This window comes from Thermobia domestica, chromosome 1 (assembly GCF_964235325.1).
Source record: "Thermobia domestica chromosome 1, izTheDome1.hap1.1, whole genome shotgun sequence".
NCBI lineage: Eukaryota > Metazoa > Arthropoda > Insecta > Zygentoma > Lepismatidae > Thermobia > Thermobia domestica.
The window spans coordinates 220,527,951-220,672,129 of record NC_137454.1 but is presented as its reverse complement, the minus strand read 5'-3'; the positions used below and the strand labels follow the sequence as shown (position 1 = coordinate 220,672,129).

The window sequence follows — 144,179 nt, the reverse complement described above, 5'->3', positions numbered from 1 at the left end:
TTGCACCCGACGCTGCGTCGGCGACGCACGGCACACATGCAGACGGGAAATAATTTACACGTAATCTTTTCTCAGTTTGTAATAATTCTACATAAAAAAGTTTGTCTATTGGGGGTGCCAAGGCACCCATGGCACCCACGTTGCGCACGCCTATGGGCAACACTGCTATACATATACTCGGGAACAAAGCAATCCATTATAATTCATAAAGAAAGCGCAGAAAGAATTTAGCACAAAGAAGCTGTCATAAAGTTAGTGGTCCCTTTGGAAGAAGAAAAACTAAACGTTACCATACGTAGTGCCTTCCTTTCCCCCTCCCTCTCTCTTTCTCTTCCATCCATGTCTCTAACAGTGTGTGTGGAGGATGAGGTTGTGTCAAAGAAAAAGGATTATTGACAAAAATTTGGCAACAGTTGGGATTCAGCTTACTGACCGTCAGTTTTCAAGGGAGAGGAAAACAAAACAGGACAGTATGAAAAGAAACCGCACACGGGGGTGGCTTCTCTTCGTGAGCAAGTGGTTGTCTTTAGAGTGAGGCTACTATACCAGCGGTAGTTAGACTCCCACTCAAAGCACATGAACTCACCTGCCATCTCCTCCATGCGCGCGCAGCGCTAGCCGTTAGAACAGGCAGCTGAGTGAGTGCTCGTGGAGTACAGTCACGCTGCGTGTGTGCTCGCGGAATACAGTCATGTTTAAGAAGCAAGATCAGAGAGCTGATTGAAAACTGAATGCGCTAGAGGTAGAAATGCAAAACAGTGCTACGAAGTATTGCAAGATGTTTGCGGTGCAAGTGCATTACTATACGGTACAGTACCAAAATGGCTCAAAGCCTTTAATGACGGACGACAAAATGCCACAGACATACCTCGCTCCGGCCTTCCTCCTGTAAGTGAAGATGTGCAGAACATAAACGCGTTAGTGCTAACGTATCGGAACGCCACGATTCGTTAATTGGCCAACAATACAGGACTAGCGCATTCGACTGCGCAGAAAATTCTGAAGAAGAACCAGGGATTGCGTAAAATCGTCTTAAAGTGGGTTCCGCATGATCTCACTGAACAACGCAAGTGGCTGCGATATGATGCCGCTCGAACACACTTGGAGCGGTATGAACGTGAAGGTGAGGCCTTCTTACGGCGGATCATTCCTATTGATGAGATCTGAACCAGAGCGTATGAACCACAACTGAATTGGCAATGAAACGTGTGGCATAATGCTGGGTCACCGGGAAAAGCAACAGTTCGGAATACCCCAATCAATGTGAAAGCTATACTCATCATTGCATACGACTGGGATGGTGTAATCATAAACTATACCGTCCCCCAAGGACACACCGTTAGTGCAGAGTACTACTACAATTTTTTGCAAAACAACCTGCGAGCAGCTGTAAGGCGAAAACGATGCAACTTCCTGACGAACCCACCCATCATTCTGCATGACAACGCAAAGGCACATTCAGCAGGTGTGGTCACTGATATTTTGCATTATTGGAGCTGGGAAGTACTGTATCACCGTCCGTATTCTCCAGATTTAAGTCCCTGCAAGTACGACCTCTTCCCAAAGATGAAGGAATCACTTCGTGGGATAAGCTTCCGTACAGATGATGATATCCTCCGGGCGACCGATCGCATTATACAGAGATTAGGCACTGCCAATTGCATCCAGTGACTTCCACATCGCTGGGAACATGTGATTACAATGCTGGTGATTACATCGAGGGCCTGTAAAACTTTGAACCTTGTAAGTACTGTACTTGTACTGTACTTCTCAAGATATATCGTTGTTGCCATTACTAAAAATCCAATCCTCGTATAATTTGAAAACCATTTCTCCGCCTGATGCTAGAAGCCTTTCTATTTAAAGTTTGCTCCTGCTGGCGCTGCTGTCGATGTGTGTTTTCTCGTATCTCCCTCGAAAGTGGAGGGACAAGTTGCTGTTGACGAGATCCTTCAATAGATGGATGCGGATTAGGTTCTCACCTAAAAGCAAAGGGAAGGTTTCCTCCGTAGGAGGTCGGCGTGGGCGAGGCTGAAGAATGTTTCACATTTTTTCCGAGGACACACTTAAATAGAAAGGCTCTAATCTTACTTGCTGTAAACTGTCTGCAGTATATATACACACTATGTTTTTCGCTAACAGGAAAAAATACTTAAAACAACAGTTTTAATTTTACTTTTTACTTTTCTGATTTCTGGTAGAATCCCTCTTTATTATTTGTATATTTTTCGAAAAAAGTCAAAAAGAAAGATGATCATATTTACACACACACACCGTACACGTGAGTAAATTTGAGCAGCGAGAAATATATTAAAGGGTTGAATATGCGAAACTTCCGTTCGTTATTATTACCGACTAGCAGAATACCCGTTCTTCACATGGAGAGAATACGTTTAATTTTGGATGTAAAGGGAACAAAACTGTCACCCAAGAGTATGGACACCAAAGAGTATGAATTCGACACTAATATCGGTCATTCTCAATTATCTTTACATGTCACCATCCCTCCCCTCTTAGGAGTACTATTGGGGCTGAATTTGGATTTAAACGACATCGGAAGTGTCACTATTCATCTCAGCGTCCCCGAAAATTATGGATTCGACACAATATCAATCATTTTCGATATATCTCCCCATTCTTCTTTACTTTCAAAGTGAAATGATAAAAATCATACCCAACCTCATCTATATTGAAAATTTTATCGAGGTCGGTCAGGTGGTTCAAGAGTTATTCAACTATATAGTCACTTTCATTTTGATATATATAGTTGCACTAGGAAACATGTATTTGTTTACATACAGGATTTTACACATAAAGTTTATAAAAATTTGTATTAGAATATTAAATAATAGTAATTATGTGTTTTAGTGCATTAGTATTACAGAAATCTGCCTACTGCTCTTTCTTTTAAAGAAGTAATTTGGTTAAAATTAACAAAACTTCACCAGATGAAAGAGCATATTAAGAACTTAGTTTTATTCGAGACCTATTTGTTGCAACAGAAACGCTTCATGATCGTAGGATTGTATGTAACTGTAAAGTACTGTAATTAATGCACATCCACGAATACACAACTAAGAAGCACATAACGGAAATGAGACTATTAATTTTCAAGAATTACTGCAACACTTTTATTTTCTAGTGTTTTTTTTTTTTTTTTTTTTTTTTTTTTTTTTTTTTTTAATATTGGCAATATTGAAATTTCTGAACTTACATATTTGTCACATTCGGGGAAAAAAAAAACTGTTCAAGTACTAGTAAAATTAACCTAATACAGTTTTTTTTTTATTTTTCCCAATTTTCCAGAAAAAAAGTTTTTACGAACAGGTTCAAAATTTCCGGAAATTTTACAACACTATGCATACTATTTGCAGAAGATAAAACCGTATATAACTTCCATGAGAAGAAAGAAGGAAAATAGAAATGCCGGAGTAATCAGATTGCACAATAAACAAAATGCTGCTGCTCATAAAACACTCGAACTGCTGAAGACGAGAAATGAGTAACGTAATCCCTTCTTATCAAAAAGGACAAAACTCCACGGTAACAGAGATCTGAAAAGTGGAAAAAAAAAAATGCACTTTTTTTTTGGTTAACAAAATTCATTTCCATACTATAAAGTAAGGCAGCCTGCTTTCTGCATTAATTAATTTTTAATGGAATGATTTTACCTAATATTTAAACAATTGTATACTATTATTTCTGTTAGATTATTTGTATTCAGTGGCAGCTCTTGAAATATGTCACATTGGTATAGTAAAAATTTAATTTTTACTACTACAAGCTAAGGGAAGAAAACACTTAATGTAAGACTTCCAATTCTTGTATAAAGCTGTATGAAGCCTTCTTACCATTAGCTTGTAACAATAAAGAAAAGAAAATGCAACTTCCCTTAAGAATCGTCACTGCGTATAGTTTTAAGAGAGTATTCAGTATATTTTCATCACATGTATACTCCGAAAATATGCCTTGTTAAAATTTGTTACTAGTAATTCTGTGTTGTGAACGAGTTACAGGCATGTCCGTTTGGGTACGAAGATTAAGGAATTTGCCTGATAAATAAGGCCTCGGTGTCTCAGTGGTAGAGCATTCACCTCTGGTGCATGGAGTCCTTAGTTCGATCTCAGAGCTTTGTGGTGGACAATCACTGTTTGCATGGGTTTTCTCGGGGTTCTCCCGTTTCCTCTCACTTTCTTCATTCCAGCCTTCAATTCGTTTCTCCTCATCACCGTCCCCTTTAGCCTAGCCAGGATAACCGTAGGACGTTAAACTTGAAGATTTCATTTCATTTATTTGCTTGATAAGTATCTTTTTCTTTAATTAACGCTAATTATTCACCAGTGTGATTTTTCTATTATTTAGTGCAAAATTCTGCTAAGACTTCCAAAACTGAAATACATAAATTTACAAAAATAGACGAGAAAAACCTTATATCTCGCCTCGTGCTTGACATTAAACAAATTCATTATTACAAAGGACTTAAGAAGAGGACAGAAAATTTGTAATTCTTTGTTACATAATATGCAGAGATGTTGAAGTGCTAGAAATATATATATAGTCTTACTTTCATTTGTTAGTTTGAAACCCAATTTTAGCATCATCTAATAATAATTACCGAACAAATCCCTGGACTGTCCCGTGGATGAATAAGTTTCCAATGACAATGACCAAATTAAAGATAATCGTATGGTTGCCGTTAGACTTGACTTTTGGTTTGGAGGAAGTTTGTTGTATGAAATTCAAGTGCAGCAAAAGTGAATTTATAGATTTTGAAACACTAATCCTGGGTGGCTATATCCAACAAAATAAAACTGAGTACCAAAGGTATCTTTGCAAGTAAATGTACCAGTAATTTATCATGCAATTTATTATTATTATTATTACTTTTTCCTTACTTTAAATATTTAGTTCAATAATCAAAGTTTAGTTCAACAATCTTTAAATCTTACGTCCCACGGTTATGCCGGTTAGGCTAAAGGAGACGGTGATGATGCGACATGAGTGAAATGGTGGAATGAAGAAAGTGGGAGGAAACGGGAAAGCCCTGAGAAAACCCACGAGCACGGTGTTTCCACCACAAAGTCCATATAGCGCGAGCTGGGATCGAACCAGGGACCCCAAACACCGGAGGTGAACTCTCTACCACTGAGCCACCGCGCTCTCGGGGATATTCCGAGAAAATCCATGAATACGATTTTCACTACAAACTAGCTTGGCCGGGGATCAAACCAGGGACCCCATGCACCACAGGTAAACGCTCTACCACTGAGCCACCGTGTCTACATTATGTGATTTAATTTATAACGTACAGTTAGTGTTAATATCGATTAGAGTATTAAACCATTTATGCTTGTGCTGCTCATAATTTGTATTTGACTGTTTAAGGTTACATTTAAAAGGAGACTGAGCTTATCAGTCTCACAAGAGTCTAGAATGCGCGGATGTCTTCCATATATTGGTGGAAAGAGAATGAACCAATACAAGCGGAGAAAACGAAAGATCAGAATGTATAATGGTGGCAATCAATTGCTGGGCGCAATCATCCCAAATAAAAGTTTCCAGGTTGACCCCTCCCTAAAAAACACGACAATAAGTGCCTACATTGACAGCTGATGTCACCTTATTACAATTTATATCTGGTTACGTCTCCTCCATGATTTTGTTTTATCAATCAAAAAAAGAACGTGTTCTTTGTTTTGACAAATAATTATATTATAATGGTATTGATGCTAAGTTCTACTTCGCAATTAGCATGCCTAAAATGGGAGTGACAGAGATCTTCTTCAGTGGCTTGAAGGAAAACTAATCCTTTTACAAAAAATTACAGTCATCAAAAGAACACCACACTCAAGAAGCAATCGATGCTTCTAATCCTTGTCCCTGTTAAATATTAAAATGTAACAACTGGAATGTTAAAAAAATTAAATAGTTAAATAATTAAATAATCATTATTATTATTGCCTTATGTTATCATCTCTTAGATTTGTTAGATATTCCAGTGTAAACTGTCGTTCAACTGTATCTGGAGTTACGTTCATAAATAAATAAATAAAAGTCTGGATACTAAAAATCTTCCGCAGTGGCATAAATAACAACATAACAATTACTATGCCTATTACCCAGGTAGACGCCTGTTTGCCGAGTGTTGACGTTTTTTCTTTTCAAAATCTAGTCTCTCACACCTAAAAGTATGGTATAGGGCCTAATTAAAGTTTGACTGTATAATTTTCAGTGAAAAATCCCCCACTCAATCGGAAACATCTGTGGGCGCAACCTGCGTCCTTAAACCCGACCGTGGGCTCTCCCGACAGTAGGATAAAAACGTAATTGTACTCTTTTGAGACTGAAAACCAGGGGCGGCTTTAGGACTTTTATTTTGGATAGACCCGCTCCCTCGCTTATGGATACATATACACATTTAATTTATTAATGACAGTAGGAAATTACTTTCACAGTAGTGGTTGATGCTATTTGTAAAATAATTATCTACAATTAATATAAATAGTAGAAAATATGTTTACTCTTTATTGTATCTTTTAGCGTTTGTATATTTGTCAATACTTTTGGGTAGGCCTGTGCCAACCAGCTAAAACTGCCACTGCTGAAAACAGCGTCGGATTTCTGACCAAGTACACAAGGCAAGTTGACTAAGGCCGGCAAACAGAAGAAAAAAATAATTTGGAACAATTCCTTTTTCAAAATTATTATTGTAACGTTTTAAGTTTTGTTTGATTTGGATGAATTATTTTTAATCATGGAATTATTATTATTAATAATAATAATAATAATAATAATAATAATAATAATAATAATAATAATAATAATAATAATAATAATAATAATAAAGGTGGTTATTAACGAACTATCTAAACCCACCTTTCTTTATGTAATTTCTAAAAAATAAATGCACAGTAAAATTGTGGCTAAGACAAAACTGTTAAAAAAAAAAAAAAAAAAAACGCTGGGATGATTTCATTGGTGAATGGCTTATCACGGGGTGGGTATTGTGATAGGTAAGGGCTCCAGTCATGAATTGCTTAGAGCCGCAATTTGGCTAAATCTACCACTGACTAAAATAGAGCATTCTATGATCTACCCATTCTGACTACTCGGAATGAAGGACATAAGATTAATCATTTATAAAATCATTGAAGTGGATTTTCCATTTTTTCAAATAACTTTAATACAGATGATCATTAACATCTTACATTACACAAGACTAGTACATCATTTAAATCCTACAAAGGATTGGAATTTGCTAAATTGCGCATTCTTAACTTGTAAATACAGTCAGTTATTCCTGACTTTAAAAAAAATAAAGTAATTCATAGACTCAAATTTATTTATTTTTTCATGATTGAAAAAATAAATTCTAAAAGTCAGTCATTATTTATATTTGACACTGAATTGTCTGCAACTTTCTAACGTGTCTGTTTAATGCACATGTTATTTCCAGCTCCCGTATCGAATACGATATTACCAGTGAAAGAGGTTTACCGGTAATGTTGCTAACGACAACATAAAAACAAACAAGTGTTGCTACATATTACACTCAGCACACGTTGTCAATAGAAGTTATTACATTTATAATAATAATAATAATAAAAAGATTAACTGTAAGAAAACTACTTTCTTACCTTACTCGACACTTGCGCTGCAACTTTTGTTTCTAGTAATAAGCACACGAACCGCTTCAATTGAACGAGTATAATAAACACCTACATCTGCACCTACTGATACATATTGCCTAACGTCGAAACGCGAGACATGTCGTGTTGAACTAAGCTCTTCTCGCAGTGGCTCATAGATGGCAGTGGGGGTGAAGTAACAAGTTGCTTCGCCTGCGCGCTCGCTTTATTTCGATTTATCTTCATACTAATATTCATATTTCACAAGACATATTCTCGTTATGTAGAACACACCAAGCGACAAGCCAAGGTCGGAGCTACAGTATATTATTTGGAACACAGCAACACTCAGAAATTATGGTCTATTTAAAGCATATACTTATTGAATTTTGGATTAGGGTTGTCAATTATCACAATTTCATTGAGACTGTCCTTCCTCTTTGAAAAATGTCTCGCTTTAAGCCAGGGACGCCCACAGATTTTTTCCCAAGGGCACCAAAAACCATGCTTCCAATCGGGCCCCGTGCCTAAGAGGGTTCCGTGCTAGTGCTGTCTACTCTATTCTCCAGTTTAATCTACTCGTCAGTGCCGTTTTAATAGCATATTATGCCCAAGAGCAAACAAATATGTTGGTACTTAATACATGCTCTTCTGCTCGCGGGGCTCCGGCCAAGTGGCTATGGTACTGTTAAGATGACTCTGCTACTAGGGGTAAAGTGTGGGGAACGTGGGGTACACCATCCCCCCACTTCCAGAAAGTATTTGGGGTGTCCCCCCACTTTCTAAAAATACAATGAGCAAAGATAAGCACGGGGGACGGCGAGACGTCATGCGTCCCCCTACCAGTTCAGATCCACTTTTACCCCTGTCTGCTACTCTCGGTTTTCAAGTACCGGCACATACAGCAACACAGGTACCGTACATCCATGCACTCCACAGACCTCTCCCTGACAAGTAAATGAATAATTATAAGCAATTTTTTTCTGAATTTAATGCTGTAATAGTTTCTTTCTTTTCTTTTTCTTCTTTTTTGTGTTTACAACTTCTGTTGTAAAAATAGATATTATGTCCAGGGGGAAATCTGCACAACCCCAACACCCTTGACACGCCCCCAAGTTTCCCTACACACACCCCTGGGCGTAAGAATATTGGTATCTTTGAGTTTGTGTATGTATATATATAGGGCCGGATCCAGGTTTCTCTGATGGGAGGTGCACCAATAACTACCAATACATTTGAATTAAATTTGAATTTTTTAAATGCTTTAGGCATCTGTGATGTGAATGAGAAATTTCTTTGGAAATGCTAAGTGTCTGCTGTCGATGAATTCTTTTCCTTCAACCTTCAGAAAATTGACTTAAACTATTGATTTTGCTAAACTCACTGCTAGCTTCTCACTTTAGGTAGTGTATATCTACACGTGCACCTTTGCACTCCCCTAAATCCGGCCCTATATATATATAATCATTAGTCTCAGATCCTCTTTTATTTTGAACACCTCACTAAGTAAAAGTTCCTGACGTTCTTACTGATTATGTCATGTGATGATAGTACCGTGAATACTGAGATAGTATCAAACCAAATAAATTAGCCTCAGTGCGACTTCTTTGTATATCATTTCTCTTATTATAGCTATATTAAGAATACAAAACCAGAGGACAAACTTTGTCCTCTTCTCCGAAAACCCCGTGGATTTTTTTCTTTTTTTTAATCAAGACAGGAAAACCGAATGTAGGTATACTAGTGCTTCCTTCATAGGTGACTGCTTATGAAGATTTGTCTTCAACTCGAATAATCCAATGGAAAAAAATGTCATCCATCTTCCATCAGTTCCTGAAGATTTGTGATCGTCTCGTCACTATTTCATTTTGTCTGCACTCGATAACGATTTCAAGCTGATATCTTTCATAAGTAGCTACCTCCGATGTTCTCACTAGCGTACATTAAATTTTCCTGACTTGAATTGTTTCAAAAAGATACAGCTGTTAAGAAATAATTGGACCAACGAATTCATATCAATGTGCATTTCATTATGTCCTACAAATATAAACTTATGGAAACATAGACTTCACCATAGGCGTCTCTGGCTGGGGGACGAGGGGGTCGCGTCCCCCCCAATATTTTGAAGTACAAAATATTCAATATTTCATTCTAATTTAATCTATTTACTAACTACAGAATAACAAATAAATAAATAAATAAATAAATAAATAAATAAATAAATAATAATAATAATAATAATAATAATAATAATAATAATAATAATAATAATAATTATTATTATTATTATTATTATTATTATTATTATTATTATTATTATTATTATTATTATTATTATTATTATTATTTGGAATATATTATTCAGGCTGTGGAACGATTATAGAAATATCAGAGTTCTTGATATACCTTAGGGGATCCGTGAAGGTAAGCAGAAAGGTAACAAATGGAATCGAAGATAATAAATAGGTTGGGCTAGGTAGCACCATTTTAATCACTTTCTTCGATGTCCCCCCCCAAATTTTACATGCCAGAAACGCCAGTGGACTTCACCATTGTATTTCTCACAAAATTCTAGTCTAATTTGATATGACCGCCTTCCTATTTAAAAATGTCGAGCGAAATACAAGATAGCCGACTTCAAGATAGCGGCCATGATAAGCATACTCTGAAATAGATGTCTACTTTGTGTCGGTTAATGTGTTTTTGTTTTTCATCCCTTTACACGTTTTGCAAATAAAATGAAATTTTCAAACTTGAAACGCATTGTTATGGCTTAATCTGATCAATCAGGTTTTTGGCCACTGCAGCTGTCTATAGATGGAAGCACTTTAAATTTTGCTTACGCTCGTTTCTTGATATTCGACACTTCTCTGCTAACTTTGGTTTAAAAAAAAATCAACATCGGTAAATTTACTTGTAAGAGAAGAAAAATAAAATACTGGTACAGAACCTTCTTGAAAAATTGCGAGGCACAAGGGTGAAATATGTATTTTAAAATTCATTCCAGTGGCGTCGCCTTGTGCGGTTGGCAAGAGCACGTGAACCACCAAATATCGTCTACTGTTTGTTGCTCCTTAAGATATTTAATAATATTTTGAATATTATTATATTGTCGTTTCGTTTCTACTCTTCGCTTGCTTTACCCCTTGCGTATAATCATTCCATCATCACATCGCGTTCACAACACACCAGCGAGCGTAATAGACTCCTCTGTGTGTAGTCGAGAAGGGAAACGCGGGCAGCTGAGGGGAGGAACTAAGATCCCCAGGCACTTTTACCCCTGTTTGAAAGTAAATTAGAATGTTTTGACATGTATTTCCAAGAACTGAACACCTTTCGAAAATCCAGGGAGGCAACTGCTTCTCTTGCCCCCCATTATTGGCGGCCATTCTTTCAGCCCCAACTTTTATTAACGGAACAACTAAATTAAGCTGGCCAATCGTTAAGTTGATCAACAGATTGGGAACAGAATTCCTTAGAGAAAATTTTGTCTGTGGAGAAACAAAATCAAAATGTGAGGAGATAAACCGGAGCACTATTTTCTAAAGGACGTACTCTGTACAAGAATGGCATGTAGGCCTAATCACAATTTAATTAAACTCTAATCCTAGCTCTGAAAGGAGGATTGACCAAACTTCGGGATGTCCCAGAGAGCTCCTTTGTGCCTAAGCGATTAGCGTACGCGCCTTTGGCATGGGAGACCCGGGTTCGATTCCCAGTTGCAGTTTATGTGGTTCGGAATCCACTTAATCAGTAGATCTACGTCTCATATAGCCTCGCTGTTGAACGAGACATTAAAGTCAAAATTAACAATTACCTTAAACCATTCAAATCCTTGGAGGGAAAATTCACTAAGAATGGCAAGAGTTACTCAGGAACAAATTAATTCTGTTAACCAAAATTAAGCTTTATTAAGCGGTATTTTCATTTTAACGATTGAATTTCCGATGCTAATGCAGCATTTTTGAATAATTGGAAGGCTACTTCAATTAAGAAGCATTGATTTTCGATCTACAAAGCAAACAATAACGGCCATAAGAATAAATAGGCTGACCACTCATCACCACATAATTAAACCTTCTGGACAGTCATAACCTTTCCGACCGTTTTTCTCTTTCGTGTGGGTAATGTGAAATCTAGCGTTTCGTTTTAGCGTTCACAATTTAATGTTCTCTCACAAGGAATTGAACCCGGGATCCCGTAAATAAAAGGCGCACGCGTTACTCACTAGACTAGCGGGAAAGGTAGTGGAACAGTTTTTTGTTTACTTCTGAAACCTGTAGTAAATACCCGTAATAAGAAGCAATATATATATTTTTGAAAGAGAAAATACAGTGACTCACATAACTATTTGGATACCAGGGATATTGAATAGGGTGAACTCGTGGGGGTCCAAACTACTCCCCGAAATCCCTTCTTTTCTGTAAATCTATATAAATAAAAATAAAAATGACTATGTTGGGGCCGCGGTGGCTCAGTGGTAGAGCGTTCATCTCTGGTTCATGGGGTCCCGGGTTCAAACCCTGCTCCCGCCAAGTGAACTTTGTGGTGGACAAACACCGTGTGCGTGGGTTTTCTCGGGGTTTTCCCGTTTCCTCCCACTTTCTTCATTCCACCATTTTATTCATTTCTCATAATCACCGTCTTCTTTAGCCTAACCAGCATAACCTTGGGACGTAAAACTCAAAGATTTCATTTCATTTCAAAAATGACTATGTTTGTGACTTAATAACTCTTGAACCAATTCTTTTATCATTAAAGTATATAAAACGATAATCATGACTGATGTTCTTTCTGTATGGTTGCGAAACACGGTCACTTACTCTGAGGAAAGAACGTATACTGAAAATTGTTGAGGACAAGATCTGAGATGAATATTCAGATCCAAAAGGAACGCAAATGGAAAATTGTGGAAGCTTCATAACAAAGAACTGCATAATTTATAGCATTTACCAAATATTGTTAGGAGCATCAAATCTAGGAAGCCCAGGTCGGTACATCATGTAGCCAGAGTGCAAGAAAGTAGGTAAGCTTTCAAAGTTTTAACTGTAAATGCAACCAGAAAATCACTATTAAGATGGCCTAGGTGCAGATGAGAGGACAATATTAAGATGGATTTCGCAGAAATAGAAATACAAAGTAGAAACTGGATCCAGTTGACTAAGGATAGAAGTTATTGAAGATCTTTTGTAAACGCGGCATTGAACCTCCGGATTCCATAGACCATAGAGTTAGTTAGTTAAAAATTTTAATATAATTTACCCTCATATTGAATTAGGACCATTCGAAAAGCTTTGGATCTTACACAAATAAATTCCTGTACATCTCTATCGGATACCTTGAAAATGAAAGTACTTAAATTGAAAGAATGACTTGAAGACAAGTCATAATTGGTGTAACTAACATGTAACACTTCCCAAGTATAACACTCCGATTTGATAAAATTTGGCAGGTAGATATTACACACGAAATAAACGAATGCGTGTGTTTTTTTTATTTCCTGCGGAAAAACGGTTTTAGGGGGGGGGGCGGAAATCCCCGACCCAAAATTTTGAAAGTTGACCTCCGAAAGGCAAGAAGAAGTGGATCAAAATGAACGAAATTATGCACAGATATTGTAGACGTAAAATGAGAAAATACGTGATTCGTATTTTGCTGGAAAAAAAAAAAAAGGTGAGGCACGGACTTAGTCAAACTTTGATTACGAAATATCAAAAGTGCTCATAAGTATACGTCAGAAGTGCCTAAATGACATGGAGAATTGCAACGAAAGTGTGTTTAGAGACAATACACAAAAAAAAATAAGCCAACACGTGTTTTTTAGTTTGTGCGGGAAAAATGTGTGGAGGTCACGGCCCCCTCCAAAAAAAAAAAAAAAAAGTAAATATTACCACAGAAGCACAGGAAGGAGTGGACCGAAGCGAATGAAATTGTGCATAGATATCGTATATGAAAAATAAGGCAATAAGTGTTTCGCAAGTATCGCCATCCGATTTGCTTCAAATTTGGCACATCATCAGTAAGCACAAAAAAATCGACACGTTTTTGCTTATAGCTACGGATAAACATTGTAAGGAAGTAACCTCCCTATCTACCGGTCATCTATCTTTGGTAAAAGTTCACTATTTTAACACTACCTATTTCCTACCTATAGCATATTTTATAGTATTTAGGGGGAGCATTTAACCCTTACGATGTTTTTTCCGCATATAAACAAAAACACGTGTCGATTTTTTTCTGTTTACTGTTGATGTGCCAAATTTGGAGCAAATCAGATGAGAACACTTGAGAAACAACAATTGTCTTATTTTACACAATATCTACACATATATCTAATTGCATTCGCTTCAGCCTACTCCTTCCTGCGCTTCTACGATAATGTTTACTCTTTTCGGAGCGGGCCTTGGCCCCAACACAGTTTTTCTGCACAAACTAAAAACACAACTTGGCTTATTTTTTTGCGTATTGTCCTTACACAAAGTTTCGTTGCAATTTTTTATGTCCTTTAGGCAGTTCTGACATATTGTTATTAGCCTTTTGATATTTCGTGATCAAAGGTTTGGAGGGGTCCGTGCCCCATCCAACAGTTTTTTTTTCCAGGAAAATACGAAACATGTATTCCCTCATTTTACGTCTACAATATCTGTGCACAATTTAATCACTTCCGTCTACTTCTTCTTAGTCTACCTTTTGGGCGTCAACTTTTAAAATTTTCGATGGGTTTTTTTGCCCCATAAAACCGTTTTTCCGGAAAAAATAATAAAAAAACACGTATTCGTTTATTTCATCTGTAATATCTACCTGCCAAATTTTATCAAAATCAGAGTGTTACACTTGGGAAGTGTTACACGTAAGTAAAGTACATAAAAGTGGATTACGCGGCTATAACCAGGCACGCAGCCAAGGGGGGGCTGGGAGGTCTGGATTCCGCCTTCGGAATCAGAAATGAAAAAAAAATTAAGGAAGGATGAAATAAAAAGAAACGAGAAATAGAAGATCAGCGTTAAAAATAAAAAGATAAAGCAAAGCCCTGATGTCTGCACACTGCCCTGTGCCTTTCAACCCTGACGAGGTGTTAAATGTAATGGCACGAAGACGATTTGTTACGGGCAGAATGGCAAAGTTATTGTCGTGTGTTTTACTGTCTGTTCCAAATCACAAGTTAAATAAGTGGTAGCCAATGATACGCAAACTTGAGCATAGCGTTGGGGCCGCGGTGGCTCAGTGGTAGAGCGTTCACCTCTGGTGCATGGGGTCCCTGGTTTGATCCCAGTTCGCGCCAAGTGAACTTTCTGGTGGACAAAAACCGTGTGCGTTGGTTTCCTCGGGATTCTCTCGTTTCCTCCCACTTTCTTCATTCCACCATTTCATGCATTTCTCATGATGACCGTCTCCTTTAGCCTAACCGGCATAACCATGGGACGTTAAACTTAAAGATTGCATTTCATTTTGAGCACAGCTTTTTCGGCATGTGCCCTTCTCATTGTTTCCTCTCCATTCCAGCCTTACGAGAAACGCATTAGCCGAATTACTTCCAATACATGGTGACGATGAGCGGGATATCCTGGAAAAGTCAGGGAATTTGAAATTTCTAGAAAAGTTACGAAATTCTCAGAATTTCTGCTACTAATCAGGGAAATTTAAACTTCGTAAACATAGTGCCGTTCTGTAATAGTGTGGGCATTTTTTAATCATAATTTTTCGTCATCGCTTCTCTGCAGTATCAAACATGTTATTTCAGAAACAGTTTTCTATTGCTCCTTTAACCTGTCATTTCGAACAGACAGTAGTTGACAGAATAATAAAAACAGAAAGTTGTGTGGAAAGAAAGTTCTGTTAACATTTGATTTAACAGAGAAAGGAACGTAGATATTGCAAAATGTTTTACAGGACATTATTGGATATTAGTTTTTTTAATAGTGGATATGTACTTTTTATAATAGTTGAGATTATAATAAAAGGACAATTTTTATATTTGAATGAACAGAGGAAGGAATTTAGATATCGTAAAATCTTTTTCAATATTTTTTATATTCCTTTACTCGAGATTTCTTCATAGTTTCTTATTAAAATACTTAATAACATATCTTCATTTTATAGTTCTAATAAACCAATATCAGTTGCCAGTAAAATAGTTTAGATTGATCAAGCCCCTGGTGTGATAACCACAGCACTTCTTGTCACGGAACCCCATTACGAAATCCTGGCTACAACATAAATAAATAAATGCATTTTAATCATTTCATTAATCCAAGAGCCTCCCTTAAAGTGCACTAATACTGAAATGAAACTGATCCTACAAACTTTTCATTATGACTCTAACAAGATGACGGCTGAAGAGACTTAACTCAAAAGCTTTCATTTTACCTAACTATAAAATACTGTGAAAAGATAAAACATGTATCAATCGATACGTCACATTAAACTAAACAAAATGGCATACTTGAGGGCAAGGAATGAGTCCTGTGAGTCCGTATCTCGCTCCCCCCAGCCCGAAATCCCAACGACTTTTCTGTAAATTTAGACTAATTTTAAGGATTTTACAAAAAATACACTTTTAAGTAGCTGATTCTATATATTATTTGATTTCTCCTATCAGAGATGTAAATTGACGTGTACTGGTAACATTGAGATACAAGCTCCTAATAGAGCTCCTCCGTAGCTAAGCGGTTAGCGTACGCGCCTTTGGCGCGGGAGTCCCAGGTTCGATTCCCGGCGGGAGCTCATGTGGTTCGGATTCCACGTTAATCAGTAGGTCCACGTCTCATATAGCCTCGCTGCTGAAAGGGACGCTAAACTAAAATCAACTCAACAAGCTCCTAATAGTGACGCGCATCATATTATTTATAATTCTAGTATTAACTATAAACAACTACAACAAAACTACGATGCTCATTCACTTTGATAAATAAAAAGGAAAACGATTCATTTTAGTATCTATTGCTGTAGCTATACATTTTCTTTAATCTAACCGTATTATTATTATTATTATTATTATTATTATTATTATTATTATTATTATTATTATTATTATTTAAATATTTTGTTCCTTTGTTAAGGCACTGTTTTTTTAAGACACCCTTTAGCTCCATCTCATTCATTCTGATCTCCGCTTGCAATTTATATCATAGACAATAAATAGAAATCGCTATATACAGCGGCCGGGATGGGCCAGAGACTGGCTCGACTCGCTTTGTATTTGACACTTTACTTCTCTGTAACTACTGGTCAGATCTGAACAAAATTTGGTAGTCAAGTAGCCCATCGTCTAAGCAGTGGTTCTCAACCGATGTGTCGCGACATACTGGTGTGTTACGCAGTCCCCTAAAGTGTGTCGCGAAATTTTAAAATTTAAAAATCATGAAGAATTTATTAAATTGAGACAGACTGTGCCAGTCAACACCTCCAGCGGAAGCAATAATGCTCACAAGTTACCATTTGGTGAATTTAATTGCTGAAAATGATTGTTATCACTGTATTCAGCACCAAAAGAAAGAAAGAAAAAGATGTTTAGTGGAGATCGTATACAGGGTTGGAGATAAATGAAGGCAAAGTGCGAAGATAGAACGTGGAAAATGTCTAGAAATACCATGTTAAGAAACAAAGCTCGCTACATTTTGAGGCTGAATTTGGTCAGGGCCAGGTTGAGCTCGACTTGTATGTGGTACTTTATTTCTCGGTGACTCCTGGTTAAATTTGTTTAGCAAGTAGTCCATAGCCTACTGCGAACAGGTACGCAGTTCATCATGATGAGACCACACGCAACAGATAAAATCGCCTTCTCCAGGAAAAAATAATAGAAAATGCCCGTTTCCTCTCAAAACGGGTATTTTAAAAATTGCTGGGACACGTGTTGTCTTATTTTTAATGAGGAGCTCAAACGCTGAGTTGCATATCCCTAACATCCGAGATTTAAGTGGCACTCTGTTCTGAGCAAAACATTTGAATCCCATTTATCTACCTTAGAAGACATTAAAAATCTTTTCTTATTCATTGCTCTCGTAACGAGAAGAGTTTTCTGTCTAAATCTTGTATATGGTCTGACTTTTCAATGAAGCACTTTCACTCTTCCATTTAATCGTACATACAATTATATGTACCCTTCCAGGAGCAGAATATTTGGAAACACTGATATATATGTGTGTTCCGCTTATTTTCACTTTCGAACGACGAAAGGAGAGAAAAAAAGATCGGTGATCGTGAGAAAAATCGAATTCGAGGTTTCAGCGGATTTACACATTTCATGACCTTAGATACCGAAAATTATTTTTCGATATGAGTATGTCTGTTTGTCCTGATGTATACTCGTCTAGAGGCCATATCATTCAACGTATCGAGACCAAACTTTAAATATAATTTTTGAAATATAATCTTCCAAGGCGTTTGATTTTCTTCCTACCTCTAAAAATAAAAGTAGTTCACTTCAGATGGAGTGGGTCAGTGTGCCATGGGTCAACAGGGCGTGACTCACTGCGACTCATCACCCACCGTGACCCACTCTGATCCACTGACTCACTTTGCTTAGTGCATTGTAGACAGCATCTTCTGAACGCTGGTGAATTTGTCTACATTTCTCTTTCAAGGCCTCCATTTTTCTTTCTTTTTCATTTGTTTCTGTTTACTTATCTGAGATGAATATATCTAAGTGAAAAAAGAACTTTAGGCACTTTTGGATATTGATATTTGTAATTGTAATAACACAAGTATGCAACCAAAAAGCTGTTTGCATAAGTTGAGCTGATTTTTACGCTTCTGGGTGCACAGAAGTCGAAAATGACCCCCGTGGTCTTCCTGGGACGTCAAATGTTTGCACAATCGAAATGTAACGTGGTCAAACAGGTAGCTGGAAATCGCTAAATTGCAAATGCATCACACGGAAACAAAAATGAACATGGAAGATTAAATGTATTTGTGCTCCCCGAAACATGAAAATACATGTATATTGGTCCGGATGGGGATCACTGACACATATCGTAATGTGTCATGAATGAGAGTTCGAGATTACAAAGAAAAACCAAAAATAATAAATATGTTTATAAAATGAATTTATTAAAGGAGCAACAGTACAAGGAAATGACGGGAAAATGTTACACGCGTTCCGAAAGCTTGGTTGCTCCATGAGCTTAAAAGTCCATTTTCTCAACTTCTACCTTGACTACTTTCCTGACAATGTGGGGGCTGTGAGTAAAGAGCAGGGGGAGCTTTTCGATTAAGATATCAAAGAAATGGAACAACGATATCAGGGGAACTGGAGTGTCACGATGATGGCAGACTACTGTTGGATGTTGTTTAGGGATCTTCCGGCAGCCAACTACAAAAGGACAAGCTCCAAACGAAGTTTGAACTTTAAAAAATACGATTTCACAAGCAATCTCATTGAGGGTGGTACAGTATTACTTTTTTTATCTTCACGTGTGTGCGTGCTTCTGTACATTAATTTGTGTTACGCTGTTAATGGTGTTTCTGTAAATCGCATATTTGTGTTTACAGTTTTGTTCAACAATGATTACCCGTTTGTTCGAAACCCAGACGTCCCAGAACAAACGGTTGTCATTCCTAAATTCAGCGCACCCCAACACATACGACTCAGTTAACTAAACCGAAACAGCTTAGCATTGTTTTATTTTGCAGACCTGTGTAATAGCAATATGACTTACTACTTGGCTTTCGATATAGTCTACAGTCCGTGAGTTTTTAGAGGAGTTAACTACTGGAAAAAAAATATTTTTGAATCCCCTGTAATACCAGGAATTAATTATATATATATATATATATATATATATATATATATATATATATATATATATATATATATATATGGCTAATTCCATTTGTGACTTACACGACACCAGACGTCAGACGGCAGTAAATATTATGTATTACAAAAATTATAAGATATTTTCATGGGCAAGTTTTAGGTTATAAATAAGGGACAATAAGTCCTTCATTCATTTTCATTTGCAGCATTTAAATATGTAAACAAAATGGCTGAAACAAGTCTCTATATATATGCGTGACTTACACGACAGTAGGAGACATCGTGTTTTGAATAACGGTAAACTATATGAAAATTCTGTTCTTCTATTGCTGCAAGAAAAATAAAACTTTTTACATATATTAAGTAGATACCAAGCTACAAGACGAAAAGAAAATTATTATATTTTCTGTATTTATTTTAAAATATATGCCACAAATATAACGTGACGTACACGACATAAATTTGTGACTTACACGACAAGTCTAACATTATGACTTCGTTTAATTACACTTTCAAAATCTATTGGCGGATAGAGTGGCACTAATGATTTAGATAGATAAAAGGAAGTTAACAGACAAAACAAGAAGTTAACAGTTCTTTTATTGGAGCAAAATTTGTCATATTCTAATTTATGTCTGTGATCGACGTCTGTTAACGCAACATAGGCCTAATCTTTCTGTTGTGGCCAATAAAATTCTTTATCTTGATGGTAATGGCGAAGAAATGTTACATACAGTTGTTGTGATTCTTTTCTCCACATCTAACAAATATTTAATAGTTCTGTTTTCGGCGAAGGGTAATAATACCCTGTCTCCAGTAGAGTATTTCCATCACTTCTTCGCTGCGTTTATTCCCTTCTCATGCGCCAATGAACAGTTCTGGAATGAAATCGAATTTCCTTCGTGGTGAAGAAATATCTTAGATGAGATAACATTCAATGGTATACGCTGAAACACAATGAAAGTAGTGCTAGTTTCGTGTTTTTGAAATATTACATATTTCTTTCTTATGATGGTTCCATTGGCGCATCAACTCAAATTTTTGAAGTAATACTCTTCACTACAGTATATTACATGAATGTTCGGACATAACTTGCGTGCGCTCTCAATAAATTCTGAAGCAGATTGAGGATCAATTTGTCTTTGAGAGCCTTTGCCATAGTTCATAGCCGAAATATGCCAAGACATTTCAACTTTCTGCAATTTATTGAACAAAGTGAATAATGTTGTGCACGATCATCCGACTGATAATTCACATTATTGATCGGAAAACCCGGATGACGCCATTCAAAATCTTCCATAAGTGTAGAATACAATCAGATATAATTACGCACGAATCATGTTCTGTGGTTTCATTTTCTTCAGGAAAATATATTATGGCAGTTTACATAGTACAACTGTTAGATATCCAGTGACCGGTTTGTATCTTTTCTTGGTACATAAAACAGTAATTTCCACTAAAAATACATTTGGTGTAATATTCTTTTCAACTTCTCTATTTATTTCCGCTTCCATTCAGCTTCTGAACTAGGCATATCTGAAAATGCAATAGAAAAGACAAGTGTTACATATCTGACATGTCCTAATTTCATAATCTTAAAGTAAACTTTGTTGTGACTTATATATTTTCGTTTGAGTAAGCATGTTTTCTACCAAGGAAGCGTGACAGAGCAGTAGCGTGCTAGATTTCGCTCGGTAGGTTGCGGGTTTAAAACATATAGCTGGCAATCCTGACTGAGGTGTTCTTCATTCACACCAGGCAAATGCCGAGATGATATCCTTTCAATAGGTCTGAACGAATCCTTTCCCACATACTCACCTCCGTCCTATACCGGCCTGAGCTTTAGATGCATAAAGGCAATGAATGCCAATTTACAAGCATGTTTCCAAAACAACGAAAGAGTACGAGAAAACCAATAATAGTATTAAAAGTAGCTGAAGCTAAAAACTTCGGAACCACATATGCCGACATTGTTCCAGAGACAGTAAATGCTTCCTGTCACGTTTTTTAAAACTTCTTTCTAGATCACATTGATTCATATTGTTTAACTTTTCATTCATTTGTTACATTTATAGTCCAGTCAAGTACATTTTACACCCATACTTCATAATATTGCTTTTATCCTCCTTATCTTTCATTCTCTGACACTAAACATGGCACCTAATACATTAATTGGGTTATCAATCCATTGTTTATACGTTTTACTGCAGTTAGCAACTATTTTCAATGTAGTAACATTGCAACAAAATGTGACTTACACGACACGCATAATGTGACTTACACGACAGGGAAGGAAATGTGACTTACACGACATATTATATTTTGTATTTAAAAGAGTTACACGTATTATTTCGGGGCTTTCTGCACGGCCTTTGATTACCTTCCGCTCAAATGAAGAAAATGTAGAATTACAGCCTTTTTGTTTAATTATGTATATAGATACATAAACTTGTTTATGTTTTCTTGTGACTTACACGACAGCCTACTTGAATAAATCAAATATTATAATTTTCCTGCTATTATTAAATTATGTACAAAACAATAGCACTGATGTAAACCCAAACATTATCTTAATAAGTACCATACGTAATCTTCACTTACCTACATGAATTAGCAGGAAAAAAAATGTGTTAAATTCGCTCTGTAGATACGATCTTCTACGGCATGAAAGTGGCCATATTGTAACTCCTGCAGAGCCATCTACAGGGCAACGTTGGTATAATCTTGTCCACGTATGAAAAATTCGGGATTCTTAAAAATGAATTTTAATAATAATTTGAGCCAAGCTGAAACTTAAAATTTTCACTTGGTAGGGTCACTTACCGCGGAATTGACCATATATATACATATGAATGTAACTATGTGTGCCTGATCATCACGGCCAAATTGCGAAGTCAAATGAGATGACTTTTAGGCCCCGGCAGTGCTGTGCCGTGGAAAATCAGCGCCCGTGGCGAGAGTACACGACGGCGACCCATACATATATTGAAGTATTTTTTCTTTTTCTCCCGAATTTTGCGCCCCCTTACTTCTGCGCCCGGGGCCGTCGCCCCGCTCGTCCCCCTCACGGTACGGTACTGAGGCACCGATCTCAATTGGGATGTTATCATATTTCTTTTATTATAATACATAGTACATATACTAAGGGGAGGAGTGGAGGTCCGAATTTTTGCGAAAAACTGAGTATCTCACAAGCCGTTCAACTTAGGAAGCTGAAATTAAATGTTTTTAAAAATATATCTTTATTAAAAATAAACAGAACGTGTCCTAGCAGTTTTTAATGTTCTCTTTTATGGGGGGGCACCTATGTATGGGAAATTGGTAGTGTATTGACTTGTAAAAATAATCGAAAGCAATCGATATTAGTTGAGAAACAAATTGAGAAATAAAAAATAGTGCTTCGCATTATATATCCACTGCTTTCTATTATAATAATTGCTGACGCTTCTGTTTATTATATGGAGTGTTCAGAGCACAAGGCAATCAAGCTGTAAAGTTACGAGAAAATATACATAAAATGTGTACTGTAAGCTTAACTACATGGAAATTTTTAGTTTGTACGGTACGCTTAATTATATGGAAAACTTCACATTCTTTTTTTTTTCCCCTTTCGTTCTTTATGTTGGTCTACTATACCTTGATTTGAGACTTTCAAATCTCATCCTATTTTCCACTGAAAAGTATCTGTAGTTCAATAAGGAAATAATTATATATGATAATATAATTGAACTTTATCGTAACCTGGCCCATGACGAACATTTGACCATTTTATATCGTAAAGGTCAGATCCACCGGTATTATAACGGAGCGGTGCTTGAGCGATGAACTTCAGAAATTCAAATTTCGATTAGTAATAATTTTACAAATTTGTTTTATTACAAGTGAAAACTCTTTAGTCAGTGAAAAGAAGGGACTGGATGGGTCATGATGGGTCGTGGGTGAAGTTTTATTGACCCACGCCATCTCTGGTTCGCTTAAGAGTAAAAATTAAAAAGTTGCTATTTTTTCTAAAACGGCTCCAACAATTTTATTTATATATCATAAAACAACCCCATCATTTGGTATGTCAGCCTTTCCCAACCTATTCCACAGTGCGACCCCCTTTAGAGTCTACAATACATGCACTATACACGGTTAGTATTTTTCTTCCCCATATATATAAGGGTCGGCGTGAATGTTTTTGTTTTTCTTTGCAGTGGTATAATGCCTACTTGTGGCATATTAGAGTGGTATTATGCCTACTCCGTAATTGGATGGTCCTTGTTTTCAAACCTGGGACCGGATACCTTGACTAAGATCTATAAATCATATATAATAAATATATAAATAAATAACTCCAGTACGTAAACAAAAGCCAGACCACAGAAAATAGCTTAGTCAAGGGTTTTTGACAAATGAAAGAAGTTTTCATTCTCTCTTTTCTTTTTGAGTCATCTACTGTGTCAAAGAAGAGTTTCGTTTGAAGATATTTTACAAACACGTACATCAGTGTCTACACGATTTTTGGCTCTGTCAGAAAAAAAAAAAAAAAAATGCCGTTGGAGTATAAGCAACTTCTTGTAGGTCGAATATCACTTCTCACGTAAATTGACTTATCATTGCTAATTCGATCATTTAACTTACAATGGTTTATTTTTTACCATTGTGTGTGCCTTTCTCAAATTACCTTGCGGATCCCAGGTTGAGAAAGGCTGGTATATGTAACTTCTCTTGAAAAACTCTACGAGGGGTAGTTTATTCTTGGAGGTGAGTTGTTTTGGACGATTTTCTCAAAAACTACTCATGGGATTTTCTTCATATTTCATAAATAAATATTTCATTAATAACTTGACAATATAATATAACTTATTTGTGCTGAAAAAACTACGATGGGTTGTTTATTCTTGGAACGAGTTTTTTTTTTTTTTTTTTTGAATGATTTTTTCAAAGCGATTCTGGCGATTTTGTTCATCTTCCTTTTGTAAGGCTATAATATTGTGTAAATTATTCCTTACGAAAAAGGGGTAGTTTACTCTTGAGGATGAGTTTCCTTTCAGATTTTCTTAAAAATTACACAAGCGAGTTTAGTCATATTTCATAAACAAGTACTTAATTATTATTCTTATAATATTCAGGGTGTCTCCGGTCACGAAAATCATGAAAGTCACGAATTCAGAAAACGATCATGAAAGTCAAGAAAAAGTCACGAAATTTAGCTTTTGGGTCACGACTTTTTACCTGCACAAATATAAGTATAGACTGGAAAATTTTGTTCTATAAAACGTCAAAATTCACCATCAAAAATGTTTATGGTCGGCTTTACACGCTACCAAATCGCAAGCAAAGGACGGTTATATCGCATGCATGAAAAATACGGCCTAATTTGCACCCAAATTTTCTCTTGAGAATGTTGTGAAATTTTATTGTTTGGTAAAGAAAAGATCACGAAAGAGTCACGAAATTTCATTTTGGAAGTATAGTAGACACACTGATATTGCATAAATCACTTCAATGAGAATATCCGCTTGTGTTTACTCTTTTAATTTTTAAGAATTTTGAAAATACCACTCATGCGATTTTGTTATTACTTTATAAATAAATATTTCATTAATAACCCTCACATAGGCCTATGGCATAAGTTATTCTTATGGGAAAATCTACAATGGGTAGTTTACTTTCAGTGAAGTTTTCTGAAAACACCTTACACTTTTGATCTTTTTTTTTTTTTTTTTTTTTTGACAAGAGAATGTTTCATTAATAACTGCATCACACCATGATTAAATTAAGGAATTGGCGAGAGAAAGTTTAGTGCGATGACCCATACCTTTTATTAATTAAGAGTTTATATCACGAATTTCACATCTCCAATTTAAGCGAATCCTTACATGAAGCATTTTCTGAAAAAATGTTTAATATTATAGAAATTATTCCTCTTGTCCTTTTTAGAAGCAGAATTTTCGAAGACGCTGATATACGCAATTATAATGATTTTTATTTAAGTGTCTTCACTACAGCGAAATTAAACTACCGCTAAGTTTAGAGTTTTTCTGTAATATCTTCAAAACAAACAAAAATATTCGAAAAGCAGAAACGTAGTGAATTAGACAATACGATTTTGTATGTGATACCATTATCACAACTCACTTATCTGATTTCGATTTGCAGCTGTAGATAGATTTAACATTTGTTGCGGTTTCTGTAAATAGTGGCATACCAAAAGCAGATAAGTGAAGTGTGGTAAAGGTATCACATGCAAAATCGTATTGCCTAATTCACTACGTTTCTGCTTTTCGAATATTTTTATTTGCTTTGAAGATATTACAGAAAAACTCTAAAATTAGCAGTAGTTTAATTTCGCTGTAGTGAAGACCCTTAAGAATTTATATACTGATTTTCAGTGGCGGCTTTAGTGGGTAGGCACGGGCCTACCGGAAAATTTTGAAAAATATATAAACGCTAAAAGATACAATAAAGAGTAAATATATTTTACACTATTTATATTAATGGTAGATAATTATTTAACAAATAACATCAATCACCACTGTATATCAAACGTGTATATGTATCCATAAAGCGAGGGAGCAAGCCTACCAAAAATTAAAGTCCTAAAGACGCCCTTGCTGATTTTCACTTCTCCAACTTAAGCAAAACCTCACAATGGTTACTTTTTAAATAAAGAAAAGAAAATTTGGGTATTCTAGTAACTCAATAACTACTTTTTCTCTCTTAAGGAGAGAATTTTCCAAAATACTGGCATATGTCTCATTTTAAGAGTGTGTATACCGAATTTCATATCTTTAACTTAAGCAGATCTCCACATATGGCATTTTGTGAATAAATAAAGGAAATTTTCACTATTGTAGAAATATCCCATTTTTACTCCTTAGGAGCGACATTTTCAAAACTGCTTAAACACACATTCTGTTGCTTTTAGTTAAGAGTTTATAAATCGAATTTCAAACACCCCACAGAAGTGAATCCCCACATCAGCACTTTTTGAATAAATTAACGGGAATTTAAATATTATTGAAATTGTTCTCTTTCCTCCCTCAGGAGCAAAATTTTCGAAAACGCTAAAACATGGATTATCTTACTTTTATTTAAGAGTATATATACTGAATTTCAGATTTTCAACTTAAGTGAACACTCAGATTGGACACTTTCTTAACAAAGAAAGGGAAATTTGATTATTTTATAAATGTCCCTTTTTCTTTCCTTTAGAGCTAATTTTTTTTATGCAGACACGTTGTACCTTATTTATATTGAAGAGTTCATTTGCCGAGTTTCATCTCACGAACTACAGGGATTCGTGAGATACATTATGCTTGGGGGAAATTAGAGCATATGCAAAAATCCTTCCTTAACCCTTCCTTTCGTGAGAAAAGAAGTGTTCTCACTAAATTTCATGTTTCTATTTGTAGTAGTATGGCCTGGGCAATGATGAGTCACACATTTCTAGTCTTTTATGTAATATTATAAATACAGATGAATGGAGGAAATGTTGCTACACTTTCCGAAACAAGTGCAATGTTCTTATTATACTAAAAATACTTGTTCCTTGCGCCTCAACTGTACGTACATAAACGAGTCTTACTGTTATGTTTAAAGCCAGATTTCTATATATTGTACCATTTTTTGCGACCAAGAAATATGAAATCTTTTTCACAGTTATCTTTTCGTTCAGAAGTCCCTAAACGATGTCAATTTTATACTAATTGGCAATTAGTGATCCGACAGTTCTACCATCCATCGCTCAATAGAAAAAAGTTCCTCAACTCTCAGCTGAATGTGGAACTCGTGGAATATATGATGAAAGAACGTTCTGATGCTCATATGTGGTTTTCATACAATCAAAATTCTTTCAACAATTGAAATTATGTAAATTTTATTCAATTATATTGCTGGATTCGAACGTCTAGAGTATTATCATACGGAGTAGTAAAATGAAAACAAGTCAGATGCCAAAACGTGACGTTAAACCTGTATTACCTCAAAATTAATCTCCAAAACTGTTAATGCACTGCCAGACGATGAGGGCAACTTTCACCCTTGAAGGTTGTTCACTGTGACAAAACCACATCTTAACCCAGTCACACACCTCATCGTTCAATGGGAACAGAGTCCACAAATACGTCTCAGCTCTTCAAAACCGTGTAAATCGCTTGAGAAGAGATCCAGACCGTACGGAGAATATTGACGTATTTCCAAGCCAAATTACGAACGATGGCAGAAAAATTGGCCTGTCTTGAACGGGCATCGTCTTGCATGACACACACCTGTCTTGATATCTCTTAAGCTACAATACCACACATGAATGTGATACACTACGTTCGCCGTACACAGCACCATCCCGCAATAAATTCCGTGTCCTCCAAAGTACATCACCCTCTCTGCTCCTTGCCCGCACCATGTCTGATGTTGGACAAATACATGTATTGCATACGTTAATTCCAGCACACTCAACACACAACTGGTGTACACGTCATGCTAACAGTTTATTTTAAAGGGTTCCCGCCAGATGAAGTGCCCTAACAAACATCAGTGTTACCAACTTGAACACCGTGGGATTTATGCGTCGTGAACTGTTTTCATTTAACTGTCCCTCATACTTTAATGTACATATATTTTTTTTCTGAAAGACTTATAAACACACACAGTCCGATTTGGCAATTATACAGTTTCAATATGGTACAAATTTTGTACTCATTTGGTACATTTTAAACTTAAATTTTAAATGTAAGGAAACACTGCAGCTCTCTTGTAAATAAACGTGAATTGTTCCACAGGAGTATCACCTCGGCGTAGATTTTTCTGTACAAATACAAAGCTTTCCGGAGATTTATAGTGAAATATTAAATTTCAACAGTTGTCGTACTATATATGATTATGCTATTATACCATGTAATATATAGTTAATACTTTGTCCTGAGGATTTATTCTTTGAAAATGAAAAAGTAAAGTGTAATGCACTTTTTCAATCTTTGTTTTATAGGAATATATCTTCTATCACATAATCAAAACAAAAAATGCTATGTACATTGGAACGAATAATTTTCCATTTGAGACAACTGTCTAGCCTTACAACAGTAATTTACGTGTTGAGGTGCGTCTACAGAATTTACATACACTAAGATACATACTAAGATCAATTTACATACACTAATATATATATCTGTATGTGTGTGTGTATGTCAAGTTTCTACTTTCCTATTTACTACAACGCTTAGAGATCTGTCTAACAAAATTCTATCCGGTGATTCAGCAATACTAAAATCTCATTGTGCCCAGTTATGTGGGGTACATTCCCGAACACTTTATGTGGATAATATTGTGTGAACAACAAACATTTCTTTGCTTTTAAAAATACATGCGATCATTTATCTTCATTTTAAAGGTTCCCCATTGTTATGCCTTTTAAATATAAAAAGTACAGTACTATTCATACTCATACAAGCAAGCAGCTTATTTTAAACGAGACCACTGCAAGGAAAACTTCAACGAGACGAAATATGTACGCTTGTTTCTTAAATTCATAGCTGAATAAAGGCACTGAATTACTACACAAAATGATAGTTTATTTCTTTATTAAAAAAAAAAAAAAAAAATCCTGTAATCAATTTGTATTTACCACTGCGCAGCTTTTATTACACTGGTAACGATCTCGATAGTTAACTAATATCTTCATCAGTCCTGACTGAAGCACATGTACAGTAACTCAAGGAAGAAAATGCACTTCATTGGGATTGATAAAGATATTAGTATAACAAACTCTCGATGCAATGGTAAGTACAAATTTACTTTCAGTAGCTAAAAACTGCGCCATTTACAATCCTTTTCATTTTAAAACATTGGCCGTGAAAACTTTTAACGTTCTTTCAAACTTAGGCGCACCATTACGAATACGAAAAACGAAATGATTTTTTTTCTAATTTAACGTCTCACGTTTATGCCCTTTAGGTTAATGAAGACGAATGGTTAATGGAAGCAAATGATTTTGAAAATAAACTTTGTGTGTTCTTCCACCGGGAATCGAACCGAAGACTACAAACACCCAAGCAAATCTGATAACCACTAGACAAGTGACGGATCATTACGAATAAAACTATGTCAAATTAGAAATTATTCACAAACTATAGAATATTTTGTTTTTCAAATCTAGCGAAATTATTATTAGATTTGGCAAAAATAATAGGGATTGCATGATTGATTTATTCTGAAGTAAATCACAATCCTTTTCTGCTATTGATACATAAAAATCTTTAAAGTTTATTTTTGATACAAGTACTACACCAAAGCTTAAAATTTTATGACTTAACATCGATAAATTGTCTTTACTCGAAGTTCGTAAGGTAAGACTTTTGAAGGGCGCTGGAGTATAATGAAATGCTCTTAAATAAGTTTCGATATGTTTATTTCTATAGTGAGGATGATGAATTACAACGATTCTACATACACAACAAAAACAAAAGTAACACTTAAGACAATACAAAGTGTGTTCTTACCATATAAGTAACTGTACACAGTGGATAACGCAAAAAGCTCGTTAGATACTTTAATATATCAATCTCTATAGGTAGTCAAGAAATATTACAGCAGTGCAATCATTTTAAGTCCGAAGTTCTGAGTTTACTCTATACAATAAAATATTTACACCAATACATTCTATTAAAGCTGTTATGTTCATACACAAAAGTAATTACGTATCATCTGTATAACTATTGCAGATTTAAGATAAACAAGACCTATAATCTTATACCAAAAGTTTCCAGGACTGTCCGAGATTTGCTACTAAGAGATTTATATTCAGCTATTAAGATGTAGATTTATGTATTTTATTTTCTTTCTTTCTTTTGGTGAGTGTGTATTGGTGGATTGATGACATTGAGTCGAATGTTCTTTTTCGGCACTAAACCTACTTAACACAGATCTACAACTTAACGCAGGATCCGAACATTGAGTTTCCACCAGAACCGAACCCAGTTCTCCAGTGCTGAAGATGTGAATGTTTACCATTTAGCCACGAGGGAGCTGTATTTTGTGTGGGTCGGGTGAGGTGAGGGGTATGTATAAGTTTCTAAATTCTATATATATAATATTAAATTTTACAAACAATGAATATTTCTATTAATAATAATAATTTAGACTTATATATTTATTAATTCAATATTTTCCGCTTAGCAACTATTGATTCTGCTACCTACATATCCTCGAGAGAGCTATAAAAACAATATCGATTTGTTTATTTTCCTTGTATTTCCATATTCATGTGATTCCAATGGTAGGTTAGAAAGTATTGATCAAATAATTGTTTTGAGTTTTTCCGTGGCTAAGTAAGGACATTATCCTCTTTAGTGAGAAGACTAGGGTTCGATTTATGGTGGGAGTATAAAATTTCGTTGTTGAAAAAACATGTTCGACACTCCAAATAAACAAATACTCATTGTAAACGTAAACAAGTAACAGTATACAATATATTGATTCTGTATTATAAGTGCTGATGAAGCAATTACTTCAATGCTTCATGATATAAAAGAGAACAATAACATGAGACGAACACAGAATAGTCTCTATTGCCAAAGAAATTTAAGTTGGAACAAAAGGCTAGATCAGGAAGACCGAAGATGTATTGCACAAATGGTATTAATTCAAAATACTGCTACAAATAAAAAACCGTGTTACACAAAGAAGATAAACTTCTAGTAGAAACGTTCTTATACCACTAAAAAATGGTTCCCAAAAATATATTAAATATTGATATTACCGCAAAAACACACCTGCCGACAGGGAAAATAGTATCAAAGCATAAAACTACCTTCACTGTTTGCGAGGGAGTATATCAACGCATAGGTTCTTTTAAAATAATCAAAAGTACTAGAAATACAGGCACACGCATATCAAATAGCATGCCGGTTTCGAAGAATTATTAAATAGATCACTAAGTTAATGCATGAAAAATACAAACTTGGGCTCCATGTTTGCGAAATATCTTCAAATATAAATTTTTAAGGTTATGAAATGAAATGAAATTTTAGTTTAACGTCCCACCGTTATGATCTTTAGCCTAAAGGAGAAGGATGACTAATAAAAGAGAATAATTGTGAAACTAAAGTTTCTGTGCTCTCCTACAGGGAATTGAAGCCGGCACAATGTGCACCAAAAGCGCACACGTTAGTCACTACTAGACCAACGGCAAGGCCATTTTACGGTTAATGTGGCATCAAAACTGGATAATACTAGAGAAAAGATTGCAAAAGACAAATGAAAAAAGCTAATAAAAATGTACGCTTAATATTATCAATATTTGATAGTATTTCTTTTCCTTATATTTCCAAACAAGATTTGAAGAAGCATGATAGACGACTCCTTCCCAAGTCTTCTTCAAATATAACACTTGTAGCGAAACACATCGATAACTACTAGGTCTACTAACGAAGCTAAATTGACCAGAAGTCTAGCAAAGTTTCAAAAGAACGAATATTTAAATATTTTCATCGAAGTGAAGCAAAGCAAATTATTATTCAAATATATTTGAAATTTTATTGCGTTAACAATAAACTTGAGCTAAATGTAAACTAGATTTGCTGCTATATTTTCTGCAACTACGCTTGACTCAAAAGCAGGACGATTCAATACATCTTTACACTACAGCAGTTTCTTTCAAATATGTTATCATCTTCTATCTATTTATTTATTTTTCAACTGTCCCTTCATTTTGAACTGATAAGCTGAGCTATACTCGAATTGAATTTCGCAACTTATATTAATTATTAGCTCGATTCTTGGACCTTGAATGAATTGATATGGTGAAGAGTCAAAGAAAGACCTATTGATTCGACCTCAAAAGTTTCCTAGCATGACCTCAAACGTTTCACTACAAGAATTTGAAATAATCTATGAATTGCTCAAGTAGTTTTATCTGTTCATTATCCATAAATGTTAATCATCATCTAGCAGAAATGTTATCACTTTATTTCTTCAGCTTCCTTTCTTAGCAGCTGTAAATATGGTAGTCAAGGCTTTAACCACATTGCTGTCATGTTCACTTAATAAAGAAGGCTCCTGGAATTCTGATCTCCTGGACAATTGAATCCACATCTGAGTAGGGCTGAGAGAAAGAGGTGTGTGGAGCAATGCGTTCCAATCAAGTTGCCACGTGCCATGAAGAAACTGTAACAACATACATTCATTAGCATTGCCTAATAACGAAAGATTTCGTATTTGAAGCATATACAAAAATAAAACGAGGTTTGATGCGTGAAAAATTATCTTCCTAGCCTAGTTATCCCAATGAGGGAAGCGGAGCTCTTTAAGCTGTCACCAAGTGCTGTTAATGAGTTTTTCAGTAAAACATTCCACATCATTACAGAAACCCGCAACAAACTCTTTAGTACGGTAGCTTACAGTAGATTTGAAGAGCTATTCTCTCCTTTTTACAGAATACAAGTCACTCTTAAAGACAATAACAGCAACCCAGATAATATCTATGAAATACTATTAAACATACTATAGTGCGTCCAGTAAGAGAACTTCTCTGACAGCTCGCAGTGACATTGCCAATACTCGCGTGTGAAGGTTTTTCTTCGGTGCAACTGTAGTGGCAATTTAATTAATGGTATAAGACACGTGGTGGTAACATCAAAATAATTAATGGTATAAGATGATCGTGGTTGGTAACACTGGTATCAAAGTAGGGGTAGCAATGTTCCACCGCATGTGGTAACAAACGTCAGAGACCATCTCTTGTTGGCCGTGTTATAATACCTGTTTCTAAGTTTTTGTTTGTTTTCATTAGTCCAGAAATTTGTGTACGAAATTTACATCATAATTGTCGGACATTTATATTTCTAATGAATACCTTGTAAAATTGCCACATTGTCTGTTGTTTAGCTATGTAATAAACATTTTAATTCTCACACTAGGTCACGCCAGAATATTCAGGTTATTATTACCACTGACTGGATAGTTATGTGCTATTAAATAGCAATATATATATATATATATATATATATATATATATATTTATTTATTGCAAATGTACACTGTTAAACAATTTACAGTTACAATACTAAAAATTGATCCCTGTAACAGTAGAGGAGAAAATCGTAGCTCTCTTGGAACTCTATACATTTTTATTACCAAGGCTAATAAAGCGTTGGACATTTTAAGGGTCCAAATCACATATGCCTTCAATAACAACTGCGAATAAAAAGCTCAAGCGTTAATTATTTCCCTACATAAGAACCCATAAATAAAATGAATTAAAGCCACCAAATATACAACTTATTTTATCGTAAACGTGCTGTTTTTATACCTTGTTAAATATATCATTTGAAAGCTTACGTTATGCTCTTCCTGGTTATATTTACATGTACGTCGCAAGAAATATTTCCGAATTTTAATAATCTTTTCAGGTCTGAGGTAAAAGAATGTCAAGAGATGATTTTCACCAATTTACTTCTGACAATTTAAATTCGACCGCACAAACATCTTACGAAGACGAATTGAAGAACACAACATATCCGCTAGAAACGAGAGGACAGGTTTAGGAGGAACTAGGTTTTGTTCATTATTACAATCCTTATCATCATAATTATTACTATCTTACAGATACAAAGAATTAAAACGTCATCTCTCCATATATTCTTTTATAACAAATAACAATGATACCATTTTGCTACTCATCAGCAATTCAGAATTATCTCCATAAAATCAAAATGGAAAATGTGCACAAAAATAACTAAGTGTACGTATTGGATTGGATTTTGATTTTAGCGCTCCTTTTAGCAGCGAGGCTATATGACACGTGGACCTACAACTTAACATGTAATCTGAACTACATGACCTCCACCGGGAATCGAACCCGGGTCTACCATACCAAAGGTGCATTATTAACCGCTCAGCCACGAGGAAGTTCTACGTGTAGGTATGTAAATGATAACAATAAATTCAAAGATTCCACCCATCCGTACCAAGATCGTCCCCGTAACAACATCAGAAAGAACTATTGTCTAGAACAAAAGAACTTATTAAAGAGATTTAAGATACATTTAAATGAACTAAAATACAATTCTACTCAGTGTAAATTCGAGAATTTAATGGGGAAATTTCATCCTCATAGCCCCCCGCCCCTGGATTCATCCCTGATCTGTGCACAAAAATTTTATTGTTGTGTTACTCATTTCAAACATAATCCAGATAGTAAAGAAAAAAGAATGATTAATTGTACAGTACAGGGAAAAGTCCTCAGTGAAAATAAATGCACTAGGTTTAAAATTAATCAACATACGGTACCACTAGGATATCTACGTTATTTTATGTTTTGAAAACGTATTTGTAGATACTTTCATCTTTAATACCATCACTTTGTTCTGCTGTGTAAAGCACATCACAGAAGAACAAGATATTATGAAAACTAACGTGCATACCTCATCAAAGTGCCGAGCTCCCATTTTAAACATTGTGTGTAGCAAACGCGAGGCCGGAGGGTTTCCTTTAGGAACTACCAGAGGCGGTGCTACATCTCCTGGTTCTAGAACTTCTAACTGACCAAGTAGCCACTTATAATTATGCTGCATGAATTTGTAAATTATCTGTAATACAAAATATATATGTTATAACGTCACTATATCGTTATTAAAATACAGGATATGCGTCAGAAAAGAAAATACACAAATTTAAAGTTTGAAATTGAACCTATAAAGCACGTCCAGTCACAAAATCAGCTTTGATTATGAATATTTTTAAACAATTAGTGTATTTATTGTTAGGACGAAAGAAAAGAATTCTATTCGTTGAAAAGCTTATGATTTACTTTAAAGCGTTTGGAGAGAATTCATAAGTCATTTCACTCTTGCTTGGCGTAAGTACACTTGTTTCTGTTTCAAGTGTTCTTCAAGTATATTATTTGGTGATGGCTTTTCGTCACACACAACTTTTCGCTTTTCCTTCTTTTTCGTCTTAATCTTTGTCAATCTAACTCCAAGCATTACAAGTGAACACAATTTCATATAGGTTTCGACATCTGGCCTTGATTAAATTCCGCCTTGTGCTTTCACCGATCTCAACCAAATCTCGCAGAGGCCTCAGAAAACCCTAATGACATTCACTTCAATTTTGATCCAGTCTTTACGCCTTTTCCTCAAAATTAAATATTCATATTTGTTTATTAAAATTAAATATTTATGGTGGCTTTCCACCATGACCAAATTTGACTTTTAGCCTTGACCAATATCGACTAAAATTCGCATCTTCGTTAACTAAATCAACACCAACCTTCATGTCAATTTGGTTTAAATTGGCCAACGTCGATTCTGATCTTTATCCTTGAAAAAATGTTGCCTTGACATCACAACCAATTGGGATGGTTATGTTAATCATCATTGATGATTTCTATGCTGATTTTACTCCAAACCTTTCAAGCGGTTCATTAGAAATAACATTCACAAGGTTTTTTATTTTAGTCTTGGCCAATCTCAATCAAATTTGGCGGTAACGTAAGTCATTAATGACCTTCATATCAATTTTGATTTACATCGATCAAATATTCTTGAAAAACAAAATTTGGCTAACAAAAATTAGCAAACAAACATACAAAACTTTAACGACAAAAAAGTCAAATTTGACGTGGTCTTGATCGATCTCAATCTAATTTGGCACGACCATATAAAGTAGGCTATCAATGACATTCTTCGAAATTTCGATTCCAATTGATCGACGTCGATTTTGGCCGTTGCCAAGTCTGTAGTGTTGGACGATCGCAACCAAATTTGGAAGCTTTTGGTTCAAATTGGCTAACGTCGATTACTAAAATTTGGTTTTTACCCTTAACCAACCTCATTCAAATTTGACAGGGCACAATGACTTTCATACTATTTTTAGCCAAATAGATTAAGACATTCCTGAGAAATACAAGTTCACAGACAAAAATAACCACGGGCAAAAAATAGTAAAATTAGATCAATGGTCCAGACCATTCTCAACCAAATTTGGAAGGATACATAAAGTGACTATAAATGATTTCGTACCAATTTTGCTCCAAATCAGCGAAGCTGTTTCTGATAAATAAAAATTAACAGATAGATAATTTAATGGACGATTATAAGGATCCGCCACGGGATCCTCCAGTATTTTTGAATGCAACACAAAATAATGACAATATTCCTTTGGAAGTTAAAAAAAATATTAAAAGCACAATTTCTGTTTCCAGAATAGAATTTTCTTTCTGACAGTATGCATAGAGTAGCGGTTTTGAATCTTTTAATCACTGACTGGAAAAAATCAGATGCACACAGAAATTGTCTTGCGCGGAAAATAATATATTTTGATATAACACTCTGCCCTATAATCATGGATCTTATAATTTATAACGACTCACCAAGGGTAGTCGTCAACCTGGTTCGATCGATGATATCAAGAACTTGAGTGGTAGTAACTGATTTCATGTAAAAATAGCTTTAATAATTATATATATATAATACTATTCTCACCTTCTCTATCAGAATTATAAAGTAGATGAACGGTTTTAAATGGTTTATTAGTTGATACACTTTTAATGTATTTTTCATTCACACTGTCGTGTACACATACATGAGAATTAGGTATCCATAAACAATTACATAGCAACGAACTATCTATTACTCTCTAATATCTTATAGATATTAAAAACATTCTTCTTTTGTTATTATTAAATTAACATTCTATAAGGTATAGTGCTTATGTATGAGCACTTTCTACCCAAGGTACAGGTAATTATTAACCTATCCAATATTTCGTTATATAAAAATGTCGCCCGACAATAGGACTGAATATAAAAGTCATAAACGAACTTGGCTTTTATCTTCAAGAATCACTGGTCCGTTTACAATAGAGATCTTACATTACATATGTCCTTTATATTTTGATCGCCCCTCGTATATCTTCATTACATTTCATATATATATATATATATATATATATATATATATATATATATATATATATATATATATATATATATACATATATATTTATAACAAATCTTTCATTTCATTAATACTTATATTTTATTACATTAATTATATTCATTTCATTATCATTTATTACATTATTATATTTTATTATTAAACGTCGTCGCTTAATATATAATTTTTGAAGGGTACGAAGTCAAAATCGTAAGAATCAATTACGTTTTAATACATGAGTCACCGTGATGCAGGGCGCATTATATATATTAATTATTTTAGATATTTCAAGATAAACATTGAATCTATAAGGCATCAGAATAATGAAGAATCTTATTCAAGACAGTCGTTGAATAATTAACTTAAAAGAATAAATCTTATACTTAACATAACCTTTGACAATTAAGTTCTCAACACAAGTCAATCTAATATAAATAATCTTTGCTTTTAATCAATTATGAATCGAATTATAATTCCTCATATTGTCTGTATACCGAAGTTATAAGAATTGTTTTCATTATTGATATTAACACATAAACTTAAAAATAAAAATTCACAAGAATATATAACTGATATGGATTTAACCCTAACTTCATTAACTAGAATCAGTTTAAATTTGTACTGGCATATGATTCTAATAAGGTACATTGTACGGCACAATCTTGATTAGGTTCCACAATATGTTGTACATGTATTGCATCGTGATTCTGATTTTGATACGAAGTGCCATCTCTTGAACAGCGATGATGTCTATCCACGTAATTTGTCGTATTCCTGGAATTTTGCCATATCTTTCGATTGTTTTTATGTCTACTTCGATCGGGTGATCTGACATAATTATTGTTGTGATTGGTTAGGTTAGGTTGATTTCCTACATAGCTTTGCCTATTTTGCTCGTTTGGATTGCTAGAATTTACTCGGCTTCGGTTGTATTCCGTATCGTTCATACTACAGATATCTAGATTCCTAACAGGTACAAAATGATCTGAATTATTCTTATTTTTACTCACACCTGCTTGTTGATTCAAAGCATGGTATTGAGTTTCATAACATTGAACGAGCATTAACAAATGGTTGAAACTCATACACTGTGTAGAAAACAAGATCTGTTGTAACTTAAATGGGAGCAAATTTCGAATGGATGCTATTATTCTAGATTCCGACTGCAATGGATTAACAACCTTTAATTCGTTGTAGGTATTTACAACAAACTCGACAACAGATTTGTGTAAACGAGGATTGAAATGTTGATTTCTAATCGTGGCATCTCTATTTGCAAGCAAAAAATCATTTTCATAATTGGCGATCAGCGCTGCCTTGAATTCCTCATATGTATTAATGTGATCACGTATTGCCTTAAACCATAAGGAACATGGTGGGAGTAATAAATGAGGGATTAGCTTCATATATTGTGATCTATCTATACACATTATATTGCATTCGTCCTGAAATTTTTCCAGGAACGAAGTAGCATTCTCATTACATTTACCACTGAATTTACTCATGGCACGTATTTCACTCATCTTAACACTTAACTTTACCTTCCTTTTATCATTCCGTGTACTTATTGGGTGACAATTCCTATCCATGACGTGATGTGTTGTTGCACCGTCTCTTATCCGCCTATCAGTACTCTTCGGATGAATTTCTTCCAAAATGATGTCCTCATCAGATGTGGGTGGAGGCGAGGTCATCTCTTGCGAATGGGGAAACTCTAAATGATCACTAATCGTATCATTGTGGTGTGCGTTGTCCTTGACCTGTAGCTTCCTCATTTCCTCCTGTAGAGTAGCTATCAGTTGCGTATTTGCACGTATGTTGTTTGAATTATTGGTGACCTGAACCTTTTGCTGACGAACAGAAGATTCCATTACTTCTAAATCCCTTTTTACACCACTGATTTCTTGGATAATGTGGTCGTGATTATCCTGACAATCCTCAGATATTCTTTTTAATTTTTCCTCGAACTGCGAGGTGATGTCATCCATCGCCTGGATAATTGATTGTTTCGTTTCATCTGACTTCTGTTCCATTCGTTTACTTAATTCCTCATATCGCCTGTTGGATTCTTCAAACTTCTGTTCTATCTTCTGTTCTATCGTCTGCTTCAATTCCTCGTATTGCTTGTTGGTTTCTTCGGACTTCTGTTCTATCTTCTGTTCTATCGTCTGCTTCAATTCGTTGGACATATGAACCAAATTTTGTTCCAATCGCTTCATGGCTTCTGAATCGTCTTTACGACATTGTTCTTGCCGCTGTAAGGCTAACAAGATTCGGTCTTCTAGTGTCATTCCTGGCGCTACACTATGTTCACCGTTGTCACTATCATTGGGTTCATTCTCCATAGCGTTACCGTTCATTTTTCTTATTATTATTCTACCACTTCTCAGTCTTGTGAAATTTGTATTCATTAACTTTATTACAAAAGTAAATTCACCCTTACTTTGCTTCGGGTAGTGAATTTACAAGAATTCCCGGGTGAGGTAAACCAAAATTTTTATAACGACTCACCAAGGGTAGTCGTCAACCTGGTTCGATCGATGATATCAAGAACTTGAGTGGTAGTAACTGATTTCATGTAAAAATAGCTTTAATAATTATATATGTAATACTATTCTCACCTTCTCTATCAGAATTATAAAGTAGATGAACGGTTTTAAATGGCTTATTAGTTGATACACTTTTAATGTATTTTTCATTCACACTGTCGTGTACACATACATGAGAATTAGGTATCCATAAACAATTACATAGCAACGAACTATCTATTACTCTCTAATATCTTACAGATATTAAAAACATTCTTCTTTTGTTATTATTAAATTAACATTCTATAAGGTATAGTGCTTATGTATGAGCACTTTCTACCCAAGGTACAGGTAATTATTAACCTATCCAATATTTCGTTATAAATTAATTATTCTTTGGTTAAAATAATTTCACAAAACAAACGCGAATTACTGGTCCCACTGGTTTAGAGTAAAAACTTAAGTGGTTGTTTTATAATTCATTAGAACTAATATTAGATATGATGTTTTATGAGACTTTAGAAAACCCTTTCATCTTACTTATCCCAGAAGGTGGTGGTCTATAGAAGCGAATATATGGATTACCAAGTTCTTTTGAACTTAACAGATACCTCGATCATTTACAAAATATTACAAGATGATGATGTTAGAGATTTCAGATTTTGAAATGTATCAAATTGTAAAAACTGTTACACAAGACGATGTCTCGAAGTCTCTCCTTGATACAAACGTATTTTCTCAAATCTTGGCACAAGTCTAAGCGTACACACTACATTTCTCTCAGAAATGTTTACGAGTCTAAGATCCCCTAAAACCATTGCCAATCGATCTTTTACAATCATCATCATTAACTGCTTGCAATCTCGTGAGAACAAAAAGAGACACCACGTTATCGAGAAAATCACTTATGAAAACTTAAAGTGAAAATCAATTGAAATCGGACTACGGAGAATAATTCTTGTTAGATTATCCAATCATTGTATCAGACTATTGATCCAGACTGAAACATCTGACTACTACATTGCCATGTTAAGCAAGAGTGCCGTATCTACTCATAAAATTCTAACTCATAAGATTTTCAATACATTTTTTAGTAGAGTGCTACATTATTTTTTTAAAAAGTTTTGCATACTTGAAGCGTCAAGAGTAAAAACTTTGATGGTAGTTTTCTCAATTTCAGGTTTAGTGTAGATACGGCACTCTTGCTTAGCACGGCAGTATAGGAAACCATCCGATCAAGAGGGAAGGCATGCTGGAATAATGTTATGTGTCTGTGCCACCTAAAAGGGACTCTCTCAACATCTACCTATGGAACTAGGATACTGCCCTGAGGGGAGAGAGTTTGAAGTACTAATGTTTCAATATAAGGGCTTTATCTAGTGTGCGACACTGGAATGTATCACTGAGCTTAAGGACCCTACCATACATCTCTGATTCTTATCTGGAAAAGCACTTATTTTATTCGCAGAATCACTTTTCTTAGTCAATGTTTTATACAAACTATTCAAAACATATATTTTTGTTCTTTAGATCCTTCATGTAGTTTTATTCTTTAGCTCAGTCCTAAGTTTTGACCCATTAAAATTCTGATAATCTATTAGGTTTTACCTGGTGTGGTACGTTTTGCCTTAAACTGAGCTATTGAAATTTGTGCTACGTTGCAATATTGTTGAACGGACATGATGAGTTGGCAAGTTGAAACTAGAAATCCAGTATGACAGACCCCTAACAGCAAAGTAAAAAACAAGACGTTAGAAAACCAACAAAATGCTTCTGTGGTTCGTTCTGTGCAAAGACTTTGCTATTCTAACTTATCATTTTACTACTACAGTTTATGGGATAGCAACACACTTTTGTGTAAAAATGTACATACCTTAAGCGCCTGCAGGCCTAAATGAGTAACCAAAATATTGCTGACAAGTATTTCATCCATATGAGGAGTATCTTCGATGACACTGCTACCTCCAACGTCATCTTGATCGTCTTGAATACTACAAAGGAAAAGCAAAAATATGAAATAGCATTTAGCTATAATGTATCAGTTAACTAGTAAGCGCTCAACGTAACATCATTTAATACTCCATTCCGTTGCAAAACATCGTACAGAAATTATCATACTGACTTGATATATTATACATGTCCTGTTGATTGGTGCCCCGATGTGATTTGCTGACAGTATTAGATCTACTCTTCATCCTGGTAAATACTCACTAACGACAGCGTACTGCGAATCACACCAAAATATTTTTGAAGCAAATTATGGGCAAGAAACAACCAAGCACAGGCAGTGACATTCAAATAGAACCTCAAACCACATTATTTCAGGCAAATATAAGAAGAAAGTCTAGGACACAATATACGCATGTCAAGTGAATGTCGTTAATTATGCCGCGCTCGCCTGATGTGCACGGGCGTACAAGATTAAGTATGGAAGTAGAAATTATCAACTTATCTATATCACATCGGACTTCCCTTTGAAAATTGTAAACTTGTGACCAGACGCGGGAAGCACGGTGGCTCAGTGATACAACGCTTACCTCTTGTGTATGAGGTCCCTAGTTCGATCCCCAACGAAGTACGATGTGGTGGACAACATCGTGTTCGTAGCTTTTCTCGGAGTACTTCCGTCTCCTCCCACTTACATTCCGCCAATTCTTCCATCATCATTCATTTGCCTTAATCACTCGTCTCCCTTAGCCTAAAAGGTACACGTTAAACTGAAAGATTTTCGAACCAAAAGCAAGCAAGGCCCCCTTGGATGACAAGACTACTTAATGTCTATGTTTACTCTGAAAGACGATTTATTCAGCTTAATTTACATAATTGCCATGTTTTATTCCAACTGGTGTTACTGCACAGTTATAGCAAAAGTGATGTGACATGTTGGAGTGGACATCATATATTAGTGTCGGACAAACAAAACAGAAATTAAGTCAAGACCAAGGCAATAAGATTACACTTACAACAGACCATCCGCAAAATTATTTCCACGTGGATTATATTAAAATATTAATTCAAGGCTTCATTAAATAATGTACACATTCTCGCAACATCTTACGATACATTAAATAAATAATTTATTTCATTAATTAATTATTTCGTCGCATTATAAGTAATAGCGGGTGTCTAAATTTGTGTATTTGCCTATTTTAAGATTTTCACGTATATTGAGTATCAACTAAAATTTCGTCTTTAGATATCAGAACAAAAATATTTTATCTCCGTCTCTACGCAGTGCATGCAAAATATATCATCCTTTCTTCTAGAGTTTACAGGGTTTTAATACGGATTTGATTTAAGAAACATTCTCAGTTTCAGTTTGTTTATGGATACGAACGCGAATAACTAATCTAGCAACACATGTTTTACTCACATGCAATATACAACTAAGTAATGTTTTAACTTAAAACGTTTAAATATTTCTAAATGAATAATATACAGTACTATTCGTGAGTTGTAAAGCTTTCGCAACTAGACTATTCTAACTATATATAAAACTACATGAACTGACATAAAATAAAGAGATATTTCCGGTTGACGTGGAAGGTTGAAATTTGGCATGATTGTAGCTTTTCGGGACTAACCAACAGAAAAATTGCCAAAAGTGAATATTTTTAAGTTCTAGGGGGTCTAAAGACGGGATGAAGAAATTCCCCATGTTATTTAAATGGGCATTTTTTTAAAACCCATAATCTCATATTTTAGGTACTTGGAATTGGGATAGCACGTTGAAATTCGGTATGTTATATGTTTTCGTTATTCTTACCTAAGTAAATTACCAATAATAAAAATTTCCAACTTTAGAGTGGTTTTATGAGCAATTGAAAAATTCTTCCCATGTTATTTGTGGGACATCTTCTACACCCCAAAACTATTGGGCACTTCCTGTATGACTACAATGATTAAATGTGACATGATTGTAGCTTTTCGGCACTAACGAACAGGAAAATTGCCAAAAGTGAATATATCTTTTAATTTTTAAAGAATCTAAAGAGAGAATGAAGAAATTACCTATGTTATTTAAATGATTTCTTTTAAATCTATGATCTCATGTTTTAGGTACTTGGAATTGGAATAAAATTTTGAAATTCGGTATGTTTGTACGTTTTTGTTAGCATTACTTAAGTAAATCACCAAAAATAAAAATTTCCAACTTGAGAGTGGTTTTATGGGAAACTAAAAAATCTTTCCCATGGTATTTATGAGATATCTTCTACACCCCAAAATGTTTAGGCACTTCTGGCAGATTAAAATGATGAAATTTGGCATGATTGTAACCTTCCGGGACTACCTCATAGGAAAATTGCCAAAAGTGCATATTTTTAGTTTTTAAGGGGTCTAAAGAGTGGATGAATAAATTCTTTTATTATTTAAATGGGCGTTTTCTTGGGCTACAAAATCTTATCTTTTTAGATAGTTCAAATAGGAAAAGAAACTTGAAATTTGGTAGAATTTTGGGTTTAATAGGTGCGAGGCCGAAGGCCAAGTAAACGCGGGGACCAGGGGACGAAGCCCGCATTTGGGTCAAATTCAAGAAATGTCAAGAGCAAATGCATAAAATTCACTCTTGATGCAAAGGCTGATACATAAGAAACGCGAGGCCGCAGACCGAGGAAACGTGGGGGTCTGGGGAAGGAGCCCCCAGGTAGCCAAACTCTAATCTACGAAATAAATTTGCTTTTACGATTTTAAGCTGAATCAACAACGAAACCAATGTTTAGAATATTTTCAACCACGTATCAGAAGAAAAAGAAACATTAATAATATATGCACAACTTGTTAATACTAGGAGTTGAAAAAATTCAAAACAGCTGTCATAAATACGTTTAGGCAGACTTCAAAATAAATAAACAATAACAACTTTTTTTTTTCAAAATGTACTTAATTTACTCATTTTTAAACAGTAATCTTGAAAAACATATAAATTGCTTAATTTTAAATAAAATATATGACGAAGTTTTAAATAAAATATTATGACAACTCAAAAGTTTAGACTGCAACGTAATGTCATTCTTGCTACTCCTGTATAAAAAACTATGGTGGTTTGAAGAGTGCCATTAAGGATGCTGCAGTTAAATTTCAAGTAACATTAACTATTTTGCGAATTGACATAATGCTAAAATAAAGAAAATCAAGTTATTATATTAGAGCCCGGTTGAAAGGAAACTGGTTGCAAGTGCAAATATTATTCAATCGTACCGTATAAAATCAGAGACGTTTTTTTCACAAACGTGGAAGAATTCGATCTATTACTGCTTCTGTTAATGAAATGCCCCAAACGACTCTGTTTCGGTATTTCAACAAGGGTAAAACGATCAAAAGAGTTTCGTCTACAATGAAACCCTATTTAATTGGTGAGAACAAACGTGTACATCTACAGTTTTTTTTAATTTTTATTTTTTTTATTTTTTATTTATTTATTTTTTTTTAAATGGTAGAATCTGATGAAAAATTCAAGACTATATATGATTACATACCTGTTGTAATAGTTTTATTTAACGAAGGTTGAAGAGAGTTATATCCCATGTTGGTTGCGGAGGTTCAATACGTCAATGTACAAGCCTCTAGTACATCTCTAAAAGTAAGCGGTTAATTACCAAAATCATGTTCATGGCTGCAAGAATTAAACTGACTCTGACTCTGACTTTAATGTGCTACGTCTTGGGTTTTTCAATGCTATTCGGTCATAGCAACATCAAAAGAGTTCAAGAACAATTCAGGAACTGATTGATTGGTGAAATTAAAATATTGAGTTAACTAAGCATAGAAAATCTGAATAATGTTTTTCTCAACTTGCAGAAGTATGTGGATGCTGTGTGATGCAATACGGAAGTAATTCGTATCAGATACTTCACATAATGAAAGAGACGCTACAACATCGGAGTTCACTGTCTGAAACTCTCCAATATAAGCCCAAGGCTTTAGAGAAGCACAACGATCACTAGCTTCTGGGTTTAGCATTATGTGACAGCGCCTACTTGTAACAAAATGCAGCATTATGTATACCGTATTTTGGAATAAATGAGCTAATATTCACATCAATATTGCAGCTTGTACACCATACTCAATAATAAAATACAGCATTTCTATTTCTTATTCCGGAATAATGTAAATTATACATACTTATACCACATTTTGAAATGGAGGGAGTAATCTGTAATTGAATTTACGAAAATTCGTTTCAAAATTAATAGAAAGTTATAAAAAGGTCAAAATATGACAGACTAACGATAGAAAATATAAAAATGAGCACGTTTCACCTTAATAACTGCCATTTGCTCTCTATTAGAATGTTCTTTGATCGCAATCTCAGCAATTAGTTTCAGTGGGACCGACTTTCCTCGGCACAAAATACGTTAGTCAAAGTAATATACACTATACATGAGAATGCAAAAATGCTTTTATTGATTAAAACTACAATAAACCACTGTACCATAAACAGAAAAGATGATAGATCCTAAATAGAAACATTAATTAACTAAAAAATAAATGCCAATATGGCACTATAATGATTTACAAAATAATAAATTTCCTAAGCACATACCATGGTATCCTTGTTTAGGAAAAAAGACTTACGTACCTTCTCAATTTGTTATAAGTGTTCACGATGATAATTACGAAAATAACAGATTTAAAAGAAGCTTATCGATCTTCCACAGAATAATGACGAAAGGTAGGTAGAGACAGGTCACAACGAAACAAGTAACAATTATTTTATACTTTTTAAAATTATTTTTTCTCTTAAGGAAATCCTAGTGAACTGTGACGGAGTTTCTATAAATTCCAGAGAATCTTAGTAAAAAAATACATAAGTTTTATATTTTTATTTACGGTATTCCAGACACAATCAATTTTACACTAGAACCATTCATGATGAAAGTACATAAGGACTTTTTTTTAGAACGAAGACGCCTAGAGCTTACCATTCTAGTATTTTCCTGATGAGACTGAAGGAAACCTGGAAAAACCTCAATTAGATTGTATATGTAATTCGCAGGATTTAAGCCGTGTGATTGATAGGCGAAAACCGTTATCGATAGGTAATTATAGTTATTTCTCAGCAAAACAATTAAATTAAGAACGCAATACTTGATTAGTTTGTGCAAAAGTTGTAGGAATCAGAGATCTGAACCTGATTCGCCACTTTGAAACGAAAAAAGAAAAAAAAAAACTACGATTACATAACTAATATAATATTACAATACACAAATACGAGTACTTACTAATTTTTGACAGCTTCTACAATGGCCTGGAGCTCTTCTTTATACGTATCAGCCTGAATATTACAAAGTTTTTCAGCAAGTGCTGTCGCTTCATCTCCTCTTGTAATAAGCTTCGAATACAGTGCAGTGACAAGTAGTTGCAGAACCACTGAACCACCAAAAGGATGTATATCAGCTGGTATTGTATCTTCTAGAAGTTCTCCAGCCCGATATAGGGCTGGCGGAAAGCAACCAGCTAATTCTTTCAAACACTCTAATAATAGAGGGAGTGCTTGTTCCGATGAGACACCTTCCTGCAATGCTGTATCTACTACAGGTGCCAAGTGAGCACCTGCCATCTGCACTACAGCTTCCAGCCAGGGAGGTCGTTGTTGGTTCCACAACTGGCGTTTATCCATGCAACCCCAATCAGTTACATTTTCCAACAATGGGAGAAGTGTCGTTTCTAAGTCCTTTGGTCCGCCAACATTAGTAACTATGTGAACAATAGCTGCTACTGTTAAATTATACGGTAACGGAATATTTTCTAAGGAACAACCAGCACTTCCTGAACACAGAAAACCCTTACAACCTTCTCCTTTACAGCTATCCCAGCTACACTCGGATTCTGTATTCATAAGATGGCGGAGAATAATGGACGCAACTAGACACTTCCGCATGAGAAGAACCTGAAACGAAATACAATTACTCATACCTTTAATAAAGTAATAAAACAATATACTACAGTAAGATATTCTGCAGAAACACTGAATAAAAAACAAATTCCTCTTCAAATACAGGGTTCTCACAGATTTTTGTAAACTGTTTTCCCTGATTTTTCTTGAAAAGGTTTACCTGTTTTCATGAAGAAATAGATCTGAATGTGGCCTTCACCATCCCATCCAACATTCGCCTTTTAGTTTAATCCTATTATATCTATTTCAGTTGCACAAGTCACTACAGATAAATGTTAGTAATGTTTACAAATATGTGATTATTATTTATTTATGTTTCCACATGATACATGTGGTAGAAATAAGTCCATGTAGAAATTATTGATATGGCGTGAACAAATTATGATGTCATTGTAGAAAAAAATATTAAGATTGTCTCGGTACAAAAAAAGCAACAAAGGTAAACACAAACCACCACGATTAAATTTAAAGTAGTGATATTGGAAGTCAATACCGAATATTGAAAGTAATTCCACATTCACTTTCCTGGATTATGTTTCCGTTGAAGAGTTCACTCTTTGGGCTTTACGATTAGCCGACAGCTTAGAACTAGCTAATATAAAATGAAAAAAAGATTACAGCATCAGTATTGGTTGCAAAATATATTGTTTTTAACTAGTATATTTCTGTTGTTTTAGTCAATAAAATCTGGACCGTCCACTAATCTACAAAATTTCGAAAAGTTGTTATTTTTAAATAAGTATAGGTGGCAGTTAGAAAACAATCTATTTAGCTGAAAGTTCGCTCAATATACGCTACGTAATCAATCTTTTTTAAAATCTTAATACTCACTTAATAAATGAAGAAAAGGGTATTCCTCGGCCCTTCTCCGGAATTACTTCATGCAACAATTACTTAAAAAAAGACTCTTGGTGTACATAGATTTTATATGATTGACCATCCTTGGTATTTCACCCCACCAAAAAAATCCATCCACACTCAAACTCTGAAGTTAAAAACTGTCAAAATTTTCGAGGACAAAAGTTCGCAGACAAATTTACAACTTATTCTAGCAACTCAATGAAACAATTCGTTCTCTATTTACTAGGATTTCTTTTGTCCAAGTTACAATATCCAAAAATGTACTTTTATTTTCTAATTAGGCTCTTTTATCTTCTCACTGTTAGTTTCCGAACAACACTAAGATGTAATTAAGGAAACATCATCTTAAGCAGAGTAGTATTTGCGCTTGCTTCATCTTGCAGAAAGCAACAGAGCTAAATTTAAAATCAAATAATCTATTATATTTAAATATGCTTAGTCACATTGATTAAACCTGAACACATTAAGGACTAAAGCACTTAGTACAATACAATGTAATATAATGATCCTTACTAACTTTTAACAACAGAGGCCAACAAGCTTCAGGCTGAGCTACAAGCACCATTAGATCCAAAGCGATAGCCGAAGTATCAGGCAATCCTGTTATAGTCTGGTAACCTTCAGGAAACAGTACTGGGGAGACTAACACAAACCACGGTGACAAAGAACACTCCTGCTCTGCAAAAATTGGAACTCCTTCAACGCCCTTACGGAATACCTATTTTTAAGAAAAATAAACATATTTACGAATTACTAAAGAGACGAAAAGACCAGCAGAGGTACAAACAAAATTCTGATATTATTTTTTTCTGGTTCTCACAATTCTGAAAAAGAAAAATACCCTATTAATGGTTTTATTTTATTTATTTAGTTTTTTTTTTAATTTTTCGTTTATTTTTAAAATTTTAACCAAACTACAAAACAACAAGTAATGTATATGATCAAATATTTTTTGTTCAGATACTCTCTCAGTAGTACTTTTTCATTTTTTCTTAATTATTATTATTCATTATTATAATTCTCACAGCCTGCTCGATCCTCAAAGGGAATTGTGTCAGCATAAGCGTATACGGCAGAAACGCATCAAGCAATAATGACAAAATAAATTGTTAAAATGGCAAGACCAAAAACAAAGGCAGAAAAAATAAGTGCTCTTGCAAATGATAAATATATACACTCTTGGATAAATTTCTAATTTCGCTTTCTTGCTAATTTGAGGACAATAAATCCTATGTAATTTTTTTAACCATATCTGTCCATGAAATCATAATGTTAAGGTCATTTTTCTTATATATGCATAGATAGACATGTTTAAAAATAGTTCCATCGAATGCAGCGGTAAAAAAAAAAAAAAAAAAAAAAATGAAATCTTTAAGTTTTACGTCCCATGGTTATGCCGGTTAGGCTAAAAGAGACGGTGATGATGAGAAATGAATGAAATGGTGGAATGAAGAAAGTGGCAGGAAACGGGAGAACCCCCCGGAAAATCCACGAGCATGGTATTTGTCCACCACAAAGTCCACACGGCGCGAGCTGGGATCGAACCAGGGACTCCAAGCACCAGAGGTGAATGATCTACCACTGAGCTACCGTGCCTCCCGCAGTATTTTCAAATTAGTACAAGAAGGGCAGTTAGAAAGAAATTTATCCAAATGTGGGCACTTTTTACTAGTGGCATGAGGGATAATTGTTATCAAGTCCTTCTGAAAAGCTAGAAGTTAAATTTGATGTTAGTTTTTAAAGTAAAATAACTACTACAACTTTTATTATTAGCTTTCTAACTAAACCTCTCTCAGCAAATTGAAAGGTGAGATTAACTAGTCCATCAGGCATCACAGCTATCTTACTGTGATGCCAAATTTGTTGAAATTGTCTATCTGGTTGCCGATAAGGATGGTCCTAAATAAATAAAAACAAAATGAGAAGGTCAACATGTTACTACCAACTATCAAAAACATGTAACTAGCTACAAACCTTGTAAAGCGTGGCAAGAGGGCATCCTCTAATGACCAAAGAACAAAACAATTCGTGGCACTTAACATGAATGTCATGTAACACTTTGCTGGTAGTTGTTGTTCCAATGAGTTCGCTCCCATTCGAACAAATAGCTGGCAGCAAGTGACGAACCGCAAGAAGCAGATTAGTAATATCAACAATAAGAAGTTGACTACGAGCAGGACTAGGAATAGCCTAAAAAAAAATTTTAAAAAGAGATTATGCATTATTTTTTCCCTTATTATTTCACTACAGTTTAAATACTTGTAATTATTACTATTATTACGCTTAGTTCTTCTGAAAGGAAAAATATCTTGCAAACACTACACGTTTCATCTTTAACAAAAATATATACTAGATATGTTATTTCCAAGAACACCTGATCATCAGAATGAACTTAGTATAGAAGGGATACTACCGATAGGAAATCACATTGCTTGCAATATCGAATGTTTGGTCTCGATATTACAAAAACAAAATGAAAGAAAACCCAATATAAACATACGTTAGGCATTTGAAGAAAGAAATCACTTTAAATCAACAATAATCACAAATCTTTAACCATTTTTGATCAATTTTTAACTTAAATAAGAAATGGAAGGAATAGTCAGATTTTTCTTGCACCGTATCTTTTGTGAATATGAATTAAATGAATTTAAAAAGGAAAACAGACATTCTCATATAATTTCTAATTCAACCATTGTAAGGTCTCATTAATATAGACAATGGTTTCCAAAAACAACAATGATTGTCATAGTAGTTCCTGTGAACTGAATGGCCGAGCACAGATATAAAGAGCTTACGAATGGCTGGTTTGGGAAAAATGGTAGGCAGCGATCACTACACCACACAGTGGTCCAGAAACCCTTCAAACCTGGCCAAAACCTCAAAATTCGAAATTATCACAAATATGAAAACCCTTACACATTTAATAAGGAAAGATGTAAGGTTTTTGTAGATTTTCGTGTAGCTCCTAAGGATTGGGCCTACAGTTAGTACCAATGTGAAAGATTAAAGTCGGTGGAAGAAGGCCATGTATCTACCCCAGTAGCAGACGTAAAGTTTACGATGCGAAAACAAAATAATGTTTCGTAGATAGGCGTCAACAATGATTGTGCAGAACATTGTTATACATTCATCGTTCACGACACATACATAGAACTCTAATATACTCTCATGTACCAGTCAACGTGTGGATAAATAAAATTAGATCGAAAACCAAAATTGGTAAACCTGATATTGAATTTCATGTAGAGTTTTATTTTGAGTCCAGTTCTACTTTGTTCTGGAAGTGATAGTAGAGGATGTTATCTGTTAGAGAAAAAGACCGATTGTTGCCCGTTTTTACCCGATCTGGTTTGAAAGGCATATTTGTATGTGAGTAGGGTAATATTTTTGCGAGTAGTATTTTGGCTAATGATTGTTGTTCCTTATCATTCTCGAAATGTCATACAAAACAACACGAAGGAGGCTTCTACAAGTTTTGCGGAATGTAGAAGGAAACAAGGACACCAAAAGGCAACATCGGAATTGTTTCCATGATAAAGAAACGCCCACCGAATTGACTAGTACAATGTATTTTACTAGTTAAATCGTACGCGTATATTCGGTGGACGTTTCTTTATCATGGAAACCAATCCGATGTTGCCTTTGGGTGTCTGTTTCCTTCTATATTCCGCAGAACTGGTAGAAGCCTCCTTCGTGTTGCTTTGTATGACATTTCGAGAATGACAAGGAAAAACAGTCATTAGCCAAAATACTACTCGCAAAAATATTACCCTACTCACATACAAATATGCCTTTCAAACCAACTCGGGCAAAAACGGGAAACAATCGGCTTTTTTCTCTAACAGATAACTTCCTCTACTATCACTTCCAGAACAAAGTAGAACTGAACTCGGCTGGACTCAAAATAAAACTCTACATGAAATTCAATATACGGTATACCAATTTTGGTTTTCGATCTAATCTTATTTATCCACATACTGACTGGTACATGAAAGTATATTAGAGTTCTATGTATGTGTCGTGAACGATGAATGTATAACAATGTTCTGCACAATCATTGTTGACGCCTATCTACGAAACATTATTTTGTTTTCGCATCGTGAACTTTACGTCTGCTACCGGGGTAGATACATGGCCTTCTTCCACCAACTTTAATCTTTCACATTGGTACTAACTGTAGGTCTAACCCTTAGGAGCTGCACGAAAATCTACCTATTTCTGCAAACCTTACATCTTACCTTACTAAATGTGTAAGGTCTTTCATGTTTGTGATAATTTCGAATTTTGAGGTTTTGGTCAGGTTTGCAGAGTGTCTGGACCACTGTGCACCGATACCGTAAGACACCCGAGTTCCATCAATTGTCTAGTTGCGACTTTTTATTCTTTCTATTTCTTGTATTTGATTTAAGCACGGTCTTGCAATGAGACTTGGAGGAAGGAATACGAATTTTCGAAGAAGTAATGAAAATACAAGGGTCAACAGAGAAATAGTAATGGGAATAGGCATCAACATCAACAAAGAACTTCTGATAATACTTATCAGAATGGGTATTATTAAAGCAGAGGTAATTTGGGAATAAACAGAGGAGGTTTTCGTGGTAGAAATAAAGGTAGTCGATCTAGAATGTTTCTAAATTGAAACTATGAGAGTTCATACGTGCAACAACAGCGACAATTTAATTCGTATCAGCAATTTCAGCCGATCATAGCATATCCAGTGCCGATGCAAAATATCCCAAGTTCATTAAACTATAATGCTCAATCATGGTTACCGAAAATGTAAGGTCAAACATGCAATAACTGCAAAGGATAGGCTAAAATACGTCAGTATCCAAATAATGGACAGAGTTTAAAGTAAAAATTACTGTAAATGACAGAGGCGCATTTACAGAGGGTAAAATTTCGCGAAAAGCCTCTATTATATGTGAAAAAAGAAATGGTGTATTTACCGGTCCAGGTGGAAGTTAAATATATAAAGGAAGTTATAGATTCGGCATCCCAGTTGTCTATCATAAATTAGAATGTAATACCAGTAGGTGCTAAAGTGTTGAGGAAAGAAGCAAGAATTCAGAGAATTACAAAGAATTCGTTACAAATCGATGAAGTCGCTATAGTGAAATTAGAAATAGCAGGGGAAATTTTTCATCACTGTTTTAGAGTGAAGCTTTTGAGAGCTTCGGTGACTTGAAACTATCACGAAGAGGTGAGTAAACATAAAGAATTTCAAAGCGCGCCAGGTACATTATATTGCGGAGTAGCTGCTAAGATTACTCCGATTGTAAATTTAAAATAATGTGCAAGGTCCCCTGACATGTCATGTAATCCAGCTTTCTTGGAGATGAGATAGTGGTGGGGAAGGGACCGTTCTGAACGAGTTTATCTTTCCTGATGTTCTACGTACTCAACAACTGCACTGAATTCAAGTTCCAGTAGATTCAAAGGATGTATTAAAAAAAAAAAAAAAAATCAACGTAAAACAATGTAACACTACTTACCACACTTAACAAAGGTACTCGAACGAATAAGCAGTGGAAAGCACTTGAAACGCGTGGACCAGAATTAATCAAACTTATTAAGAAAACCAAGTGTCACGAGATTATTAAAATAATCCTACATAAAGAGAAAACTTTGAAGTAAAATGAAAACATTTACCTACCTGTGTGTATCTGACAGTTAAAATGGTCAGAGACTCATTCAACATTCCAGCAAGAACTCGTTGTGCTGTTTTTGGAGGTACTGTATTCCACAGATCTTCTTTGGTGGCTGAAATATTACAAGATGTTCCAAAGTCACAATTACTGAATTTCAAGAACAAAGTTAAAGAACACACTACTCCAGAAGAGACCGAATTGTTCATTGGTTATATCTAATGTTTATCCTTGAGAGTGTTCATTTCCAGGATTCATCTATATGAAGGCTCCAACATTAATTGCAAAGAAAGGGCATTATTTTTAGAAATGTTTCATACAGCAAAAAAAAAAAAAAAAAAAAAAAAAAAAAAAAAAAAAAAAAAAAAAGTACATCGTCTTTTTTTCAGGTATTCAATATGGGTGCCTTTCTTCACATGGCAGATGTCCCAGCACTAACCGATTTTCTACAAATTTGCTGAATTATGTCTATATTGATGGTGGTACCTACTTATGTTATCCGGTCCCGCAGCTCGTCAGTTCATAGAGTGAAGTCAGGCGAATAAGGCGGCCAAAGAATCGTTCACCACGACAAATCCCCGTCAGCACTTCACGACTGACAGAGTCGGTAACTTCATGATGAAAATGCGCAAGTGCTCCATCTTCCTAGAAAATGGCATTAGATAATTCCCAAACATGTTCAGTTATGATATGGCAGTGATAATAAGCTCAGCAAAAAAGAATGTGCAGTAAATTTTCACGCTTAAGACAAGCCTCGTACATATTCGATCACCTGATGCAGATTCTGTTCACTCCAGCATCCGAACATTATGTCTATGGATCCCGCTAGAGTGGAATGTCGTCTCGTCACTAGACCAATTCTCTTCTGATCATCAGTCTGAAATCCGTTCACTATTTCCTCACAAAATTCAGTTCGACCTTCTTTGTCACTGTTACACAAAGCTTGCAAAAGTTTCAATTTGTATAGTTTAAATCTCAGATGCAATACATTCCATACTGTAAGTTTAGGAATGTTTAACTTTAAGCTGGCACAATTTAGTTGATTTTCATGAAATACACAAAAATGTCTGTCGCAAATGCTGGATCATCTCTTCAGAAACTGCCCACCTTGGCCTCCGTCCCGTATGCTATACAACCGGTATCGATAAAACGATTGTATATTTCTAATCACAAACAGCGGGACTGGCTTAAAAAGATAAAGTCCAAAAGATTAAACCTAGATCCTTATGTCCCTTGAATCTCTTTACAAGGGAAATCTATTTTCCTCCATTTTATTACAGAGCAATGTGTGTATTCTCTAAACGAAATAAACCATCTGGATCATGCCTCCAAGTAAATATTCAGCTGGAATGTAGAAAACAACAATAAAGTATGGCAAAAATAAATAGATAAAATAAAATAAAAGTAAAAAACCGACATACTACATGATATGAGATTAAAGCCTGTGGAAAATACACCGTCAAGAGAACAGTAACAGAAACAAACCGAAAAGCCAAATGCGCTCTTGGTCTAGTGGATAACGTAATGGATTCGCGTGCTAATATTTATTTTTAACGTAAATTCGAATTCTGGCTAGATTTTTCTTGTTTGTAAATAAATAATCTGCATTTTACTGACAGAGAGCATTCATATTTGAATGCAAGAAATTTATAAATATATATAGAGCTAAGTAATGTAGTACATTAGAACATATATATTAAACAAAATCACACCACCTTCTCCTCTTGTCTCTTTGGCGTTGGAGATTCATATCTGATTCCCGGTGAAGCTCATGTTATTAGGATTGCATATTAAACACAGGTCCCAGGTCTCTCTCAGTGTTGAAAGGGGCACAAAACCCCAATACAGCACAGTCTAATATTTACTCTTGAACAGAAAGCAATATGGAAAGCTGTTTATCCCAGAAACTAGTTCTTTAGAAATTCGCGCAAACAGGGGCGTCATTTTTGAAAGCAGGCGGGCAATCGCCCCTCTTAGTCTGAGATGTATATACATTTTAATCAATAGTATAATAATATACTAATGAAAAACGTGAAACTATGTACGCGTATATCGGAAACTTTCGCCCCCTCCCTTCAAACCAAAACCTGAAATGACTAGTGCGGGTAAGGAGAATGATTGTGTAAACAAAAGTGTCCTTTCTACATACAGGAAGATGTAATAAATATAAAACCGGAAATTTGAATATTGTAGAAATTGTTTTCCCTTTTCCCTTCACATTTCGAGCTTTCGGAAATGCTAAATAATGTATTTTTAATGAACAGATTGTGTACCGCAGAGCACAAATTCAACTTAAGCAGATTTCAATATTGTGCAGTTTTGGAATAAAGAAAGAGAAATTTGAATATTTTATAAATTTCTCTCTTTCTCTTTTCCTCCTTAGAGAGAATTTTCCGAAAGGTATTCCCTTACTTTTATAATTTTAACTAAGAGTTTATACATCGAATTTTACACCTCCAACCTAAGCATGCTTAGATTGGTCATTTTATGAATGAAGAAAAGGAAATTTGGACATTATAGAAATGAGTTAATTTCCATCTTTCGAAACAGATTTTTTAGGAACACTGAAACACATATTTACTTATTTTTAATTAAAAATGTATTTACCAAATTGCATACCTTCATGTTAAACGAATCCTTACATTCGGCACTTTCTGAATAAAGAAAGAGAAATTTGAATATTAGAGAAACGATATCCCAACGCTGAAGCATGCATTTCTTTGTTTTTAATGAAGTCTCTCATGTTTCGGAGACATTGAATGGCCTTCACGCGATTATCTTACCTATGATCTATTTGAAGGATATGGTTTACTTCCACCGACGTCACACTATAAAGGAATCGTGGTGTTCATTATTATTATTTTAGATCACTTACAACGATACTCTGTAAAATTCACTCCACTGACTCAAATAACCAGGAAGGAATCGTTTGTCTATTTGGATTTTAAAGGGACGGAACTTCAAATAATCATAAGATGGGTCGAACGGTTCTAGAAGTTATGTGTAAGTGGTTGGTTGGCAACGAGCAGAACCGATGAGAACTACGCTGAAAGATTTGTGACACACTGCATATACACGGAACCGGGATTTTCGTTATGTCACTTTGATTAAAATGCGTATCCTAAGAAGCAGGAAGGTGTTCTAAATGCATGCCAAAATAGCTTATCTCTCAAGCTCTCATGTTAGAGATTTGAATCTTGAAATATAAAGTCCTTAAATAACGGACGTATCCACTTAATTTAAGAAAATTCCGTTTCTAAGGGGAAGGGGGCAATTCCTATAATATTTCTCTCAATATATAGAAAACGATATCGATGTTGTCTCTCTTCACTATTATGGGAAAGCGTTTGAACTGTTTCAGATGAATTTTGGAAAGTAGTTAAGACTTGGGCCGAGCTGATTTTTCACGATTTCATTGCAGTTCAGATACGTATTCTAAAGGGAAGGAAGGGATTAAATTATACCTTTTAATATTTTGCACAAATCTATTTTTCTCTTACAAAGAACAGAAATTTCAGCTAGTCTTTCTGTATTGTTTTCTGGTCAAGTTGTAATTTTGTTTAGGAAATACGCATATATGTTGCCATTTCATAGCAGTAATATATTTTATAACTTATAATAATTTTTCGATTGCTTTAGAAAGAATTTCCTAGACGAAACATTCTTTCAGGTGACTTGTCAGTGAAAAAAATATTTATACTAGTGTGGCTTCTTTGTTCTCGTTATAGCAAATGGACCTTTCCGCCACAACTTTGTGCTTATTAGCATCATTATTTTGAGTATTAGTATTTGCTTCCTTTATATTTTATTGCTTACGAATTTGCTTTTCTTTCTTCTTTTCTTCATATTATATATATTTTTGTCGATGGTATGTATTTTAAGGTCTTCCCTAATCAACATTGACAGATGATTACTCTCCTTATTCGATATTATGTTGTCATTTCAAATACTCCACAGAATAAGTGAATTATTTTGAAAAAAATATTACTCGTTAGTAAAAACAAAATGTACCCCGCCGGGGACCGAACCTAGATATATTGGTTTGAAAGCGAGAACACTAACTACTTGCCCACGCGAAACATTGAGTCTTTTATTAGCAAATAATCGTTATACGTTTCAAAAAGTCAAGTTACAGAAGAAATAGATGTAATTAGGCAGCTTTATAAAGAACTTGTTTTTGCGTTAGCTGCGACTTTATTCAAGATTAAGTTCTTGTGTAGTCCTCCATTAGCTTCTATTACGGTTCCTAGTCGTCTTAGTACGGAGCTAACTAAGCTGGTGACATATCAGTGGCCCTGTGTCACTTCTTCCCACGCATCTCCCATAGCTACTCAGTTCTTCTTGGTGGACTGTTCGGCCAATTTCCCTATAGAACTCTAGTAACTTCTGCCCGTAGATGTTTCCATTGGATTCAGATCGAATGCTCTAGGAACCGAGCCGACTAATTTAGGAAAAAAAATATTTTCAAAATACTTACAATATGTTACGCACCGGCAGTTGCGTAGTGGTTAACGCATCGGCACAGTATGCCGGAGATCCCTGGTCCAGTCATTCACTTTTACGCTGTTTGAGTGTTACACATATTATGTTTAGATTACTCATCTTGCAAAAGTTACATTGGTACTATCATATATTATTATTGTAATGATCACATAGGATCAGTACAACATATCACTGGAAGAACGAAAAAAAAAAAATATAAAAACTTTAATTCCAATATTAAACAAAATAAACCTGTGTTTTCCTACAAGAAAACAATAAAACGTTGGAAAAGTTTCCGCGGCTGTATTAAGACACGGAACATAAGCTAAAACCAAAGTTTCCAAGTAAAATTTAGTCACAGAAAGTGGCTCGTGACCTGAAAATCAAGAACAGCAAACAGTATTTAAACTTCGGTTATTGAGGTCACGAGAGTTGTTCTCGGATGGTAGGCCAAGGTGCCGCAGCTTCTCCGACGAGTTTTTGGTCAACAGGCTCCGCAAATTGATTCTTCATTCCATCCCTCGAGATTCGGAAGAGAGAGGTCCTGAGTTCAATCCTTTTTCATCCGGTTCCATAGCCACGAAAAGAGGTTTGCTGTGGGCCGTGACTCTGCCTACCTCAGAGGTCCTGAGATCCATCCAGTTTTATATAGCCACGCAAAGAGGTTTGCTGGGCTACCACTGATGCTATCCTTAGAGGTCCTAAGTTCGATCCCGTCTCCGTAGCTACGCAAAGAGGTTTGCTGTGGGTCGTAACCTGATCGCTGCTCTCCCTATCAGAGAAGTCTAGGTTTGGAAGAGGAAGACGTGATGTATCCAGTGAATTACAGTGCCTAGTGCCTGTAATTAGTGCGTTTTGAAATGGTTATCGTGTGACATGAAAATGAGACGAGAAGCTGACTCCCATGAAGAGGCTGAAACATGTAAGTAGCCAGTATATGGAATTTAGTGCATAAAATATTAAATTCACTCTTAAGGCAGTTCAAAACGAAATAGCCCAAGGCTTATCGTATGCCTGGCGTATTATTTCAAATCACTTTCCTAATAGAATGACTTTCTTTGTAAGTCAGACAGAATCTTTATTATTTAATTAAACTCTCTTGAACTAACTTTTATGACATACAGAGTAGATTCGCTGGTATTGACTTTCAATCAACATTAAAAGTTTGACCCTGGTCTAACATACTTATTAAATATGAAAATAAGCAGCAGTGACCAATAGATTCCCTTTTGTTGTATGTATAGCTTGTGTAAATAAACAGTCATCATCATTACTATGTTTTGTTTCTTATTCCATATTTCAAATCTTAAATAAGGTTAATGAAAGGTTGTAAGAACTAGTAGTGAAAGTTCACCAAGTAATTTGTAAAATAATTATTTCCTTGTTTATGATAAGAGTTGCATTGGCTTATCGCCCAGCGTCATTAGGAAAAAGAAGCATATACTGTTTATTGCATTGCAGATAGCATACCCTACAGGGGAATCGAACACAAGGTCACACTCTCCATTGTACTACCACGTTAGTATCCAAAACTTTATCCACCGACTCTAATAATAACAGTATTATTTTATGACTCCACCATTGAAATGTTTTGTTATTTCTTAGTAAATTATTTTTTACTGCTGCAACTTGGGTCACTTTGATCACGTCTTTTCCACATCATATGAGTCTGGAACTTGCTTTTCAAATCCGGTCTCACTCGGACAAACCTGGTAACCCAGACAAACCTTGCGACCAGCAAAGACCCACTAGCCCAGAAGTAACCCAAATATCAGCTCTACAGCATTTATAGCATTAATGATTTCCACTAATGAAGCTCGAAGATTGTGTGTTTCATTCCCAGTGTGACATTTCTTAATCAAGGTATTATGTCTTGACAATTTCAAACATAATTTCGTGTTTATTCGCCTTCCCATCGTAAAAAATAATGCAGTAGCTTTGAAACCAAACTACGAAAAAAAAAAAAAAAAAAAATCAAACCCCTGTTTGGGTTCAGCGCTCTCTCTTATATTCTACACAAATTTTACGAGTTCGCCTGATTAAATATTGACGATTCTTAATAAGAAAAACATATAACTTATCTTTATGTAATTCTCGCGCACTTATACTCTTATAGACCCTGTAGCTATGTTTCAGTGCAGTTTTGACACATAGAAACGCAGACATCAAAAGAGAGAAAAGAAAATCACAGGTTTAATAAGAAAAGAGGTGAGAGAGCAGAATCGTTTTAGTTAGAAATACATTTAAAAATAAAATGAACGTAAATGAGAAAATACGATTTTAACGTTCCACGGTTATGTCATTTAGTCTAAAGGAGAGGGATAATTATGAAAGTAAATGGTAGTGAAAGTAAAAGTTTAGTGATTTTCCACTGGGAATCGTACCTGGGACTACGTGCACCAAAGATATACGCGGTAGCCACTAGACTAGCGGAAAGGGCTAGAATTAGATTAACAGCCTCATACAAATTCTCCATGCTTATGACGATATTTCGTCGTTCTCGGTGCTATTTAAGGCAAACCAGGTCACGGGTCTGACTGTATTCACGTCACGAATTCGTCACCAGTTCTTTTCTGCATCCTAATGTCAAGTATAATACAACACTGGTTCCAACCCCAAAGAGTAACAACTGAGAGAGGCTTGATACTTTTTTCTAAATGCGGGCTGCAATTATCGACGGAAGTTCATGTGGTTCAACGGGAGCCGACGGAACTCGAAGTTTAACAATAGAAAGTAATCATAGACAACAAAAGTTTTTTTTTTTTTTCATCTTTTACAGACTCTGTGATTTAGCGTATTTTTTCATTTACCAGTTAACAATTTTATCCATAGCATCTTGCTATTACTTCGCTCGTTAAAATTTTGAGCAATGAAACTTAGAAAATAGTAAAGTTTGTTGGTTCCTAATGTAAACGATTCTTTTGACATGAGGTAGTGTTTCTTGATGTAGATTATGTTATTATGAAATGTTCCCCATCTTTCTTTTTATATATCTACCATTAACCGTTAATACCCTGTTCCTTTACCATACTTTTTCTCAAAAATAACTTTCGTAGGTCGCTGGGAGGGTTCGAACAGCGGGTTGGAAATTATTGGATTAAATTGTGAAATACAAAAATACGCTGTAGGATACATCAGTCTGAGAGAATTAAACAAATAAGTCTAGCTGTTAAGTTAAACATGAATGTAATTGTGAATCTTAGTTTAATGTTAGTCTACCTTAGAAGAGAAAGGGAACGAGAAGCACACGTGCAAAATTTCTTTATTTGTTTTCATCGGCGCAAATGGAATTGTTATTATGTGCGAAGTGACGTAAATATACATCAATATAAGCTACTGAACTTCTAATAAGGAATACTATTATAACAATCCTACTTTCCTTCAGTCGTCGGATACTATTAAATTTAAAATGCGTAAGGGTTATTTTAATATGATGAAACATCAACAATATTCTTGCATTTTAAATATTCCAATTTCTCTTCTGGTAATATATATATTCGTCTAATTTAGAATGAAGAAAATGGAAGGAAACGAGAGATCTCCGAAAACACCAGCCTATCAGGGCTCATTCTGGTCATCAGTGGTCTGGTCTCTTGTAAATAGTTGAAAAGTGACCAAAAGCACACGAAAAAGTGATCAAAAAGTGACCAGAACCACATGGAAAAGTGTCCAAAATCTCATCATGCTCCTTTTTCCTTTGTCAATTTCTCCATCACCTCTCTCATTGTTTGTTGTTTTGTTTAATCTTTTCTTCCTTACTTCTTCTTTTTGAGTTTCCTCCTTTCTTAGATTTTCTAAGTATGCTTTGTAGTTACGGTAAGCAGATTTAGCAGAGTAAGTGGAACCAGTTCTAGCCTATTTCCGAATTTCTTCATCCCAGACATTTTATTTAACTTAGTATTGAGAGTTCTCAAAGCCATGAAATATTCAAATTCATCACCTACTCTTAAGAACATACAAGAAGCATGGCACAAGACGAATATGATGAACCACACAAACACACACAACGCTGAGCGAAGCGTTAACTATTACGAGAGAAAACTAAAGAACTATTATGGTAGAAGAAAGAATAGACACAGAAGGGTTCTTAATCCCACCTTGAGAGCTTAAGCATCCACCAACCATCCACTGTGCTTTAGAAAGAATAAAAGCTTAAGTGAGAATAAAAATGACTGTTTCACATGTGGCAGCAAGTACTGAAGTTTTCAGAAGAGTAATGAGTAACAAGTTTCTACCTTTTTCCATTTATTTTTATATTTTTTTTTAGAAAACTGCCAATGCAAAACACACGAAAAGTCACTTTACCTCCCAAAAAAAGTAACTTTTAGTGACATTTTTTTTTAAAAAATAACTTTTAGTGACCAACTTGGAAAAAAAAAGTAACTTTTAGTTAAAAAACTGACTCGCTATGAACCCTACGCTATTGGTGTTTGTCCACCACAATGTCCAGGAATCTCACGCGATAGAGCTAGAAGTAGCAAATTAATGAAGCGCTTAGGAGATAAAGGTGTTATATTACATTTTTGAAACGTTGCATTCTGGCCGTTCATGCACGTGTTATATGTTAGTCATGCTACGTAACACATAATTTAGTGAGTCCTCGTCTGAGTGCAGATATTTAGAAACGATGAAGGCGGTATGTTAACGGACAAAATATGTAAAAGTTCATTTTCCTGAAATATTCAATTTGTTACGTAATACATTTATCCTCTAAGCGCTTCAAATCACTGTGTTTTGTAAAGATTCTTCTCATCGTGTTTATACCGCCAGGCATCGGAGCGTCTAATGGCATTGAAAATAGCTACTTTGTAGACAAAATGAAGCACAAAAGGAGACTTCGTAGACTAAATAAAGCAAAAAAGGAGATTTTGTAGACCAGCCCTTCTCTGATAAGGAACTTCACAAATCAACCTTTAGTCATAAGTTAGAAAATGTAACATTTTTTATGGTGATTTACCCCTACCAAGATGCCAGTTAAGACCAGAAATAAATAATATATATTTATCTATTTTCCAAGTTTCACAAATGATTAAAGACATTTTTAATTTTCAAACATATATAAAGAAAGCTGAGGGACAACTCAGCTGTAAAGTCTTCAACAGAACGAAGCTTTATTTCTGGTCCTTGATGGAGATAGGCTTTTTTTCAAAGATACAAGAACATCATTATGATTTGACATCTCCAGTTCTTCTTTGACTGTGCTTTAAAATCCGATGTAATTAGACCATTTCTCTTCTTTTCAACACTTTTCTGAAGAGCTTGAATGTCCTCGTGCTCTTTGCATTCCTCTTCTTTCAATGCCATGACACCTTCCAACATTCCTTGGGCGATTTGTGCCTTCTTCAAGTCTCCTCTTTTAAGAGCCTTCCGAAGTCTATCTGTGGCTTCACCAAGCAGAGAATTTGCAGATTCTTTGGTCTCACTACACTTCCTCTTCCTTTCACTAAGCTGGCTTTCAATTTCTTCTGTTCTTCTTAGCATTTCTTGCATTTTCCAGTTTTTGTTCTGCTTTTCTCAACTTCTCTTCCTCTTCTCTAAGTGTGGTACTTCTTTCCTGGGCTAGTAGCTGTTCCTCCAGAAACTGTTGGTAATGCTTATGAGCATTTTGACCCGAGGTCCCTGACTGTACTTATATTTGATACTCGTGTTTCATTGTATAGTCACGGAGACTCAATAGGCGTACTTCATTTGTTTACTCATGAAGACGGGAGATATGGATTTTATTTGCTCGTATACATCAGTTAATTGAAACTTACGGAATACATCACCTTAAAGAGGAAATTCTCAAGTCGAAGGCTACAATGAGACCATGCTCGAATTAACACTGCGACATAGCGAAAGGCATATCTAGTTCTTATATAACCTGAATTAATAACTAATTAAATTAGGATTCCCACTTATGTTGCAAGTACGAATTCCCTTACTTTTCCAGATCATGATTTATAAATTTCCGATTCTACATATAATATAAAAAGGCATCTATATTTTCCTCTTGCTACAGGTTGACTCTGCATGAACGTTTATATAGTCGTTAAGCCGTAACAATATTTTTAAGTAAGAATGTTAAAAAAAATAAAAAATAATAAAAAAGTATGCTGTAACGAAATAAAGGTTTAGAAACTGTATTTGAGAAGCATAAATCAATACTTAAAATTCTTTTACTTTTCCAGGTTTTTAAAGGTTTCTATGATTATGATCAAATTCTATGACTTTTGAGTTAGATGAATTCCCTCACTTTCCCAGTTTACCAGGTCGATGGGAACCCTGTTAAATAAAGAGAGGTGGTAGCCTGTTGCAAATTTCCTTGTAGTTAACAAAAAAGGTAAGACAAACACAGAAGGGTCTCCCTGGCAATCTCCTTCTAGGGAGACAGAAATCCCTCCAACCTACCACACAAGCACACACACACTGACTATATTTATTACCTTGTATTTATGTCATTTTCTATTCATCATCATTATTATTTTCTTTTATTTAATTACTGACATTTAGTACATTAGCCACAATCCAAACAATATGACTAAGTAAGGATAAAAAAAAAAAAAAAAGAAAGAAAGAAAGAGAGAGAGAGAGAGAGAGACAGTAGACTAATGTTTAAAAAATAGAGACTAATAGAGACTTTGACCAAAAATAGAGACTTTGACCAATAGATACTTTTAGATGAAAAAGAGACTCGCTCCGATGCTTGTACGTTTATTTTGAATACTAATTACACAGTTTCTTGCTGAAAATAAATTACGAAAGTCTTTATCTAATTTTCTTGACAAAAATATCGTTCTAAGAGTCCAGTAAAAAAAAAAAAAAAATAAATAAATAAATAAAATAAAATAAAATAAAGTACCTCGTCCTGTAAGTAGCAAAATTTACTCAGGTTTTGGTTTATTTTGTGCTAGATTGTAACACTGGCGTTGCACGTAAATATAATTTTACTTTGTTTATTGAAATATAGTACCCTCTCAACCTCCTATGCAAAAGATGGGTCAGGTGAATCATATGTTATACCATAAAAGAGCAGAATGTTTTCAATTAGTCTTGATTTTACCCTGCTGACGTCAATAAATTTTCATACATTCCTCCTTGGTTTCGGCTCCAAGGAAGATATGTTGGACAAAGGTATGTTTTGGGGACACTTGAATTAGCAGTGAACAATTAGCAAATTGCGTAAAGCAGGTGGTAGTAATTACAGTCTGTAGTTATGATATTTTCCCTAATTTAATCACTTATTTAATCGTTTAACATTTTGACTTAAAATTACTGTAATTTTCTGTATTGTAGCTATTTTGTTTGTCTACAACGAAATTATCATATACATACTGCAATATTATCGTTTAATTTGTACCCCTGACTGTGGAAGAAATGCAGGTAAAAAGAGCCAGGCGTAACGGGAATTTGTAAGGATCTCGGGTCGTTTTATTGCACTTAGTCTATGGAAGGCAGTAGCACTTTCTGTGTCTAGAACTGTATCATAAATCACGATCTGCCTTTGGGATGCTTCTTTGCAGTAATATGTCCTAAAGTTTTTAAGCATATGCCCTAAAGTGACCGATCGGGATTCACGAAACCACAAACAACACTACGCAAACTTTGCACCCATGTAGGACTGCATGGCAACTGATGTAACACTCACCCAAAAGCACAGAAGCGCACGTCATCCAGTAACGACGTCTACAACTTACAAACTATGGGAGACATACAACGACGATGTGCTGGTTTTCAATGTTGTATGAATATTTCTGTAAGTAATACAGTTCCTTCAAAATTAACAGTTACTTTTGTATAACTGATACATAGACATGTATTTCTATCCCCATAGAAGCACAATTGAAGAAAGAAGAAAAAATATAGTTTAGAACATCTGTTTTATATACGACATTTAAAGATTTACCTAGGCTATACTTGATGTTTCTAAAACATTACCTTGCATATAAAACCACCACATCTGAATGACAAATGATCCTCTCTCTCCTTCAAAGAAACTTTGTATATTTTCCCAATGTAAACTTTCGGCATCTTGCAACACATAAAGAGATAACAGTCGACAGTGTAAATCTAAAAGTCGCTCTGCAAGGGCTTCAACCATTTCATGGAACAATTTGTAGCTACGATGAAGAGACAACCTATACAACAATAAAAAGGAAAAAGAACAGTAAACAAATGATCCATGACGGGAATACGAAAAAAGCGAAAAATAAACCCCACAGTTGCCATAAATAATATATGCAAATGCTTACTTCTGTGACTGTTTAACGTTGGTCTTCACCTAACTCTATTTTTCTGCGTCATATTCATTAGCTGTTTAATGCTGCTCTTTACCTAAATACTATTTCTTCGTTCCCTACAGTTTATCGCAATGTGAACGATCAAATTACTTCAACTAATTTGGTTATTTTTATTTCTAAAACGGATTTTTTCTAAAATATAACTATTAATTTTCAACAATGTACATACAGGTGAACAACTACCAAGTTCAATCATATACAGAATGGAAATAAATTCCAGTTTTAAATTAAGCTAAATTAAGATTTGTGAATGATGTTCCATCATTATTACTACTTAGCGAGATTTATTCGTTTGAAATAAAGAGGTACGAAAGTAATTATTGTTGCGTTCATTTAGTTTTATAGTGTATTAGCGATAGATCATTTTATATTATTTTGCAAATGCTTAACTAAACATAGCTCACCTTCAGCATTATTATTATTATTACTGGTGTGGGAGACTCGGTTTCGATTCCTGGCCGGGGCTCATGTAGTTCGGATCCCACAGTAAGCTGCAGATCTACGTCTCGTATAGCCTCGTTGCTGAAAGAGACGCTAAACTCAAAATCAAATAATATATATTTAATTTGTTGGCAATAATTTTTTTCTAATTAGATTTTTCAAAACTTCTTTTCATCTGTAATCTTTACGACTGTCTACCTTCTGATCTCTTAAAATATACAGTACCCTTTGTACGAGGAATATCCTAATTCAATTCAAGTGCATCCCATTGTCATTGTCCAGGGTTTCTACACATATCTTAGTTTTAACTACTCTGACTTTTCTCTAACTTCAATATAAATTTTCCGTAATATTTTTTCGGCTTCCTCCTCCCCTTACAGCCAACTATATCTCCCATGTATCAATTTAATGATTAGTTACCAAGTAAGAAAAGTATAAACCTTTCAACAACTGTTTATATCATATTTTAATATTTTTATCAGTTTCTATTATTTTAATTCCAGCTGCTTCGTGGACTATAATAGTATACGTAGTCCACGTATACTGATTACATGAAATTACAACTGAATGTACAGTTACATATTAACAACTCGACTGATACAAACTACTTACGAAATTACGAACATCTAAACTTTAAAAGCTATTTTAAAATTTAAAAATATTTTTGATTTTTAAATATGGATTGTCTATTTACTAGCAGCCTGCTGTAGCCTATTTTCAGTTTCTTTATTCGTGCGATATATACAGGCTGTCTCAACAGTCCCATGACATAGGGTAGTTCTGTTATTATCAGAGTTACAACAAAATGTAAGATGGGAAACTGTCTCCAAATATGTTTTCAATCTAAACTGAAGGAATGTTTTAAACCAGACAAGCAATGTGAACTGTACACTCTTTATGTACCCAATGTTAAATGAAAACCAATGAAAATGCAACGTTACCATTTACTTGGATCCACAACATAAAGTGAATAGGGTCATGATTGAAATGGGGGCTGGCCATCGACACGCTAGCGTAAAAAACAGTAACTTCATTCAATTACGTTGTGAGTTCAGGTAAATGGCAACGTTGCATTTTCATTTAACATTGGGCGCATAAAGAGTGTACAGTCCAAAGGGCTAGTCCGATTTAAAATTTCCTTCACTTTAGATTAAAAACATCATATTTGGAGACGATTTAATCTCTTACATTTTGTTGTATCTCTGATAATAACAGAGTTTCCCTGTCAGGGGACTTTTGAGACACCCTGTATATACATATATCTTTGGTAAATTTCCCTGACTATTTATATGCTTCTCTGATTAAAAGTCGTTTCTCTGACTTTCCAGTTCTGTAGAAACCTTACCTGATTTTCTGCAGCCACACTACGCAAATTCTAGGATGATACCTTAATAAGAGCCAGAAATGACTTTCTTTAAACTTTCCTAGGCAAAGACATTTTGAAGATACAAGATAAGTTTATAGGAAGTCCACAAATACACTTAAATAAATTGTAGTTCATGTTTCACACGTTTAGAAACACTTTCCATCATTCAATTCGGATAATTGGTAAGAAACATAACGACCTCAGTATGGATATATACAACTCAAAATATGCAATCCTTGCAATCTAGAATTCTGAGTTATTTTCCCCTTTCTCTTTATTTTGATTTAAAAAAAAAGAAAGAAAAAAAAAGTTGCCTTGTATTCCTTAGGTACGGGAAAAAGGATTCAATCCCTGATAGGAGTAGATACGATTTAGATACTATGTTAGTGTGTTAGTTCATGTCTCACATATAATCTTGGTGCTTATAAAGGATGATGAACTCGACACATTAACTAAAAGAAAACCTCTTAAAAATTGTAGAAAATCAACTCACCCTTTGGTCTCCTTTTTCAGTTGCTCATTGTAACACCAGAGTGAATTCTTGATGAGAGCAGCTGCTCCCAAAGCTCCTGTAAGAACAGTTAAGTCAGCGTGATCTAAAGCTTCCTGGGTCAAAGTGTGAAGATGTTCGAGAAGTTGCCATGCTGACTGGTCGACTAAGGAAACAAAGTTCCCTGGAGTTGAAGTTTTCATTACTCCATCAGCCATCTCGGCCTTCTGCTGCTCGTCTTCCTCCAAAAGTCCAGAGTTCTTGTGAAAAGCGGCGAAATACTCCTCCTCCCACCATTTGACTAGCTTCACCGAGGCAAAAGATGCATAGTGCGGAAAATCAAGTAAACCACCCACCGCACCAAGGCACAGATTTTCTTGAAGCACTACTTGATGTTCCTCATAATACGCGAAGTCCCTTTGTATTAAAATCTGGACTCTGTCCATTAAATTCCCTTCTTCCATCACCTCCATGATGATAATGGATTAGAAAATTCAGGTTACGATACAAAGAACGTTGTTATATACACTGCACAGTCACTTATATGATAAGACACTTTGTGATTCTTAATCCCCCATTACATGGCACTACATGTCACGATATTCCCTTTCATTTACGTATGCTGTTCCCACTTAATGGTTAACTAAAACAGGTTAGATCACTCCTCGCTAATGCCACTATAAGCACATTTTGAAAAGTCTACTGGTTTATTTAAAATTTCCTTAACTTCCTTATTTAAAAGTTCATGGAGAGATACACCATCATGTCGATAAACCCACCGTCCGTTCACAAAGTCATATCTTTTAGGTCCACTAGTTGGGGAAGACAACCAGATCTGTTGATTTGGTGTCTGTCTATTTATGACGTATGTACCATGTTTACTGCCAAAATTTACAGTCAAAACTCCATCCTGTAAGATATAAATAAAGAACATTATGATCACAGGTAACAAGTTGTAGGCAATTGATATTAAAAGATGTCATAGGGAAAAATAACTAACTCTATGGTCTATGGAACCCTGAGGTTCAATACCGCGTTCATAAAAGCTCTCCATTGACTTCTATCCTAACCCAATTGGATCCAGTTTCTACTTTGTATTTCTATTCCTGCGAGATCCATCTTAATATTGTCCTCCCATCTGCGCCTAAGTCTTCCTAATGGTCATTTTTCGATTTCCAGTTAAAACTTTGAAAGTGTTCCTACTTTCTTCCATTCTGATTACATGACCTGCCTACCTGAGCCTCCTAGACTTGATGACCCTGACAATGTTAGGTAAACAGAATAAATTATATGCAGTTCCTCCTTATGAAGTTTCCGCCATTAAACATTTCCGTTCATCTTGGGTTCGAATATTCGTTTGAGGATTTTATTCTCTATAGTATTTTCACTCTGCGTTCTTCCCTCAGAGTAAGCGACCATATTTCGCAACTATAGAGCACAACAGGCATAATTATCGTTTTATATATTTTATATTTTAAAGCTTTACATTCCTCGACAGAATTCGTGACGCTGAAAGATTTTGAACTGACTAATAACACGAATTCTCTACTTTCAGTCGACATTTAATTTCTTCATGAATACGGTTTTGGTCTGCTAATATTGAACCTAGATACGTGAAGGTATCCACTCTGTGGAAAGTATTAGTTGATATTTTGACGTATCCATAATTTGCAATATTATGATCCCGGCGAACTTTCATGTAGATAGTTTTCTCTACGTTTACTTCTAAACCCATGTCCCTGCAAGCGTTAATAAGATCTCTGCATTTCTTTCTAGTGTTATCCTATCATGCCCTATCAGATTTATATCAACAGCATAGTCATAACCTCGTGAATACCATTCGGCACTGGACCCTGGTTGCTATCTGCTTTTTCTTATAGCATATTCGAGAAAAAAGTTTAATAATAATAATAATAATAATAATAATAATAATAATAATAATAATAATAACAGCAGCTACAACGTATCTCCTTGTTTCAAACCATTTTCGACGTGAAAATTTGTGGACAGGAATTTTCCTACTCGGACTTTACTTCAGGATTTATTTAAACACATTTTAATTAATCTAACCAACTTTTTCGATATTTCATATTCTGTAAGAATGTCGTACAATGTTTCCCTCCTAACCGAGTCGGAGGCCTTTCTAAAATCCATAAAATAATTGTTGTACCGGGGTACTGTATTCCCATTTCTTTTCGAGTATTTGTCGTCGTCGCAAAGAGAGTCGAATGGTAAATATCTGATCGATATTTGATTGATTTCACTTAATCCGCACTGATAACCTCAAATAATTTCATCTGCGTATGGAGTCAACTTGCTAATAAAATGTTTCAGATGATTTTATAGGATGCTGACACAAGAGAGATGCCTCGATAATTATTACAGTTTTATCGCTTTTCTTGTGAACTGGAACAACGATTTATTTTTTCCACTCTTGTGGCAATTGTTCCTTGTTCCAGATAAGGAAAATAAGTTTGTGTATCTTGTTCCACAATTTTTCCCCTCCAGCTAAAATTAACTCAGCCGGAATTTCATCTACACCCGGAGATTTGTGTTTCTTTAATTTCTTTATGGCAACTTCTACTTCTGTTCAGCTAGGCTCTTATGTTTTTTGTGTAAGAATTGTTCTGTCGGCTTTCTTTAATATATACTGTGAGGTTGATAGCCTTCCTTAAATTCCTTGATACTCTTATAAATGTGCCGAATGTTTTTGTTTTTACTATTATCATTAATTTTAGTTTTCAAAACATCATTTTTCTTTGTTTTAAAAGTTTTGGAAGTTTCCCGCCTGGTATTAACGAAATTTTGAGTAGTTATATCGTTCGGATTTTGTAGTCAACGCAATTTTGCCTGTTTTCTCTTCTCTGGTAGTTTATTGCATTCCTGGTCAAACCATGGTTTGTTAATATGCATTTCTGCGTGCCCTCTTTTATTCTGAAATTTTAATGTTATTCCTAATTTCAACCCAAGTGTCCTCAACTAGTGTACTCAGAACCTTATAAAACCGAGAATCTATTCGACACTTCAATTTGGTATTGCCCTCTCGCCTGGTAATTCTCTAATTTTATACATATATAAATTCCCCTAATAGAATTTTCATACGGTATCGCAGGAGTTGGTCAAATACCCATTCTACTTCTTCGTAAAAACTGTCTTTTATATCGTCATCCTTATCTTCTGTCGGATATGTATATTTAGAACAATATCATCACACCACTGACCCTTAAGTGTAATAAAAGGAAGTCTTATCATTAACAAATTCAACCCGTTTAACTGCTTATATTATTCTACAGTAAACGAAAAACTCTGTTCCTAGTTGGTGATTTTTATTTTCTTCCCTGTAAAAGAAGGTAAAATGTTTGGATTTCACTGCTCCCTTTCCTTCTCATGTAACTTCCAGAACTCCTACTAGGTCCATTTCTCTAACTCACTCGTTACGGATTTTAGCGTGCCTGTCCTCTAAGATTTCCTATATTCCATGTTCCAAATTTCATATCCATTTTACTTTCTTGAGGTCGTTCCAAGTTATCAATCCTGGTTCTGTGAATATTTCTGAACTAGTGCCTTTTTTTTCACAGGATGAGGTTGTTAGCCTTACGCCAAACCTCAAGTTGGAGAACAACTGCTTTATTCAATATGTTCGCAGGTAACCTCTTATATGTAGGGGCCTTCCTTTTCGACCCGCAACCTGAGGACATGCCATGCCATAATGACAGGATCCCATTGTAGAAAATACTTTAAATACTTAATGGATAACAAAGAAAGCTTCGAAATTCGTGTCTATTTCACAATATGGGATTTCAAAACAGCATATCTTCATAAAATTATGTAGGAATTAAACATCACGTAAAGAATTCTTCTTGTACTCACCGTTTCAAATTTCTATTTAATTATTTATATTTCAAAGTCTTCATAAAATAATGTTGCTAACAAAAAAGGCTACAATAAAGAATTGAAAAAGATAAAGAAACATGTGTTACGAAAGTTGTCAGATAACATCATGCAATATACCTACAAATTGCCGCGAATAGGTCGAAAATGGAATATATAATCGACGCGCTGTTTTCTTAGAAATAAGTGTATAGAACAGCTTATATTTATGACCTATTAGAATAAATAAAGGTAAAAAAACGAACAGACAAAATATTAATCTAATTTTTCTAATTGGAAAAATGTCACTGAAATGGAAAGTACACGAGATGAAAATGTCAATGATGTTTATTGCATGCGTCTACTTCAAGTACATTGATAGATATCGAGAATCGATCATATTCGTCAATTTTGTGAATGGACATTAGGCCAGAATGAATTTGATTTGTCTTTGTTTTCTGATGAAGCAACATTTACAAATATGAACAGATAAATCTCCGAAATATGTATTATTGGTGTATCGACATCCCTATGTGCTGCGTCAAGTGGAATATCATCATCCATGGAGTGTAATTATGTGGTGTGGAATAGTAGGCTAGCACATCATAGAGCAATTTTCATCGAACGCGTACTAGATTCTCGAAAGTATCTCGACTCACTAAGGAATACTGTTCCACTGATGTCAGCAAACATTCCACAGGAGACTAGAAGGAATACGTGATCTCAACATGATGGCTGCCCAGTTCACAGTGCACGACTCACCATGACTGTCTAAACGAAATGTTTCCTCATTGCTAAATTGGAAGAGGGTCTGCCAATCGGTAAGCCAGTTCCCAGGAATGGCACAGGACGCCGTGTACAAATTAACGAGCCTCGACGATTTGTAATGCTGTATTACTGTAATCTGTTCTACCATTCCGACTGAAATGTTACAATATGTACAGCAATCTCTACATGCTTGACTGGAAGCCTGTCGTGCAGCTAATGGACATCATTTTGAACATAATCTGTGAATGTTGGGAATCGTTTGACCCATAGTGCTTGTCTCGTACTTTATTGTTGAATGGAGCATTAACACCCGTCCTTGATTTCTTTCGACGGTATTTCTTGATGTATTTGGACTAGTCGCGTGCAATAAACACCATTGACAGTCTCACCAGTTGTACTTTCCTTTTCATGGTATTCCAAAGCATTGCTCCTTTATTATTATTATTATTATTATTATTATTATTATTCAAAATTTCATTCGATTTTTTCTTAATGAACTACACACATTAACCCTTCTATATACTTAATGTCTATGAAAATAACGGATCAAGTGTACCTTCCATTTCGATCTATTTGCGGTGCATGTTTTAGATGAATCACCCTCTACATATACATAAGGCTTCCAAAATAGTGGGCTGCCGCCAGTGAACAGAAATTCTAACTGAATTTAAAACAGAGACTACAGTTACCAGTCATCAATCTTAACCTTCTTCTTCTCTTCACTGACAAACTTATTGCTTTATCCCGTCTTTTAAGGTCCATAATATTTGGGCGCGAGACGTTTGGACGCAAACCTTTTATGCAAATACCTACCAACATATACAAGGTGGCCCAAAAGTAGATATACACCCCTGCATTGATCAAGTATAACGTTCTAGATTATGGGTTTATTTGCTTCTGCTGTTCCGAGCTTAAGGTATAAGTAAAAAGACATTAAGAACAAATAATAAAGAAACTAGGTCTACCTGGTGGATAACAATAAGAGATGATATGAAATACAGTGAGCTCATTAGTACGATACTGTATACCCATTTTTGGGCCACCATGTATTATACTGTATTTCATATCTGGAATCCGGATGTTTAGGCACTAAAATATGAAAATAGGCATTGGAAATTTCGAAAAACTTTTATCAATAATTTTGCAAAAGCTAAAAATATAATCGTGAACACAGCAAAACTTCTGCACATTATGTACAACTTGTCTCTGCCAGTTGAAAAGAAATGGGAAGGAACTGCAGCAGACTCTCGACCATCCGGATCGCGAGTATCCGGTCTCCGCGGCTTAGTTTTAAAAGAATATTTCTTTTTAATAAAATAAGACATACGTAATAAGGGCATGTATTTTTTTAAAGTTCGTTTCTCATGAATCTTCAGTTACTTTAATGTGACTTAAAATGTGTAATACTGTACGTATGTTCATTTTGCACTTTCTTTTTCTATAATACATTATTCAAACGCATGGTACAAAACATTAGAAATGCTTATTAAGCATTGGCCTGTACCGAGAGGTCTGAAACAATGAATAAGATCTGGTTTTGGAATAAAAATGGTGATTTTAATTCTATGTATGAGTGAATCAGGAAGTGAGTATTTATTGAATGCATGTTTGTTATTCGATATGCTCATTAGGACGGATAGTTGAGATTCTATAGTACTAATAGAGAGTTATTTCATATTTCATAAAAATAGGCACTATACATGTAAATAGTAAGAATGGAAATGAAATGAAATCTTTAAGTTTAACGTCCCACGGTTATGCCGGTTAGGCTAAAGGAGACGGTGATAATGAGAAATGAGTGAAATGGTGGAATGAAGAAAGTGGGAGGAAACGGGAGAACCCCGAGAAAACCCACGAGCACGGTGTTTGTCCACCACAAAGTCCACACGGCGCGAGCTGGGATCGAACCAGGGACCCCAAGCACCGGAGGTGAACGCTCTACCACTGAGCCACCGCACCCCCATAGGAAGAATGGGTCAAATAAAATTTACTGTAGGCAGCCTATGACACCCCAAAATAAACTTCGGTCCTTTATAATATATCTAACGTAAAGGAACGATATTGGTCGATTTGGCGCTTTATTGATGTATTTCGAAGGACAAAGAAGCAGGACTTACTGTACCAGGCAATACTTCAAGAAGATGACTCGCCCAAGAAAAGAAAAAAAATAGTAGATGAAAGAATTCGCCGTATAGTACAGAATTTTGAAACTGTTGACATTGTACAATAATGCTTGGTTTGGTCCATAATTCCGTCATGGAATGATAATGTCATAGTAAATGTAACATAAGATACAATAAATTATTCAATATGCATGCGAGGTATTAGATTTCACAGTTTACTTCTTGTTTTACTGTTGTTTCGTTTCCAATTATCTCTGTTGCAAATACATAGTAGTAATACAATGTTATAAAATAGCTGAAGTTATGAATATCCAAAATGTCTATTCCTTTACATTAGAGATATTATAAAGGTAACTTCACAGAAATTTGGGATGTCATAGCATGTCTACAGGAAATTTTATTTTACCTCAATATAGATTCATGCTGAAAACAAATTCTGCAGATCACGGTCTCCGATTTTCCTGAAATTAGGATATACGAGAGCAAGTCAAAAATTATCTACATTTTTCATTCTACAGTTTATTTACATGAAGCTAGGGTTATACTATGCACATCATTTTCCTACGTAATCTCCCTCCTTATCAATGCACTTGGCCCAACGGCCAACAAGCTTAGGTATTCCTTCCAAATAAAGGTTTTCGGTTGGTCGTGAAGCCACTTTTGCACCGCATTTTGCACGTATAAATCTGAGGCAAATCGGTGACCATGCAAAGCATCTTTGAGTGGCCCAAACAAGTGAAAGTCAGATGGAGCTAGGTATGGCTGTAGGGAGGCTGTTCCAATAACTCAAATTTCAGCTTGTTGATAGTTTCAATAGTGTGATGAGTCGTGTGTGGCCGTGCATTGTCATGTAACAACAAAACTTCCTTCGACAACAAACCTCGGCGTTTGTTGCGAATTGCCGGTTTCAGATTCTTTTCCAACATTTCACTGTAACTCGCACTGTTGATCGTCTTTCCCTTTTACATGAACTCTGCCATTATTTTCCCCTGTGAGACCCAAAACACAGCTAACATAACCTTTCCTGTGGATGGCTCAGTCTTGATTTTTTTTTCTTCGTCGGAGATCCAGGGTAGGTATGCAGTAGAAACACTGCATACTCTAGCGCTTTGATTCTGGCTCATAGTGATGAACCCATGTTTCATCGCCGGTGACTATTCTGCTTAAAAATGCATCACTTTCTTTGTTGAAGCGAGTGAGTAAGCGTTGACAGATCCTAACACGAGTGAACTTGTGTACTGCAGTAAGCTTTCTTGGTAACCACCGTGCACAGATTTTATGAAAATCGAGCTCGTCGTGGATGACTTGATGGAGCCATGACTGATGTTCAAAGCAGCTGCTACCTCATCGATAGTGATTCGCCCATTCGCCAGAACCATCTCTCTAGCTTGCTGAATGTTGTCATCTGTAGTAGAGGTTGATGGCCAACCTGGTCCCTCTTCAAGCGTTACACTTGTTCGACCACTTTTAAACTTCTCGAGCCACAGAAATACAGTTTTACGTGATAGTGCACTTCTCCCATATTGTGATGATAGTCTGCGATGAATATCTGACCCTTTGACACCCTCCGACCAGAGGAATCGGATCACTGCTCGTTGTTCCTCTTTGATGCAAACTTCTAATGGAACAGCCATGATACATCTGCAACAGAAGGAAGAAAAATGAAGGAATTAAGATCACACTTTCACAGCATTACAACAACAGTATAACAATAAAATATGCGTGAACAGAAGACAATGTGCGCAATGTAAGAAAAGTAATGACAAAAGGGTAGATAATTTTTGACTTGCCCTCGTACCTATCTAGAAGCAAAATAATTAGATCCATATTTTTCTCTTTCTGCATTATACGAAAACTTACTAGAATTAAACCAAGCATTCAATGCAACTGAGACTTTCAATGACTGTTTACCGTTTACTGAACAAAAATTTTGTTTTGAAGATGGGTTTTTAAAGAAAATTGGGACCAAATTTCACCTTTCTGAATTTTTAAAATTTTAGGTTGTGCAGTTATTTTTTAAGACAGAGTTTTTCTGATATTAGTGCCTATTTTCAAGGCCTTTAGTGCATAAACATTCAAGTTCAAATTATGAAATACATTATAACTCATTTAAGTAGATTAACCTATTTAGATATACGGCTTAGCGCCCAAACGTCCTGTCCGGTCTTTTACGCAATTGTGATACAAAGCTTTATTGAGGTTACTTTGTTCTAATGAACATGAAAGTCATGCTTCCTTAATTTGTCACTTTAAATTCACAATTCGTTTCCTCAATATTTTAACATAATGGTACATGAAAATTCCTTGAGATAAACCTGAGGTCAGTTATTTGCTTAAAACAACTCGTAAAATATCTTTCAATCTTCTAACCGAATTCTTTTAGTCTTTTCGATATAAGAATTATCACAGGATCAGACAATCTCATGAACTCCACTGCTTTGTACTTCGACGCGGGAGATTGGGATTCGACTCTCGGTGAGAGCCCATGTGGTTCGAATTCCACGTTGTTTACGTGTCACATAATCTCAGTGCTGAATGAGACGCTAAACTCCGACTCAATCAACTATTATCCGCTGCTTTGTAATGGATCAACGAAATAGCTTTTACATTTCATAAAATGTTTTCCAGTTGTTCTACTCACTTTAATGCTACATTTAAGTCATACTTGTAAAAATTAAGTTTCAATCTGAGTGAAGTTTGGAAAGTTGCTAACACTTATTCAACATGTTTTATTAATACTACTATAATTTTTTGACATACACTGTATTACTAAAACTATTTAACCATGTTACTGTCCCCTTACGATAACCTTTATTTTTACCAAATTTAAATAAATAAGGAATATCATCTTACCACCTTATCAGAACAAAGGTTGCATATACGTACATCGGAAGAAGTTCGTTCAAACTTTCGACCTCACCCACAAGAGATATGATGAGGAATGTATACCCTGTATAGCTAACTAATCTTTCTGCAAACCTTACTGCAGAATTTGTTTTCTATAAATTAATAAACTGAATTGGTCGTATTGGTCTTGAGTAGCTAGTACATCCACGTTATGATTATTCTATTGTTTTATTTAGTTGCCAAACTCCCCCTTTCTACAGACCTCTCAATCCCTTGCTTCTAACGTATCTCTTTCTGCAGGCTTGTTCTCCTAGCCAAAGATACGGTTGGGGGATTATTTTAGCACAAAAATCCACACAACCTATTTCGCTTCTTGTTACCTGACAATCTTCTTATAAAATATAGTTGTCAATTCTACGACAACACTTGACCAAAAGTTCAGTGTGCTTGCCAAACATGTTTATCAACTCTATGTGTACTATTATTTACGAGATCTACAATGGAAAGGCATTTCCAGTTTACAGCAGGGTAGGTTGTGGATAGGATCTTAGCTGACTAACGGCTGACATTTGTAACTGATTGTAATATGCGATCCCTTCCAGTTAATACATTTAAGGCATGTCGGTAATACTAAAGAACTGTGATAACAAGATTTAAAATTGCTAATAAAACTCCAATTGACCAAAGCAGTTTATATATTTTAAGATCATATATAAACTGCTTTGGTCAGTTGGAATTTATTAGCAATCTTGAATTTTCCAAAGATTTAAAAAATGAGTGCCTGATCTTCGTTTCATCTAAAAGAATTTTTATATAATACTAATAATGCTAAAATACTGCAGAAAGTAGATAGCGACTTAAAGAACAAATTAAAGAGGTGGTTCATTAAAGCAAAAGTAACTTCAGTTAATTCTTTATTTAGAATAATTATATGAAAAGGAACTAACAGTGAGTTTGTCGATGACAAAAAGAAAGATATTATCATCGATGACTGGTAACTGTAGTGACTTGTTTGATTCCATTTAAGACTTTGTCAATTCGCTGCAGGCCGCTATTAAAAAAAAAAAAAAAAAAAAAAGTAATGTTTAGACACATTTTTGACCACTTTCGTAATATGTAGTTCTTTCTCATTCATCCTTTTAACTTTCTTTTCATCAATGAAGAACCGCGATTGTGTTCAAGCACAAGAAATTAAATACGACTAGTATTACTAGTATATAAGGAAATATATTATTTCAACAGTACTCTAACTAACGAAGCCATCAAATCCTCTCTTCTCTATCCTAATAAATCAATTAATTTACTCCATTATTACCACTTCATATTATAATATTTCTTTCAGACTTCTTTTTAACCTTATTTTTAAGATACAAAATTAGGTATTGAAATTATGATTTATTTAAAGTTGCTGCAATCAAACTATCAACTTAACGAAAATCCTTTCACATTTCAGAAAAATATTTTATTTTTCACTTCAATACTAAAGTAAAACCCGCTTTTATTTGTATGCTTTTATATACTTCGTATTTATTTCACTTGCAAAAACTATACAGATGTACGATACAGTTTGATTCCAAGGTTTGATACCAAGATAAAGGGAAATAAAGGATTTTATTGTCTAAAAGACCTTAGAACTACTCTTTATATGTATCTCAATCGTCTTCGAAACTTGAAACAGGCTTGCATAAGAAAATAACACAAAATAAAACGTATGAAATAAATAGATTAAAAAAAATTGTTACGTACACCGTAAGAGACATCTGTATCTTCTAAATGTACAGCCGCTTCGATTAATTCTTCCAGATATTCTGAAAGGGAGTCTAAAGTGCTTTCACACACTTGATTAAATTCGACTGGATCAAGTGAACTGAAAAATATATATATAAAGCAAATTGAAACTATATTGTAATACTTAACAGATAAATCAAAATGAAACAAAACTACACAACAGATAAAATATATACTTCAAGCTTGCCCTAAATGATATCAAAGACACTTACTTCACTCAAACAAAAGTATAAAATTTAAGTTAAATTCAAGTATGACACTGTTAAATCATCTCAAGAACTCACCTGTCGTTAAATCCACTGCAGGCTCTACATTACTTTAAGGTTAGTGTAAAGGGACAAGTTTTGCCGATAGATGTCACTACAGTCTTCCTATCTCTCCCATGTATTTTTTACCTTTTATGAAAATTTACAATTTCTTTTATAAGTTTCAACCTAGAGACTTCAAATTTTTAGAGAAGGAACTTCATAATCTATTAAAGGGAACAAACCGTGCCGATTTTTTTATTTAGAATTTTCTTCATTGTTGAAACAGCTTCATTGTTAAAGATTTGGATATCCATTTCAACAATCAAGCCATTTCAACAATGAAGAAAATTCTAAATAAAAAATCGGCACAATTTGTTCCCTTTAATAGGTTATGAAGTTCCTTATCTAAAAATTTGAAGTCTCTAGGTTGAAATTTATAAAAGAAATTGTAAATTTTCATAAAAGGTAAAAAAAAATACATGGGAGAGATAGGAAGACTGTAGTGACATCTATCGGCTAAACTTGTCCCTTTAAACCAACCTTAACATGAATTTACAGACAAAAGAGTATGAAAGGTGCATTAAAAAAATGGAAGCGTGTAAGTGTAACAGTATAAGTGTAGTTGCTCAACATTTAAGAATTGTACAATCCGCGGCAAAAAACCTGCAACATGAGCATATAAGTTTATTGTGAAATGACGAAGTCTTTTGCTCCAAACTAAGTGTGCACGGGAGGAGGCTGAGGTTTATCTTGGCGTGATTCGTTCCACTTAGACGTTATGTTCATTCCCTGTGCTGTTAGGCGTAGTTTCACAATAAACTTACATCCTCATGTTGCAGGTTTTTTGCCGCGGATTGTACAACTGTTTGCTATAAATAAAAGTAAGTGATAAACAATTTTTAAGGGATATATTACGTTAAAATGAATAAGTACATAATTAGAACAAACCCTTGACAATTGAAATTAAAATTTTATAATAAAAGACTAGTTTCTTTTGGCACCATTTCTACTTTCTCTTAAAATCCTTGATCTCAGTCCCAGCCAAGTGAACTTTGTGGTGGACAAACACCGTGTGCGTGGGTTTTCTCGGGATTCTCCCGTTTCCTCCCACTTTCTTCATTCCACCATTTCATTCATTACTCATCATCACCATCTCCTTTAGCCTAACCGGCATAACCAACTCAAAGATTTCATTTTTCATTTTTTCTTAAAACCCTTTCTCGTTTTTTCCTCTACGATCAATAATAAGCAAAATTATTACAATTTAAAACGGCTGCCATTTTGAAACAAGATGAGACATCGAAAAAATTGATCGAAACAAGAGTTGTAGAAATCCTTATGAGGATAAAGAAACACTTTTCATTTTTCCTTTAACACCCGTATTAAGAAAGTTACGGATCTTTCATATTTTTAAACGACCGCCATCTTGAATCAAGATGGTGGATGCAGCTTACTAACAAATGAAATCAAGTAACCTATTAAACAAATGCATATTTCATGTGTCATCTTGATACGATCAAAGCTGCGAACGTTATCGTGTCAGGAAGATTCGTTATACCCACATACGAGGTGTGTTCAAAAAGTATCGAACCTTATTTTTTTCCCGCATAAACCAATGAAGCGCGCAGTGTAGATGTAGAGGGAACACTCATGCGCAGTCATGAATTTTTTTTTTCCCGCCCGCAGAAAGCGTCAGTCGCTTGCAGTCGGCCAACGAGTAAAGACATGTAGTGAACGGTCGTCAGATTTCAGTTCTTTGGTCAAATGACAGAAAAATTTAAACAGCAATATTGCATCAAATTTTTGTCAAAAGCTTGGCGATACCCAAGCGGAAACCATTCAATCGGATCGGTACATTCAATTTTGAACGAGAATTTGGGCATGAGAAGTGTGTCCGCGAAATTTGATTCAGGCTTTCATCACCAAACACAACATTCCTGTGTGTCGTAAGGCTCCCTACTCACCCTACATGGCTCAGTGTGACTTCCCAAGCTGAAAATTCCACTAAAAGGGACTGGATTTGAGTCAAGAGAAGGCATCATGCGGAATGCAATGCACGGCTGCTCATCATTCCAAAAAACTGCGCGCCAGAAGTATTTCTAACAATGGCGGGAGCGCTGGAAGAAGTGTGTGCATTACCAAGGAGACTGCTTAGTGTTTCGGATTTTCAAATCAATAAATGTATTTTTGCCAACCAAAAATTCAATATTTTTCGAACACACTTCATATACAGTTATAGTGTGGACCGTTTATCTTGATACATCTTCTAACTTTTAAACAAACAGATACAAAATGCTGAAATTTCATAACATCTAAGTATCGACAGAAAGACATTATTGGACATATTTTGCAATACAACCAGATTAACAATGTTCCAAACCTAATATAAAGTTGTATTTCTTCAAAGACACTACCTCAGGTTATTATATATATTTCAAATTTACATTAAAAGAAAACTTACAATAGCATGTACTATATGTTATGCAGTTATGTAATACTAAGGACGCTATAATATAACAAACAAAGAAAAATGACCAAATTTTGGAGTCTTCTACAACAGTAATAACGCAAATGAGACGGATGGGGAAATGCTTACTCAAAGTACTTTAGATATTGCTGTGGTTGAGTTTAACGTCCTTTTCAGCAGCGAGGCTATATTAGAAATGAAATGAAATCTTTGAATTTTACGCGTCCCACGATTATGCCGGTTAGGCTAAAGGGGACGGTGATGATGAGTAATGAATGAAATGGTGGAATGAAGAAAGTGGGAGGAAACGGGAGAACCCCAAGAAAACCCACGCACACGGTGTTTGTCCACCACAAAGTACACACGACGGGGGCTGGGATCGAACCCGGGACCCCAAGCACCAGAGGTGAACTCTCTACCACTGAGCCACCGCGGTCCCCAAGATGCTATATTAGACGTGGACCTACCGATTAACGTGGAATCCTAACCACATGAGCTCCAGCGGGGAATCGAACCCAGAAATCCCACGCCAAAGGCGCGTACGCTAAGCGCCTAGCCATGAAGGAGCTTTAAAAATACTTTAGTTCCGAATACTACGGTTATAATGTGACGTATTTCAAACAATTGAGAACAGAGTTACAAAGAATAAAAAAAAAAAAAAAAACTGACTTTCTTCAAAAAGATTTATTTCGAAAAAGTGCTCAGATGATAAATAAGTATCACATCGAATTACGTAGATGGTTTTGAATAGGCATAAAGATTATAATACCGTTTACAACAATTTGTTATCTCAAACCATTTCAGAGATATTCTCAAAAATAATAAAAATTGCTATAGTGCTGAAAAATGGCGTATTTGTGGGAACTTTTAAAAATGATTGTTGCTTTCCTTTGCTTCTGTAACATTCCAACAATAGTTTTGGATAGGTTTGGTTGCAAGTTCCCGGAATTACATGATTTTGAGCAGTGCTGTAAGCTTAAATAGTGTTTATCGTATCTCCAGAACGACTTGAAATACCAAATTGTTGTAAACGTATTATAATCTTTACATCTATCGAAATTCATCTCTGCGATTGATTGAGGTAATTATCTAACCAACTTTTCGAAATAAAGGATTTTGAAAAAAGTCAAATTTTCAATCCCTAGCAACCTTATTGGTATTCATTCCGCATCCAACATATCATGACCATAATATTAGACACTAAAGTACTTTAGACCTGCATTGCCACATCCATTGAACTTGCATTATTAAAACTGTAGAAGTTTCCAAAATTTGGATGTTGTGATACTGTAACGTTTTTAGTTTGCAACATTGAATAACAAATGTGATTTTTAAAGTTTTCGTTTGATATGTAGATTTGAAATATGTAATGGTGGCACTTGAAAAAAATATAACTTTGTGTTAGGTTAGCAACACTGTTAACCTTGTGATGTTGTAAAGTACGTCTTACAATATCCCCGGCCCTTCTAGTTTTTTGCATGATACAAAATTACAACTTTCCTTCTTTATACCGGAACTTCTAAAATGCAATGTTTTAAAATACATTAAAAAGGAAAAGGAAAGGAATCTAAAAATAATATTGCAATTCCAAACATTTCGTTACTGCGATATTTACTGTAAAGATAGAACTTCAAAGTTTTACTGACCCTGTTCTATTGGTAAGACTGCAGAATTGTTGTCTAGGTTTAAGGTTTGGTTTATTTATTAAATATGTAGCAGCACAAGTAAACTTCTTGAAAGTGCATTTCTTGTAGCCAAAATTAGCACGAGCTAAGGTGCTTCTTCCAGCGAGTACCATAGCAACGGCCAATCCATGATGAAAGCAATGATGCAGCATAGTCTGGTTAACAACTGAAACGAAATAAAATGATAAGAATATTAATCAGAAAGTAAAGATTACTGATTGCGTAGTTATACTGAAAACGTCCCTCTCTTTTACGATGAGGAGTAATATTTAAAAATTATAATTAATGTTCTACTTCACCTTAATTAAATTTTCTCTAGTTTTCACATAATTATTTGAACCAAATATTTTTTACTAACAAATTTTCAGATATCTCTTTGTCATCACTATATTTCACTTTAATTTAAACATGTAATTGATATAGCACAATGAAAGTGGTATTTTCTAGGATATTGTACATGAATAGATTGCAGAAAGGGTCCTGAGTCACATGTTTCGGTTACACTAATTAATAGTGTGTTTAAGTTCCATTGAGATAAATCCACTGTACTAGTAGAATGACGCCAGTCAAGCTCTCTATCTTCTCTGTTTTGTGTCTACAATCTCTTGATTGGTTTGATGCAATTTTCCATTCCTTCCTATTCTCAACTCAAGGTTTAGTTTTCTTGTACTTTTTCTTCCCTGCATATTGTATTAGTTGATTCGTATATTTCAACCTATATCCTCCTCTTGCTATTTTCACTCTGTCATTCCTTTCGTAGCCAATACCATGGTCTATCCTTTCTCTCTTTTTCGACATAAGTCTTCTGCATATTTCTCATCCTCCTATTTCCAACACACTTCCATTTTATACCTACTCTATTCACTCAACTTTCAATGTTCCACCACCATTGGAACACTTCACTTAGGAACTAATATGTGCTCTATCCAAATATCCATGTTTCAGAATCCTAAGGTATTCACACACGCAACTATTTTTAAAGGGGGAGTTTGGCTACGGGCATATAATTTGAAGTACTCACCAACTCGCTCTATAAAAATTGTTGCGGAAGTACCACAGGATTCTGAAACATGGATTTTTTGATAGGTCACTTTCTAGTTCCTAGTCTTGACCTGACTAGGATAGGTCCCATAGTTTTGGAGCTATGGACCTTTAAAGTTCATTTTTTCATGTTTTCGGCAGCCTATAACTCCGAAAGGAAGCATTTATGCACCCATGTTAATCTATACTTTTTGTCTTGGTGTCAGGAGTCACCTCTCAAAGGTCGTCGGTGTTGTTTCGAAACACCCTGTACATATATAACGCATGAGTTAAGACGGATTTCTGCGTCAGTACAATTCTTTATCTGAGTCTGCGTTAGGAAAACCAAATAAATAAAACACACACATACATACATACACACACACACACACAAATAACAAAGATAAAGATACACAATGATAGACAAGGAGTGGAAAGTGCACAACTGGACCGCGACTCAAACCCGGGATTTTCGGTGTACCGTACCGATGCGTTAACCGCTAAGCTACCTACTCCGCTCCTAGTGGAGTTGATGTGTTAAAAATATTCTGCTTTTAAAATTCGTTAATACAGTAATTAATATGATAAAACAAAAAAACAACCTCCATTTTCGTTCAAAATTACCAAAAAAAAAAAAAAAAAAGACATCAATTTTCTGGAGAGTCAATTTTTAAAATTTTCCGAGGCACTACTCCTGGATCTTCTACTACACCTCAGATATGTTCCATACCTCCCGGTCCTTCGCTTGTGGACTGTGAATTACAGCACCGTCACTGATTTTCAAGGCCCACGCTCCTGATATAATTATACAAGACATGAAGACAGAAATTTTGGAATAACAATACTATGGCATACTAAATTTATGATGTAGTGTAACTGTGTTAATATTGACCTTACAAAACTGTATATTTATAGTAAGATTTTGAAAAACAAAAATAAATAAATAAAATAAAAACTCCAAGGAATAAAGAAATATGTACAAGTGTATACTATTTAACTCTTGTTGATCAAATGTGTAATGATATTATCTGATTTTGGGTCCAGATTTCTTTTTTATTTTTAAGTTCCGGTTTCCTAGTCCTAATGTATAGGCTTCAAGAAAGTTCCTTTCTATTGTTGACGTTTCACAGTGTAAAACCTTGATGCCCTCAACATTAAGCTTAGTTTCCTGTTGATATATCCGAAAACCGTTTCCTTATTTCTCTCTTACATTTCCTTCAGCCTAGTGTTAATATTCCTTTGGGTCATCCTATGTAAGTATCTTGCCACGAGAGAAAATTTTAGGAGCGTGTCATCAACGAAATAACATATATTTCTTTAATGACCTTTCCAAATTTCTAGATGGTTTCGGGCTTACTTTTAAATTGTGTTTAATATAATTTTCCGTTGCCGAAACGACAAGCTAGGTAAAAGCGGCAAGAAAGTCCAATATTCCAATTTTTTATTCTGTTTTTTAAACTTTTCTTTATTCAAACTCTCCACAATATTTGAACGCCTTTTGCTATCACCCTTCAAATAATCATTAATACGGCTTAAATCAATGGCGTGTTCTATCTTTTCATTTAAATCACCCGGTAAGGTCATCGCTCTCCCTTATGTTTTAATAAATATGCTTATCCAAATATTCGCCTTGATCTTCCATAGACGTCCCGATTTTTTCTTTTTTTATGTAAATAGCAATTACTGGAGGTAGGTTTTCTAAAAATAAATAAGTAAATAAAAGCCTGAAATTGTTATGAAGCATGTATGAAGTAAGGTCTAAAAAATGTATAGTGTTATTTTCTTCCATTTTTTAGCGTACATTTAGTTTTACCGTTTATTTGTTCTAATTAGAAAAAAAAATACTTTTTAATTATTCTTGAGTCTTAAGTGTATCATTAGCAAGAGGAAAATATTTAATTTAGAGTAAAGTCCAGTATTTCCCAAGATAATCTGTTTCAAAGTTATTAATGACTATATTGGCCACAATAGCCTTCAACTATCTAGGGACTTTACTTCCAGATCCCCATGTTTGCCCAGCCTACGGCCTCACTCATCATATTTCACAATTTGTCCCCGTTCTTCGAACGACAAGATTACGTTTATAGCATCATTCTTTGCGAAAAATTTAAACCTTTTTTCCTCTTAAAATACACATTTCAATGAAGTGAAATGATAAAAACCCATACCAGCTCAAATGCTGTGTTCTAAAGTTCATTTCAAATGGTTCGCCCGTTTCCCTATGATGATGACACTGAAAATATCGAAGTCATTTTCATATATATTGGGGAAAAAATTGTCCCCTCCTTCTCTCGTTAAAAGCGGAATTTACGGGAACACTGTGACATACGCCCATTAATTTTAAATAAGGAGTTTATCTATCACGTCTCATATCCCTACCACGTCTCTGATCTTAAAGGATTTCCAGATATGTCCATCTTATAACAATTGAACTTAACCCTTTTTTCTTCCGTTCTAAGAGATACACCACATATCGTACGAAGGCTGTTGCTATAACTAAAAGTAAAATGGCAACTCCTACTCTACAAGTGTGAAGATAAAAAACATTGAAAAACGTCTTTAATTATTCTAAACACGAATTTCCTACTTTCATTTTCTCTAACCTTAATGAATTTTGAGATTGACCATCTTATTACAACAATTGTAATTCCAGCCTTTTCATCCTTTCCAGAGGATTTTTTTTTTTTTTTTTTTTTTTTTTAAATAAAAAGGAGAAACACGTTTTTAAATGTGAAGTCCACACACAAAATTTTAGGTCTCTATTCTTCAGAGAAATGGGAATTATACTATAATAATTGCCACCCATATTCCTCGTCAAATTTCGAAAATTCTTCCTTAGTGGTACCTTACGTTACAAATTCCAAGGCTGTCAAAATTTTAAGTTTTTGGCTTAAGCAGTTTGGCTCGGGTGTTAATCAGTAAGTCACTCATTCAAGATTTATTTCATACACAGATATAATGGGAAAAGTCTTTTTGTCAATAACACTTTAAATTTGAAAGAGATCTGTTGAGCAAGTACACTTCATGCACTTTTGTGATTTCATGTATTTCACAATCACTAAATTTATTCTGTCTCAACGAGTGCTGGGAGCATATAATAGATAGAGGTATGGGTACTAAACTGAACACATCAATTATATCTACGAAGGCAATTTTTAAATTGGATTGCATTCACCAACGTACCGGTACATAAAATTTGCGTTACAGTGACGGCTGAGCCGTAAGTGTGAAGTTGTAAATACAATATACATTTTACTTATGTCTTGATTTTTCTTGTAGTCAAAGAAAGGTGCGAGTAGGATACGGAAAATTCACTCTACGAGAAAAATAACGGCGTGAAGGTGAAAGCGTAAATAGAACTTTGAAATATTCGCATATTGTTACGGGGAAAGGGGGAGTAAAGCTAAAGACACTAATGGGAATAAACATTACAAGTAGGAGATGATTACAAGAAAAAAATCTTTCGACAACTCAAAAAAGTTTCCATGGTTCTGAGAAAAGCCTGGTTTCCTATAAGTCTATGACGAATCTCGGCTAAAATGCCGCAGATGGCGGCCCCGGATAAGACCCACATGAACCTGTTTTCAACGTTGTATTACTACTTATCTGTTATTTTAATATACTTTACCTACAATTATACCGGTTTTATTTCAGGCCTTCACTATGAACTTTTAATCACAAATTAATTTCTTATTTTCATACTTCCTTTGCTCTTTCCTTTGGATCCATATGCATCTACATACTATTACTGCGCAAAATTAGTACCTTCAAACTGTTAAGTGTTGCAAACTACGCACTATTCAGAAATTACTAAAACAATGAATCCCTACCTTCTCATTGCGATGGAGGTTATAGCTTTACTCAAGATTTATTTCACGTGAATGATATCATCCTTCCTTGTTCCGTGTTTCAGGGGCATTTGGGGGTGCAGTTTCCCATCAAATACATGTTCCTAGGACATTAAAAGTTACAATATGCATACGACGTAACAGAACGTGATAATCATTCAATGGGAGAATACTTACATTCATGAAAAATGAATTTCTTTCAGCATCGCATGTACTTTTACTGTATTAGAAGGTGTTTCTTAAAGGAGGAGCTCCATGGATAGGTGTAAATTGGCTTCATGAGGCCTGAGTATAAACAAAGAGTGTGGATGTATGGCCTAAAAACTATAGTGCATTAAGTACAAACCATCTTGTGCTAGATGGCCACTATAAAGCACGAATGCTATATAACCAATTCAGAGCAGAAGTGCAGCATGGAAACCCGAGCGAGAGCGAGGGGTGCGTCAGTAGAGAACCGGCGCGCCTGCGACGGTGAGTATACGTATAAATGAAGATAGCGAATAAAGCTTTGTGACACTTGCATTGACTTTGCACACTGCCCTGACATAGCTCTTCCTTTCATTATGTCTTTGTTATCGAGTACTATGTAGTACAAAGTACACCTTCCATTTTGGACTTCTACCTTATTGTACATTTGATGTGTAGCATCATGATATTTTTATATTACTTTTACAATTCTACTGCAAAATCAAATACAAAAGTTCTTCCATAAATTTTAAAAATTAATGTCCCCATAATATGGGATATCATCCAAAATTTTTTGCATTTCACTACAGTTATCTCATATGGAACTCAACTCTTCCGTTCTACATTTATGTACTTCCTTCCATTACAGTAGCTTACGCATTCTACGTTAGTTAATAACATAGTGGGTCTGAAACTCTATCATATTGTTCACTGCATATCGCATCAATCCGCAAACTCATATAGTCCACAATTTAGCATCGGTTTCCTCCCTTATTAAACAACCTACACTGATGACATTTATCATCTTTTTGTTACTCTAATGATGACATTTCGTCTGATTCTGTTCATTTCTCCATAAATTTTGCACTTCGGGGCCCCCATCTGCGGCATAAACCCCGAATCTCTTGCCAGCTCACCTATTGATTGTATGAAGCCGCTAGGTTCCACACAGGAAAAAGGGAAATTATAAATACCCTGTAACTTCGTCGCGATCCGATTAAAAAAGAATGCATTTGTGTGTAACAATGTTAGCTCGGTATGTAAACAACCTATCGTTTACGATTATAATTAAAAAAAAAAAAGTCCTAAAAGTACACCGGTCCTCAAGGGCAAGTGTAGTGCAGACATATATTTAAATTATTGTAGAACAATTGAACTGTCACACAATTTCCATTATTCACACAATATCTGTGGTGGCCAGTACAATAACCTTTTACTATACCTTACCTGCGCTTGTGATAATGCTTAAGTATACAGAAATGAAATCTATCACAGTTACAACTTTCAAATCCGAGTTCCACTTCTTCGGTGCAGTAAAGAAATCCATTGTTTACATATGCTACACATTATGCCATAAACACAGGGCTACTTACTGATTTGTTAATCCGTCACTTGCTTTTTTTTTTTTTTTTTTAATCTTTTAACACTGCATTCTTATTATAGTGTTGCTTTCCTTTCGGTTGATACTTTTATATGCTAATGCATCAAATGTGTAAAATATTGTGAATAAACTTTACAATGCCTGACCCAGCTTGTATCCTTACGCAGGCACAAGAAATCACACCAATTAATTTTAACAAAATGGGTCTCAACTTTCCTTACCCTAAACTAACCTGATCCTACTTTACTTTTCCCTACCCTATTACAGACCTACTACATCCTTCTAAACCAGCCCTAGTTACCGATGTAGAGCTGGAGCGTCTATTGTTAACCCCAATATTTTATCTGTAAATTCGTGTAAATTGGTCAAATAAGGAAAACATCCTATCTGTAAATTTTTGTGTAAATGACCATTTAACATACTTTACACAAAAAAGGTATACGCACACGTCATTAGCATCTCAATCACAACCTACGATCACATACATTACGCTTATGCCTTTCACTTTATACAAAGGTTTCTTATTCAAAGTTTTCTAAAACGTGATATTTATCTTATCGTGGTGATATTTCAATGAAAATTATGATTGATGTCTTCGAACATATTGTCTACTAAATTACTTTGCTTTTCTAATCCGGGAACGACCTTAAGTAGCAATACATTTGCTGCGTAAAATCTTTCCATTAGGATATTATCTTGCTAGCGGCTAACCCTCACTCGAAAACATATAACTTTCAGATTTAAAAATTGCGTTTATTACCTATACGTAAATACTTTCGAACAGAAATTCCGTAACGGAACTCGTTGCTTATTTGTTATAAACAATCCGGATAATGTTGACAACGGAATGTCTATATATGCAGCGTTGCCAGGAATGGTAAACGTATAAATTAATCAACATTGATTTTACTTCTGGTTTCTTTCCTTTCCTTTTCTTTTTCGTTTTTCATTTTTCATTTTTTTTTTTTTGTTCACAAATAAAATGGTTTCGAACACAAAAGAAATATAACAGTTAGTAACAATTATTATACAGATTGAGGTAGCTCATCAAATTTTTTTTAAAAAAAAAAAAAAACTACTTTTCTGCTTCAAACATCACAAAATATTCTGTACCCTTATTTTCTTGGCATATACCCCACATAAGTTGTTTGTATGCGTCCAAACTCATATGATCACTTATGGGGCGTTTACACTTAGTCGATTTGCGTTCGATTCAGTTGAATTGACGTCACTTTCAACTTAATCGACCGTGTAAACGGGACTTCAACTTAATCGCTTGTTGATCGAAGGCGACTAATCGACTGGCAACTGAATTAAAAGACGTTCTATTTTCTGTGGTTGAAATTATTGAACACATCCATCAATCTGATTCGGCTTAGTTGCTTCGATTTAGTGGCAAATGCAGCGAGTCGATTTAGTAGTGCGACTAAATCGACTAAGTGTAAACGCCCTATTAGGGCCAGTCCTACAATATCCTGATATTCTTTCTGATTACTATCAGTCAGAATTAGATATCAGGAAGTTGTCAGTTACTTTAACCCGTGGTTCGTTCTACAACATACTGTGCCTGATATATACTCTGTCAGATAGTTAACCCGAAGCAAGGTTTTAACGGACCATTTGATTGGTTGGTTTTCTGTTGCTCATACTGAAAACAATTGAAACGTGAAGTGCGTTTTCAGTATGCTTGTTTAAATTATCCTATTGAAAACATAGGAAACAGAAATAAGTACCGGTATTTTTTGTTATGCACGTTATTGTCTAGGGGTACACTAGGGAGTGAAAAACATGGCGAACGTGAAGTCAAACTATTACATAACATAGTGCATATATGTTGTCATATTTATTCTTTAGTGTAGTTAATTATCTCAATATACTATATTAAGTGATCTGAAGTTCACGTATATACCCAAAAACTGAAGTGGAAGTGGGGAGGGTGTAAAAGTGAAGTGGTGAAACCCAAAACTGTGAAGATTCCTAATAGAGACTGAATAAGCCTAACAGGAATCCTGAATTTTGCAATCGGGTGAGATCTCAACAATACTTTTACATTCTTATGTGCATGTTGATTTGGTATTTATGGTGGCAATAGTTTAATTTCCTTTTAGTGTTTAGTGTTAAGAGTTTAAGTGATATTATTGATTGTGTATTTTCTTAAGTGTATAATCTGTAATTCTTGTAAGTCATTATTAAGATGGCGGATAACCAATTTAATGATACTAGGAACTTAGAACCAACAAACTCCAAAGACAAAGAAATATCCGACAATTCATCAGAAATGGAAATTACTGATAATGCAAATAACCAAACCATTTCAAAGCTAATAAAAATAAGTTCAGACAAGAAAGAATATAATGAGATGGATCATTTAAAGTCTTATGGTGATTATGTAAATACAAACACTTCTTTAGAAAATCGTTACACGGAAGAACATGTAGCACCTTATTATGTTTTCATAAAATCGAATCAAGAGGATCTGGGAACGAAACATGTAATGGCAATTAGCCGAAAACTATATTTAGCTTCAGTAGAAGGTATTACTACTTTCAAAAAAATCGGAAAAAATTTATTAAAAGTATCTTTTAATTCTGCAAAAGCAGCAAACGCTTTTCTAACTCATCCAATATTAAAATCACAAAATTGGATGGCATATATACCAAATTTTGCAATTTATACAACGGGGGTAGTAAAAGAGGTTGATCCGGAAGTACCGGTAGAGGAACTGTTACAAGAAATAGTCTCTGATGTTTCAATAATCTCAATTAAACGTATATACAGGACACATGAAGGCAAGAAAATTCCAACTTCTACAATAATAATAACTTTCAATTCGCAACAATTACCACTCCACATTAAAGTCTTCTTCTTAAGATTGCAAGTGGAAACGTATATACCGGCTATAAGACAATGTCAGTTATGCCTACGATACGGTCACACTTCCCTTACTTGTAAAGCTAAAAATTCCATTTGCAAAACTTGTGCTCAATCTCACGCATCATCACAATGCTCTAATGTAATAAAATGTTTTCACTGTGGTCTACCGCTTGAAGCGGATAATGTTGAGTGTCCGGAAAGGGCTTGTCAAAAACAAATCATGTCAATAATGGCTACACAACATATTTCATTCAATGAAGCAAATATGCAAGTTGGTAAATTAAATTCAGAATCAAGGAAATGGAATGCAAGTAATATCACTATTAAAGCATCGGAAAATGTCATCAATCACTCTCAGAACAGACGTTCAGCACAAACAATACAAAATAAAAATACAAATGCTGTAAACATTTCAAACTACAGGAAAAAACCTAAACTGACTGAACAAGAAACACCTCCCTGGAAAAGAAGGAAAAGTACGGAAGAAACTATTGTTAAATTTACTGGTAATAATGGGGAATACTTTGAACGCAAGGGTTACGATTTTACTTCAGCTAGTACGAGCGGACAATTGGAATCAGTGGTAACTGCTTATAAAAACAGACATACAATGATGGATCAAAATCCTCAACAATTGTATGAATTGAAATGTATTACTAACGATAATAACTCACGTTGCCAAGAAAAATTCCCTTTGTATGTAGCTCAAAACCAATGCAATTCTTCGTCCTTTGAGCAATGTTTGCATACAGCAGATGTTCCAATTCAAAAATCAAGCAAACATAATTTTCAAAAATCTACGGAAAATTCGGAAAAGAAAACCGATATAGATTCGGTAAACTCAAAAACAATATTTGCAATTAAACAATTACTAGGTAGCATACTAATGTCCTTAAATTGTAAAGTAACAACTGAGCATATAGAACAATTATCGCAGCAATTTTATCTACTATTCAATTCAATACATTCAAGCTAATTCACGTGCCGAAAAAAAAACTTGGTTTTTTCATTTAATTATGGAGCATAAACAAAGTCTTAAAATTCTACAGTGGAACTGTCAGAGTATTTACAATAAAAATATGCAATTCAACATTTAATAAAATATTTTTCTCCGGACATCTTACTGTTACAGGAAACTTGGGCAAAACCTAAGTTTTCTTTGAAATTACATAATTACAATATCATTGAACATTTAAGGGATGATGGATACGGTGGTTTAGCTACATGTATCAAGAAAAATATTCCTTTTCGTACTCTCAATATAGCATTAAGTAATACATTTGTGATATACAAATAACTGGTTTTGAAATAAATAATACTGAATTTGTTAATATTTACATACCGCCTGATATTACACCGCAACCACAATTCTGGAAAGAACTGTTAATAAATAATAAGATTGATTATTTAATGGGAGATTGTAACACTCAATCCTCAGTATGGGGAGCATCCAAAGGGAATACTGCTGGTAAAATACTTAACCAAACCTTAACGGAATATCCCTATCTTTGTCTAAATGATGGTACTGCAACTCGAATTACTATGGAAGGTAATGGCGTTCCTGACATAACTATTTGTAAAATTCAATACTACATCTTAACACACTGGTCTGTCTACTTTGATCCATTAGGAAGTGACCATCGTCCTATTCTGACGATCACTCACCCCTTTTTAGAAAAAGTATCTCCTCATCAGAATTCAAGTAGCAATGATTTCACATCCAAAATAAATAAAATTAATAAAGAAATTAATTGGAATAAGTATCAACATTTTATTTCAGAAAGCTTAAATAACTCTAACAATTCCGATTGCTCGCTATCTAAATTAAACCAAATATTAACGCAAGCTGTAGCGAGATCAAAACACAAAGAATTGGTACAGAGTCATAAACTGAAAAATTCCTTTCAGTCTATACCACAAGCTAAACTTATTTGGTGGAACCGGGAAGCACAACAACTAATTAATAAAAGAAAAGCGGCTTTTTTGCAATTTATTCGTACGAAAACTCCTCAAGACTTTAGACTCTACCTCAATAGTAAGGCAGTAACAAAAATCATCTTAAATAAAATTAAACGAAAGCACTGGAAAGAATTTTGTGACAATTTATCATTCCAAACTCCTAGAATGAAAATTTGGAAATTTTTACATTCTCAACTTATTAAAAACTCTATAAAATCTGCAACAAGTACTTGGAATTCAATAAAAAGCGATTGGATACACCAATTTCATGCTATATTAACACCTGATTTTGTTAATTCAAATAATTTCATAATAGCTAACTTACAAAATAAGCAAGAACTTAATAAGAATGAGCTTTTTAAATTAGAATTAGAAGTGGTGTTTAAAACTATCAAGAAGAACATCTCACCAGGTATAGATGGATATCAATACGTCCATTACATAAACTTACCTTTAGAAGCGAAAAGAATATTCCTAAATTATTTAAATTTGGTTTGGAAAACAGGTAACTTACCTGAAATATGGAAAAAATCGATCATCGTGCCAATTCTTAAACCTAATAAACCAAGCCATATTGCTACAAACTATAGACCAATAGCTCTACCCTCTTGCAGCCTTAAAATTTTCGAACAATTGATGTTAAATCGTTTACAATGGTACATAGAGTATAATCACTTGTTACCAGACAATATCACAGGATTTCGTAAAAATAGCTCGACTCTTGACTCTATTGGTCCTCTAATTATTGATATATGGAAAGCTTTCCAACAAAAGAAATATCTTATTTTGATTAGTGTTGACTTTCAAAAAGCCTATAACTCTATAAATCTAAATTTATTAATTTCCAAATTGTTTAAACTACATATCCCTCAACAGTTCATATTACCTATTTACAATTTATTATATGATAGACATGTACATATTAAGTTGAACAATTCTTATTCAAAATCTAGACGTACTTCTACTGGTCTGTTACAAGGTAGTAAACTAAGTCCAACTCTTTTTAACCTTTTCATGTTAGATCTTATTAATTTGTTGAATAAAACTACAAATACCTTCTTGTATGCTGATGACCTGGTTACATAAGAAATAGTGGAAAATCTAAAAATTGGAGTGGAAAAAATACAAAACAATATGCAAAATATACATCAATGGAGTATTAAAAATGGATTGGATATTAATTGGAAAAATCATCATTTACAATTTTCACAAAGAAAAGTATAAAAATTTTGCCACAAATAAGTATTAATGGCAAACAACTAAAATTTACGAAACATTTGAAATATTTAGGACTTAATCTTGATACCACATTATCCTGGAAGTTACATCTTCAATATTTAACCAAAGAAGCAACCAAATATCATAATATATTGAAAAGTATGAGTGCCAAAAAGTGGGGTGTACAACCTCATGTGCTGAATATGATTAATCAACAAACATTAACAGCTAGAATATTATATGGTTCCATGTTTTATAACACCAATTATACAACGTTTTACACAAAAATTCAACAAATTCATTATGATATGATTAAGACAATATTATCTCAAAAAGCTTTTTGTCCAAGGAATGCTATCTTAGAAGCTACAATGAATGTACCGATAGAAATAAAAATATTCCAACACACGGCAAACTTTTTACTTTCTCGGATGGCAAAAACTTCCTCAATTATAATTAAAAAACTAGGAAACATGGAAATTATAAATCAGAGTAAAAAACTACCTTACCAAAAATCATTGCCATGGATCTATACTGTCTTTAAGAACATAAAAGAATTGCAAGCTAATATAGCAAAAGCTCCAAGTATACCAGCATACTTATTCAATTACAATATAAACTTAATAAAAATTCCAGTCATAATTCCACAATATATACAATATCATAAATTTGAAAATTTACATAACATATATAAAAATATTTGGCAATTTTATATAGATTCTCTTCCAAAAGAATATATACTTATATTCACTGATGCATCAAAACAAAAAAATAAACAAGTCGGCGCAGCATTATTGATACCGCAGTTATGTATACAGAAACAATACAAACTACCTAGTAACATGTCTGTGCTTGAAGGCGAAGCCTTCGCCATAAGACAAGCATTTTTACTTATCAAAAAACTCATTCTTAAACATGCATGTATATGTACGGATGCTTTGAGTGTTATTACAGCACTGAATAATACAAGATGGACTATTCAAACTTCTTGGAATATTTTATTAATTAAAAAATTATTTCAATCATTACAATCTAATGACTTCAATACTATTTTAATGTACACAAAAGCTCATGTAAACATAGAATTTAATGAATCAGTGGACCAATTAAGTAAAGCTGCAGCTAATTCAGGCATCAAAACTAACATACAAAGTCCTTACTATAATTTCAAATATATTATCAAAAACAAAATAGAAACATTAATTACCCAATGGAAAAAGAAAATTAGAGAAGGTCCTGGAAAGTACTACTGGAGTTTAGCGGATAATTTGGAATTTAACAATTGGAAACTATTAAGTATGTGGTCCAGATCGAAAATTGTGCTATTTTACCGTATAATATTCAACACAGCTTTAACTCCAAAAAAGCTGTTCTGTATAAGGAAAAAAGATACAAATATTTGTTGGTGCGGAAAAGAAATTGGTAATCTAAATCATTTAATATTCTACTGTGAACTATTACAAAACAAAAGAAAAGAGTTTATAATACATTTATTGAATAACTTCTACACGTTCCCAATTACAGTTGAAATGATAATCACCTCAAGAAATTGGATACTTATAAAAAGACTCTTACAGTTTATACAGGATAATAACTTAAATCTATAAATATAAATAAATAAATAAATAAAATGACATGACGTATAAGGTGTAACATAGATATATCTAAATTACTTAAATACTTGGAAAGTCTGGGAAATAACTATTGCCACTATAATTCATTTGTAACAGCATGATCATGAGAAATTGAAGAACTCATTTGCGCAATTCAACAAAACGAAAAAAAAACTCAACGTTTAAAACTCCCAGTTTTTTCCTCTAGCATTCAAATGTGATACAGTTCTATTAATACCATCTTATTTTGGACAATTATAGGGAACAGGCCATTTGAATCTATGTTTGGGCCAAACTACATGGCATTTTACAGATGCCGAATGGAATGGAATGGAATGGGTACACTATCGTAAAGTCCAACACAAACTTAAGTAATAAACACTATATACATAGAAATATTGCTGTTCGTCCTTACAACCTAAGAAGCATTACTAAAATTTATAACACAATCTGAGCTTTTAATTAATTCATTTATTTGATATTCCACCTCTAAAAATATGTAAATTAGATTAATAATTTAGATGTTTTTATATATCACTCAATTTCAATAATTAAACTCTATATTTTATATAGAATATATTTCTTCATCTTCTAACTACACAAATTATATGGCGCTTATGTACGGGCACTTGTAGCCAACGGGTACTACTTATCGTTATAAATTGGCATATATTCGAGCTAAAATGGTCTTCTAGGTCTCGCTATATATTGAACAATCTCCTCATCGTCCTCGGACACCATCAACAATTCTTCGATTTCGTCCATGATTCACTACACGACAACTAACAAGTAGCTGATAGCTGTTAACAGGCAATTGAACTTCCTGTCAAAGTACCAACCAGCTGATAGGGTTTATCAGTCACCTGATTGTTATCAGGACATTGTAGAACACTTATCGGAAAAATGTCAGGAGGATATTTATATCAGACAGATATCAGAAGATGGTAGGATTGGCCCTTAGAGGTTTAATTACGAGTTCAGATGAATGCCACAAAAACTTTTGTGGAGAAAACACTAACCAGTGCGGAAGACACTAAGCTGTGCTATATGGCTACTAAACCATAAATGCTCTCTAAACGAATCATAACATGAGACTAGCATGGGTATGCATCCGCATGGAGCAGACGCATTAGCGACGGAGGATATGTGCAGAGACAAGGATAGTGGGAAAAACACTATTATCGCACAAAATCCAGCGTATTTGCACGGTACATGTTAGAGCTCTTGTCATTGTTTACACTTGTAATCATAAAATTCGCGTTCACTACTTCGTGAAGAAATGCTCCACTGGTAGAAACTAATATCTTAAACGGCCTCTTTCATTTGAACTCGTTCATTTTAACCGCGGCGTCGCCATTTTATGATGGACTGTTTACAATATGCACCCAATTATTTAAGTATTAAGCAGTGGTGCTATTCTAATTTTTTAACAACCGGTTCTCTCTCTCTTATATATATATATATATATATATATATATATATATATATATATATATATAAGGCATATTCCAAAAGTAAGAGCCGTCAACGTATAGTAAAATGGGGGTAGACCGGAACACACAGAACCAAACTGCGAAGTGATAAGTAATTGACGATCAGTGCTCTGGCTCATGACTTTTCCCACGATGCATGAACCACCATCTACAGGATTGTCACAGATACGCTTGGATATCACAAGTTGAGTGCAAGATGGATGCCGAAAGTGCTAACGGACCAGCACAAAGAGCAACGAATGTGCAGTGCCCTACAGTTTTTGGATCGCTATCGACAACAAGGAAATGATTTGTTTTCCCACATTGTGACGGGTGACGAGACGTGGATGTCGTATACCAACGCCGAATCCCAACAACAGTCCATGAAGTGGCGCCATTCAGGTTCCTTCAAACCTAAATTGTTTAAGCAATCCCCGTATTCGAGTCGCAAACTGATGGCTACCGTCTTTTGGGGCGACAAGGGTGTCCTGTTGCTTGATTTCTTGGAACATGGGACATTTAGGCCTGTTACACAGTCACGCGGAGCTCCGCGCGCGGAGTCCCGCGTGGCAAGATTGTTCTATTGAATTCTTATGGGTGCATACATAGTCACGCGGAGGCCTCCGCGTGGCCCTATCCACGCTCCGCGCTCCGCGAGGCAGATAGGGCCATTGAGCAAATGGGTGCTTACACAGTCAAGCGGAACTCCGCGCGCAGAGCAGGCACTTCTCTTTAAAATCTAAAAACAAACGTGCATGGTAGCAAAAGCAAAATTGATCCAGATTTCTTTTCTTATTTTTGATATTGAGTTGCTAAATAATATTTTATACTGTTCTATAATACTATTTTCATATTTTTTAAATATTATTTTTAATTTAGCTATAATGTCTTCGTTTAATTGGAACTTCCAGTTAATGCCTTTGCTTAATTGGAATGTATCCTCGTCGCCATAAGTGCCTTTACATCGCAGTGACGGGTATGTGACCGCGCAGTACTCCAAGGAAAGGATGGTTGTATAAGAATTTTTGATTAATTTTGAAGAGTTTTTATTTTGACTAGGGAATTAACATAGGTATAGGGAGTAAAGACACAGATTTGAAGCATCAGTGCACGAAAAGATTCGTATTCTCAGTTTTTCTATTTATTGTTTTATATGTTAAGTTAAACACCACAATATGTATCACTGATATCGCAGATCGTATTATTTTGTAAAATCGTGTCTGTAACCTATTGTCAAAACATTCATCTCAAGACATGATGTAGAGAAAAGAGAAAGAGATAAGACATCTGTAATATATGTATAATTACTCAATAAGTAATTATAAGTAAATTAGACTCAATAAGTAATTGTAGAAATTAGTTAAAGGACACGTAAGAGAGCGAAAAGGAGGTCTAGAAGTCTGAACTTTTTAGAAACGTCCTAGATAGGTGAAAATATAGTTAAAAATTTCAAAAGGTATCATGTAATTTATCTTTCTTTTCTTATATCCTAGTATACTTTTTTCTTTCACATCCAAACATCTCTATTCAGAATTACGAGATGTTTGTGAAGAGAGGTGAAGAGAGAAACATTTCCATCTCAAGAATTATATCAGAAAAAAATCTTTTGACTTACGCGAGATTCGAACTCGTAACCCTTGAATCCATAAGTCTGCGCTCTACCGATTGAGCTAACAATTGCTGTTGCAAAAGCCTGATTTCTACAACTACCGGTTGCTGAATGGTGTGTATTAACGATATTGGCCGAGATAATTGCTTCATATAGCTATTGCAATAATAATAAAAATAAAAATAATAATAATAATAATAATAATAATAATAATAATAATAATAATAATAATAATAAAGAAAATGAACAGAATTTAAAAAGTCGCATTGTTAAAAGTTTGGTGTGCGAAGTTAGTCCTAATATGAGATTTTATTAATTATATATAATAAATGTAAGCGTGGTTTATTCGTGCGTGCTACTCAAACTGCGCAACTCATAAGGGTTGTACGCGTATGGTACAGTAGTCTTGCGTCCTCCAACCGTGAAGAAAGATTCGGTTTTGAACCTATGCGTGTCCTAAGAGGAAGGAGAAGATTCAAAGAAAGAAAAGTGGTTTAGAAATTATGCAAAAATAGAATATCTCACGAGGTGAGGTGATATAGAGTTCAGCGTGTCTTTCAGCTGTGACTCTATACAAGATGTGCATCTACGACTTAACGTGGAACCCGAACCACACGACTCCTGCCGGGAATCGAAACCCATATTATCTCTAGCTCTATCATGAGAGACACACAAGGGCGCCCATATTGTGGTTTTCAAAGGGGGCAAGTATAAGCGACATTTCAAATATAGTTCCAAATTTTGGGGTAAATATTCAAACAATTTTTGGGTTTTCGATCTTGCAAAGTATAATTTCCTCTAGAGGGGGCAATCACTCCGTCTTACTCCCTTAATGGGCGCCCCTGGAGACACAGGGACATGCAAAAATAATCGAAAATAAAGGATATTAATGTTAAATCCATAGCTTTTGAGTACATGAATTATGAAACCTTCTATATCGTTCACATCAAAGTTTAGCATTATCGGCATGGAGGTTTAATGGGAGGGGTGAAAATTTAATAATTCTTAATTGAAAGATATGAGTGTCTATTCAATAGTTATCGGGGTTGCTGAAATTAATAATTACACTCCAGATACCATTAAAGCCCAAAGCTTTACTCTTTCGTTAGCAGGAAGGTTATTCATTTACTTAACTCAGGAGACCTTAAAGTTAAGGATATGAAACTCGATGCATATTTTTCTAATTCAAAATTATTAGATACGTATTTTAGCTTAGACTTCTAAGGAGGGGAAGGGCCAATTTATGCAATGATTTCCTTCACATTCGAATAACATACTGTTCCATTATATTGCGAAAACTCATTTCGAGTAGTGTCATTGCTAATAGTTTTCCGTATTTGTTTAGACCCCTACTCATTTATAACAGAATCTCACTTTTCCTGTAACACCTAAGCAAGCACTTAGTAAAGTAAATGCCATTAAAATCTATATTCATAGGACAGTGGTGCAAATGCAGTTGAGCTCTTCGGCAATCTTTAGCATGGAAAGAGAAAAAAGCCACCACATTGATATTGGAAAAGTAGCTAATGAATTCCTCCCCGAAAAAGGTCACCCGCACATTTATTTTACAGATGGTAGTTTATAGCTATACGTAAGATTGTTGAAATTGCTCCATAGTTGTGGGGGCGAGACACTGAAGCCATCCGTAATAAGGGGGCAAGTGGCATGTAAAAGTACTCAATATGAACAATATTAATATCGAAATCGTTATGGTATTAGATTTCGTGATCGCAGATGAATAGTGACGCTGTCGATGTTGCTTAAGTTCAAGTTAAGCCTTGGTTGGCATGGAGGTCAGAGTGGGAGGGTGACAGGCAAATAAATAAATAAATAAAATAAAATAAAATCGAAAACATCCTTTATTTTTGTCGAATATATATTTTTCGGGATCTCTGACATAAACGGTAATATTCCAGATGTGGTATATGACCAAGGTTGGCCCCATTCGCATGTGGTTTCAGAGGAGAGAACCGGTGAAGATTTCAGAACAGTTCCTCATGTTCCTCATGTTGCATCGTACGTTCAACTGTACTTTTTTCTGAATCAAAACTTTCTCTCTCTCTCTCTCTCTGTCTCTCTCTCTCTCTCTCTCTCTCTCTCTCTCTATATATATATATATATATATATATATATATATATATATATATATATATATATATATATATATATATATATATATATCTCAAGTATATCTCAACAACGATTAAATGGACTAGCTTTGATGGCCATTGAAAATTACATTCTGAATGAAAGTGATATTGATGCAGTAATAAGAGATTTTGCCAAATTGAAAGCCAGAAAAGTGTCTTTATAACATGAACTTTACAGTAACAAAGAAAACGAGAAATTAAGCTAACTACCATATTTATATCACTGGAAAACACTATTTAAATATGCTTTTAATGAATATGCTTTGAATGAATATATATAAAACAGTAACAGGATCGGTTGTAGACATTTTGTAAGTGTAAATAAACAATATTTAGTCGCCCCCGCCTAAATGATAATAAAAGAATAGAATGCTGTAATGGACAAAAATTCTTCAGATAATTGTTACAATTACAAATTTCTTCAATATATAATAATTCAGTCTTCCTGTGAGTATTAAAGGAAAATGGCGAAATTAAACCTAATTAACTGTGGATTAAACATGACCAAAGTTCCAGTTTTAATAATTTTATATTTTTTTTTATTAAATAAGCACAGGAAACAACTAAAATGTATACCTAAGATGTATTTTGACAAATACAGTTGAAACATAAAAGTCGAAATAGAATAAAACTAATGAGCTTTAAGTGTAACATTATCACAGGTTTGATTTTGACAAAGAGATATGCTCTTACACTTCATTAAAAGCATATTTAAATAGTGTTTTCCAGTGATATAAATATGGTAGTTAGCTTAATTTCTCGTTTTCTTTGTTACTGTAAAGTTCATGTTATAAAGACACTTTTCTGGCTTTCAATTTGGCAAAATCTCTTATTACTGCATCAATATCACTTTCATTCAGAATGTAATTTTCAATGGCCATCAAAGCTAGTCCATTTAATCGTTCTTGAGATATACTTGATTTCAAATAATTCTTTATTAATTTTAGTTAAACTAGTTCAATACACAACAAATGACAAAAGTGTGTGTCTTAATTGATATTTAATTTGTCCTCGATCCAGTGGCAGCACTTTAAAATAAGGTTCCTTCGCAAAAATTCTTTTCAGGGCCCTTTAGGCCTATAGAACAATTCAATTCTTTCATGTTTCTTTCCAACATAAACGTACGAAATCAGGCAGTAACACAATGTAAACACAAGCAAAGATGCACCCAAGATTTTTCTTTCGGGTTCGAAGATTTTTCGGAATAGCCTACAAATGCAAATAATTTTGTGTATCTGCCCCTGAAATTGTGCTAATTGAAGGATCCAGACTTTCAGACTACCTGTGCAGTGTTTCGTCCACACATATTTTTAGGGGGCCACTTTCCCCCGGGAGGAGATCAAAATAATACGTCTGTAATATCATAACAAATAAAAGAGTAGCAGCAGTGGCCCTCTGAATACTAAGTGTACCCCCCCGGAAGATTTTTTTCTGAAAGGAACACTGCACCTATTAGGGATGCCCACGAGACAAGATGTGTAGCTGTCTCGTCTCGAAAATGTGTTGTAAAAGTGATGTCTCGACTCGAAAAATGTATATTTCTCTATTGGAAGAACCGTGTCTCGACTCGAATTTTGTCTGGAAAATCCTGTCTCGATTCGTCTCGTGCGCATCCCTAGCACCTATGTCGGTGCATCCCTGAACACAAGTAACTAATAATCAAAACTCTACTTTGCATTAGAATTATTACTAATTTAAAATATCGCTCCATCTAAATTTAATAACAGAGAATGGATTAATAATTATTGTTATACTGTTATAATAAAACAAGCATCTGTATATGCTGCTGTGATTGAAAGTGAGAGTACTGAAAAAAAAACTACTTGTCATCCAAATGATCTTTCATCGCTTTCGATTATATCCTTTCAAGTTATATACTTATATGCCGCGTGAAAACTAATTGTATTCAAACATATTTTGAAATACATGAAATTTAATTCAGACCCGTAACAGAAATGACCGTATCGTCCCATTTTAATTCAACAATTAAACTACTGCAATCAGGTAAAATAACCTTACAGTTTCAAAAGAATGTCGACCTGCAAATGCTTCGTTAACAGTGACTGGTATTGACAACTCCCCACCTCAACATTTGTATGATTATGTCCAGAACGCGAAAGAAACCTTTTAGAGCCTTCGGTTGCCTCTTATCTTCTTTCATGTTTTGTAGCTTTTTTTTTCGATAAAATGCTCACTTGGTTTTATATCGTTGCTCATTATTATTATATGAAAAACAAAGTACTATTAAAAAGTGAAAGCACACCTCATTATAAATTTAAAAAATAAAACAAAAACGAAATGACTTAGGATAGAAATGAAAATCTTGACGAACGACAAATGAACTAATAGATATTAAACCAAGTGAGCATTAAGCAGTGGACAGCGATTTGAGCCATTAGGAACTTAAGTTAAAATTTCCCTCAGAAATGATTTTTAAAAATTCCATTTGTACCGCCCGTGTTTTCTTAGTATTCGCTCCACTCCCTGGGCGAATGGACAAGAAAAGCCTACTTGCTTCCATGGGGGCCCGAAGAATTTTTTAGAGGAGTCATCTTCCTGGTTGGTATATTACGTTTGGTATTTTTATTTGTATTAAGAAAATCTTAAGAAATTATACATATATATTATACTTGTCGTAAGCCAGGTAGGGCCCGGCCCCCTCGTCCCCTTTTGGGCGCCCATGCTTGCTTCAACTTTTATAATGTGAATTTCATTTACGGTGATCTTTCTCAACCCTTAACTGAGGTCATTGAACCAAAGTACTATGCGAAGACACTGTTTAAGACAAAATGGAGGAGCACCCTTGGAGACATTTCTTTCTACTGTGATAATGCCACCCAATCCATAAACAATACTTGCGTTGAATTCCTTAGGTTTGTTGATCCATTCGGATTTTAAAGACATATTTGGCAATGATATTCTCTTGCAAGGTGTCGGAAGGATTGTTGAGGAAGGAATGAAGAGTCTGTTATATTTGTATTTTGTGCATATGGTGGGATTGTGGAAACTATACCACTGTCTTTAGCTCTACGGTCATAGTGCTTAATACAACATCTATTGGAAAGCTAAATTTACCTTCATTTTATCTCATATTCGTAAAATATCCCTTTTCCCTCTTTAAAAAAGTCTATCCTGTGCCGTGGAAATTTTCCTCAAACTGGCATCACTTGTGCGTGTGGTATTGGCATCAATTGATGTACGAGTCCATTTCATTTGTAAAGGGTATTTTACAGCCAACCACGCAAAGATTCGACTTTATTGTCCTTTTGATGTATTTTGTCTGTATCTCAGTCTGTACAATATTTATTTGAAGCTATATGAGGAAAATTTTTCATCATAACATTTATTTAAATAAATATTTACATTTAAAACAAGATTCATTTTTCTAATTTGGCTCCCTGTTCACCTGGCACCTCCTGCGAACGCGTAGTTCGCAGGCTTCAAGATCCGGCCCTGCAGTAACAATGAAATTCTGTATTACCGCCCGACTATCGTTGTTGTGAAAGCATTCATCATGATATCAATCAAAGTTGAAACATCGCAAGTAAAACAAAAACATGTAATAGCAAATAGTTTTGAAAATAATTTCAGTTTAAACTAGCTGCGACTACATTTAATTCAAAATTGAACTTCTGGAGTGCAACATATGAGCGTAGCTAAAAGAAAAAATCAATAAGAACAGTCGGGATTTGAACCTAAGACATACAAGTAGGAGTTCCTTGCACTAACCATTCATCTACTATATTTTGTTTACTAAAAATATTTTCCATGCAGCAAAATGCCATTTCACACTGAAACATTAACAACATAGGAACAAAGATTTCAAGAAAATTTGCCAAAGCTTATGTATTAAAGGTACCCTGGTATTCGCCCAGTGGTACTGCAAAATCACTAGTCAGGATGCCTCGTATCGAAATTTGAACCGGGAGACTCTCAATTACGAAGCGTCAACACTAACCAGTAACCTTCGTTCGCTCAGTAAATGTCTTCAAATTACTTTTCTGTAATTATTTTTCAAAAATGTTTATTATTTTCATGAAGCAAAGAGTGCATCTTCTACTTGGGTTGAGAACCATATCTACTATACTTCTAACAGTCAACTAATAGTTGATGTTCATTATTTCTATCGATTTTCTACCTCTACTAAGTTATTTCAATTTTTTATAAGTTTTCCCTTCCGTTTATGACAATGATTAGAAATAAAGGCTCCTCTTCTTATACAAATCTTGATCATTGTAACATTTTTTAGTCAAAATTCTGAATTATTGAAAATATTTAAATTAGTTAGAATGAAGAGGATAATACTAAGAAACATGGTTAGAAAAAAAGAAACATTGTTGTTTAACGAATTGATAAAATCAAGCTTTTTCAAAACATAAAAAATACTGTATGGTATGGGATGATCATGGAAAAAGTAAAAATAGCCATCGAAGACACACTAACCAACTACTGTACGCGGATAAGTCAAGGTTCGTTAACTTGGTAGACGTATATGAAGAAACCACTAACAGAAAATAGCTGATAGCTTTACGCCTAATCATCTCAGCGACCTCGACTCCCTTCCTGTCCCAAGGTATGTCTTACCCCTTATCTCAATGCATGAAAAGCAAATAATATTTTCGCAAACACCGCGAGGGGCAGGGAGGGAGTAACAGAACGCACACAGCTCGTTGTATGGCTTTAGGGCAAATACCTAAAGGCATAAGCAATAGGCCACTTGACCAAGAGCAATGTTGCCAAACGTAAGACGAGGTAAGCCCACGCGCAGCCTGTCTCTTCGCGTAACATTACCTTCGACACAAAATCACTGACCCTTCGAACAAGATAACATTGTTGCGCTCTCAGAGTCAGGTTTTAATTGCATTTGTGTTGAAGAAATGAAATGAAATCTTTAAGTTTTACGTCCCACGGTTGTGCCGGTTAGGCTAAAGGAGACGGTGATGATGAGTAATGAATGAAATGAAGAGAGTGGGAGGTAATAGGAGAACCCCGAGGAAACCGACGCACACGGTGTTCGTCCGCCACAAAGTTCAATTGGCGGGGGCTGGGATCGAACCCGAGGCCCCAAGCACTAGAGGTGAAAGCTCTGCCACTGAGCCACCGCGGCCCTAAACGAAAAGAAAATAAAAGCGCACCCAAGACAATACCTCTAGAGTTGTGGGGAAACTTGTCCAAATAGACTTTTCTTTTTATTTACATTTAAAAAGAAATAAAATATATTTCCATGATGGAATAAAATTCCACTAATATAATAGACATCAAAATTAGAAATAGCAAAAACAGCTGAAAGTAAGGAGAAAGCAGTAATTTCACATCAGGTTCCAAAGAGAATAAACAGCACCGAGTAAGCAAACAACAGCGTTACTCCTGCTGTGGTCCTGTCCCGAGCATGTGTCAAAGGTGACGTCATTGCACGATATGACGGAAACGCGTTCAGTGATGAACTTACCAAGCCAATAACTACTGTATTTACACCACGGAGTTCGACACTCTATAAAGTGCCTTTTATCTATACAGGATTATGCGCGATCAACATTATAACTGTTACATTTTTCATTCTCTGTTGCAAGAAAATAATTGACATAAGGATAGGACCTGTACTTAAACGCAAAATTACATAAACGGTCTGGTAGTTTTAGTTAGAACGATCCGTCAAGTGGAGGTGGGGTAAGTTCTCAAACATTTAAATATACGACGTCTTATATACTGTAGGTGCACTACGCAACCAGTTACTAGAGAACAAACCCCAAAGTAGGACTGGTATCAAAACGAGACAATACGAGACTATTTACAGTATTAGTCTCCTTTCAACCGACAAATAGCGGTCTTAGTCTCGTCTCGATAGTTTCGAAATAAATTATTTGAAATTATTCCACACTAAATTCGACAGTAGATAAATAAAATACACCTCCAATAGTTCTCCCTATTGCTTCAGAATATATAATGGATGCATCATTTTCTACTAGATAAAGTATGAATTAGCAATTCATATACAACATTCAAAAATACATATGTCTGTTTCCATTAAATATATTCATTGTTTCTTAAATTATTTATTTACTAATTGAAATACCCGGCGTTGCACGGGAAGAATAGGTTTATATTTCAAAGATATATTTGAGATTAGTTTTCCCAGTAGAATACATATTTGAATCGGAATGAAATAGTACGGATCCATTTCCAGCAGGAGCAAATGAATTAACTTGCCGCTAACGAAGAATAAAAACTTGGGCTTTTATGGTATCGGGATGTCATTATTCACTTCAGCGACCCCGAAAACTATTGAATAGACACTCATATCTTTCAATTAGGAATTTTTAGGACCTCGAAAACTATGGATTTAACATTAATATCGTTTATTTTCGATTATTTTTACATGTCCCTGTGTCTCCCATGATAGAGCTAGAGGTGATATGTGTTTCGATTCCCGGCAGGAGTCGTGTGGTTCGGGTTCCACGTTAGTCGTAGATGCATATCTTGTATAGAGTCACAGCTGAAAGACACGCTGAACTCTATATCACCTCACCTCGTGAGATATTCTATTTTTGCATAATTTCTAAACCACTTCTTTTTCTTTGAATCTCCTCCTTCCTCTTAGGACACGCATAGGTTCAAAACCGAATCTTTCTTCACGGTTGGAGGACGCAAGACTACTGTACCATACGCGTACAACCCTTATGAGTTGCGCAGTTTGAGTAGCACGCACGAATAAACCACGCTTACATTTATTATATATAATTAATAAAATCTCATATTAGGACTAACTTCGCACACCAAACTTTTAACAATGCGACTTTTTAAATTCTGTTCATTTTCTTTATTATTATTATTATTATTATTATTATTATTATTATTATTATTATTATTATTATTATTATTATTATTATTATTATTATTATTTTTATTATTATTGCAATAGCTATATGAAGCAATTATCTCGGCCAATATCGTTAATACACACCATTCAGCAACCGGTAGTTGTAGAAATCAGGCTTTTGCAACAGCAATTGTTAGCTCAATCGGTAGAGCGCAGACTTATGGATTCAAGGGTTACGAGTTCGAATCTCGCGTAAGTCAAAAGATTTTTTTCTGATATAATTCTTGAGATGGAAATGTTTCTCTCTTCACCTCTCTTCACAAACATCTCGTAATTCTGAATAGAGATGTTTGGATGTGAAAGAAAAAAGTATACTAGGATATAAGAAAAGAAAGATAAATTACATGATACCTTTTGAAATTTTTAACTATATTTTCACCTATCTAGGACGTTTCTAAAAAGTTCAGACTTCTAGACCTCCTTTTCGCTCTCTTACGTGTCCTTTAACTAATTTCTACAATTACTTATTGAGTCTAATTTACTTATAATTACTTATTGAGTAATTATACATATATTACAGATGTCTTATCTCTTTCTCTTTTCTCTACATCATGTCTTGAGATGAATGTTTTGACAATAGGTTACAGACACGATTTTACAAAATAATACGATCTGCGATATCAGTGATACATATTGTGGTGTTTAACTTAACATATAAAACAATAAATAGAAAAACTGAGAATACGAATCTTTTCGTGCACTGATGCTTCAAATCTGTGTCTTTACTCCCTATACCTATGTTAATTCCCTAGTCAAAATAAAAACTCTTCAAAATTAATCAAAAATTCTTATACAACCATCCCTTCCTTGGAGTACTGCGCGGTCACATACCCGTCACTGCGATGTAAAGGCACTTATGGCGACGAGGATACATGTGGTGCCTCTAATGTACCATTGTTAACAGTACGTGACTATTGTAATTTTTCGTCTTTCTTTCAACAAATTTCAGTTTCAGTTTCAATATCACGGAGGTTAAATTAACACCGTGTTTAGGGGATCCCTCTTGTGAGGAACACAAAAAGCGTGACATTCGTGAACAGGCATGGAACGAGATATGTAAAAGATTTTTTTTTGTAAAAATGAAGGTATGGACAATAAAAAAAAGATAAATTGAGGCAAATAATTTATCTATATTATTAAATAGTTGATTGGATGAAAAGTGATTGGATGTGAAGTTCTAACCAAATGTACAAACATTTGTTATTTTCATTTGTTTTTTAAAAAACAGTATCTGTTAAGTTTTTTAACACTGTTTTTTGAAAAAATAGTTTCTTTTCTTTAAAGAAAAGTGCTGTATTTTAAGAGCGTGCATATGGATTCTATTTAAACTATATTTTTATAATTTCGATGGAATTTTTTCAATTAGGTCATCGAACGACTGAATTAACGTACGAAAATTATTGAAGTACTTCTCGTCTTCTCGCAAATCTATATACACAGACACAAAAGATCCCTTCAGACTTCTTTGAGAAACTAAGGGATGAATCTTGAGACATTGATTTTTCTGTGTTCTTCGTTTTCTCTTTTTACAGAAATATTAAGACGCCACTATTGTCGTTTCGAACTTTTCATGTTGACTCGCAACACTGACTGAGAAGAATTCTGTATATAATCACGTGACGCGTAGCGCGTAGATACGGATGACTAAGCACACACGCGTAGTGCGGAGGGCGGAAGACGGAGCGCGGAGCTCCGCTTGACTGTGTAACGGGCCTTATAGTTGATGTGTACTGTGACACGCTCACCAAATGCGATGTGCGATTCTAACTCGACGCCGCATGAAACTGTCGTTCGGAATCATCCTCGTTCACGACAACGCGCGTCTTCATACCGCTATCGTAGTCGAGAAGAAGATTCAAGATTTTCGTTAGGACCTGGGGGCCGCGGTGGCTCAGTGGTAGAGCGTTCACCTCTGGTGCTTGGGGTCCCGGGTTCGATCCCAGACCCCGCCACGTGAACTTTGTGGTGGACAAGCACCGTGTGCGTGGGTTTTCTCGGGGTTCTCCCGTTTCCTCCCACTTTCTTCATTCCACCATTTCATTCATTTCTCGTAATCACCGTTTCCTTTAGCCTAACCGGCATAACCGTGGGACGTAAAACTCAAAGATTTCATTTCATTTCATTTCGTTAGGACCTGTTTGACCACCCTCCAAACAGTCCCGACCTTGACCCCAACGATTATCTTGCGTTTGAAACGGTGGTTTGGTGGACAACAGTTTGAAAAGGACGAGGATCTCAAGACTGCCGTTACCAACTGGTTCCAATCCCAAGCGGCAAACTTCTATTCAAAGAGTTTACGGAAGATGATGCAGTGTTACGAAAAGGGTTTGGAACGGTAATTATGTGGAAAAGTGAAGTAGCTCCGTAGGCACAATAAATCCCGTCCGCAGTAGCGTCTGTTTTTTGAATCATCAAATGCCCTTACTTTTGAAATACGCCTCGTATATATGACAGTATGGGTCAAGACAGGCATATCTCCGGAACTGATGAAGATATCGGAATCATACGAAAGAAATAGGTAGCACATGTAATAGGCATTATATACGATCACATTCAATGCACTCACAAGTCCCAGTATTCCGGACGAAATTCCGGAATTCGTATTCAAATTTCTATCTGCCCATTAAAATGAAATAATTCAAAGTTGCTTGCTTTCACAACAAGCAAGCGAGTGGAAAATAAAGAGGTGTTTTCACAAATTTGTTTGGCGTCTTTCTTTCATTCCTGGCTAGGTTTTGCGTGCGTGTGTTGGGTGGGGTGGGGGCTATGTCTGGGTATAACAAACGGTTCTGCGAACTCGAAATATTTTAACAACCGGTTCTCGCGAACCGATGCGAACTTGCTGAATAGCGCCACTGGTATTAAGAAATTTAAAATAATGAACTTATCTTACCAACAACAACATAAAGTAATATATTAAGAGGTTCATTCTATACCTGTTTATGTCTATGTAACATCAAATGTGCATTTTAGTTTGCAATAATCAGTACCGGTATAGCAGTTAGGCCACGCCTCCACCGTATTCAAATGCGATTGCAAATGCAAATGAGAACTGCAAACTCAACTACCTATGCGTAAGGTTGTCAGATTTAGTAAACGAATAGCCGGGACACTAATCTCAGTCTATATATAGGGTTAGGGATCCTACTTATTTCGTCAGAATCAATTAATTATCTGTCTTTCCCAGGTTACTAATCAGTTTTCCAGTTCATTCTACACACACTTAACACAAATGAAGCCCTACAAGGGATGTATACAGAATATGAAAAGGTAACGTAAGAAGAAGTGCCTGGCGTCCCTTATTCCGAAATCAAATTTGTTCTGTTTAACAGGTCCTAAATATTGAGCAAATTGCTATACACTCTCCCATTTATGATTGAAGAGATACTTTTTTCTTTGTTGCGTCATCACCTGAGTCAGAAACTCTATCCTAAAAGAAATACAAATTTAGCAAGAAAAAATACATCTACGGTAAATCAGAACGATATACAAAAAGTAAATCTCTTTACTTAAAAACTGACGCAGGTTCTTCAAAAGATCGTCAGAAGAAAAAAGTCAGTATCAAAATTAAACGAGAGATACACCTTTATGTGTTTAATTGCCACTTCTTGTGTTAGACTAAGTTGTTACTGAATTTTAACCTGAAAATTACTGAAAATATGACCAGCGCCGTACTGCAATCCAGGGGCCCTCCAGTAAGGTACCCTGAAGGAGTCCCACTCACATATACGTACTCTCACCTCCCTCGAGAATAAAAAGAAATTCGGGAATGTTACTCGGATCAAATATGCTGAAAAGTCTTCAAATGCAGATTTGGAACTTTGTCAAGGCAGTATTTTCTTTTCTAACACTGATCTGACATAATGGCCAATCCCCATTCCTCTAAAGATAAATATATTTCCCTTTTTAAAAAAAGTCGAGTTTAGTTTTCATGTTTTGCTTCAGGACTCCGTGACCAAGGGGACCCCCAAAATTTTTTAAATTTCTGAAAACATTTTCACCATAAAACTTAAAAGACATGACATGAATCACTCCTATATAATTCATAGACTTTTTAAACATGTTGAGAGAGAGCCAATCATAAAAGTTTCTGATGCTCCTCCACTTGTATTTTCCCTCTCCGGGGTCTCCAATGGTCTTAATCCAGCCTTGTATATTTTCTATATGGTAAACAGCGGTGCCGTAAAATGTACATTACTATCTACTTTCAAGTTATGGCATAATTTGAGATTTCAGTTTAGCTGAATACTTCAATATTACAAAATTTATAAAGCAGAATGTGAAATCAGAATTCATTCAAGGATTGAATTACGAAAAATGTAAAAAAAGCTGTATACATAACATCATGGACTGACAACGCTGATCTCGGATTAGTTGATTATATTACCGGTGTCACGGTGAAAACCTGCATCGTGAAAAATGTACCGGGGGGTACAAAATCACCGGAGATTTCATACCCCCCGGTAAGAAATCACCGGGGAATTTGTACCGCCCTTGCTGTTTTAAAATCTATAAGTGGAAAGTAAACTTCAATGGTATCAATCGACTGGACATTGCCAAAGGACTCGATTAAGATAGTTCCGACACTATTGTTATAACTTCCCTTTGATCTAGCCGAGGGAGGTAAGATTTCAGCGGGGAATTTGTACCCCCCTTGCTGTTTTAAAATCTATAAGCGGAAAGTAAACTTCAATGGTATCAATCGACTGGACATTGCCAAAGGACTCGATTAAGATAGTTCCGACACCATTGTTATAACTTCCCTTTGATCTAGCCGAGGGGGGTAAGATTTCACCGGGGAATTTGTACCCCCTTGCTGTTTTAAAATCTATAAGTGGAAAGTAAACTTCAATGGTATCAATCGACTGGACATTACCAAAGGACTCGATTAAGATAGTTCCGACAGTATAGTTATAACTTCCCTTTGATCTAGCCGAGGGGGGTAAGATTTCACCGGGGAATTTGTACTCCCCTGCTGTTTTAAAATAAATAAGTGTAAAATGAATTTCAATGGTATCAATCGACTGGACATTACCAAAGGACTCGAATAAGATAATTCCGACACTATTGTTATTACCTCCCATTGATCTAGCCGAGGGGGGTAAGATTTTACCGGGGAATTTGTCCCCCCTTGCTGTTTTAAAATCTATAAGTGGAAAATGAACTTCTATGGTATCAATTGACTGGACATTACCAAAGGACTCGATTAAGATAGTTCCTACACTATTGTTTTAATTTCCCTTTGATCTAGCCGAGGGGCGTAAGATTTCACCGGGGAATTTGTACCCCCCTTGCTGTTTTAAAATCTATAAGTGGAAAATGAACTTCTATAGTATCAATCGACTGGGCATTACTAAAGCACCCGATTAAGATAGTTCCGACACTATTGTTATATTTTCCCTTTGATCTAGCCGAGGGGGTAATATTTCACCGGGGAATTTGTACCCCCTTGCTGTTTTAAAATTTATAAGTGTAGAATTAACTTCAATGTTATCAATCGACTGGACATTGCCAAAGGACTCGAATAAGATAGTTCCGACACTATTGTTATAACTTCCCTTTGATCTAGCAGAGGGGGGTAAGATTTCACCGGGGAATTTGTACCGCCCTTGCTGTTTTAAAATCTATAAGTGGAAAGTAAACTTCAATGGTATCAATCGACTGGACATTGCCAAAGGACTCGGATGAGATAGTTCCGATACTATTGTTTTAACTTCCCTTTGATCTAGCCGAGGGGGGTAAGATGTCATCGGGGAATTTGTACTCCCCTGCTGTTTTAAAATATATAAGTGTAAAATGAACTTCAATGGTATCAATCGACTGGACATTACCAAAGGACTCGAATAAGATAGTTCCGACAATATTGTTATAACCTCCCTTTGATCCAGCCGAGGGGGGTAAGATTTCACCGGGGAATTTGTACCCCCTTGCTGTTTTAAAATCTATAAGTCGAAAGTGAGGTTCAGTTATATCAATCGACTGGACATTGCCAAAGGACTCAATTAAGATAGTTCCGATACTATTGTTATAACTTCCTTTGATCTAGCCGATGGGGGTAAGTTTTCAAAGGGGAATTTGTACCCCCCTGCTATTTTCAAATCTGTAAGTCGAAAGTGAACTTCAATGGTATCAATCGGCTGGACACTGCCAAAGTACTCGATTAAGATAGTTCCAACACCATTGTTATAACTTCCCTTTGATCTAGCCGAGGGGGGTAAGATTTCACCGGGGAATTTGTACCCCCCTTGGTGTTTTAAAATCTATAAGTGGAAAGTAAACTTCAATGGTCTCAATCGACTGGACGTTACCAAAGGACTCGATTAAGATAGTTCCTACACTATTGTTTTAATTTCCCTTTGATCTAGCCGAGGGGGGTAAGATTTCACCGGGGAATTTGTACCCCCCCTTGCTGTTTTAAAATCAATAAGTGGAAAATGAACTTCTATAGTATCAATCGACTGGGCATTACTAAAAGACCCGATTAAGATAGTTCCGACACTATTGTTATATTTTCCCTTTGATCTAGCCGAGGGGGTAATATTTCACCGAGGAATTTGTACCCCCCTTGCTGTTTTAAAATCTATAAGTGAAAAGTAAACTTCAATGGTCTCAATCGACTGGACATTACCAAAGGACTCGATTAAGATAGTTCCGACACTATTGTTATATTTTCCCTTTGATCTAGCCGAGGGGGTAAGATTTCACCGGGGAATTTGTACCCCCTTGCTGTTTTAAAATCTATAAGTGGAAAGTAAACTTCAATGGTATCAATCGACTGGACATTACCAAAGGACTCGATTAAGATAGTTCCGACAGTATAGTTAAAACTTCCCTTTGATCTAGCCGAGGGGGGTAAGATTTCACCGGGGAATTTGTACTCCCCTGCTGTTTTAAAATAAATAAGTGTAAAATGAATTTCAATGGTATCAATCGACTGGACATTACCAAAGGACTCGAATAAGATAATTCCGACACTATTGTTATTACCTCCCTTTGATCTAGCCGAGGGGGGTAAGATTTTACCGGGGAATTTGTCCCCCCTTGCTGTTTTAAAATCTATAAGTGGAAAATGAACTTCTATGGTATCAATTGACTGGACATTACCAAAGGACTCGATTAAGATAGTTCCTACACTATTGTTTTAATTTCCCTTTGATCTAGCCGAGGGGGGTAAGATTTCACCGGGGAATTTGTACCCCCCTTGCTGTTTTAAAATCTATAAGTGGAAAATGAACTTCTATAGTATCAATCGACTGGGCATTACTAAAGGACCCGATTAAGATAGTTCCGACACTATTGTTATATTTTCCCTTTGATCTAGCCGAGGGGGTAATATTTCACCGGGGAATTTGTACCCCCCTTGCTGTTTTAAAATTTATAAGTGTAGAATTAACTTCAATGTTATCAATCGACTGGACATTGCCAAAGGACTCGAATAAGATAGTTCCGACACTATTGTTATAACTTCCCTTTGATCTAGCAGAGGGGGGTAAGATTTCACCGGGGAATTTGTACCGCCCTTGTGTTTTAAAATCTATAAGTGGAAAGTAAACTTCAATGGTATCAATCGACTGGACATTGCCAAAGGACTCGGATGAGATAGTTCCGATACTATTGTTTTAACTTCCCTTTGATCTAGCCGAGGGGGGTAAGATTTCATCGGGGAATTTGTACTCCCCTGCTGTTTTAAAATATATAAGTGTAAAATGAACTTCAATGGTATCAATCGACTGGACATTACCAAAGGACTCGAATAAGATAGTTCCGACAATATTGTTATAACCTCCCTTTGATCTAGCCGAGGGGGGTAAGATTTCACCGGGGAATTTGTACCCCCTTGCTGTTTTAAAATCTATAAGTCGAAAGTGAGGTTCAGTTATATCAATCGACTGGACATTGCCAAAGGACTCAATTAAGATAGTTCCGATACTATTGTTATAACTTCCTTTGATCTAGCCGATGGGGGTAAGTTTTCAAAGGGGAATTTGTACCCCCCTTGCTGTTTTAAAATCTATAAGTGGAAAGTAAACTTCAATGGTATCAATCGACTGGACATTGCCAAAGGACTCGATTAAGATAGTTCCGACACCATTGTTATAACTTCCCTTTGATCTAGCCGAGGGGGGTAAGATTTCATCGGGGAATTTGTACCCCCTTGCTGTTTTAAAATCTATAAGTGGAATGTAAACTTCAATGGTCTCAATCGACTGGAAGTTACCAAAGGACTCGATTAAGATAGTTCCGACAGTATAGTTATAACTTCCCTTTGATCTAGCCGAGGGGGGTAAGATTTCACCGGGGAATTTGTAGCCCCCTTGCTGTTTTAAAATAGATAAGTGGAAAGTAAACTTCAATGGTATCAATCGACTGGACATTACCAAAGGACTCGATTAAGATAGTTCCGAAAGTATAGTTATAACTTCCCTTTGATCTAGCCGAGGGGGGTAAGATTTCACCGGGGAATTTGTACTCCCCTGCTGTTTTAAAATAAATAAGTGTAAAATGAATTTCAATGGTATCAATCGACTGGACATTACCAAAGGACTCGAATAAGATAATTCCGACACTATTGTTATTACCTCCCTTTGATCTAGCCGAGGGGGGTAAGATTTTACCGGGGAATTTGTCCCCCCTTGCTGTTTTAAAATCTATAAGTGGAAAATGAACTTCTATGGTATCAATTGACTGGACATTACCAAAGGACTCGATTAAGATAGTTCCGACAGTATAGTTATAACTTCCCTTTGATCTAGCCGAGGGGGGTAAGATTTCATCGGGGAATTTGTACTCCCCTGCTGTTTTAAAATATATAAGTGTAAAATGAACTTCAATTGTATCAATCGACTGGACATTACCAAAGGACTCGAATAAGATAGTTCCGACAATATTGTTATAACCTCCCTTTGATCTAGCCGAGGGGGGTAAGATTTCACCGGGGAATTTGTACCCCCTTTCTGTTTTAAAATCTATAAGTCGAAAGTGAGGTTCAGTTATATCAATCGACTGGACATTGCCAAAGGACTCAATTAAGATAGTTCCGATACTATTGTTATAACTTCCTTTGATCTAGCCGATGGGGGTAAGTTTTCAAAGGGGAATTTGTACCCCCCTGCTATTTTCAAATCTGTAAGTCGAAAGTGAACTTCAATGGTATCAATCGGCTGGACACTGCCAAAGTACTCGATTAAGATAGTTCCGACACCATTGTTATAACTTCCCTTTGATCTAGCCGAGGGGGGTAAGATTTCACCGGGGAATTTGTACCCCCCTTGGTGTTTTAAAATCTATAAGTGGAAAGTAAACTTCAATGGTCTCAATCGACTGGACGTTACCAAAGGACTCGATTAAGATAGTTCCTACACTATTGTTTTAATTTCCCTTTGATCTAGCCGAGGGGGGTAAGATTTCACCGGGGAATTTGTACCCCCCTTGCTGTTTTAAAATCTATAAGTGGAAAATGAACTTCTATAGTATCAATTGACTGGGCATTACTAAAAGACCCGATTAAGATAGTTCCGACACTATTGTTATATTTTCCCTTTGGTCTAGCCGAGGGGGTAATATTTCACCGGGGAATTTGTACCCCCCTTGCTGTTTTAAAATCTATAAGTGGAAAGTAAACTTCAATGGTCTCAATCGACTGGACATTACCAAAGGACTCGATTAAGATAGTTCCGACAGTATAGTTATAACTTCCCTTTGATCTAGCCGAGGGGGGTAAGATTTCACCGGGGAATTTGTACCCCCCTTGCTGTTTTAAAATCTATAAGTGGAAAATGAACTTCTATGGTATCAATTGACTGGACATTACCAAAGGACTCGATTAAGATAGTTCCTACACTATTGTTTTAATTTCCCTTTGATCTAGCCGAGGGGGGTAAGATTTCACCGGGGAATTTGTACCCCCCTTGCTGTTTTAAAATCTATAAGTGGAAAATGAACTTCTATAGTATCAATCGACTTGGCATTACTAAAGGACCCGATTAAGATAGTTCCGACACTATTGTTATATTTTCCCTTTGATCTAGCCCAGGGGGTAATATTTCACCGGGGAATTTGTACCCCCCTTGCTGTTTTAAAATTTATAAGTGGAGAATTAACTTCAATGTTATCAATCGACTGGACATTGCCAAAGGACTCGAATAAGATAGTTCCGACACTATTGTTATAACTTCCCTTTGATCTAGCAGAGGGGGGTAAGATTTCACCGGGGAATTTGTACCGCCCTTGTGTTTTAAAATCTATAAGTGGAAAGTAAACTTCAATGGTATCAATCGACTGGACATTGCCAAAGGACTCGGATGAGATAGTTCCGATACTATTGTTTTAACTTCCCTTTGATCTAGCCGAGGGGGGTAAGATTTCATCGGGGAATTTGTACTCCCCTGCTGTTTTAAAATATATAAGTGTAAAATGAACTTCAATGGTATCAATCGACTGGACATTACCAAAGGACTCGAATAAGATAGTTCCGACAATATTGTTATAACCTCCCTTTGATCTAGCCGAGGGGGGTAAGATTTCACCGGGGAATTTGTACCCCCTTGCTGTTTTAAAATCTATAAGTCGAAAGTGAGGTTCAGTTATATCAATCGACTGGACATTGCCAAAGGACTCAATTAAGATAGTTCCGATACTATTGTTATAACTTCCTTTGATCTAGCCGATGGGGGTAAGTTTTCAAAGGGGAATTTGTACCCCCCTGCTATTTTCAAATCTGTAAGTCGAAAGTGAACTTCAATGGTTTCAATCGGCTGGACACTGCCAAAGTACTCGATTAAGATAGTTCCGACACCATTGTTATAACTTCCCTTTGATCTAGCCGAGGGGGGTAAGATTTCACCGGGGAATTTGTACCCCCCTTGGTGTTTTAAAATCTATAAGTGGAAAGTAAACTTCAATGGTCTCAATCGACTGGAAGTTACCAAAGGACTCGATTAAGATAGTTCCGACAGTATAGTTATAACTTCCCTTTGATCTAGCCGAGGGGGGTAAGATTTCATTGGGGAATTTGTACTCCCCTGCTGTTTTAAAATATATAAGTGTAAAATGAACTTCAATGGTGTCAATCGACTGGACATTACCAAAGGACTCGAATAAGATAATTCCGACACTATTGTTATTACCTCCCTTTGATCTAGCCGAGGGGGGTAAGATTTCACCGGGGAATTTGTACCCCCCTTGCTGTTTTAACATCTATAAGTGGAAAGTAAACTTCAATGGTATCAATCGACTGGACATTGCCAAAGGACTCGATTAAGATAGTTCCGACACCATTGTTATAACTTCCCTTTGATCTAGCCGAGGGGGGTAAGATTTCACCGGGGAATTTGTACCCCCCTTGCTGTTTTAAAATCTATAAGTGGAAAGTAAACTTCAATGGTCTCAATCGACTGGACATTACCAAAGGACTCGATTAAGATAGTTCCGACAGTATAGTTATAACTTCCCTTTGATCTAGCCGAGGGGGGTAAGATTTCACCGGGGAATTTGTACCCCCCTTGCTGTTTTAAAATCTATAAGTGGAGAGTAAACTTCAATGGTATCAATCGACTGGACATTACCAAAGGACACGATTAAGATAGTTCCGACAGTATAGTTATAACTTCCCTTTGATCTAGCCGAGGGGGGTAAGATTTCACCGGGGAATTGGTACTCCCCTGCTGTTTTAAAATAAATAAGTGTAAAATGAACTTCAATGGTATCAATCGACTGGACATTACCAAAGGACTCGAATAAGATAATTCCGACACTATTGTTATTACCTCCCTTAGATCTAGCAGAGGGGGGTAAGATTTCACCGGGGAATTTGTCCCCCCTTGCTGTTTTAAAATCTATAAGTGGAAAATGAACTTCTATGGTATCAATCGACTGGACATTACCAAAGGACTCGATTAAGATAGTTCCTACACTATTGTTTTAATTTTCCTTTGATCTAGCCGAGGGGGGTAAGATTTAACCGGAGAATTTGTACCCCCCTTGCTGTTTTAAAATCTATAAGTGGAAAATGAACTTCAATAGTATCAATCGACTGGACATTACCAAAGGACCCGATTAAGATAGTTCCGATACTATTGTTATATTTTCCCTTTGATCTAGCCGAGGGGGTAATATTTCACCGGGGAATTTGTACCCCCCTTGCTGTTTTAAAATTTATAAGTGTAGAATTAACTTCAATGTTATCAATCGACTGGACATTGCCAAAGGACTCGAATAAGATAGTTCCGACACTATTGTTATAACTTCCCTTTGATCTAGCAGAGGGGGGTAAGATTTCACCGGGGAATTTGTACCGCCCTTGCTGTTTTAAAATCTGTAAGTGGAAAGTAAACTTCAATGGTATCAATCGACTGGACATTGCCAAAGGACTCGGATGAGATACTTCCGATACTATTGTTTTAACTTCTTTTTGATCTAGCCGAGGGGTTAAGATTTCGCCAGGGAATTTGTACCCCCTTGCTCTGTTGAAATCTATAAGTCGAAAGTGAGGTTCAGTTATATCAATCGACTGGACATTGCCAAAGGACTCAATTAAGATAGTTCCGATACTATTGTTATAACTTCCTTTGATCTAGCCGATGGGGGTAAGTTTTCAAAGGGGAATTTATACCCCCCTGCTATTTTCAAATCTGTAAGTCGAAAGTGAACTTCAATGGTATCAATCGGCTGGACACTGCCAAAGTACTCGATTAAGATCGTCCGACACTATTGTTGTAACTTCCCTTTGATCTAGCCGAGGGGGTATTATTTCCCCGGGGAATTTATACCCCTCTTGCTGTTATAAAATCTATAAGTGGAAGGTGAGGTTCAGTTGTATCAATCGACTGGACATTTCCAATCAGCTCGATTACGATATTTTTCACATCATTGTTATGAGGGGGGATCAAACACTAATGCCTCCTGTGTCACAAAAAATGTATTAATGAACATTGAACAAGACAAGCTATTGTGGAGCATAGCCTGAATTGTCCTCTACAGAATCCTACCATTCCACATAGTCTCCATGAATTTGAACACTTTTACGCCATGTATAAATGCAGGAGTTATAACCGTTTAAAAAAGTTTCAGGAGGTTCTTTTTGACTCATGATTTTACAGGTTTTTTTAACTTCATCCAAATCGTTTTATCGTAATCCACGAAGGTGTCTTTTAAAGGGCCAAACAGATTTGGCCACGTTTCATCTCCAGTAAGCACATTTTTGAAGAATTCTTGATTTTCAACTGCAAATGCGTCTAGGAGCTTTTGACAAATGTCCACTTGCGTCCTCCGATTATGACAGTCAATTGCTTGGGTATCTACTTAGCTCCGGTATACCAAGTAAGCAATTATTCCTTGGACAGAGACATACGAGATGTACAAAGAATCAGCAACACTCTGAACTCTAATGCGCCTGTCTCCTCGAATCAATACCTCAGCAGGTTCTCGGTTTGCATCTGTGATCGAGGTTGTCGGCTGGTCGCTTGTTAGTTTATCAGCGATTTCTGTTTCTCCGTTGCTAAGCTTCTTCACCCAACGCCGTACTTTGGTAATGTTCATTATCACATCTCCATAAAACATTGTTCTAGCGCATATGGATTTCCTTATGTGGACAACCTTTCGACAAAAATTTGATGACGACTCTTTCTTTTAGCTTCAGATCCATAGTTCTAATAACTCAATCTGAAAAGGAACAGACTACCTTCATAACGTCATACATAGATAAGTCAGTAGCTGTAATAGAAAAAAATTAATAAGGGAAGCATTATTTTTGATCCCCGCTCGTATAACTCCCCTTTCATCTAGCCGGCGGGTAAAATTTCAGCGGGGAATTGGTAAGCTCATGCTTACCCCCCCCAGTGTATGCAGATTCCTGACAAGGAACCGTGACATTCTCCTTTCGCGAAGGGGCTCTTTTTTGTATCTGTTGCCAAGAAATGTCTATTGCCGGAAAACTTCCAGCTTACAATCTATCACAATGGAGATTTCTTCATTTTTTGTGTTTTCAGTAATCTTATGCTAGTCGTTAAGTGTTTCAAGTTGGGGTCGGGTATGTATTATGCCCAAGTTTTCGTCGCATTCTGAGTATAAGTGAACCCTTACATGAGATATAATCTGAATGCACTGAAACCATTCCGCTGTGGTTACTAGAAAGTAAAAGAATTGGAATATTGCACAATTCTTTTTTGGCCTGGGTAGGATTCGAAGAATATGTGTAAGTCACTGACAGTTTTTTATAGTGCATAACGCAGTAATGCCACAACATGGAACAAACTTGTCCGTACTTCATCATCAAATCTCATGCAATCATCTTTAGTGATGTGACTCATGGTTCATATCCGATTTGATGCATTCGAAACTCACCCATATGTTTTTGTTTTCTTCCCACTCGGCTCAGCTTTCGGTGCAGACTGTTCATCTGAATGTGGTCCAGTGCAAAGCACAACACTCTCTGTTATACGGTAGCAGAAAAGAAGACAACTGACAAAACAAAAATGTACCAAGATACTGTACTGCTATTGTGTTTATGCACACAAACGCGAAAATACACAACGGAACGTACAGACACACGAACTCAACTTGTCTTTCCGTTAAATCAGTGGGACTATGGGACTGAAGACTTCGATCGTTTTCTCGATGGATCTGTTGCCTTCGATTGTATTTCCAAAGAACACGATCCTTCAAAATCTAGATTCCATGGACATCGCTCTCGTTTCCGAAATAGACAGTTTACTATATGTAAGATTAATATTCGTTATATAAAACGGTAATAACAACTCAAATTCGCAAAAAATGGAGTTGGATCCTTATTCCCGTGTTCCCTTAAATTGAAGATGAAAGATATACAAATTAACTTTGTGTACTTTCCTTTATCAAATAGGTGGAAAATTTATCGAAAAGGAAAGTTTCACAACTACCATAGAACCAAACGTAGTTCAAGATATACAAGACGAAAGTACACAAATGTATTCGTATTAAAAATAAACAACAAGAAGGCAGACACGAAGTGATTCTTTATAACTTTCATTTAAATATTGTATTATTGGATTTAAAAACTAGATGTAGAAACAAAATTATCAAAATTAAAATAAAAATATCACATGTTACAGTTGATGATCTGAGTGCAATCAATTCTTTATCAGACTAGGAGAGTTATTAAAATCAGATGTAATTACTAAATGTGTGCATCTTGACACAACGCGATCAGAATCACAATTGAAACGTAAAAACGTATATCGACATAGAAAAGGGATTAAATATAGAAACGTATTTGCTCTTAAACTAGATTATTACCAATCAATACAAAAATCTCACTCATCATTTATTATACAGTAAAGGAATGAATTTGGTATGTTGAATGCTACCAAGATTAAAAGTATTAAATTATTTAAGACTGATTCGAAATTTAGAATACAATTTCAAAACAAAAACAATAGGCATTTACGACTTATTACATATAGTTATTATATCTTAATCCCTTGAAACAATATTATTATCTGCAACAACTGCTTACATTAAAATATTTATTATCGAAAATAAATATTAACTAGAAGAAATAAGGACACAAAAATTAATTATTAATTGTATGAGCTTTTTTGAAGTAAAATTACAATTGTTCATAACATTAAATTGAAATAAGGACGTAGAGTATATTAAAGATACTGTGAAAGGATTAAATGTGTAATTAAACATTTTACCTTTATTAAACACTAGCAGCGTTCACCCCGCTTCGCTGCGGTCACCCCGGAACGCAATAAACTTTGTTACTTAGATAATTTTTACTTTTTCGCTTTCAAGTGATATGATAAAAACCATAGAAGATTGCAGTAAATGTTAACATTATATCGCCTGTCATTTATGTTAACCCGCCCCGCTTCGCTGCGGTCACCCCGGAAGTTTTCGCTTTCAAGTGATATGATAAAAACCATAGTAGATTGCAGTAAATGTTAACATTATATCGCCTGTCATTTATGTTAACCCGCCGAGTGACACGGTCATGCGGGTTGCATATAAATACGTTTATTTTTACCTATGATGAACTAACAAAGGATTTGTACGTTATGGACACTTGAATGGTCAATTATCTCAAGACACTGGTAATTAAAAATTAAAGTGATATGATAAAAACCATCTAGGGTCCAAATCCTAATAACCCCCCAAAAATAAAAGAAATTGGTTCAGCCGTATTAGCGTGATGAGGTAACAAAGGATTTGTGCGTTCTCTTTTATATATATAGACTAGCAGCGTTCACCCCGCTTCGCTGCGGTCACCCCGGAACGCAATAAACTTTGTTACTTAGATAATTTTTACTTTTTCGCTTTCAAGTGATATGATAAAAACCATAGAAGATTGCAGTAAATGTTAACATTATATCGCCTGTCATTTATGTTAACCCGCCCCGCTTCGCTGCGGTCACCCCGGAAGTTTTCGCTTTCAAGTGATATGATAAAAACCATAGTAGATTGCAGTAAATGTTAACATTATATCGCCTGTCATTTATGTTAACCCGCCGAGTGACACGGTCATGCGGGTTGCATATAAATACGTTTATTTTTACCTATGATGAATAACTAACAAAGGATTTGTACGTTATGGACACTTGAATGGTCAATTATCTCAAGACACTGGTAATTAAAAATTAAAGTGATATGATAAAAACCATCTAGGGTCCAAATCCTAATAACCCCCCAAAAATAAAAGAAATTGGTTCAGCCGTATTAGCGTGATGAGGGAACAAAGGATTTTGTACGTTCTCTTTTATATATAAGATTAAATTGCTGTGAAAATTATCAATTATGTATTTTATTCTGGAAAATCAAAACAATTATAAAGATTGTTGTGATTGTTGTGATTAGTGCACGAGCCTAAGGATATTGGATCCTTCTGCAAGGTTTCCGGCCGAAAGAGAGGAAATACTTTTGATGGACATGTTTGAGTTATATGTGTGTGTGCACGACGTCTCCTAGACAAAAATGGTTAAATCCGTTCATAAATAGGCTTAGTGGTTATCTTCTAATAAAGAAATGAAAGAACTATCGAACGTTATAATTCCAACATAGTATCCTAACAATGAAATAAACAGCAACGGAAATTCGTTAAAAACGAATATTTAGAATTTCAAATATTAATATCATCAATACATCTTTATCGCTGATAAAAATTATTTTATTTTATTGCGCACCTTGTTACACACAGATATACAATATGAACTAATGGAATCTTCAAGCAGATATACAATATGAAATAATGGTATCTTCAGTCAGCGTTCCCAGTGTTCACTCTCCGTCAGTTAACTCAGCGGAATCAGGTTAAACCGATAATCCCAGCAATGACTTGGAAGACAGCGCTGGCAGGCCTGCCAGAGGCCACTTTTCAGCCACTCCTAGATCTGCGAAGGTGTTACCTTGTCCCCACTGTGGAAAGTTTTATGTGAATGCAAGTGGATTAGCCATTCATATAGGTAAAAAGCATTAGATCATAAACGCAGAAAAGGATTGTCTTCATATCAATAATAATAACTTTCCTGACTGTAGAGCCACAAATGTAAGCATCACTAACTACAATGATAGCACACAGGATTTAACGTTATCAAACTTGGGTAAACTGTTGACGTAATTAAGATCCTCTACATACATCCTAAGACATGCCCCTCGTGGTGCTCGAAATGAGGTTGCTGATGCACTTTCCAAGTTGTTATAGCAAGTAGCTATTTCAAATGGAGAAAGAGAATGGATCAACCTGTTTATATTTCCATTTGTAGCACTACCTGCTCCAAAACAATCCGAAAATATAAAGAACCTTACCTCATGCGTAAAACAAAGAGTTCGTGTTTGGGATAATATTGGTATTGACGCCTTAACCTTATACGCGCTAAAGATCAAGAAATCTATACCTAAACAGAATGTGTTAAATCAGAAAATTATTGAAAACAAATTAGCTGATAGTGATATGCGGGGAGCAGCCCGTTTACTAATGTCAGATGATACAGTAGCAGCCCCTGACACTTCAGTGTTTGAGACGTTGTTGGAGAAACATCCAGCCCACCCTGATACATTTGTTTCACCGAATCTTCCAGAAGATTAAAACAGGGTTCAAGGAGTTTCAGTAAACGAAGTTAAAAGTGCTATACATTCTTTTCCATATGGCAGCTGAGGTCTAGATGGTCTTCGCCCTTCGATTCTCAAAGATCTTTTATCTCTCAAAGATCGATTCAAATACTTGAATCGAAGGAAAAGCTATTAAAATCACTTTGTGATCTGTTCAATCTAATTATTTAGGGAAAATACTCTTAGAAGTTCGCCCTTTGTTTTTCGGAGCCAGACTTATCGCTCTTAAAAAGAAATGTGGTGGGATCAGACCTATCGCCATAGGGAATATTTGGCGCAGAATATCAGCTAAAATCATATGCTTCAGAATACGAGAGCCTGTTAAGAACTTTTTGTCTCCCCATCAACTTGGAGTTTGTATTCCTAATGGATTCGAAGAAGATGCAACCAGGATATATTTTTCCTCCAAAGCCCATCGTAAAGCTGGATTTTTGCAACGCTTTTAATGAACTTTCCCGGGACTCCATGCTTACTGAGGTATTGAACTATTTTCCTGCAATATACTCATATGTTCACCAGTGTTACGCTTAACCCAGTAACCTATTCTTAGGCCAAGACACTATTTCATCCCAGAGAGGAGTACAACAAGGTGATTCCTTGGGCCCAGCACTTTTTGGCATAATAATACATTCTTTAGTACATTCAATTAATACTGAACTAAACATCTGGTATCTGTATGATGGGACTATTGCTGACAAACCAGAGGCAGTCCTTTCAACGTTAACACATATAAATGAGAAAGCATCAGCTCTTGGCTTACATTTGAATTTTTCAAAATGCGAAGTTGGTTTTCTTGGATCAGATGAAGTCACATCCGACCAATTATTCAGAAGATTTGGAGAAGTTGCCCCCGGAATACGTCTCCTAAACAAACAGGATGCTTGTCTTCTAGGTTCTGCTCTCACAAAGGAAGCATTTATAACTGTGCTATCAAACAAAATATCCAAATTAGAATATTTTCTGTCTCGTCTTGACTCGATTGCAGCATACGCAGCTTTTTTCCTTCTACGTGCTTCATTGTCAGTCCCTCGCCTAAACTACTTTCTACGATGCTTTCTATCTTGGAATGAGACTCCACTGCTGAAGAAATATGATCATATCTTCAAAATGGATCTGGAGTCAATTTTGAACTGCTCTTTGAGTGACGACTCTTGGATGCAAGCATCCTTACCTGTTGTATTAGAAGGCCTTGGTATTCGACGAACCGTTGATATGGGGATTCCTACCTTTTTAGCTTCCTACCACGGATCTCTTCGTATAATCGAGGCTCTCCTTCCTCAAGGCTACCACCTGGACCCAGATGGGATATTTGAAGAAGGCTCAAGCAAATGAATAAATATAACAGATACCGACCTTCCAGAAATCAGCAAAAGAGGTTCTCAGGCATCTTGGTACACATCAATAGCAATACATTTCCATAAATTTCTTTTACAATCCGTTGCTGTTCCAGAGGATAAAGCTAGACTTCTTGCTGCGTCATCCCCGCATGCTGGGGCATGGTTAAATGCGTTACCTTCAACTAATTAGGTCTTCACATGTCTAATGAAACCTTTCGAATCGCAGTAGCCTTAAGACTAGGTTCAGATGTTTGTGAGCCACATCGATTTCCAGCTTGCGGTGATCAAGTTACCCAACGCGGCCTGCATGGCCTCTCATGCATGAAGAGCATAGGCAGAAACACCAGACATTCATCTGTTAATGACATCATTTTGCGAGCCCTCACGACGGCAGGAATTCCTTAGATTCGTGAACCGTTCCGATGGTTAACGACCTGATGGCATGGCATTAATACCTTGGATGATAGATCACTAGTATGGGATTTTACGTGTTCGGAAACATTTGCCCATTCAAGCCTCCCATTGACTTTTGTGAATGCTGGAGAAGTCGCTAGACCTAGAGAGGCAGAAAAGAAAAGGAAATACAATAATCTCCTCCATAAATTTATATTTGCTCCAATAGCCATCGAGACCAGTGGAGCATAGGGTTCTAGAAGCCTTGATTTTATCAGAGAGGTAAGCAGACGCATATATATCGTTTATGGAGATGTTCATTCAGCATCCTTCTTATTCCAACGTATATCCATTGCGGTCCAACGTGGCAACGTTTCGTCAGTTCTTTGTACGTTGCCGCCTGGAAGCGAACTGGAGGAGGTGTTTCGTCTCTAGTACAACTGAAACAAACGGACAATGGAATAATAAAAATAATATATCAACGTTCAGAGAAATTTAACAGTATTTTAGGTTTAAACTTTAAATGTTGATCCATCAACCTGTAACATAATATTTATTCAAATTGCGTTTGCTCCTTAGAAATCATGTTTAAATTTCATTATTATTATTAAGTTATATTGTAACTTGTATAAATAATTGTGTATTATACCAAATTATAAAGATTATTTTACATTAGGACGACATAAACATTTACATTGTTTTTATCTTGCACGAACGTATAATAAAATATCAAAATTCTTAATAAATGATAATTTTAATTTCTTACGTATATTTAGTCAAGATGTTACAATTCTTGTACCTATATGTGATGTGTAGAGACCGGATGTTAGGCAAAATGCCTATTCTTTATTATTAAAGATATGATCAAAAATAACGTTTTAAAGTTTATATGGGGGTTTATAGTTTCGATTTAAGCCAATTTTATTTTGCCTATTTTGCCTATTTCGACCTTTACTGCGTAAATAATTGCTTTAGTGCCTAACGTTGCCTATTCTATGCATTTTCTTCAAAATAAGCCTTCATTGGGAAAATATATAATTTATATAACATAAATAATACACACATATTAAGTATTTGTAAACACAAGCACGTGGTACGTTACGATATATATATATATATATATATATATATATATATATATATATATATATATATATATATATATATATATATATATACATGGTGAACTTCAAAAGATGTGCACATTTGGAATTGAAAATTGGATCCTGACAATTGGAACGGAACCGAAAGATGTGCACATACTTTGAGAGGTGATTCGTGACATGAAAAGAAGACAAAAAGTCCTCTTGAATTTTTTGAATATCACGAATCACCTCCCGAAGTATGTGAACACCTTTATGTCTCGTTCCAATTGTCAGGATTCGATTTTGGATTCCATGTTGGTCCCCCGTCACTCGTACACGAAGCGGAATTTGACAACATGCAACAAAACTTTTTGTCTTCTTTTGATGTCATGAATCAGCTCCCGAAGTATGTGCACATCTTTCTGATTCACCCAGTATGTATGAAATGCGTAACAAGCTTCGTTTTTATATATACAATGAAAGAAGATATTAACAAACAAGTATGTTTCTATATTCTTTGAACATTATCTATGACTTGAATCTATTTTTTAATGGTGTTGAGTATTTATCTTCATTATTTCGAATTACATTTTAGTGCCTATTTTACTGCCTATTTTTTAAAAAAATTTAGTGCCTATTTGCCTGCCTATTTTCCAGGCTTTTAGTGCCTAAACATCCGGTCTCTAGTGATGTGTCTTTTACAGGATATATGTCTTACGATATTATTTTAAAAAATGAAATGAAATCTGACTTTAACTACCATAAATTTGAAGAGATGTGTATTGGAAAGATTATTATGTTTTTAAGTAGTAAGAAATAAGAACAATGTACAGGAACAATATCAAAATTTTATAAACCTTGAACATAATGATAAAATCCGAAGTAAAAACTTCAAACACTCAATATGTGGTGTAAATGTTTATGGAAATTTTCATATGATTCTTAATTAATTTCAACGTTCAAACGTCTAAACATAAACTTAATGTCCTACATCCAAACCCCACCGTCCATCGTTCAACATACTGTATAACGTTCAAAATTTTAAAATTCAACGTTCAACATACTATATCATATAAGATTTTGTTCTTTACTTTTGTCTTGTATATCTACAACTACGTTTGGTTCTATGTAGTTATGAATGTTTGTTTTCTTTTCGGTTAGTTTTCTGATATATTTGAAAAAGTTAAAAACACACATAATTCATTTCTCCATCCTCAACCAGCAGTTAAAGGGGTTAGCGCAACAGTGGTCTAACACACATTTTTAATAATGGAGAAAAATTAAGTTAAACACACGTGTTTTTTTTTTTTTGGTTTTTTTTGTACAATATAACAAAAACAAGCACAAGTGGTTGAATGTGTCATACATTGTACAAACATATTGTACAAAAAACAACATATGTTTAAGTTTCAATGGATTTTTCTCATTATTAAAAGTTTGGGTTAGATCGCTGTTGCGCTAACCCCCTCATTTGTTTCAGAAAGTTTAATACAAGTTTTAGTATAGAATTAGGCTCGGAAAGTGTGTAGGTATTCTACAAGAGTTGATCCAGAAATAGGGTTCCCATCAATTTTACACCGTGCTACAATTTCTGTCTTCCAATGAGGCAGAACTCCGCCACCAACGCGCAGGGGAAGTGTTTCACCTTGTCTTTGACTTCATTGTCGCAAGGGAGCGTTGGCCACTCAAGTGTACCTTTAACTTGGGGAGAAAGTGATAATCGCTAGGCGCGAGATCCGGACTGTACGTGCGTGGGGCATGACAGTCCACAAAAAGTTTGTCAACTGGTACTCGGTTTGACGGAAGACGTCCGGTAGGGTGTTCTCGTGCAGCAGCTTTATACCAGCTGACAGTGGTACTCGTCAGGGGGTTCGGGTAGCTCGTCTGAGCTTTTTTACTGTTGTACAATAACTGTCTGACTTGATTGTTCCCACATCTTCCATCAAATCGATCAGTAGTGTCCTCTTAAATCGAAAACAGACCGGCCAGGACAGCAAGCAGGACTTTCTTTATATATATATATATATATATATATATATATATATATATATATATATATATATATATATATATATATATATATATATATTTGTGAGTGCTGACCCCAAGTGAAGATTTTGTTAGAAATTTTGTTTTGCTTCGAAGAATAAATGCAACAAACCCGTCTCATTTCCCATTACAATGCAATAACATAATCCTCCCTTATCCTTTTGGCACTTCTGAAGAAACTGGTGAGTACAGGAAAGCCGTTTCTCTTTGCGTTCTGCTCTCAATGTACGAGCAGATCCCACAATTGCGTCGAAACTATCTCAATCGAGTCCTTGGCAATGTTCAGTCGATTGATACAATTGAAGTTCACTTTCCACTTATAGATTTTAAAACAGCAAGGGGGGTACAAATTCCCCGGTGAAATCTTACCCCCCTCGGCTAGATCAAAGGGAAGTTATAACAATAGTGTCGGAACTATCTTATTCGAGTCCTTTGGTAATGTCCAGTCGATTGATACCATTGAAGTTCATTTTACACTTATTTATTTTAAAACAGCAGGGGAGTACAAATTCCCCGGTGAAATCTCACCCCCCTCGGCTAGATCAAAGGGAAGTTATAACTATAGTGTCGGAACTATCTTAATCGAGTCCTTTGGTAATGTCCAGTCGATTGAGACCATTGAAGTTTACTTTCCACTTATAGATTTTAAAACAGCAAGGGGAGTACAAATTCCCCGGTGAAATCTCACCCCCCTCGGCTAGATCAAAGGGAAGTTATAACAATAATGTCGGAACTATCTTAATCGAGTCCTTTGGCAATGTCCAGTCGATTGATACCAGTGAAGTTTACTTTCCACTTATAGATTTTAAAACAGCAAGGGGGTACAAATTCCCCGGTGAAATCTTACCCCCCTCGGCTAGATCAAAGGAAGTTATAACTATAGTGTCGGAATTATCTTATTCGAGTCCTTTGGTAATGTCCAGTCGATTGATACCATTGAAGTTCATTTTACACTTATATATTTTAAAACAGCAGGGGAGTACAAATTCCCCGGTGAAATCTTACCCCACTCGGCTAGATCAAAGGGAAGTTATAACTATACTGTCGGAACTATCTTAATCGAGTCCTTTGGTAATGTCCAGTCGATTGATACCATTGAAGTTTACTTTCCACTTATAGATTTTAAAACAGCAAGGGGGGTACAAATTCCCCGGTGAAATCTTACCCCCCTCGGCTAGATCAAAGGGAAGTTATAACTATACTGTCGGAACTATCTTAATCGAGTCCTTTGGCAATGTCCAGTCGATTGATACCATTGAAGTTTACTTTCCACTTATAGATTTTAAAACCGCAAGGGGGGTACAAATTCCCCGGTGAAATCTTACCCCCCTCGGCTAGATCAAAGGGAAGTTATAACAATAGTGTCGGAACTATCTTAATCGAGTTCTTTGGTAATGTCCAGTCGATTGATACCATTGAAGTTTACTTTCCACTTATAGATTTTAAAACAGCAAGGGGGGTACAAATTCCCCGGTGAAATCTTACCCCCCTCGGCTAGATCAAAGGGAGGTTATAACAATATTGTCGGAACTATCTTATTCAAGTCCTTTGGTAATGTCCAGTCGATTGATACCATTGAAGTTCATTTTACACTTATATATTTTAAAACAGCAGGGGAGTACAAATTCCCCGGTGAAATCTTACCCCCCTCAGCTAGATCAAAGGGAAGTTATAACTATAGTGTCGGAACTATCTTAATCGAGTCATTTGGTAAAGTCCAGTCGATTGAGACCATTGAAGTTTACTTTCCACTTATAGATTTTAAAACAGCAAGGGGGGTACAAATTCCCCGGTGAAATCTTACCCCCCTCGGCTAGATCAAAGGGAAGTTATAACAATAGTGTCGGAACTATCTTGTTCGAGTTCTTTGGCAATGTCCAGTCGATTGATACCATTCAAGTTTATCTTCCGCTTATAGATTTTAAAACAGCAAGGGGGGTACAAATTCTCCGGTGAAATCTTACCCCCCTCGGCTAGATCAAAGGGAAGTTATAACAATAGTGTCGGAACTATCTTAATCGAGTCCTTTGGCAATGTCCAGTCGATTGATACCATTGAAGTTTACTTTCCACTTATAGATTTTAAAACCGCAAGGGGGGTACAAATTCCCCGGTGAAATCTTACCCCCCTCGGCTAGATCAAAGGGAAGTTATAACAATAGTGTCGGAACTATCTTGTTCGAGTTCTTTGGCAATGTCCAGTCGATTGATACCATTCAAGTTTATCTTCCGCTTATAGATTTTAAAACAGCAAGGGGGGTACAAATTCTCCGGTGAAATCTTACCCCCCTCGGCTAGATCAAAGGGAAGTTATAACAATAGTGTCGGAACTATCTTAATCGAGTCCTTTGGCAATGTCCAGTCGATTGATACCATTGAAGTTTACTTTCCACTTATAGATTTTAAAACAGCAAGGGGGGTACAAATTCCCCGGTGAAATCTTACCCCCCTCGGCTAGATCAAAGGGAAGTTATAACAATAGTGTCGGAACTATCTTGTTCGAGTTCTTTGGCAATGTCCAGTCGATTGATACCATTCAAGTTTATCTTCCGCTTATAGATTTTAAAACAGCAAGGGGGGTACAAATTCTCCGGTGAAATCTTACCCCCCTCGGCTAGATCAAAGGGAAGTTATAACAATAGTGTCGGAACTATCTTAATCGAGTTCTTTGGTAATGTCCAGTCGATTGATACCATTGAAGTTTACTTTCCACTTATAGATTTTAAAACAGCAAGGGGGGTACAAATTCTCCGGTGAAATCTTACCCCCCTCGGCTAGATCAAAGGGAAGTTATAACAATAGTGTCGGAACTATCTTAATCGAGTTCTTTGGCAATGTCCAGTCGATTGATACCATTCAAGTTTACTTTCCACTTATAGATTTTAAAACAGCAAGGGGGGTACAAATTCTCCGGTGAAATCTTACCCCCCTCGGCTAGATCAAAGGGAAGTTATAACAATAGTGTCGGAAGTATCTTGTTCGAGTTCTTTGGCAATGTCCAGTCGATTGATACCATTCAAGTTTACCTTCCGCTTATAGATTTTAAAACAGCAAGAGGGGTACAAATTCCCCGGTGAAATCTTACCCCCCTCTGCTAGATCAAAGGGAAGTTATAACAATAGTGTCGGAACTATCTTAATCGAGTTCTTTGGTAATGTCCAGTCGATTGATACCATTGAAGTTTACTTTCCACTTATAGATTTTAAAACAGCAAGGGGGGTACAAATTCCCCGGTGAAATCTTACCCCCCTCGGCTAGATCAAAGGGAGGTTATAACAATATTGTCGGAACTATCTTATTCAAGTCCTTTGGTAATGTCCAGTCGATTGATACCATTGAAGTTCATTTTACACTTATATATTTTAAAACAGCAGGGGAGTACAAATTCCCCGGTGAAATCTTACCCCCCTCAGCTAGATCAAAGGGAAGTTATAACTATAGTGTCGGAACTATCTTAATCGAGTCATTTGGTAAAGTCCAGTCGATTGAGACCATTGAAGTTTACTTTCCACTTATAGATTTTAAAACAGCAAGGGGGGTACAAATTCCCCGGTGAAATCTTACCCCCCTCGGCTAGATTAAAGGGAAGTTATAACAATAGTGTCGCAACTATCTTAATCGAGTCCTTTGGCAATGTCCAGTCGATTGATACCACTGAAGTTTACTTTCCACTTATAGATTTTAAAACCGCAAGGGGGGTACAAATTCCCCGGTGAAATCTTACCCCCCTCTGCTAGATCAAAGGGAAGTTATAACAATAGTGTCGGAACTATCTTATTCGAGTCCTTTGGCAATGTCCAGTCGATTGATACCATTCAAGTTTACCTTCCGCTTATAGATTTTAAAACAGCAAGGGGGGTACAAATTCCCCGCTGAAATCTTCCCCCCCTCGGCTAGATCAAAGGGAAGTTATAACTATAGTGTCGGAACTATCTTAATCGAGTCATTTGGTAAAGTCCAGTCGATTGAGACCATTGAAATTTACTTTCCTCTTATACATTTTAAAACAGCAAGGGGGGTACAAATTCCCCGGTGAAATCTTACCTCCCTCGGCTAGATCAAAGGGAAGTTATAACAATAGTGTCGGAACTATCTTAATCGAGTCCTTTGGCAATGTCCAGTCGATTGATACCATTGAAGTTTACTTTCCACTTATAGATTTTAAAACAGCAAGAGGGGTACAATATCCCCGGTGAAATCTTACCCCCCTCGGCCTGATCAAAGGGAAGTTATAACAATAGTGTCGGAACTATCTTAATCGAGTCCTTTGGCAATGTCCAGTCGATTGATACCATTGATGTTTACTTTCCACTTATAGATTTTAAAACAGCAAGGGGGTACAAATTCTCCGGTGATTTCTTACCGGGGGGTATGAAATCTCCGGTGATTTTGTACCCCCCGGTACATTTTTTACGATGCAGGTTTTCACCGTGACACCTGTACTCGACGTGTTATCGTCCTCCGTTCCGTTACGTCCGTATGCCACGTGCTTGAAGTTGCCCCTCCCCACCTCTCCCAAATTACAACAAACCTTGCACATCGTTAGTGCACTAACAACTAACGTTAGTGCTATCAGCGTTTACGAGATATTCAAGGTTTTTGGTGGGGGGACCAACTTCTTATGAAGTTAGCCCCCACTCATCTCTATTCAGAGAGATTTTCACAAAACTTAGCGCATCGTTAATGCACTTAAACACTCTAAGCACTAACGTTAGTGTTACCACATTTTGGGATTTATTCAAGATTTTTGGTGGGGGGCGAACTTCATAAATATCAAATTCTATACAAATAGAGACAGAAACATGGGGTTAAAGACAATCGTTAGTGCATCGTTAGTGTACTTAAACGTACTAAGCGCTAACGTTAATGCTACCATATTTTGGGATTTATTCAAGATTTTTGGTGGGGGGGCAACTTCAGAAATATCAAATTCTATACAAATTGACGTAGAATCATGCGGTTAACGGCAGTCGTTAGTGCATCGTTAGTGCACTTAAAAATACTAAACACTAACGTTGGTGCCACAATATTTTGGGATGTATTAAAGATTTTTGGTGGGGTCCAACTTCAGAAATATCAAATTCTGTACAAATTGACGTAGAAACATGCGGTTAACGGCAACCGTTAGTGCACCGTTAGTGTACTTAAATACTAACGTTAGTGCTACCATATTTTGGGATTTATTAAAGATTTTTGGTGGTGACCAACTTCAGAAATATCAAATTCTATACAAATTGACGTAGAAACATGCGGTTAACGGCAATCGTTAGTGCACTAAAACACACTAAGCACTACCGTTAGTGCTACCATATTTTGCTATTTATTCAAGATTTTCGGTGGTTGACCAACTTCAGAAATATCAAATTCTATACAAATAGAGGCAGAAACATGGGGTTAAAGGAATCGTTAATTCATTGTTAGTGCACTTAAACGTACTAAGCGCTAACGTTAGTGCTACTATACTTTGGGATTTATTCAAAATTTTTGGTGGGGGGTCAACTTCAGAAATATCAAATTCTATAGAAATTGATGTAGAAACATGCGGTTAACAGCAGTCGTTAGTGCATCTTTAGTGCACTTAAACACACTAAATACTAACGTTAGTGCTGCCATATTTTGGGATTTATTCAAGATTTTTGGTGGGAGCAAACTTCAGAAATATCAAATTCTATACAAATTGACGTAGAAACATGAGGTTAACGGCAATCGTTAGTGCACTAAAACACACTAAGCACTACCGTAGTGCTACCATATTCAAGATTTATTTATTCTATTTATTCAAGATTTTCGGTGGTTGGCCAACTTCAGAAATATCAAATTCTATACAAATTCACGTAGAAACATGCGGTTAACGGCAGTCGTTATTGCATCGTTAGTGCATCGTTAGTGGACTTAAAAATTCTAAACACTGACGTTAGTGCTACTATATTTTGGGATTTATTCAAGATTTTTGGTGGGGGCCAACTTCAGAAATATCAAATTCTGTAGAAGTAGAGGCAGAAACATGGGATTAACGACAATCGTTAGTGCACTTAAACGTACTAAGCTCTAACGTTACTGTTACCACATTTTGGGGTTTATTTAAAATTTTTGGTGGGGGCCAACTCTAGAAATATCAAATTCCACACAAACTGTCAGTGTTTTCTAGCAGCACTAAAGAATGCACAAATCACTTTGTTAGTGCTTGAAGTGGGCCCAAATTCACGCTGACCACTAAAGATATTTTACTTGTAGCACTTACACTAATAAAGCACTAACGTTAGGGGTTGGTGCACAAAGAAGCACTAACGATGCACTAACGATTGCACTAAAAGAGCTCATTAGTGCTTTTTAATTTGACAGAAATTTGACACAATGAAAAGCTCCCCTTAAATTTCTTATGTGAGTTTCCTGACATGTAACTGGCCATAACTACACTAATAGTGAAACACTAACAAAACTTATAGTGCTTTCTAGAAGCACAAACGATGCCCTAACGAACGGCTCTATTTTTTTCGTTATTGGTTGAAGTGGGGGAGCCAAATTCATGAAGGCTTCCGAAGGCTTCTTTACTTGTAGCACCTACATTAATGAAGCACTAAAGTTAGGTATTAGTGCACTAAGAAGCACTAACGATTTCAGTAGAAAAGGTCATTAGTGCTTTTGATTTTGGCGGAAATTTGACGAAATGAAAAATTCCCCAGGAAATTCTTATGGGATGTTCGTGGCATATAATTGGCCATATCTACATCAATAGTTAAGCATTAACGGAACTATGAGTGTTTTGTAGAAGCGCTAACGATACATTAACGTACTTATTTTTCGATAGTGCTTGAAATGGGAATCAAGTTCACACTGGACCGCAAAGGTTTTTTACTTGTAGCACCTACACTAATGAAGCACTAAATTTAGGTGTTGGTGCACTAGGAAGCACTAATGTTACAAGTAAAGAAAACTTTCGTAAATAGCGTGAACTTAGCCCCTACTACAAGCACTAACGGAAAAATTAGTGTTATTCGTTAGTGCATTGTAAGTACTTGTAGAAGACACAAATAGTTTCGTTAGTGCTTCACCATTAGTGTAGATATGGCCAATTATAAGTCACAAAACTCCTATAAGAAATAGATGGGGAATTATTCATTGTATCAAATTCCCATCATATTCAAAAGCACTAATTACCTCTCTTAGTGCAATTGTTAGTGCATCGTAAGTGCTTCTTAGAGCACAAACACTTAACGTTAGTGTTTAATTAGTGTAGGTGTTACAAGTTACACCTTTGGGGGTGAGCGAGAACTTTCCACCCACACTTTAAGCACTAACGGAAAAAAGTGTCATTCGTTAGTGCTTCTATAAAACACTAACAATTTCGTTAGTGCTTCTATAAAACACTAACAATTTCGTTAGTGCTTCACTATTAGTGTAGTTATGGCCAATTACATATCACGAGACTTACATTAGAATTTATGGCAAATTTTTCATTGAATCAAATTTCCGCCAAATTCAAAAAGCCCTAATGATCTCTTTTAAAGTAATTGTTAGTGCATTGTTAGTGCTTCTTAGTGCACCAACCCTTAACGTTAGTACTTCATTAGTGTAGGTGCTACAAGTAAAATATCTTTGGAGGGCACAGTGAACTTGCCTCAACTTTAAGCACTAACAAAAAAATAGTATCATTCGTTAGTGCATCGTTAGCGCTTCTAGAAAGCACTCAGAGTCAAGGGCGCCGATTTCTCTGTAAATTTGGGGGGCCCATTCATACGCCGAAGGCATATATGAGGATTTTCAAACAATTATGCTAAATATTGTAAATTTACAAATACAGTAAGGGTGTCCACATGAGCTTTGGGGTGGTCCGGGCCAACTCGGCACTTTGGGATCGACGCCTTTGCTTAGAGTTTGTATGAACTTTGATATTTCTGAAGTTAGCCCCCACCAAAAAACTTGAATAAATCACAAAATATAGTAATGGTAACGTCAGTGTTTAGTGCATTTAATTGTAGTAACGATGCACTAACGATTGCCGTTAACCGCATGTTTCTACGTCAATTTGTATAGAATTTGATATTTCTGAAGTTGCCCCCACCAAAAATCTTGAATAAATCCCAAAATATAATAGCACTAACGTCAGTGTTTAGTATTTTTAAGTGCACTAAGGATGCATTAACGATCGCCGTTAACCGCATGTTTCTACGTCAATTTGTATAGAATTTGATATTTCTGAAGTTGGTCCCCCACCAAAAATCTTTAATACATCCCAAAATATGGTGGCACTAACGTTAGTGTTTAGTATTTTTAAGTGCACTAACGATGCACTAACGATGCGCTAAGTTTTGTGAAAATCTATCTGAATAAAGATGGGTGGGTGGCTAACTTCATATGAAGTTGGCCCCCCACCAAAAATCTTGAATATCTCGTAAACGCTGATAGCACTAACGTTAGTTGTTAGTGCATTAACGTGCACTAACGATGTGCAACGTTTTTTTTGTAATTTGGAAGAGGTGGGGGGCTAACTTCAGGCACGTCATACATCCCCATTCCCATTTAAAAATTGGCCCGAATCCAAAATGTCGGATTTCAAGGTGGCGGCCATGAATGACCTACACTCCAAAAGTTGCGGCCCCTCAAACCTCTGTTCCCATCATCACTTTTTACTTTTCCCGTCGATTTCAAACTTATGCAGGTGTCCAAGGACTTTTGACTCGCCCCGTATTTTAAAATCCTTTCCATTTATTATCTAATATGAAAATGAAGAATACCAAGATACTCGCCACAAGAAATTATGACTTTTGATAAAGAATAACGTTTTACAAGAAACCTAAAATAAACCTATAAAAAATTCTCGAAATTTTTGCTTTGCTCTAGCTCAATTAATTATCCAATTTTAAAAAATTGAAATGACATTTAATAAAAGGTTAAACTAGAATTTTATCTAATATGTTACAGATTACTGCTAAGAATAATAAAACCAAATAATTAGCTTTTATGGCTTCCAAAACCTTAAAAACTTGTTTAAATTTTACACAATTACATATTAATTGCAAATAAGTGTATTGATAATGGAATCGTCTCTTTACTTCGCTTTCTTTTGGAAATATTTTTCTTAAATTCTGTCCATTGAGAATAGTTCAAAGAAATTAAACAGCCATTAATTTCGAATACAATTTATGTATTATCCTCTTCATCTTTTACAATTAAATTAAAACAACTTGTAAGAGTGAACTTACATTTAGTTTCATAATAGCAACCCATTTTTTTTATTAGAACATTTTCATAATATCATTTTTACTTCCTAGGTTCATATTTAAAGCATAATTCGTGGAGTTCATAATTGTTATTTAATTCTTTTGATCGTTGATATTTCACAAAGAGCTTCCTCGTTTTTAAATATTTAAGAACCATATTAGTATCTTATTCATATCTTTGTGGTAATAATGTCTTATATCTTCCATCTAAATGTACTAGAACTCTTTCACCTGTATACTGCGCTTGAATTAATTCCCAAAATGTTACTTTATAAGCTTTACTTATCTCTAAATCTTGTAACTGAACAGGTCTTAAAACATTAATATCACTCTTGTTTAATAGAAAGTCATTCTTACTTTATTATATAGAAAATCTTAGAATAATTTATTCATTTTATTAACAGAATTCAACTGGAGGATATTTGTCTTTTAGTTCAGTATATTTAATTCTTAATACATCTTTAACTATATCAGTTATCATTTTATCTGTCATATGTTTGTTGAGCTTTTCCATCTTTACAATCCCTTATTGTATATCTAAATTTAACTATCTTAAGTCAATAAGTGGTTTCTGTTCTAAGTTTCCTAGTTTATTTTAAAAACCATGTGACTTGCCGTCTCTCATTATCCAATATAAAAAAATCTTAGTTTAACAATTTAATTTTATCTATAACAACGTTTAAGGGGAAAATCCGTAAAAGTCAAAAAT

General features: G+C 35.4%; 3 protein-coding genes across 5 annotated transcripts in view; all 3 read right to left on the bottom strand.

The window, feature by feature from the left end:
* Window positions 1–7,896, bottom strand: part of LOC145694263 (uncharacterized) — a 462,080-nt gene extending 454,184 nt beyond the window's left edge. The window contains exon 1 of the mRNA XM_081770360.1: window positions 7,638–7,896. The gene's annotated coding sequence lies outside the window, so the exon portion shown is untranslated. The remainder of the gene's footprint in view (window positions 1–7,637) is intronic.
* A 21,863-nt stretch (window positions 7,897–29,759) lies between these two features.
* Window positions 29,760–69,772, bottom strand: LOC145694229 (uncharacterized protein KIAA0825 homolog). The gene is made up of 9 exons (XM_081770335.1): window positions 69,303–69,772; window positions 66,641–66,840; window positions 54,250–54,356; window positions 50,565–50,780; window positions 49,108–49,308; window positions 47,056–47,723; window positions 41,706–41,823; window positions 34,791–34,955; window positions 29,760–32,532 (listed from the first exon to the last, which is right to left on the bottom strand). Exons 1-9 carry the CDS (start codon window positions 69,770–69,772, stop codon window positions 32,341–32,343), a joined length of 2,337 nt encoding a protein of 778 aa, XP_081626461.1. The 3' UTR covers window positions 29,760–32,340.
* Window positions 69,773–69,957: 185 nt separating this feature from the next.
* fh (frataxin) lies at window positions 69,958–92,426 on the bottom strand. 3 transcript variants are annotated; one of them, XM_081770354.1, is made up of 4 exons: window positions 92,291–92,426; window positions 85,057–85,261; window positions 80,654–80,774; window positions 69,958–70,209 (listed from the first exon to the last, which is right to left on the bottom strand). In XM_081770354.1, the coding sequence occupies exons 2-4, from the start codon at window positions 85,245–85,247 to the stop codon at window positions 69,958–69,960; spliced, it is 564 nt and encodes a 187-aa protein (XP_081626480.1). In that variant the 5' UTR covers window positions 85,248–85,261; window positions 92,291–92,426. The 3 variants fall into 3 exon arrangements, with proteins under 3 accessions (XP_081626480.1, XP_081626470.1, XP_081626475.1); XM_081770344.1 differs by lacking the exon at window positions 92,291–92,426 and adding an exon at window positions 92,151–92,285; XM_081770349.1 differs by lacking the exon at window positions 92,291–92,426 and adding an exon at window positions 91,977–91,998.
* Between the last annotated feature and the right edge of the window lie 51,753 nt (window positions 92,427–144,179).

Excerpts from the sequence above, each read along its gene's own strand:
- LOC145694229 (XM_081770335.1), bottom strand. The coding sequence starts at position 69,772 with ATGGAGGTGATGGAAGAAGGGAATTTAATGGACAGAGTCCAGATTTTA. Across the intron at positions 50,781-54,249 it reads TAACTGTCAGATACACACAG|GCTATTCCTAGTCCTGCTCG; the intron begins GTAGGTAAATGT and ends ATTTTTTTTTAG. Across the intron at positions 47,724-49,107 it reads GTTGGCCTCTGTTGTTAAAA|GTTCTTCTCATGCGGAAGTG; the intron begins GTTAGTAAGGAT and ends ATTTCGTTTCAG.
- fh (XM_081770344.1), bottom strand. The coding sequence starts at position 92,214 with ATGGAAAGATTTTACGCAGCAAATGTATTGCTACTTAAGGTCGTTCCC. Across the intron at positions 85,262-92,150 it reads TCCCGGATTAGAAAAGCAAA|TTGTTAACCAGACTATGCTG; the intron begins GTAATTTAGTAG and ends ATTTCGTTTCAG. Across the intron at positions 70,210-80,653 it reads ATACAGATGTCTCTTACGGT|GATGGAGTTTTGACTGTAAA; the intron begins GTACGTAACAAT and ends TATATCTTACAG.